Source organism: Phalacrocorax carbo, chromosome 1 (assembly GCF_963921805.1).
Source record: "Phalacrocorax carbo chromosome 1, bPhaCar2.1, whole genome shotgun sequence".
NCBI lineage: Eukaryota > Metazoa > Chordata > Aves > Suliformes > Phalacrocoracidae > Phalacrocorax > Phalacrocorax carbo.
Window position 1 is genome coordinate 27397361 of NC_087513.1, and position 144179 is coordinate 27541539.

At 41.9% G+C, this 144179-nt stretch overlaps 2 protein-coding genes and 2 long non-coding RNA genes across 6 annotated transcripts; 2 read left to right on the forward strand and 2 right to left on the reverse strand.

Annotated features, from left to right (window-relative positions):
• Positions 1-18579: 18579 nt before the first annotated feature.
• On the reverse strand, positions 18580-29491 carry LOC135312540 (uncharacterized). The gene is made up of 5 exons (XR_010372114.1): positions 29160-29491; positions 27660-27812; positions 26502-26562; positions 19736-25849; positions 18580-19640 (listed from the first exon to the last, which is right to left on the reverse strand). It is a non-coding gene; the product is annotated as an uncharacterized LOC135312540 (long non-coding RNA).
• LOC104048328 (ankyrin repeat domain-containing protein 26) lies at positions 29267-88390 on the forward strand. Of its 2 annotated transcripts, none has more exons than XM_064446737.1 (37): positions 29267-29713; positions 33532-33646; positions 33891-34064; positions 34177-34283; positions 34801-34938; positions 35717-35868; positions 42276-42309; positions 42389-42461; positions 43687-43747; positions 44104-45092; positions 45783-45930; positions 47159-47220; positions 48333-48444; positions 50062-50090; positions 50208-50274; positions 50366-50410; positions 55732-55817; positions 59317-59552; positions 60389-60538; positions 61428-61461; positions 61688-61823; positions 63120-63333; positions 65484-65667; positions 66165-66311; positions 67566-68519; positions 70264-70416; positions 71947-72122; positions 72324-72417; positions 73511-73588; positions 74701-74835; positions 75894-76006; positions 76427-76568; positions 78428-78709; positions 79419-79654; positions 80418-80664; positions 85275-85320; positions 86792-88390. In XM_064446737.1, the coding sequence occupies exons 1-37, from the start codon at positions 29511-29513 to the stop codon at positions 86938-86940; spliced, it is 6501 nt and encodes a 2166-aa protein (XP_064302807.1). In that variant the 5' UTR covers positions 29267-29510; the 3' UTR covers positions 86941-88390. The 2 variants fall into 2 exon arrangements, with proteins under 2 accessions (XP_064302807.1, XP_064302817.1); XM_064446747.1 differs by having other exon boundaries at positions 42392-42461.
• A 12173-nt stretch (positions 88391-100563) lies between these two features.
• LSM8 (LSM8 homolog, U6 small nuclear RNA associated) lies at positions 100564-104775 on the reverse strand. Its single transcript, XM_064446771.1, has 4 exons — positions 104632-104775; positions 104189-104229; positions 102647-102774; positions 100564-100819 (listed from the first exon to the last, which is right to left on the reverse strand). Exons 1-4 carry the CDS (start codon positions 104660-104662, stop codon positions 100729-100731), a joined length of 291 nt encoding a protein of 96 aa, XP_064302841.1. The 5' UTR covers positions 104663-104775; the 3' UTR covers positions 100564-100728.
• Positions 104758-121378, forward strand: LOC135312542 (uncharacterized). Of its 2 annotated transcripts, none has more exons than XR_010372115.1 (4): positions 104758-104986; positions 113804-113858; positions 115015-115062; positions 115541-121378. It is a non-coding gene; the product is annotated as an uncharacterized LOC135312542 (long non-coding RNA). The 2 variants fall into 2 exon arrangements; XR_010372117.1 differs by lacking the exon at positions 104758-104986 and adding an exon at positions 113559-113628.
• Positions 121379-144179: the final 22801 nt, after the last annotated feature.

The following is a 144179-nucleotide window of genomic DNA, read 5'->3' on the forward strand; positions in this document are numbered from 1 at the left end:
AGAAATCGCCACTTCTTTGTATCACTTCTACAGGTAGTGACAGTTTCTCAGCTTCTCTCAGATACTTAAAAGACCATTATCACATTCAATGGCAATGAATGAAGGCTGAGACTTAAACCAAAACAAGATTTAATGGTTAAATGAGCCTTTGATTTTCATTCTATGGGTTTATAATTTTAAACTAAGCAGCTTGAAAATTATTTGTAAGGGATGATTATTTTAAGGGATGTGTAAACCAGTTCCCTTGGACAGAAGAAACTGAAGTTGAATTGCAAACCCCCCCAAAAAATCTAGACATTATACATATAGAGGCTTTGACCCAACAGAATAATGCTTTAGTGGGACAGGAAAACTTCCAAACATAAGGTGGAGGTGAAAGAACGTAATTCCTTAATCACATCACACCACTTAAGGAAAGGGCTCTACTCCCAGCTTGGCACACTATGTAACAATGTCCTGCTGTTAATAAAATAGGGCAGATGATCTGGAGCAGGCAATTTGGCTTGCTGGGACAATTTCTGTGGTAAATATGTAATATTTATATTTGTTGGGCTCATTATGTATTAGCACATTAATTCTTTGACTTATTATGAAAAATTTAGCATCCCAATAATAAAATACACATTCAAAATATCTTTGCTATTGATATTCTTTTTTTTTCTTTCTCTGCTAGCCTTTTAAAAATTCAGCTTAAGTTCTTGTCTTGCAGTAATAGATTTTTAGAAATAAAATGCTTGTCCCATGAAAAAGCATAGAAAAGACATGAATTCTTTATATTGTGCAGCATTTGGGCTATGACTACTTACCCCCTCCTGAATTCGATTGGAGTGGTGAAGGATTTTTCCACTTCCAGCTGTTGGCTCTGTCAGAACTGTCCCACAGCTGGGTGTAAGCAGAGAGTAATTTTGTAAACAGCAGCCAATATCCCCATCTAAAGCTACTACCTCGAGCCTGTGGATTGTTTTGCTGAGTACTTCCTCAACCGCTTCAGGCAGAATCCAGTCTATCACTTTAAGGGAAAGCCCATCAGGGAATGCTTATGTGTACCAGAGAGGTGAAAGGCAACCTCTTTCCTCTGAGTGGAAGGCAACAGCAAGCAGCTGGAGGCAAGATCACCCTAAATCACCAGAGATGTTTGCTAAACAAACATCTTTCAACTAGACATCTGGAAACTCTGTATTAATTGGGCAGTAGCCATCTGTGAAGTTTCCATAGGGGAAAGCAAATTAGCAAGTTTCACACATGGGAGAGGTGAGCCACTAGAGCTCAGTGGGGAAACAGCTCTGTAGACACACATCAAATGAGGTGGGATTAAGGATCTGTCCTCACGGCATCCTGGTGAACAGGGTGAAGATACTGCTAAACAAGCCCACTTGCTTATGGGAGCTAATCTAGCTATGGCAACATAATGTGATTATTCTAAGAAAGCCATCCTACCATGGAATGTAGATCTACCTCAGTTCCCCATCTCCAGTGCAATGCTACTTGGAGCTGCAAGTTCAATATTGCCTTTGACTGGACTGTATTCTGCACAGTGTTTCTATATCTTGGGAAATATCAGCTGGCCTGGACCAAAGAAAAATGCACTGTTACAAAAGCATGCGTACCAAAGGTATGCATTGCATAGTACTCTTCAGACATTATAATCTACTGGAGAGTATTTGGCCATTTCAATGTTGTTCTACAAGATTGCTCCTGAGGGTTGCCCCATTAAAGCTGTTTAGATAAAGGACCACTCCAAGGTCACTTTTTGGGACGTCAGGACATACCTGAAACACTCCATGAATAGCTACACTTTATGTCATGTCTACTCCTGTGTGTAACATCATCCCAAAGCACCTGTGACATACCTGCTATGGCCTTTTGGCATGTGCCATGCATGCTGAAGCTTGCTAATGGTTGCTTTAGGACTCATTACCTCAGCAGTAGTATGGATGCATATTATTCCTATCATACTTGCAAACCGGTGGATCGTAACATCCTTCAGATGTGGGGTGACCAACAGCAGACCCCTATTTTCTGGATGTGAAAAAACACTTTTCATAGCCTCACATCAGGAAGTAGAACAAGCCGTCAATAAAGACAAACTCATTTACAAGACATAGCCTGCTTCAAAAGTGGGTGGAAGCTCAGGAAGGTGGCCACATACAATCCCTACAGATCTACAGGACTGTAGTTCAGTGAAGGAAATTCGTCTAAAGCAATTTGGCATCAGTGTCCTGGAGCTGGTTTAACTACCTGCATCCCCAACACAACTGCTGCATTTCAGAGATACAGCATACCTAATTGTGCCGATAGAACAAACATTCCCATCAAAACACAACTCTTCATTTTAGAGGTCCCACAACATTACCTTTCAGGATTCATCCCCAAATCAGCAACAAGGCATCCATAAGATCACATAATATTTGCTTAAATAAACCAAAACTCCATGAAGCTTCAGAAAAGCATCAATTTTGAGCATTCCTGTGGTTTTACTAGACAGTGGATACTTCCCCCAGTCTGACCAGTCCAGGAAAAGCTAGTCTCCTGGCCCTTTGTCACAGCTGTACAGTGAGTAGTGTGGATGGATATTTGCACCTTGCTGCTTGATGGAGCAGTCCTACAGTACAGACGATTTTGTACCATGCCTAGAAAGTGAAGTTATCAGAGGCAAACAGTACACCAATACTTTGCTGCCACTAGATGGCAAAAAGCGCACACAGAAAGCAGCAACACGTTTCTGAGAGGACAACTACTCGTCTCTTCACTCAGGGGAGTTCGTTCCTTCTCTGGGCAGCCCAGGCAGAAGGGCAGCAAGGCAGCACAAAAGCCCTGTCCAAGCATGCACTGTGCCTTTGGAAAAGCTGCATTAGGTCCTAATGCTGCCTAATTATCCACCTTCTTCTGCATTGAATTATGTTGTAAAGCTCACTACCAAAAAAAAAAAACAACGTTGCAGCTGGACCCCCCACTGGGGTCATGGGGCAGCTTTGAGGAGAAGGCTCAATACAGTTCATGACTCTGGCTCCAAGAGACTGTGAAGCTCTGGAGCTCTGGGAAGAGTGCAAAAGAAGGGGGCAGGGAGAAATCCTTAGCCACTTGGAAAATCTACTCTGCAAGACTCCTTGTTGTCTTGTGGAGTGATTATGGGACACACACACAATGTGGATAGAGTTAACTAACACAAAATCACCCCACCCACCCTAGGCCTGGGGACAGACTGCACTGTGGCAGCTACCTGGGAAAACACTGGCACCAAACACTAACTACCACAGTGATGGTATTATAAGATTTCTTTCCCAAACATACTGAGGAACAAATTCCCCAGCCTATCTCCCCCATCCATATGGCACCATCTCCTTTGAACACTAGGCTCGGCAGTGATTCCTACTGCTATTGCATCTCTGTGAACACAAAATGAGCTGTCCTTGGGGGCTGAGTGGCTGCAAGGCTCACAAGTTACATAGCAGCGAGGACATCCCAGCAGGTGTGCTACAAAGGACCATGTTACTGCTTTTCATCTGGCACAGTACTACAGACAGAGCATATTAATCCTCTTTTTGCACCTACTAACCTTCTTCACAACAAAATGCCCTTTCCATACTTCTTGGGTTTAATAGCCTTTACAACACCTTGCAAAGCACAATGACATGAGAAAAAGCATATTGAAGAGGCCCCATGCTAGGGCAATTACAGGCGTGTCAAAGGAAAGGCAGCTTACATGAATCTAGCTGCTGATGAATACATTTTTGTCCTCCACAGCACTCAAGGACTAAATCGCACCTTCCTTGTGCTAACCCCTGTACCAACACAAAAGCTCAGTCCTGAGCTTCCCACTGTGCAGCTGAGGAGGAGGAATTGCTAAGACAGGAGCTGCTGGAGGTGGCAGGCCCTTGTAGCACCCCTTCACAAACACCAACTGTATCATAACCCTTGACTATCAATTAGGGAACTGTTCTAGTCTCTCGCTATTTTCTCCACTCGTAGCTGTACTAATCCACTTACAGTTAGACTTGTTCAGCGTGACATATTTTCACATGCTGCTGCATTTTCATACTTTGGCAACTTCTGTATCCTACTGTGCATTTGAACACCCAGGAGTAGAGAGGGTTGGTCATGTTCCAGGTCCAGCCAAGCATGAGGGCCCAGGTGGTGTTCTCCTCAATCCTGCTGGTGAGGACAAGTCAATAACTGGCTGCAGAACTGGTGTGTTGGTGAGAGTGTTTTGGGTTCTGTGACTGTGGGACCCTGTTTGCAGATCAGCTTGAGAGAGATGAGATACGCCTCACTAAGAAGGGCAAAGCTATGTTCGCCAATAGGATGGCTGGCCTCATAAAGAAGACTTTCAACTTAGAATGATGAGGGAGGGAAAGAGTAAACAGCAGTCCTGTGGGGGAGTGACAGAAAAGATCACTAAGCAAAGGGCATGGGTGATATGACAGGAGGAGACTACAAAACCAACAAAATGAGGCTTAAGCCAGAACACCTCCAGTACGTGCATGTAAGCAAGGAAGTGCCTACAAGGCACCATTATGGAGAAATCTCCTAAAAACCCTCCAGGAAATCAACATGCTGGGGTGTCTCTCTGAAGTGCCTGTATGCTAATGCATGCAGTCTGGAGAATGAACATGGTGAGTTAGAGATCTGGGTGCTGTTGCAGGGCTATGATCTCGTTGGGATCACAGAGAGATGGTGGGATGGCTCCCAGGGCTGGAGTGTTACAATGGAGGGATGCAGGTTCTTTAGGAACCTTTAGGGTGGGTAGGCAAGGAGGAACAGCTTGCCCTTTATGGGAGGAAGCAGCTGGAGTGCATGGAGCTCTGTCTGGGGATGGATGAGGAGCCAACTTAGATCTTACAGGTTAGGATTAAAGAGAGAACTGGTAAAGGTGACATTATAATGGCTGTCTGCTATAGGCTACCTGACAAGGAAGAACAAGCAAATCAGCCCTTCTACAGGCACATAGGAGCAGCTTCACATTCGAAGGCCCTGGTCCTTATGGGGGTCTTCAACGACCCTGATATCTGTTGGACAGACAACACAGCAACCTGTGGAGTGCACTGATGATAACTTTCTCCTCCAAGTAATAGAGGAGCCAACAAGGAAAGGAGCTCTGCTGGACCTCATACTCACTAACAACAAGGGGCTCACTGAGGATGTGAAAATCAAAGGCAGCTTTGGCTGCAGTGACCATGAGATGGTGGACTTCAGGATCCTGAAGGTACAGAGGAGAATGAAAAGCAAGCTCACAACCCTGGATGTCAGGAGCGCAGACTTTGGCCTCTTCAAAGATCTGCTTGGAAAAGTCAGATGAGATAAGGCCCTGGAGTGAAGAGGGACACAATAAAACTGGTTAATATTCAAGGATGACTTCCACCAAGCTCAAGAGAGTTCCATCCCAACCAGCAGGAAGTCAGGTAAAAATGCCAGGAGGCCTGTATGGATGGCTTGAACAAGGAGCTCCTTCTTCAAAGACAAAAAGGAAGCATACAGAGGGTGGAAGCAAGGACAGGTAACCTGGGAGGAATATGGAAACATTGACTGATCATCCAGGAATGAAGTGAGGAAAGCTAAAGCCCAAATGGAATTGCATTAGGCCAGGGATGTCAAAGACAACAAGAAGGACTTCTTTAAGCACATAGATGACAAAAGGAAGACCAGAGAAAATGTGGACCTGTTGCTCAACAAGACGCAGGACCTGGTTACACAGGTCATGGAAAAAGCAGAAGTACTGAATGCCTTCTTTGTCTCCAACTTTACTAGCAAGGCCAGCCTTCAGAACTCTCAGGTCCCAGAGACCAGGGGGAAATCTGGAGCAAGGAAGATATAGTCTTGGTGGAAGAGGAACAGGTCAGGAAATACTTAAGCAATGTGGACATACGTAAGTCCATGGGCCCTGATGGGATGCCCTCATGAGTGCAACAGGAGTTGGCTGATGAAATTTTGAAGCCACTCTTGATAATCTTTGATTGATCATGGCAACTGACAGACATGCCCAAGGACTGGAGGAAAAAAAGATCACTCCTATCTTCAAGAAAGGCAAGAAGGAGGATCCATGGAACTACAGGCTGATTAGCCTCACCTCCATCCCTGGGAAGGTGATGGAGCAGCTAATCCTGGAAACCATTTCTAGGCACATGAAAGACAACAAATTCATCAGGAGTAGTCAGAATGGCTTCAACAAGGGGAAGTCATGTTTGACCAACTTGATAAACTTCTACAATGAAAAGACTGGCCTGGTAGACAAAGGGAGATCAGTGGATATTGTCTACCTGGACTTCAGTAATGTCTTTTACACTGTCACCAATAAGATCCTCATAGACAAGGAGTTTATGAGTACATGGGCCGGATGAGCAGACAGCAGGATGGACTGAAAACTGACTGAACAGCCAGGACTAGAGTGTGGTGATCAGCAGTGCAACATCTAGTTGGAGGCCAGTGACTAGTGGTGTACCCAGGGGTTAATACTGGGTCCAGTCCTGTTCAAAATCTTCATTAATGATCTGAACGGACCTGGATGATCTGGACAGATCTGGATGATGGGGCAGAGGGATTCCAGAGCGATTTCATTTTGGATGACATTTGGAAAAAAAACACCGTCCCCAATTGATTTGTGGCATGGGAATGCTGGCTTTTCTCAGCAATTCCTGCTGCACCAAGCATGCTGAAGATGAAGCGAGCCTTGTCTGCACTGTTTACGTGAGAGTATGTGAAAAAGGCCGGTTGTTCCTTGCTTCATTGTTTCCTTGATTAATTTGCTGTGTAGGTTAAGCAGGCTTCTGAGCAGAGCTACGAAGGAATTAAGCGTGTATGAGAAGAGAGAGATGGAGTCCCAGCTCAGTTTACAGGGAGAAATGAAGAACAGCTGCTCTGAACTAGTCAATGAAACTGGCAGATTGAGAACAAAGGTGAGCCCTAGTTTGTTTGGGCTTCTCTTGGGGATTTTCTTTTGGTTGTCCAGGTTTCTTCTTTCTTCTGAGACCTGTATAACCTTTTTCCTATCTGTTTTTGGTATAGTCAATCACCTGTTCTCTTCCTGATGTTCCTTCTGTTGTTGCAGTAGTAGTAGATGATGATAAACGCTGTTGTAGTTGTCTTCATGGGGAACAATGAATGTGCAGAGTGGTATCTGCAAAGGCACATCTGCAAGGGCGATCCGAGAGCTGTAGCAAGGCTGGCAGGGTCCCTGACCTCACGGGCCAGGGAACAGTCCCACAGGCCCTCAGCAAGAAGAGCAGAACAGGTCCAGTGACAGTAAGCGGGCCCAACCAAGAGTGCAAATCACCAGGCCAGTCCATGGGGACGCGCAGGTCTGCAATCCAACCAGGACATTACGTCCATGGGTGAGGGTCAGGGCTGAGAGCAGGGAGGCCCAGCACAGGCTGGGCTGCAGCTCGAGGCTGTGGCAGCATCTCCTCGGTCTGACAGATGAACTCCTCCTCAGGAAGAGAAGGAAGTAACACGACCGTATCTCAGAACTACTAGGGCCAGTACTCTTTAATTCCCTCATAATGACTTGGATGCAGGATCTGAAGGAATACTAATTAAGTTTTCTCACGACACAAAATTGGGAGGAGCTGTTGGTACTCTTGAGGGCAGAGAGGCCCTGGAGAGGGATCTGGACAGACTAGAGAGCTGGGCAATCACCAACTGTATGAAGTTTAACAAGGGCAGGTGGTGGATTTTGTACCTGGGGCATGGCAATGCTGGGTGTATATACAGACTGGGGAACGGGAGGCTGGAGAACAGGTCCACGGAGAGGGATGTGGGGATTCTGGTCAATGGGAAGCTGAACATGACCCAACAGTGTGCCCTGGCAGCCAAGAGGGCCAACCTTGTCCTGAGGTGCATCGAGCCCTGCATTGCAGCTGGTCGAGGGAGGTGATTGTCCTGCTCTACTCTGCGGTGGTGCAGCCTCACTTCAAGTACTGTGTGCAGTTTTGGGCACCACAGTACATTAAGGATATAAAACTACTACAGTGCATCCAGAGGAGGGCCACAAAGTTGGTGAAGGGTTTAGAGAGGAGACTGTATGAGGAGTGGCTAAAGTCACTTGGTTTGTTCAGCCTGCAGAAGAGGAGGCTCAGAGGAGACCTCATTGTGGTCTACAGCTTCCTCACAAGGGCAGGAGGAGGAGCAGGCGCTGATCTCTTCTCTTTGGTGATCAATGATGGGACCCGAGGGAATGGCAGGAAGATGTGCCAGGGCAGTGTTGCATTAATGGTAGGAGTCTGAGGAGTGGCTAGGGAGAGACTCTACTGTTGAGTCATGAGGTTCAGACAGGACCCCCTTGCTTCCCAAAATCCTTCTCCGAGAGAAGTCTAGGTGCGGCTAAGTCCAGTCTTAGTCTCAGACCTGGTCAATGGTTTATTTTCTAAGGGTTGTAGAAGTAACCACTCCTCAGAGTACTTGTTGTTAGTAACTAATTTGGCAGATGCCCAGGCCGTTTGCATTCAATGAGAATGATCACGGCTAGACTAATAAATAGTACACTTTATTAAAGCAACAGATACACAGGTTATTTGGATTACCGGTGATAAGATTGCTGGTTACAACACACACACAAATACTAAGAAAATGACTAACACTACTAGGCTACAAGTATGCTAAACAAATATGAAGTGACTCTAATATGAAGCAAAGCAACTATAATACGTTAGAGATTTAAAGTGACTCTATAGAGGTTTCCAATCTTACCCAAAGGTGTCCCAATGGGGGGGAAGAGAGGCTCAGCCCATCAACTGGTCCCACAAGTCAAGTGGTACGCAATGGTATCTTCCCTAACACCCTCTTTCTCTTCACGCATTTTATACTATTTTTTATCTTTCAGATGGAGCTTGAATGACTCTAGTCATACATACCTTTATTATGATTGGTGTAAAATTTCCTCGCTTTATTTTTAAAGGCATAGACCAGAAGAAATTCACAGCGCATGCCCAGTGAGGGGTGGTCGCACCTTAGAGGCGGGTAACTTTTGGAATGGAGGGGTGTTTTGGTATTATAATGATATTATAATGAGAAAAGTTCACCAAAGGACAGCATTTTGTCAAAAGTATGATGGACTGTTGGCCCAGGGTGGCAAAGATGCAGCGTACCAGCTCCATGGTACCTCAAGTTCCCATTTACCACAGAGCCTGGCCACGATGCCTCCACACCACTCCACCATCAAGAGTCAAGTTCTCCTGGCATTGATGACATCTATGGTTACTAGGGAACTTCCATGGAAAGGATTCCTCACATAGCAGCTGCACTTCACCCTGACAGCTTCTTCATTGCTGTACCTTTTCTAAAAACATAAGTTTAATTTCTAGAGTCACCTCCAGTGATTATTCCACAGGGAAGTTTAAGTTCTTCACCCAGAGGGTGGTGGAGAACTGGAACAGGCGCCCCAGGGAGGTAGTCATGCCACAAAGCCTGACAATATTCAAGAAGCACTTGGACAACACCCTCAAGAAACGTGGTGTAACTTTTGGGTTGTCCTGTGCAGGGACAGGAGTTGGACTTGATGATCTATGCAGATCCCTTCCAACTCAGGACATTCTATGATTCTATGAATGGTATGAAGTTGGTTTGCCCAAGATCACCCCTTGAGCCCTGTCTTAGGCACCAGATGAGCAAGAGGCAGTTGAGGTTTTGCTTTTCTAAATGGTGTCGTTGATTCCGAGGGCACAATCCGGTCAGGTGATGCAGGAATAGGTTCTGTAATTTATTACTCACTAGTAGCTGACACAGCCCATATTTCTCTTGTCATGGGGAGCCAGGAGTAGAGCTCCTGGAAGTGCTTTTGAGATTGCTCTGGCTGTTCATTACTATGTAACTTTTTATCTACTCTTCTGCTCACCAAGATTAGTTTCCAAGTCAGAGCTCTCTATTGCTCACTTCAGCTCAGTTCACAGCCGCATCTTCAGCCTGTCCTGGAGGCAAGGCAAATGGCCAGCATGCATCTGTGTCCTTTTCTTCTGGCACTGGCTAGGCTTGAAGCACAACTGTGTTAAGGTCTGGTGTGGACTAGAGTTGAGGTATGGCTAAACATCAGTTCCCAGGATCCTCTGTATGTTACAGCAATACTTCTTGTGGTCCAGGCAGAAGGCAGTGGGTGAGCTTCTCGTAGCCATGAAACACTGGCAAATCCCACAGGTTTTGATCCCATGGGGAGCTGACCGATTGGTGGCCCACAAAGGGAAAAGACGTTAAGAAATTTCTCCAGCCCGCACCAGAGCGGTCAAAGGGAAGTTCAGCTTTTGGTACTTTCTAGCATCTCTCCACAGAGAAAGCAGGTGCAGAACATCTTGGCCTTCACTTTGTGTTCTCATTGTGATCGACTGGGACATGACCTCTTTTCAGCTTTGTTCCTAACGTGCTCTGTGCTGCTGCCTTGTCAGTGAGAGGGAAAAGTTCTTGGCTGGTGGAGCAGCAGCAGAACAGCAATTCAGTGTTGGCATGTGGCGCAACAGGAGCTGAGAGCAGTTACAATAGGGTGGGGGGTGAGTAGTCCTGTTCAAATTCTTCATTAATGATCTGGCAGAGGGTACCCTCAGCAAGCTTGCTGATGACACAAAACTGGGAGGAGCGGCTGATATGCAGAGGGTTGTGCTGCCATCCAGAGGGACCTCAACAGACTGGGGAAATGGCTGACGGGACCATCACACACTTCAGCAAGGGACAGTGCAATGTCCCACACCTGAGGAGGATCAACCCCAGGCACCAACACCTGCTGGGGCCACCCCCCTGGAAAGCAGCTTTGCAGGAAAGGACCAAGAGGTCCTTTTCCTGGTGGACACCAAGTTACCCATGAGCCAGCAGTGTCTCCTTGCAGCAAAGAAAGGAGATGGTACCCTGGGCTGCCTTAGACAGGGTATTGCCAGCATGGCAAGTCAAGGGAGGTGACACTTCCACTCTACTCAGCAATGGTGTGGGGAGTATCGTGTCCAGTTCTGGGCTCCTCAGTACAAGACAGACAGGGACATGCTGCAGAAAGTCCAACAAAGGACTAACTAATTTGATTAGGGGACTGAAGCACCTCACAAGAGGAAAGGCTGAGAGAGCTGGAATGTTCAGCCTGGAAAAGAGAAAGCTGAAGGGCAATCTCATCAATGTATATAAATACCTGAAGGGAGGGTCCAGAGCTCTTTTCAGTGGTGCACAGTGACAGGACAAGAGGCAAGGGGCACAAACTGAAACACAGGAGCTTCCCTCGGAACATCAGGAAACACATTTTTACTCTAAGCGTGACAGAGCACTCGCACAGGTTGCCCAGGAAGGTTGCGGACTCTCCATGCTTGGAGACATTCACAAGCCAGCTGCACAGAGTCCTCGACAACGGGCTCGAGGTGACCCTGCTCGAGCAGTGCACTCGGACCAGGGGACCTTAGCCGTTCAGTGATTCTGTGCGTGAGGGTGAGCAGCAGCCACCAGCACAGCGAGATGGGGCCCTTGAGTTTCGTCACACTGCAGGAAGTTCAGGCCGCCTTTTTGTTGGAGGAGAGCACATCGCCCTGGAGTTCCAGCACAGCAGGCTTAGAGCAGTCAGCGGGCATCTCTTGAGCACTCCCGTGGGCCCGGACCACCCAAGCTGGGCTCTGATCCTACCTCAAGCCTCACTTCAGGGATCACCGAATCACAGAATCACAGGTTGGAAGGGACCTCAGGGATCATCTAGTCCAACCTTTCTAGGAAGAGGGACGAGATGGCCCAGCACCCTGCCCTGGGATGCGTTTCCTCAGGCACCCTGGCCAAGCACTGAGGGACAAACCATGTGCAGGTGAGGCAAGAGCTGCCCCAGCACCTGCTGCAGCCTTTCGCCAGGCGGGAGCAGCCCGGGACCCTCCCCGGGGCACCTGTCGCGCAGGCAGAGCCCCTCCCCGCAGCGCCCCTTGCAGCCCTCACAAGCCCCGCGGGGCCGCCCTCACACCCGCACACCAGGCCTCCGCAGCCACGCACCCGCCTCCGCACAGCCCGCGCGCCGGCGCCACCCGCGCTCTGTGACGCCCCCTTGTGACGCCCCCGTGACCGCGCGCCGCCTCCGTTGCGCCGGGAGCCGGCGCTCAGTGCTGTCGCCGCCGTTGTGGGAGCGGCAGCACGTCCCGGCCTCGGAGCGTTGGTGCGTCCCTGCCCCCGCCTCAGGGGCTCCCGCCGCGGCCACTGCTCGGGGCGAGCTCGTCTGCCTGGTGCCTCTCCTCGGCCTCGCCCTCGGCCTCGCCCTCAGCCTCGGCATCTGCCTTGGCCTCGGCCTCATCCTTTCCCTCATCCTTGCCCTTGCCTTGGGCCCAGCAGAGTCCGCCAGGTGCCTCCTGCTGCTGCTTGCTCCCAGCAGAGCAGTGCCCGTGCCACAGCATGTACCGCAGCGTGCGCCGCAGCATGCAGAGGGTCATGGGGCTCTTCAGCAAGAAGCGGCGGCAGCAGTCACCCTCCGGCAGCGCTTCTGGGCAGCCGTGCGCTACCGCCACCGGTGCCTACGAGCTCCGGGACGAGGACGCGGGCAGGCTGCACCGCGCGGCTGCCTGCGGCGACCTGGCCGGGCTGAGGTGGTGGCACAGGTGGCTGAAGAGAGTCGGCATGGACAAGCGAGATGAGGAGAAGCGGTGAGGGGCTATGGGCTGCTGGCGGACACCTTGGCTGCTTCTGGCGGCTGTTGCTGCGGGAGGTCCTGAGCCAAGCTCCGCTAGTCCTCAGCAGCCCTCTCTCAAGCACAAGGAGTGTGTTACGCCACAGAGTCTGCTAATCAGCATGACGTGACCAAGCCCCTGGCAACTTTCGGGTGCCAGGCTGAAGCATCTGCCCTTCAGGCTTTGGGTAGCATCACGTTCAAGCGAATCACTGACAAGTGAGATTTGCCCTGTCACCTGGGACAGTGGGCTCTAGAGCTCTTCATTGCTTGGAGCTGCCAGGTCGGCTCGAGTGCTGATGGAAGTGTGTGCCGTTAACCTGCCGCTTTGCTGCGGTCCCACTGCAAAGTTGTTCTGCAGCTGCTCAGGCATCACCAGTCCTCTTCTGCCCAGTGGGTGATCAGGGCAGGATTGCAGCAGCAGCAAGCGGGAGGAGCAGAGTCTGGGCAGCGTCCCCAGGGCTGGGTGGACACACAGCTTGGGTTCTTTCATTGTCTGTCTATGTTAAGCTCATATGCTTAATTTTTAGGACACCTCCGCACCTCCCTTGTGCGAACAGCCATGTGGATGATGTTAGATTTCTAGTACAAGAGAACTGCCAGCTGAACCCTGCTGACAATTTCAAGAGATCGCCGCCGATGAAGGTATGTGGAATGCGTTATGCTTTTGTAAGTGGGGCTTATCGACTGTGCATAAACTGAGAGGTGTCTGCCAAGGTTCTTTACACAGAGCTGTGTAGAAACGTCTGTTGTAATCGGCACAGAGTAGGCACACGTTAGCTAGTCTTTGAAGACGCTCTTCTTTCCCAGCGTTCAGAAGCTGGATTAATTGTGACAGAATGAAACGTAAGTGTTGGAACTCTTTTCTTTTTTTGTGTGTTGTGGCCAGGCAGTACAGTGCCAGCAAGAAGAATGTGTGGCTCTTCTGCTAGAGCATGGTGCCGACCCAAATCTGGCAGGCGTTGACGGCAACACTGCCCTTCACCTGGCTGTCCTATCGCCTAATACAACTGTAGTGGGGCTGTTACTTGAGCATCACACCAATATCGATGCTCAGAACCAGGAAACCTTGGCATTCGGGTAACGCAGCTCTTTCAGAAGGGTGCAGCACTTGTCTGTGTTTTTCTAAGTGGGATTATTTATCCTTTCAGGAGGGATATACCGCCTTCAATCTTGCTGCCTCCAAACAGCATGAGGAGATGGTAGAGTTTTATCAAAAAAAGGGAGCTGATGGGCATGCTCAAGATCAGTGCAAAAGGTGAGATGTCTGTCAAAAAGGCACATAGGTCTCCTTAGTCGTCTGGAAGTGTGAGTGATGAGAGGCATGAGAATGAGCTTTGAAAAAGAAGAGGAGGCCACATAGAAGGAGCTCCCTGTGTGACTTGTAAAAGCAGCTCCGCACTTGGCTGATCTCATACCTCAACTGCTAACGTACTTTCCACGCTGAGGACTGCAAGAAAACACTCTGTATGTCCCCTTGCCACACAGACACAGACACAGACAGAGAGACAGAGACACAGGCACAGGCACAGACTCAGGCCCGGCAGGAAACTTGCCATTAGCTCAGCAGCACCGCTGCTCTGCAGGAGAGGCTTTTTTAAGTGGAGGCTTAGTTGGTGCGTTAGGTGCTGTCAGAGGAAGCGTTGGGAGAAAGAGAGGCAATGTTGTCTGCAGGACAAGGGGCATAAAGAGAAACACAGTGAGTTCCAACCGCACGCAACGAGAAAACTTCTCGGCATGAGGACGATCGAGCAGTTGAACAGCTTGCCCCGGGAGTTTGCTCAGCCTCCATCTGTGGGGGCTTTGCAGAGCAGAGTGGAAGGAGACCTGAGCAGTGTGGTCTGACCTTGTAGCTGAGTCTGCTCTGGGGAGGTGGTTGGCCTGGAGACTTCCTGAGGACCCTTCCAACCTGAATTCCCCAACGCTTCCATCTATTTTGCTTTGCTTTCACTGTGCTTGTAGGAAAGGGGGAAAGAATTGTTTTGGGAGCAAGCAGGGATTACAGTGACAACAATGCAGTGCCTGCAGAAGCAGATATATTTTGTATCACCTTTTGGGTGCTTTAGCACTGCTCTTCCGCTTGCCACATTGGCAGGGGATATGAATGCAATCCAACTTCTTCTTTGGCATGGTGCTGATCTTCTTAGAAAGACAACTCTGGCTTCATGGCTGTGGATTGTGCTCGCATGTCTACACATGTTGAGTAAATGTTTTTTGTTGTCCTTAAAGGGGCTGAGTTGTCAGAGTCTCTGCACTCATTTATGGACCTTTTTGGTAATTGCACCAAGTGTTAACGACATGTTGAGACCTGTCTTGAACCTGGGCTCAGTGATGTCTTCTGATACACCTCCTTCCCATGACAAGAGTGGATGTGGACACTGAGGAGAACTTCCACCCACAGCACTCTCTTAGAATCCCTGCATCTGTTGCTAAGCTCTATGTAACCCTACTGCCCAGGGACTACCTGCCTTTTGTTTCTGCTTGTGGGGATCTGCTTGCGCATAGCTTTGCACCCATGGGCGTTCCTTCTTGAAGGCCGTTATGTATGCTTAAAAGCTAGGATGAAGACAATAGCCCTTTTTCCTCACGGTGGTAGCCAGATAAAAGCACTGCATTACCCCTAGGGGCATGCTTTGTCTTGCTCATACGCATCTGCCCAAAACCACCTGTCACTAAACACCAGCTTCATGTCTTCTCCCCCTGCCCTAGTCTGTTAGCCTGTATCAATGGGAAGCTGGAGGGAAAGGCACCTGGGTAAACTCTGGCATCTAAACAGCTTTAGGAACAAAGCACGTTTGATGGGTGTTACTCTGGGAAAAAAAGTCCTTCCAAGTCATGACAGCGTTTGAGGAGACCATAGGCTGGCTTGACGTGAATAGTCACAGCATTAATGTAGCATCCTGCAGACGTAGCACCCTTGCAGTTAGATGTGAATGTTCATATTTGTAGTGCTCCCTATGGAGAGTTTCTTTATCAGTTTAGACTGTAGCTGCCGAGCCAAAGTGATTCACAGATACCAATATGCATCTAGAGAACGAACGTGCCTGCAGTGAGTATTTCATCATGTAATGGTAGTGCAAGAGTAAGGTGTGTGGAGGGGGTTGTGTTACGGTTTCTCAGTTGGCAACGAAAAGGCAGAGGCAGGGCCAGGAATGGCTGTTGCTGTCCTAGTCAAGCATGTAGGCAAAGATGTGGTTGTTTTTACCAATCCCGTTTCCTCTCTTTCTGTTTATGACCTTAGAGAGCTACTGACGGAAAGCACGGACGGTGAAGACACGGAAGAATCTTCTGCAGGTGGTGCAGCAGGCAAGGCAGTTCTCAGCAGCTCCTGCCCTGTGAGGACTGCTGACTACACATGGGCTGCGCTTGCTCAGGACAGAGGAGGTACGATCCTTAACTGTGGAAGAGCCGATGAGGAAAATCGCTGTGGCCTGTAGTAGAACCGTTCCTCATCTTTCAGATGCCGGGCTTGGATGATGGGGAAAAAGCAGAGTGAGAGAAACACAGTGTGTCACTTCTTACCTCCTTTTCAGGTGCCCTGTCATGGGGAGGAGCAGAGCAGGAGGAAGATACTGAACCTCCTGGGGATTTTGAGGTACTTTCTGTGAGGGACATAGCGGGGTCCCCCACTGTTCACTTGCTTTTGGGATTATTTCCCTCTGGGCTCACTGACCTCTGCTGCTGCTCCCACCACACACTTGCCACTGGGGGCCCTTGCAATACTTGCGCTCCAGGCCAGCTCTTCATTTAGGACTGGGACAAAGGCAGGACACCCTAATGACCTGGGTCTCATAGCAACTGGCCCTTGAGTTTCATTTCTAGTACAGTATAGAAGCAGTGGTGTTTCCCCCTGCTTCCCCCTGGTAGCTTGGAGGTGCTCGGGCTGAGAAAGACAGAGAGAGGTCATCAGTTCTGCAGGTGCCTGCTGGTAGCGAACATAATTTCTTATCTTTGAATTCCCTCTGAAGACTGACCTAATTATGTAACTTAAGAAGTAAAAATCACACCCCGTGTTCTCATGTTCTTATCACATTCTTCATGCTCACGTAACAACATTTCTTTAGGACCGGGTCACACAGCTGCAGCAGAAGCTTGCCGATGCTCTGAAAAAGCAATCTATGGCAGAAGCTTCACTGGAAGTGACTATGCGCTACAACAGTGACCTGGAGGAAGACAAGCTGTGCTTGCAAAAGGAATTGGACAGGGTTGAAGCTGAGGTACGGAAAGGTTGTCATTGGAGGAATAAACCTGGGCTGTTCCTTCCTGTACATCATGAAAAAGGGCAAAACAGTATTCTGGGAGACAGTAGGAGAGAGATCTGAGGAAGTTAACAACGGTCCCTTGTTATAATTCATTAAACCTTCAGCCAGGTGGCCCCCCCTTCCTCCTCCAGAGCACAAGGTAGTGTTACCTGAATCATCAAAAAGCCAACTGGTTTCTCTTGCAAGTAAGAGACAATCTCGCTCCTCAGCCCCACAGCAGAAGCTCCTGTTCAGGCTCTGGGGTAGCATTGCAGCAACATCCTTTCTCCTTCCTCCCCTCCCTGGTGATAAACGCAGCTGCCCCTCTGGCAAGCTCCTCACAAGCTGGAGGGACAAGGCAGTGTGTTAGGAGCAGCCTTCTGGTGGCTAGGTACGAACAGAGCGGTTTGGCCTCTCTCAGAACTCACCTCTGCTCTGTGGCACTACTTCCCTGTTCAGGATATTGCACTCTTTCTTTATATTCTTCTGTTTGTATACAGCAGGTGTTCCTTCTTTGTAGCTTCCTAAATATGTGTGAAGGTCATTGTCCTTGTTTTGGGTGCACAGTGTGTAAAACAATGTGAACCTTCTTCATGGTCAACGGAACTTTGACAGAGCTGTTAGGGTTTGGGCTTTTTTTAATAGTACAGGTGTCAGAACCACGTGGATTGAACTAAGCAAGAAGCAGAGCTTGCTTGTACGTGGTGTGTTTGCATTGTATATGCAAAGCAGCATCTCTGCATCTTTTCTTTCCTGCTTCTTTGGCCCTGCTGTAATTTGCCAGCCTTAAGCAGCCTTCTGGCAAGTGACCTGGAAGCCGCTTTCTGAGGCAGGGACCACATTTTGCAGCGTTCTTCAAAAACTGGAGCAGAGAGGCCTCAGAGCTCTGAAATAAAAATCATCTTAAATCTCCTTGGGAGGGAGCTGTGAAGAAGCTGTAGGAGAAGGATGAACTATTTAAGTCACATTTTCAATGGAGGAGCAAACAAGGGGATACAAAGAGTGTCACGAGTCACTGGAAGGGTGTGAGGGTCCGTGTCGGTGCTTAGAACTGTGCTATAGGAAACCAATGTAGGGACGGGAGAGGCCAGTATAAAAATGACAAAGTAACACCGTTTGTGTTCATTTGCTAGTAGAAGTGAAGGTTTGCGGGTACTTGAAATGATTACAGTTCTTTGAGGAGAGGCCACGTGCAGATATATGCAGTACTTGAATCCTGCAGCAGCAGTTGACTCCTCTCTGTCAAAGCTCACCTGACTACTGTGGATTCTTCCTGTGATTTTACAGCTGCGGCAGCTGGAAGAACAGCATCTTCAGTCCGAGCGTTGTGTTCATGACTTGCAGACGGCCTTGGATAATAAGGAAAGAGAAGTAATAGCTTCGTCCCAGAAACTGCAGGACCTCCTGTTGGCATCTTCTGGGACTAACACCACTGTAAAACAACTGGAGGAACACGTGCAACGGTAAGAGAATAACACAGTGAAGCAAGGTGCCTGTCGCTTTTTGGGACTGTGCGAAAACAACAGGAGAGCCTTGTAGCATCACAGCAAGTTAATACACGATTTTGCTGGATGCGTCTCGTTTAGATTATGGTATTTCACACTGTTCTTTCAGACTTGGTGCTCTGGGGCATTTCCATAATTAGACCTGTATTTCTCTTTAAGCCTTGAAATTGAAAATGCCAGATTGGAAGCCACAGTCCAGCAACAAAGCAATAGGATTGAAGCCCTTCAGAGAGACCTGCAAGCCTCTGCCTCAGTAAGCTGCTCATAAACTTCCTTTCTTGTGATTTCCTGAGCCTAGTTCACTGTTTCTGCGGGAAAATGTTAAGATGAGGTTTTCCTGGAGAGCCACGGGGACCTCAGTTCCTGCGTTCTTCTGAATAAAGGCTGCTCAGAAAACGGCCTGGTCCATTCCCCACCTTTCTGGTTTTGAGAGTTTTCCCATGCTACTAGAGCAAGTCCTACTTAATGCTGTAAAAGGCAAGGATTTGGTACTAGTTCATTTTCTTCATAGTAGCTTGTCTGGTGCTATGTTCTGACTTTGTGATGAGAACAACACTGGGATGATTTAGTTATTGCTGAACAGCGCTTGCACAGTGTCAAGGCCTTTTCCATTTCTCATACTGCCCCTCCAGCAAGTAGGCTGGGGGTGCACAGGAAGCTGGAGCAGGGGGGCACAGCCAGGACAGCTGACTCCAAAAGACGATCCCATGTGACGTCATGCTCACCAATAAAAGATGGAGCCGTAAGAATCAGGGACGTTTGGAGATAGGGCATTTGTCTTTCCAAGTAACCATTACATGTGATGAAGCCCTGTTTTCCAGGAAGTGGCTGAAAGACTGCCTGCCGATGGGAAGTATTGCACAAATTCCTTATTTTGCTTTGCTCGCGCATGCAGCTTTAGCTTTACCTATGAAACCTATGTCTTTATCTCAACCCACAAGTTGTCACACTCTTACCCTGCCAATGCTCACCCCCATCAGGCCGGCGGGGGGGAGGTGAGCGAGTGTCTGTGTGGTGTTTAGCTGCCTAGCAGGGTTAAACCACGACAGACGGTGTATCGGATGGATGTTGTGGGCAGGAGGGAGACCTGTGTTTGAAAGCTGAGAGAGGAGACGGGACTTGGGACATCCATGTTACCTTAGCAGCTTTGTCACAGCTTGCCCTTGAGACCACGTTAGCCTCCTTTCCCACCTGTGAATGGGTGCTGGTTCCATCCGCCATGCAGGGGGCTGAGGTAAAGAATAATTAGGTGAGGTGACGCTGTACAGTAGCGGGCAGAGCATTTTCTTCCTCTCAGAAGACATACAGCTGTTACAGAAGCAGAGAGGGTAGGGTATTTTCTAGCGGCAGGCACGCGAGAAATTATTGTATTATGAAGTATGTATTACTATGAACTGTATTACCTGTCACTTCTAGAGCATTCATTCTTTCCACCAGCTTCAATTGCTGTTCTTGGTTATGCTTCCTGAGGTGTGTTTTACACTCCGCATTAACCTTAACCATAGGTCTTGGATGGGGAGAGGAGAGCTTATCCCCATGTCCATTTAAGTTACTGCTTTCTATTGCAGTCTTGTCTTCCTGGTCACCTTAGTTTTCCCTCTTGCCACTGTTGCTTTCACAGGTGCAAAAGCAGAACATGCTGGCTCTGACATCAAAGGAATTGCACAGCACATGGGAAGAGCAATTGAAGTCAGGATCCCACCTTGAAGAGCGTGTTGGTCAGAGTGGCAGGGCAAAGGCTGAACTCTTGGAACAGGTGAGCCCAGAAAACTCTCCAGACACCTAGCCAATACCCAGGAGAACCATGTTCACCTTTTTGTCGAGTTTGTAAACGCTCGGCTTGCTCTGTTATTCCTGCCATTCCTGCCATGAGTAACTCATCATTTGGGGGTCATGCAGGAGGCAACAGATAGAGAAGTACTGCAGCTTCTCTGTGGAGAACGCTAGCTGCACGTACTGCACGTCAATATTGTTCCTACGCTCTGTGTGTCATGTACCTTTTCTATCTTGAAAGCATGACGGTAAAGGACAGCAAGTGAGGAAGCTGGTAGAGGGGATATGCATAGACGAATTGCATCTGTGCGAAGAACTGAGAATAAACTTCGAACTGCAGAAAGACTGTGAGAGGTACGACTTTTTAGTACGGTGAAGAGGTATCCCTGAGTAGAAGCCAAGCCTTATTGGACTTCAACATAAAAACAGGCATACGTAGCCGTTTGTGAGCAAATTCAAGCCTCCTGTTAGTTCTTGCAAGGCACTTCTGTGCATGAGCCTATAGTTTTCAATACCTGCCAAACAAACTGCAAGTACAGGTTGCCCTGCAGTTCTAGGGGAAGGAGGTACTTTATTACTCCTTTTAGGCAAAATCTGGACCATACCAAGACACCTGTGGCATGGGAATGCTGGCTTTTCTCAGCAATTCCTGCTGCACCAAGCATGCTGAAGATGAAGCGAGCCATGTCTGCACTGTTTACGTGAGAGTATGTGAAAAAGGCCGGTTGTTCCTTGCTTCATTGTTTCCTTGATTAATTTGCTGTGTAGGTTAAGCAGGCTTCTGAGCAGAGCTACGAAGGAATTAAGCGTGTATGAGAAGAGAGAGATGGAGTCCCAGCTCAGTTTACAGGGAGAAATGAAGAACAGCTGCTCTGAACTAGTCAATGAAACTGGCAGATTGAGAACAAAGGTGAGCCCTAGTTTGTTTGGGCTTCTCTTGGGGATTTTCTTTTGGTTGTCCAGGTTTCTTCTTTCTTCTGAGACCTGTATAACCTTTTTCCTATCTGTTTTTGGTATAGTCAATCACCTGTTCTCTTCCTGATGTTCCTTCTGTTGTTGCAGTAATAGTAGATGATCATAAACGCTGTTGTAGTTGTCTTCATGGGGAACAATGAATGTGCAGAGTGGTATCTGCAAAGGCACATCTGCAAGGGCGATCCGAGAGCTGTAGCAAGGCTGGCAGGGTCCATGACCTCACGGGCCAGGGAACAGTCCCACAGGCCCTCAGCAAGAAGAGCAGAACAGGTCCAGTGACAGTAAGCGGGCCCAACCAAGAGTGCAAATCACCAGGCCAGTCCATGGGGACGCGCAGGTCTGCAATCCAACCAGGACATTACGTCCATGGGTGAGGGTCAGGGCTGAGAGCAGGGAGGCCCAGCACAGGCTGGGCTGCAGCTCGAGGCTGTGGCAGCATCTCCTCGGTCTGACAGATGAACTCCTCCTCAGGAAGAGAAGGAAGTAACACGGCCATATCTCAGAACAACCCTATTAAGTTGGCTTTGCCCAAGATCACCCCTTGAGCCCTGTCTCAGGCACCAGCTGAGCAAGAAGCAGTTCAGGTTTTGCTTTTCTAAACAGTGTCGTTGATTCCCAGGACACGATGCGCTCAGGTGACGCAGGAAAAAGTTCTGTAACTTATTGCTCGCTGGTAGTTGTCTCAGTGTTTCTTTCCCTTGTCATGGGGACCCAGGAGTAGAGTTCCCAGAAGGGTTTTTGAGGTTGCTCTGGCTGTTCAGTAGCGTGTCACCTTTTATCTACTTCTCCAGTCATTACTGAGATCTGTTGCTAAAGCAGCCATGTATCAGAGCTATGTTCGTGTTTAGAAGGTGGTATTGTAGAATGAGTCAACTGCTTTTCCCTATTTTCACAGCAGAGGAGCCGACATCATTACCAATCAGAAAATGCTGGAGCAGAGAAGTCCCAGTTCCAGAAAACACAGAGGAGTTATGCTGAGATGAAGCGTTTCCCTTCCACCCACTAACTCGGGGCCCGGAGTTGCCAGGCAGCGAGGAAGAGGATCCACAGGCACCACTTGGGCAGGAAGACAACAGTTTTGTGCTGCTAGCACCCTGCATTTAATTTCAAGTATTTTGTTCCAACTTGGTATTTAACAAACTTTGTAATCCAGTACGTGTCTTTGTTTCCTTCTGTTCCCCCTGCTGGCTTTGCTTCTCCCCTCCCTGTTCACGTTGCTGTACCCTCTTATTCCTTCCGCATGCCTCTAGCACAGAAGAGAACCTGTCTGGTTGCTGCAAAATCGTGACGACTGCTAGAACTGTCATGATGTTTTAGGAGAACTGCTGTGTTTGTTAAAAAATTTAGGTTCTTTGGACCTAGCTGCTATGGGTGAGGAAAGTCATATTCTTCCAAGACTGATTCGGGCTTTCTCCCTAGGCAGGCAGTTAAGACTCTCTCTGTCCTCAGTCTGTGTGAAAATCAGTTATGCTGACGACTTCGAAGGTGAAAGAGAAGCAAAGCCCTAAGTCTGAGCAAAAGCTCTCCTCTGCTCACTTCAGCTCAGTTCACAGCCGCATCTTCAGCCTGTCCTGGAGGCAAGGCAAATGGCCAGCATGCATCTGTGTCCTTTTCTTCTGGCACTGGCTAGGCTTGAAGCACAACTGTGTTAAGGTCTGGTGTGGACTAGAGTTGAGGTATGGCTAAACATCAGTTCCCAGGATCCTCTGTATGTTACAGCAATACTTCTTGTGGTCCAGGCAGAAGGCAGTGGGTGAGCTTCTCGTAGCCATGAAACACTGGCAAATCCCACAGGTTTTGATCCCATGGGGAGCTGACCGATTGGTAGCCCACAAAGGGAAAAGACGTTAAGAAATTTCTCCAGCCCGCACCAGAGCGGTCAAAGGGAAGTTCAGCTTTTGGTACTTTCTAGCATCTCTCCACAGAGAAAGCAGGTGCAGAACATCTTGGCCTTCACTTTGTGTTCTCACTGTGATCGACTGGGACATGACCTCTTTTCAGCTTTGTTCCTAACGTGCTCTGTGCTGCTGCCTTGTCAGTGAGAGGGAAAAGTTCTTGGCTGGTGGAGCAGCAGCAGAACAGCAATTCAGTGTTGGCATGTGGTGCAACAGGAGCTGAGAGCAGTTACAACGGGGTAGGGGGTGAGGAGGTAAAAAGAAGTCTATTCAATTCCTTCACTTGCAAGTCCATGTCCAGTGTCACTGTGGGCCCACTCCTGATGATCTCAGAGTGGCCATGATAGTCAGGGGAGGCTTCTGATGCCTGGAAGACAGAGAATGCACAGCATGGATGCACGGGTCTTCATAGCTCATTGGGCACATCAGATCTGCCCACACACAGCACCTCTTGGTAACAGCAGAGCTGTGTCTAATGTACTACCCTAAGACTGGCCAGATAAATTTGGATAAAATCCTATTGTCAGCAGCTTTTTCTTACATACAAAATAAATTGGGAAATATCTCCAGTGATCCTAACCTTTCAAGTTGCAGGCCTGATTGTATTCAGTTAGACCTCCTGCCCAATGCAATGAGCCATTTGCCTGAGTCTGGCCTAATCTTAGCTTTAACTGTAGTCTTCATTTGACTACATGCAATGAACAAAAGAACTGCAAAATGTATTCAACATCTGCAAGCACAAAGACAAAGATGAGAACAACTTTCTTAGGCAAAGTCTCATTGTGAGGCATGATGCCACCACTGAAGATTGGCCAGATTTAGACAAGGAAATTTTGATTTCTAAAGACAGATCATGAGGAAAGAACTTTTTGGAACTTCTCCACTTCCCCAACCATTTCTTCTTCATCTCATCTGTGCACCTTCTGAGCTGCTGAGATAGTCCCCCAGAAGCACTGGTCAGTGACTAACCTCTGGGTGGCAGTGCCAAAGTATCTGTCCTCATGCTAATACCCCTCCTGCCATCAGTTTATGACTTCTCTGCTGTGGACCAGTACAGGAGCCTGTGCTGCTACATGCTGAACCAGGATTGTGGAAATGCTCCAGCAGAAAGGAATTAGTATCTCAGCCGAATCAGTTTTCCACCATGCTTTTGTCAGGCCAATGCAGAAGGCAGCACGAGGAAAGCAGCAAGCAGTAGGGAGTGGCAATTTCTCAGCTACTGCCAAAATAATGACATAGCCTCAGACAGAGTGAGTGGACCCCAGTGGACACTGGTTGGTCACCAAGTGACACCAGCTGCATTAAAACACTTGAGTGTCAAGTGGAGTTGTTCTATTCTCAGTGTTTTCTGTTTACAGCTGCAGTGATATGCCTATAATTAGATTCATTCAGCTTGCCACAATCTGACATGCAGCCACATTTTTGTATTTTTTGGACTCCTGTTTCCTACAGCACTGTTCAAGACCTGGAAGTAGAGAAGAACCACCACATTCCAGGTGTACCTAGGAAATAACCAGCTACAGAAGTCCACCTACTCAGTCCTCATCTCCTCAAATGCATGAAGATAGGCATTGCAACTTTGACAAATCACTCTTCACACATACACCAAAGCACACTTGGCAAAAACATACTGAAATAATGTTCCGCCTCCTCTCCAGGTGAACACCCTTTACAGTTATGTATAGTAGTGAATACCTGGGCTGTAAAACCAAAATGGCGTTTCAAAGATACCAAATTTATTCAAACAATAAATTGCACCTGTTCTTCACATAATTGAGAATGAGAGCTCTGCTTAGGAGCAACAGTACTGTAAACTCCCAATAAAGGCAAACGACATAAGAAGCAGCAGTAAACTCTATGACAACACATAAGCTGATGAAATCTGGCTGCTTAGCAGCCTGATCGTAGACTATGCAATACCCAAGCAAATAACTTGAATTTGTGTTTTGATTTGGGATCAGTTTCTTTTTGTCTGATGCTGGTTTGATTTTAAACGTTAAGTGTGCAAAATAATTTTAGAAAGTCTCAGCCCTTCAAGAAATTTAAGCTAGTCTGAACTTTAAAAAGAAAACTAGTAATCAGTATGTGAGGCTCATAGAAAAACCATTTACCAGCTGAAGCTTTCAGGGCACTTTGCTGGGAACTAATACGGTTCTCTCCCTCAATAGCAACTGAAAATTATGTCTAAGCCTGTTCCAAATTCAAGTTTATCATCATGTGAAAAACAGCTGACACAAACTCTAAGCACAAACACCATGCATTTCAGCAGCCAACAAACCAAATAATAAATACATCATTAACTTTCTGCCTACTCTGTAATTTGCTAAGGTGGTCCGTCGCTGGAATGAGTAAGGTCCCCATACCTCTCCAGCAGAATGTTTCCCACAAATTATCTGTGCTCGTTAACACCTCTGGGCAGGGGTATGATACAAGCACTGTAGACTCAGAATATCCGATGTGTTACATCAACTATGAGGATGCACCAAACCCAACCACACCCAGCCACAGCTCTGACCCAACAAAGCACCATAGCTCAAATAATTTTACTAACATCACTGAAATCACTGATACACTTCACATTGAACTGGTATGTAAAATCTTCATGCGGTTGGATTCTGGACATTCAGCATTTTTCAGGACGATCAATAGACTGGAAAGAAAAATGAGTCACAAGCAATGAAACCGTTTGTCTGTTGCTTCTTGGTATGAGAACAGGAGAGGCTTCAAGGTAGTAAAGAGCTTTTTGTAATGAATTTCATTTGGGAAGGCTCCGGGGAGAATCTTATTGATTAGGGAGGAAGGGAGGAGTAAAGAAGAACAGCAGCCTTTTGGCATCCAGTGACAGGCTGAGAAGTAATGGCCACAAACTGAAATCTGAAACACAGGAAATTTCAATTAAATGTAAGAAAAAAAAACCACAAACAAACCATTTTTAGTAGCAGGGTACACTCATAGGTCAGAATTTTAAAAAAATGTTGAGAATCACCACATCAGTAGGAATGCTACCCTCTGTTCCCTTGGGAATTTAAATAAATTCTCAGTGAATTACAGTCCTACTTTTAGCAGACATTTCTCACTTTCTTATGCTTTATAATTTGTAAGTAGTTTAATTAAAAGAAGGCAGACAAAACTTTTATTGTGCTTTGTTCTCAACTAAAATGTAACTAAACCTAATAAATCCAATTATGATCTACCTGGCTCCACAACAACACACTCTGTCCATTTGAATGATAACTGTATAGAGGTACACAATATGCATATGCTTGCCCAAAAAGTGTAAGCCAGTGAATCTATGTGGTTCTGAATATGCTAGAAAGTCTCTTCTGTTACACATAACTCTTTTACTATCTTGAAAAGAACATTTCTTGTTCATCACTTAGAGGAATCCAGAAGAAATCCATTCCACATTCTCAATAGAAAGCTAGCTGTTAATCCTACTGTGTGCACATGTGCATGGGATATGGTGTGAGTGTCAGACTGGACTGGGAACAAGTAAAACTGCCACCATTCGACTCAGCATACCCACCGACTGTACAGGCCTCCAGATGTGGCACACCAGAAGCACCATCACAGCTCCAGCTCTCCACCTAGACACAAAAGCGGTTACAGTCACTGCCTGCAGGATGCGTGTAACCACCCAGTTCTCTTCAAAGCCTCAGAGCAAGCAATGCCACAAAATGCAATCTTCCTAGACAGCTTTTCTGACTGTTCCACCCCTCCTATCAATGCAGCAATTGCAAAGCAGATGTACTAAACCAGATGATTAGAGCCACATGGTTATCAGCCCTACAGGTCTTTACTGCAGTTTTTCCTTCTTGGTAAACAAAATACAATGATTTAATAGGGGGAAAATACAGGTTGGAAAAATGGAATTTTAGACTGCCACTTTGGACGTCAGTGGTACAAGACTGTGAGCTAAATTATCCAGCTACAGTGAATCAAGTGGAAGGAAAGGTGTACCTTTAGCAGACTAACTTGAATACCACAGCTTATGCAACACTTAAGCCACACTTAAGCTGTATTTGGAAATCTTCCCGTGGTACACAGGTCTTATGCAGGGCATCAGAACAGGGATGGAACATTTCATGCAGACAGGAATAGAAACAAGTTACTAGATGGTACTGAGAGAAAGCTATAGATAAACTACATAGAACACACTGAAAGGGCAAAGCAACACATTAGGAAATACGAACATCTTAAAAAACCCCAAACAAACAAACAAAAAAAGCAAACAAAAAAACCCACAAACCCAACCAAATAAAAAAGGAACTACTAAAAATAAAAAATAGGAATGGATTAAAACTGAAACCAAAAATCTGGGCATGTTCCACATCACCCATGAGCCTAAGAAGTTAAAGAAATGGTATGAATGAAGATCAAAAAGTTGGCAAAAATTAATACAAACAACTGATAATCATTTTAGTAATAGATACTAGCTATTCTTTTTGCATCTTTTTTGGCTAATAATGAATGAACAGTTCCTGTTGTGCTCACATGACTATATCCACAGGCCCCATCAGCACCCTCTTATCTTCAAAGCATTACACTATATTTCAACCTGCTACCAAAGTCCCTACCAGCGCAAGCTGACTCACTGATCACAGGGGTTTTTACTGATACCATTCTGAAATATTTGGCACTTGACAAGGACTGTAGGGTCTCCTGGTCTTGGTTGGGGACTGACCTGTAAAAACCAAAAGTTTTTGTGACTGAGCATGTGTCCACTTGAAAAAGGACTTCAGCAGAAATACCTCCTCCTGGAAAGTGCGTAGAGATGGATTGTGATTACTCTATATTGCCATCTTGTAAATTAAATCCTGCCTTTCTTCTAAGATCTCTGGAAGAAAACAAATATACCCAATTAACAAAAGGAATTCGGCTCTCCGTTTCTCCATTAAACAGTCAGACTGATTACAGAGATACTCTCTAACTTGCTACTCATAGCCGTTTCCCAATACTCATAAAATTAGGTTCTGCAAACTGAATTTACTTAGCTGTGGTTTCAGCAAAAGGGTTTTCTGTCTTTTCTTTTTTAATAATTATTATTTTAGCACTTCCTTCTAGCGATCAGGTCTGAAACCATATAACACTTCTAATCCACTGAGAATCAACTAATGAAAGTGACTGCACATCAGCCACTTTGATACAAGAGAACACTGCCAGAAGCAAACAGGCTTGATAAAGCCGTGAAGATTCATTCTGGAGACAAAAATGAAGGTTTTAATAACTGTACTATTATTAGTCATGACGGAGAAGAAGATATTTCAAAGAGCTGAATCTCCTCCCTAAAAAGCGGCACTATATTCCTCTTCTGTAGCAATAACTATTTTCACTGCTAATCATAGTGAAACGTGTTCTTCTGTTTTAATTAGGTTTTGTTTGTCATCTCTCCATTTTTCACAAATTCATATGCAAGAAGCAGTTCCTAAAGACAGGAAGAAGTGTTCTGGCAGTTACCTAGGGTATACTCTACTACAGCATTACCCCAAAATCATATGGTATCTTATGGTAAGGTTTTACCAACCTGAACTGCGTAGTTAGCGGCAGCACCGTAGCAGGACAACGTTGAGAATGATTCCCAATTTATCTATGCCAAAGGCGCAGCCTGCCTTTTGATTTCTGTACCACGTTTTTGTACAGTGTTTGTGCAGTTTTGTGGCGGTGCCAACTCGGCCACATTCACTGCAAAGTAACTTTCTGATTCTGTCGTGGGTAAGGCATGTAACTAGATGATATCCCCCTCCATCCCATTTCCTACTATATTAATCCTTGCTGTCTGTTCCTCTGGCATCCATTCACCCAGCACTCAAGCAGCCCTGCTAAATAAACCAGGACACGAATTTCGTCAGATAATTATTTTGTCCGTAACTCCTTTAAGAGGTTTTCTTGTTCTGCGCTACACGCGCTCTCCCAGTTTGTGCCATTTGCTTTGAAGCAAATTAGGACGAGCAGCGCAGACCCCGCCGGGGGCCGGCGGAGAACTGCTGCTGCCAGGGACACCAACCCGCCCCCCGAGAGCTTCACGGCAGCGACCCCCAGCACCGCGCGGGGTGCACAACCCCCCGGTACCCGCCGGGCCTGTCACCTCCCACCGCCGCAGCCCGCCGCCTGAGGGGCGGAAAGCGACATCGCTACCGCGTGACACACCTGACAAGCGGCTCGCGCCAGCAAAGCGGGAACTCACCCCGAAGGCGCGTACGCCGCCGTCCCGCTTCATATTTAAGCGCCTCCATAACGCACCCGACCCGGCCGGAGTCGCGCATGCGCGGGCTCAGCCGTCGCCACGCAACGGCGCCTGCGCGGGGTTCGCAGTTGTGTGGAGGCGGCGGCCCGAGGGCTGCCGCTGTCATCGGGGAGCGCGACCCTGCCCGCGGGCTGCTGGCCCTCCGCTCCGCTCCGCTCCAGCCGGGCCGGGGCCGCGGCCGCTGCTGGGCGCTCCGCTCCTCTGCCCCCGCCCGGGGCTCGGCACAGCCCACCCGGTGCCTCCTGCCGCCGCTTCTCTAAGGCGGGACCGTGCCCGCGCCCCCGCCGCGGGATGAAGAGGATCTTCGGGTTCGGGAGGAAGAGAAAGGGGCAGCCGCCCTCCGGCAGCGCCTCCCTGCCTTCCCCTGCCGGGGCCTATGAGCTCCGGCAGAAGGATCTGGGCAAGCTGCACCGCGGGGCCGCCAGCGGCGACCTGGCCCAGGTGCGGCAGGGGCTGAAGAAGTACGGCATCGACGGGCGGGACAAGGCGGAGCGGTAAGGGGTGGGGGGCACTGGCGGGCGGGACGAGGCGGGGCGGTAACGGGGGGCACTGGCGGGCGGGACGAGGCGGGGCGGCGAGGGGAGGGGGCACCAACGGGCGGGGGGCGGCTCCCGGCGGCTCCAGGAGCTGGGGGCGACCGGCCGCGTTCGTCGCGGGGGGTGGCAGGACCGGCTCCGCAGCTGAGCTGGGCTCTCGGCTGGGTGTGGGAATCGGGCTTGTACTGCCAGAAACCCCCGACCGCGGCCTGGCACTGCCGCCTTACCCGTTTTGCACCGGCCTTCTCAGCTCCCTCATTCCCGGAGCCGTATTGCCTCGCGTGGGGGCGCGGGAGTGGAGGGGAGCTGGCTGCAGCCTGGCAAAGGCGGGTTGCAGGGGGAGCCTCACGGCCGTCTCCAACAGCCGTGCTTTGAAGTCAGAGTGCAATCACATGCATCTCTGTGCATCTTTGAGGGCTCAGTGTGCAGGTTTAGTAGTTGAGCTGAGAACAGGGGGTAACTTAAGAGAGGTAGGCACTGCAGTTAGGAAAGAGTTATAGTGCAGAGTAAATGTGTTGTATGCTGATACTGCACACACAGTTGCCTGATGTGCCTTTTGTGACAGTGATATGGCAGCCAAAGCAACAGTCTGATTTTAGCTAGTTAGTTGTTTGCTCAGAGGCTTTGGTACAGCTAATCAGTACCTCGGATTGGAAGATCTCAGCAGTGACTTGCAGGAGAAGCTGCTGCTTCTGGCAGGTGTTACTGTGTGGGTTTTTGAGTTAAGTACAGCAAGTACTTGGCAATTGCATCTCAAGAAGAAGCCCTGGGCTGCAGCATAGCTCCTGGTGGTCCATCATAAGCAAAAGGGAATCAGCTGAAGTTTTTGGGTCTTGTATGGGTCAACCCTTCAATGCCTTTTTCTGAAAAGACTCTGAGTCAAAACTTTCATGATACTCTGAAGATATGCTGGTTTATCAGAGTAGCTCAGCTTCCTAGGCTGCCTATCCTGAAGACTGGACTTTCGCAGCCAGCTAGCTAATTGTCCTGAAAACACCTAAAACTGCCTAGATTTGTAGGAGGCACAAGGAGAGCACGGTAAGCATGTACTTTAGTAATGTGGGTTGTGTGCCAGAGTGTTGCCAGTCGGTACTTGTTTATGCTGCTGGAGATGGGGGACACAGTTTAAGGTGGATTGAGTGGGTTTTGTGCATACTCCAGCTGCCTGAGTCAAGGTCCCCGATGACATTTATGGAAAGAGCTGCTGAATGTTTCTCTTTTTTTGTTACTACCTTCTCTTTCACAGTGGCTGATTAAGTCAGTCATCAGGTCTTAGCAGACCCTGGTATGAATTTTGGCTAGTTTTTGCATTTTAAGTTCATCTTGTCTAGAAAGCTTTGTTTCTGGAAGCCTCTGGAAAGGTTTACCTCTGTGTGTCATGCTGTTATCAGTGTTAAAACTGGACAAATAAAGTAACACACTAAAAAACCCAAGAGACAAGGCAGTCTACATACAATAGAACACTTCGATAGTTTTGGCATGACAACGCCCAGTGCTGAAAAGCTTACCTGAGAGGAATTTGGTGGACAGTCTGCCTGCTTACTGTAGCCCCTGCACATTATACTAGTCATGAGGGTTGCAGGCCCACCTATGCCCCCTTAGTGCTTGTGGGTGTGATAAATGTCATAAATGACCACCAGATGCAATTGTGTTTCAGAGCTTCATTGTGTCTTCCAGGGACCAGAAGAGTTGACATAGTTGGAAATAGATGTAAATAATAGGAAATGGGGGTAGTAATGGCTAAAGTGTGTGCATTGTTCATATGAATATCTCAGTTCTGCTCCTTAGGATTTCTAAAAGTAAAGTCCTGCACCAGGGATGTAGCAAGTATCACATCTACAGGCCCTTTCCATAGAGTTGGTCCTGTATCCTACAGGACCTTCCAAAAAAAATGCACTTGGGATGGTATTAGTTTGGAACAGACAGTTTTTCAGAGGTGATCTAAGCAAAGCCTTCAGCCTTGCTGAAAGGCATGGGCAAAACTCAGCAGAGAGTTGGAAGCAGTGTAGGCACTGTGCCAGGTAGTCATGAATCTGGGGTCAGAGCTAATCGCTAAGAGAGATTTACCCTGTCAGATGCCTGTCAGAGTGAACTCTAGAGGTTGCCATTGCTTAGCTTGTAGCTGCTGGGTCATCAGCTCAAGTGCTCTTGGAAGTGCATGCAGCCAGCCTGCTGTTTCCCTGTGGTCTCCCAGTGGGCTTGTTTTGCAGCTACTCAGGCATCAGCAGTTCTCTTCCAGAATAGGGCTGTGGCGGAAGGAGAAGCAGAGGCTTTTCAGTTTGGAAAGCTGATAGTGACCTTCAGATTTGTCATACTTCCTAGTGCTTGGTAGTAGCAGCTTGTAGATGATCAGGAACTCTTTCAAAACCAGTTCTGGTTAGCTTTCAGATATCAGTCATTTCTTCAGAGGTGAAGGATCCTGCATACTTATTGGGAATTTCTCAAAAAGTGGTTGTAGTTGCTCTTGAGGGACCCTTCTGTTGATGCTTCAGTCTGTTCTCTGTCTGTAGCAAGAAATTACAAGTTCTTTGAAGTTTTGTGTTTTTCTTGTCCTCATCCTTGTTGCCATGGAGGAGGCTGCCCTGTAACTAGAAGTATCTGCATTACAAATTGCTGTGTGTCTGCATCTCATGTCACTGCATTTGGGTACCACTCCCTTTCCATCCCCACCCCCACCTAGCCAGTGAGCTGCTGTGCTCCTGTCTGTCAGCAAGGTACCAAAACAATTGCAAGTTTGGTTGAGGAGAAGGACCTACCCATAGTGATGTGGCTCAAAACTAGTGTCGGCATATCCCTCAGTTCTTGAGGAACTGCAGGATTTTTATTGCATCACCTTCAAGGGAGGAAGGTACTGGCTGTTTTCTAGCTTGTCTGTTGGGACAGGTCTCCTGCAGAGCAGCAGGCACTTTGCTGCATAGAGCAAATCTTGTGCTGCTTTGTGCCTGTGATTCAGGGGGAAGCACATGAAAGGACTTTCTGGGTGATTGTGTCTTTGGGTACAAATAGACTGGTTAACTGACATCAGACCTAATATGTCCTGTGGTTTGAAGGAGCCCTTTTCTTCCTGGCAAGGCTTTAACTTGAAGAAAAAAGTTTAATTTTCTTATGCTGGTCATGTGTTGTGGAAACACAGTACTCCCTCCTTGGAAAGGATTTCCTCTGTAGTAGGCTTTTTATGATTATGATAGTTATACATGTCAGGAAGGTCAAACATTACTTTCCTGTAGTCAGGATTATGGTATGCTGCTGTCTGGTTTGTCTGGTTGTTATCAGAGGTACTTTGGTGTGTGTTCTTGTGTTTGCTGCAGTAGTAAACAAGCTAGAGGAAAAAGCAAATTCTCGAAGTGCAGGGAAACAATAACATTCTTGCTATAAAACCCATCTCCTACATCTCTGATACACTTCTGGCACGTGAACGATCATGAAACTTAGAGGTTTACTTGCCATAGACCTTAGATTGCCAAGCTTTGGAGTCTGTTGCTGTGGCATGTGTGTAGCCCTGTTGGAGGCAGTGACCAATGCCTGGGCACAGGAATCTTTGCAGATTCAGTTCTACAGTGAAGGAAATGTCACCTTACTAAGCGGATGCTGTGGAGGGTTTTGCTAGCCAGCCTCAGGCATTTGGTGTGCAACTGCTGTTACTGGTAATGGAATATGAAATCTTTTCTTAAGCTTGCATTTTGCAAAGTGAAACTTGTGGCCATATCCATTTATCTCAGCCTGTAACAATTTTTTTCATTGTCTGTCTCCGTTAATTTAATATATTTTATTTTTAGGACACCTCTGCATCTCGCTTGTGCGAACGGCCATGTGGATGTTGTTACATATCTAGTAGAAAACAAGTGTAAGCTAAATCTTTTTGACAGTGATAACAGATCACCACTGATGAAGGTATGTGGAATATGTTATGTTCTTGCAAGTGGAGCTTATTGATTATGCACTAAATGATCTGCATCTTGCAGGATTCTTTACACAGACCTGTGTAGAAACATGCATATTGTAATTAGTGTGCAATAGGCATATGTTAGCTAATCTCTGAATGTGCTCTTATTTTCCAGCATGCAGAAGCTGGGGCAATTGTAGCAGAGTAAAATGCAAATGCTGGAATTTTTTCCATTTTGTGTGTTGTTCCCAGGCAGTACAGTGCCAGCAAGAAAAATGTGTGGCTATTCTGCTAGAGCATGGTGCTGACCCGAATCTGGCAGATGTAGATGGCAACACTGCCCTTCACCTTGCTGTCCTATCTCCTAATACATCTGTAGCGGGGCTGTTAATTGAGCATAATGCCAATATTGATGCCCAGAATAAGGTAAACTTTTATATATGTTAAGGAAGTTTTTTTTAAAAAGTTGCATTAACGCTTGTCTTTAAGGTATTTTTGACTTTGACTTTTAACTTGATGTATTCATCTGTCCTTTCAGGAGGGATATACCCCACTTATTCTTGCTATCTCTGAACATCAAGAAGAGATGGCGGAGTTTCTTCTTAAGAAAGGAGCTGACGTGCATGCTCGAGATCAGTGTGAAAGGTGGGGGTTTGTAAAAACTCTCCATGGGTGTCTCTAGTATTCCTTGGGTTGGATTGATGAGAGGCATGGGAATGAGCTCTGAAAAAAAAAACAGGGAGGCACACAGAAGGAGCTACTTCTGTGTGACTTGTGAAAGCAGGTCTACACTTGGCTGCTCTCGTGCCTCAGTGGATGCTTTTCGCATTGAGGATTGCAAGAAGGCATTGTCTGTGGTGGCCCTTCTGGCAGGGAAAGTGCCATTAGCTTAGCACATTCAGTGCCTCAATTTGGAAAACACCCTTCTGCATAGCAGCATAGTTTGTATGTAAGCATTGTCTATGTGGAAGCTTTATCTAAACATATAAAGGTTGAACATTTAATTGTTTTGGCTCCCTGTCCCATTTCATTGTTGCTTTTAATACTTAATGAAAACTGCTTTTTCTTCTGTTCATTTTAAAGTAGAGAGCAAACAGGACTAAAAATAACTGCAGTGTCTGTGTAAAATGATCTATTTCATATCGTATTTTGGATTTTTCAGAACCCCACTTATGACTGCTGCTTCTGGTGGGGAGCTTAAGTTAATAAAAGTTCTTCTTCGCTATGGTGCTGATGTTTCCCATAAAGACACTAATGGATGGACAGCTGAGGATTATGCTGTTATTCATGGATATTCTAGGTAAATTTTAAAGTTTATCATTAGAATAAGTTGCCAGTTATCAGTGTGGCTTTTGAACACTTTTGGTAACAGCACCAAGGTTTAGTGGTGTGTTGAGATCTGTCTTGAAGCTGTGCTCAATGAAGTCTTCTGATATGCAGCATTCCTGTGTCTAGAGTTAATTTGGAAGTTGAGGAAAATTTCCACCCAGAATGCTCTTATATCTCAAGTTTTGTTGCTAAGCTCACATCTGACCAGTATAAACTCTAAAAAGTGTCTGTAGCCTGCAGTTATCCAGAGGTGGAACTTAGCAAGCTGAAATGCATGTAAACCCTCTCCCCAGACCAACACCATTGTCCTTACTGACTTTCACTACAACGACCAGGAACTAGCAGCCTTTTGTTTCACAGATCTAACTGATACCCCTTTGGTTAAAATCTTAAGCAGTTTTACTCCTCTTATGCATAGCTTTGTACCTGTGGGTGTTCCTTCTCTAAGGTGGTTATGTGTGCTTAAAAGCTAGGCTGAAAAAAATGTACCAAGCAGGAGTTAATAACCTTGTGGGTATGAATATGCATCTATAGAGTGAACATGACTGTAGTGTATATTGAAATGTGTAACAGTCATGCAATAAGTGCTGTGTGTATTATCCTTAGCAAATACATAGAAGTATATGAATTCATGTGGCTATGAATATGTGTAGGATGGATAATAAGTGGATGTTAACTATTCTATTAAATGGTATATGCAACTATGTGGTTATTTTTACCCAATATATTTCCTCTCTTTCTCTGTATAGTCTTAGTAAACAACTGGCAGACTACGCAGACTGGGAAAACACAGGAGAAGCTTCTGCAGATGGTGCACAAGGCACCATCACGGTATTTAGCACTCCTAACCGGGCAGGAGCTGCTGGCTTTACATTGGGTGCACCAGCTGTGGACAGAGGAGGTAGGATTCTTAACCATGGAGGAGCTCATGAGGAAAATCACTAGCCTTTTTCTTTTAGGTGGTTTGTTTTGGTAAAGCTTATTGTGTTTGCCATTGACTTTAGCTGAGGCATCAGATGGAGTAAGACAAGAAGTTTTGTGAATGTGCTTATTTGTTGCTAGTTGGAGGTGCTCTGTCAGGCTGTGAAGGCAGTTGTGATTTGTGTGCTATGTGTCCACTTACATGGTTGTTGCCTTCTGCCCATCAGATTGCCCATCTGTATAGGTTTCCCTACAGAATGAGAGAGAAGGGGGACAGCGAAGAACTAGACCAGGGTGTTTTTGTTTTTCAGGTGTGTACTTTTACCTATAGACGGCCATTCAGATTGTGAAAATCCAATTGCAAAAGCAGTAGGTTCATCCTGAGTAGTTGTTGTTCATCTTTCTGTAGTTGGGAAGCAACAGATAAGTTAGCAGGAAGATACATGTCTTGTTGATTTCCATTGAGTTTGTGTCTCTTTGTTTTAATAGTTTCACCTGGACTAAGCTCCTTTTGGTGAATCATCTTATTTCTCAGCATCAGTTACAATTGTTTCCATGTAGGTGATATAGAGAAATATTTAGGAAAAATTGTCTTGGAAAAGTAACTTTGTTAGCAACAGCAATGCAGTGTCTTTGTATACTGTATCTTCTTGGACATAGTTTGATTTACAATAGAAATAATGCTTTTCTTCCACTGTCAGTAATTTTATGAAATACACTTTAAAAAAATCCATATTACTTTGTGATCTAGAAAAACAATTAAATTGCCTTGTGATCAAAAAACTGACTCCTTCAGTAAGTTTGTAGAATCCAGTATATGCTTGAGTTCACACAGCCCTAGAGGAATCTTAGAAAATCGATATTTTAATATTAATAAAATTATCTTGTCCTTTTTATCTCAGGCCCTACAGTAGGAGATTTTATTCTTTCTGGTTTTTTTAAGCATGTTGTATCAGAACTGTGTGGCAAACTGTGGGCAGCAGACAGTGTTCAAACATAGTTCATTACTCCTTTTTTAAATGTGTCAAGAAATATGAGCAAAACATGGAGTATTTTTCCTCATTGACACCTCCCAGATATGGGAATTTAATTTAGAAACAAACTTTGTTCCTTTGACTTGGGAGCAGTTGCTTTGAACCAGTTAAGAGATTTTTAAAGTTTCTTTATAGATTGAAGGAAGATTTTTTTTTTTTTTCCTTCTTTTGGAAAGGCCTTGGTACAGGTAGTTTAATCAGCAAAATGTTGCTTTCACCCAAACAGCACTCTGTTACTGCCTCCTGTGCACATAGATAATTTCTGTGCTACCACCTTGTAATGGCTGACAGGCGAGGGTTATTTTAAAGTATGTAGCTTGAAGAATAATACTGTTGTGTGATTCCAAAACTGACATACCCTCAGTGAAATATGGGTTCTTGAAACAAATAATTTGCCCCATTCCTTGAAAATTATAATACTACTAATATAAGTCCCCAGTATTATGGGACATCTTTATTTCTTATCCTCATTTGAAGAGGCATAGTAAATGTAAAGAGAATGTTATGTGGGTTAAGGACTTGGGAGGAGAAAGACTGCTCTGTTCTCAGTCTGCTTCTAGTAGGGCTTGTTTTTCTTCTGAGTAGTGTGAATCCCTTTCTTCTTGTACCCAGTGTCTTAAAAGAGGACCCCAGCATGTTGAGCAAGAGATTAGTAGCATATAGGGAACACTTATGGGCATTAATTCTGCAGTTTCTGGCTTGCACCCACAAAGCACAGGTCCTGAGAGTCCCTTTGATATGCTGCAGTAAAAGCCTTTGAAGCCTCTGTTAGAGGAGAAGCTGGGATGATCTTGAGAGACCAGAGAATCACCCACTTCAGAATTATTTTATTTTCTTTTGCTCTTCTTTACTATTTTTATGGCATCTTCAATGTTGTTCTTATTCCTTTTGCTGCTTTTGCACTTGTTGCACACTTTTCAAAATATTCTCCTCTAATGAGCAAGTTGACTCATGCTTATTTGAATGTTTACTTTTTGTCCAAACATGAACCTTTTTATTAATCACAGATACGTTTGCAAAAACTCTGAAGGAATGGCTTCCAGCCCTAGCATATTGAATGACAGGCTTTTTAGAGTTGAAGTTGGAATTTCTTTGGCAAAAAACAATAATGCAATTTTTCTAAAGGCAAAGATTCAGATTTCTAGTATGTCTGCACTTGCGGTTTTTTTAGCTGCTGCACTGCATATTAGCGTATTGTTCCTTCAGTGTTTCCCTGAGTCCCTAGAGAAACTGTTAGGTTCTCCTCTTCCAAAACCTCTATGATAAATGAGTGCTTTAGTGTGATTTACATTTCCTGAGGTCAGGAAAAGTTGTCCTGTATCACTTCTTAAGAAAAGAGAAATGGGAAGGGATGAGAAACCATCTTGATGTCCTTTCTTAACACTTTAAGTGTATGTTTTTGATAGGATTCCTTTTGCCACATCCATTACATGTATTTTTGGTAAGATCAATATAAGCAGAACTCTCTTCTGCTCTAAGACAAATGTTACGGCCTTATCACAAAGAAATTTGGTGTCAGGTAGCTGCAATAACAGAACCACACCATTTGTTGACTTAAAATATAACATTTTACTATGTAGGATGGGTAAAGCAGGTTGAATAATGGTTTATGTTCTAAAACTTCTGTTCCACAACACACAGATATGCATGCACAAAAACACACATGCATGACACTCGTACCAGTCAATGCCATTTTGGTCCAGTTGTGGCCTGCTCTATAGTGCTGGGGGAACCGGGTATTCATCCTGACTGCTTGTCATGTCTGCGTTCTGGCTAGTGGCATAGCTTCTGTATATGAACTGCTCCACATAGACAAATCAATATAAGCAGGACTCTCTTATCTTCAGACTGAGGTAGGAGGGGCCTATGTTTGCATCAGGCACCAACTGACACAACTTTTAAGGTGAGCTGGTTTGAGACAAGTTTCTGGGTTGCTTTTTTTAGTGAGGGATAACAAACGTGCTTAAACTGTAATTTTAGATGAGTGACTGTAAATAGCATAATGGCTAGAAGTTGTGTGATGGTGGAGCCAAGATTTCCTTCAAAATTTCTACATAGTGTATCTCCAAAGTTTAGTTGTTGACACCTAAGGTTTTTGGGGATACTTAGGGGGAGGGATTTTAAGTACGCTGTCTCTATAAAGCATTGTACAAACATAAAGGAATTGCATTTGCAGTCTGTGTTAGATGAGGACTAATCAAGTTGTCAGTATAAAGTTGGCAGTAGATTTCTGATAATCTGTTGCAGTATTTAAAAATATTGGAATATGTGTATTACATGGAGCAAGTAAATTAAGTTATGCTGTTTGACACTGCCTCTTGAGAGTAGAGTTCTGTCGATTGTGATTGATTTTTGTTTTTAGCACTTATAACTGTAGAGTAGGCTGATAGTCACAGTACATTCTCCCATTGCTGTAGCTTTGATGTGCTGCTTGTGTTTTCCAAATTTCTGGGAAATCAAATTTATTCTGATGTCATTGTTTCGTCTGTCCTTTCCATGCCTTTTCCTAAATGGATATAGGAATGCAACAATCTCCTAACCAGACATCAAGAACAGGAAAATCAAGGAAAGGTATTCTGTACAGTAGCATTTAAAATATGAAATGTTGTATGATATACAAATACTAAAACATCTATGATGGTTTTTTATCCTGGAGGGCCCTATTTTGATGGTTTTGGTTTTATAAATTAGATCTGAGAGCAGGCTTTGGGTACTTTTTATTTGCTTGCATGTTTTGCACGAGTCCTTTATTATTGAGTTGAGTGTTTGCTTTGTGTCATTAGTGATAGCAAATAATTTTTTAAAAAAAAATATGTTCTTCTGTTGCTCCAAAATGGAAATGAACTTCAATTAAAGTGGAAACAAGCAGTCCTCAGAAACTGCTTTTCTAGATCCCATTTCTATGGTAGGGCATCAAGGTCTGTCTGAAAGCTATCTCATGAACTTCCTCTACTGCCTTCTAAAGGTCAATTCAACCTGGTTTGGACGATTGCTTAAAGTTGTTATAAGTTGAAAGCAAAAGTTCAGATAACTTACTTAGCTGTTTTGATTAATTATAACTGTACTAATTGAAAATATAACTGAAGTCACTAGTCATGAGTTTATAACTAACTACTTCACCCTGTCCACCCAGCTCTAAGAGACAGGTTTTCATTCTGCTTGGGAGATTAGCAGGTAGATTAGACTGTGGGTAATGAGTGAGTTAACAAAAAACAGCAGTATGTAAAACTAATCAGTATTTTAAAATATTATGTGTTTGTAATAGGAAACATTAAAAATCAGAGACTGTGTTGGTATTTGAACTGTTTTAGCTTGTCCTTGCACTGGAAGTTTCAGCCTCTAGGTTTTGTCTACATGGCATATCTACACTGAATATGTATACTGTATTTCATTGTCTGAAAGCCCTATTCAGGTCAAGAGATGTACTCAAAGTTCCCACATAAACCCTGTGTTTAGGACAGACAAAATTCCCATGGTCATCTGTGGCTTACTGGTAGTAGAAGAGATGTCTTCAGGCATGGTATGCCTTTGTTTTCTTTTCCGTGTAATGGTTTTGTCCAAGACCTCAGTTTGGTTGTCAACACGTGACTTTATGGAAGGTCACCTATCTCCTGTTTACAAGCAACTTCATTTTGTTATGATAGTTAACAAGAACTAGTTATTGAGAACTTGAGGAATGCTAAAATAGCTACTATGTGGAGGTTATTAGTATGTTTTTTCCCTTCTGTCTTGGGAATTGAAGAACCCTTTTATTTCATCTTTGTTGATAGTTGAGAGGTTTTAGCACTCTTCAGGCTGGGTTCCTGAAGTTAGGATTTTATTAGTACATTGGTCATGTCCTAGAGTGCACTCTCGTTGAGTTTGTAAATGGCCCCAAACTGGGGAGATCAATAGGTATGCTTCAGGGCATTCAGAGGGACCTTGGCAAGCTAGGGAAATGGACTGTCAGACTTGTTTCATGAAATTCAGCAAGAGCAAATGCCAAGTCCTGCATGTGGAAAGGAACTACTCCTCGCAACAAAACATGCTGGGACTGCCTGGCTGGAGAGCTGCTTTGCTGAGAAAGCCCAGAGGGTCTTGGCAGAGCGTGAGCTGAGCAGGAGCCAGGAGGATGCCCTGGCAACTGAGAAGGTCAGCAGTGTCCTGGGCTGTACTAAGACCAGCGTAGTCAAGAGATTGAGGAAAGTCATTGTCCACACCTTCTTGGCACTCACTGGATTGTGTCCAGCTGTCTGGATATAATTCTGAGCCCCCAGTGCAAGACAGATAGGTCTTTCAACTGTGAGCAAGTTCAGTGGAGGGCTGTCAAACTCCACTGAGGAGAATCTGAGGAAACTGGGCGTGTTCTGCTTAGAGAACAGATGACTTTGAAGGGGACCTAGCAAGCAGCTTCTGGTACACTTGAGGAGAAAACAATGCCAGGTGCTTCCCAGTGGTGCATGACAGGAGATGGAGATACAAAAGGCGTGAATGCAAACGAGAGTTTCTAACTTGATGTGAGTAGCTTCACCATGATAAGGACAGTAAAACAGATTGTACAGTGTTCTTCCTTGGAGGTGTTCAAAACCAGACTGGATAAAGCCCTAAGCAACCTTATCTGACCTCATAGCTGAGCCTGCTTTGAGGAGGCAGTTGGCTAAGAGACTTCCTGAGGTCCCTTCTGACCTGATTTATCCTCTGATTCTACATGCGAGTTGCCTTCGTAACACTGATGAAAGCTTGAAGTGTAGTACAGAATGCCCTGGTTATGCCCCTTTTGTCTGTTGAATACTGGTTTTGGTGCAGTGTAAAGAACTGCTGGTGATTCTTCTACCTGAGGATAAGCTTTAGATCTTGATTATGCTTTGTGATTTTCTTTATCTTTTCACTATAATCTGACTGGGTAGAGCAGCAGATAGTGTAGTATATAACATAATGTTAGACAAACCTTTACATAAAATAGTAAAAATGTCTGCATGTGATGTGTACTCCTGTGTGTAATATGAGTATTTTGGAGGTTCATTTACTTACTGTCTTGCTAAACCGCCACCATTTTAACTGTCTACTGACATAGCATATTCATGCTATGCTTTATTTTTTTTTAAGTTTAGAGACATTTCTTAAATGCCTAGGTATTCTAGTCCAAAGGAGATACAACTCTGGTCTTTTTGTTTTCTTTTTTTTAATTCAATTTGGCTTGAAAAAAGCAGTTGTTTTGGAAACATGTTCATTCATGCTGTCTTGTGTTGAATTGACTACCCAAAGTTTCATTCTGTTATGACCTGTAGAGTTGTCCATGTTAAATGTTTATATGTACCAGTTAACTTTTAGCACACCAAATCTAATTTCAACATATCAATTAATGTTTGAACAGCAATAGATGACTTTTCCCAAGGAGACTCAATAAGGTGAGACTTTAAAAATACCTAACGCTTACCTGAGGAGTGATTTGATAGACACAGTACTCATTTTGCTTTGCTTTTTAAGAAGCTCTGAGAAGGAGGGGAGTGATGACAGTTGGCATACTTCAGAGGAAGAAGAACTTGATTTTGCCCCCAAGGTATGGTGCCTTTATGGGAAAAATGTCCTGTAAAAATAAGTTATTTGAAGGCAGGTTTTCTCTGGGATTGAAAGAAACTGCAGTTCCAGCCACTATTGTTTTCTCCTTAGAAGCAGCCTCTGGCCTGCCAGCCTTTCTTCTGCTGTGAGTTTTTGCTAAAAGACCTGTAGCTGTGGCAGAGCATGCAGTAGATTTGTGGTTTGGGGCAAAAGAGCAATAGGTGACGAGATAAACACCACAATGTTTTATTTGGTCTTGCTCATTTGAGTCAGACTTGCAGACCCTAAAAGTTAAGACACTATTAAAACCTATTCTGTCCTTCTCCAAACATTGTTATTGTTACCTGTAAATTTGTGATAGAATCCTAACTGATAAAGAAAAAGGGCTCAAGATCTACTGAAATCCTTCATCACCTAGTTCTCCTTTCCTCGTCAGATTCCTCGAGAACGCTCAATGGATGAGTTACTCAAATGGGTCATCTTTTTTTTTTCTATGGGATGGCATTCCATGCTTGCATGTAATCTCAAACTGCATGTTTTCCCTCTCTTTTTGAATGCTCAAATAGGATTTTTTGTCAGCTGCAAGCTCTCATGCCTACTCTTTTTACTGATGTTCTGAAGGGTTATCAACTTCTGCAGTGATGTCTGGAGTATCTATTCTGTTGTGCTGCAATTCTGCAGTGACAAGGAACCTTATTGTGGTAGTTAAACCCACTCAGTAGTACTGCAGATGCAAGCATGTTTAGTTTTAACAGACTTGTTTTCTTACACTGATTTAAATAGAAATTATGCATTTTTCTGGCATGGTTTTGAAATTTAGGGAGGTTTTGCTAAGTGTCCTTGCAGAGATTAATCTGTGCATTAAGTCTAGGGATCTGTACAGTTACTCGTGTTGTGCCCATTTGCACATAACCATCCTGAAACTACAATCTTAAATATAGTTGAATTTTGCTTAAGTATTACAAATATTAAAAACAGATAAAGATAGCTTTTTAATCAATTTGCAGAAGGCTGCCTGTACAGTGTTTTGGGGTGAAGTACTCACTGAATTGCATATGTGAGGAGTGTTTGTGTAGTTAGAACTACAGGATGGAGCCAGCACCTGAGCACTATCAAAAGGACAGCCTGATTATATTTACTGTTCAAGATTTGATGTGAACAAGGGATTTCTTGTTATTGCTGTTTATTAAAAAAATGGTTTTGCTTAAATAAATCTTTATTTTCAGAAGCTGCAGAAGCCAAACTTGACACTGTTAATGAATGCTTCCCAGCAGTTCAGGAGAAACAGTAAGCTATTTGGCAAAGATTGCATGATATACTGATATATAAAAGTAGACTTGCTAAGTAGGGGTTTTTTATAATTTTCTTTTGCTATAGTAAATAAGAAAAGTAGCATTTTGAAAACACAGCACTTAGTCACTTCAGAAAAAAGTAAGTCATACAGTTAAAATGAAGATATTAATCCCCTCCTAAGCCTTTGTCCCTGGTCAAGTCCTTCCTCCATCCTGCCCATCCCTTACCTGGCTCCTTTTCCAGAAATTCCCAGATTAATCCTCTCCTGTGCATTAGTCTGGTAACATGCCTATTGCTATTTACATAACTCCTTTTGTTCACATGCATTTTTCCTTTTCTTGTGATTTAAGATTGTGGTGATGGTTCTAGAATTGAAAGTCCTAAGTCACCAAAGAAAAGCCTCAAACAAAGAATCCCATCACATGCAAACCTGAACAAAGGGGATTGTGGACAACTGTTGAACCAAGATGTCTCAGATGCAAGCAACCTGGAGGAAGAAGAATTGGAGGAGGAGGAAGATGATGAAAATGACAATGGAGAAGATGATGAAGATTATGAGGAGGAAGAGGAAGAAGAAGAGGAAGTTCTTACTCAAGATGAAAAGGAGGAGGAAGATCTGGAAGATGAAGAAACTCAATCTAATATCATACTGGAGGAGGAGCAGGGGATAAAAACAGAACCTAGAGGGGAAATTAATCAGAAATTGGAGTATTTTAGTAACACTAAGTATGAAGTGGAAGCTCAGTGTGGAACTGGAGATGTCTGTGATGATGATCATAGAATAAGTCAAGAACTCGATGAAAAGGTGGAGGAACCTATTGATACTCCTGTGACTTTTATAGCTGGGTGTTATGAAAAGTTACAAGAAAATATAACAACCATGTCTCCAAAGATAATGAATAATGAAGTATCTTGCAAGTCAGTACCAAAACAAGCTGTCTTTCAAAATCTAAATAATTTGCAAGATACACAAGGAAGCTGGAACAGGAAAAGTATGACTCAGGAGAAGTTTCACAGAAATGCTGACTCCTGTTTTGCAGACTCTGAAATGAAAAAAGAGATGCCTCAGCTTTTCTCAGGTAGTTGTCTTAAGGAGAAGAAGCCAAGCTTTGGTGATGGCTTTGAAAGTGGTAATAATTCTTGGGCAAAAAACCCAAAGCTTGAAAGTCAAAAAATGAACTCTGTCATTCTTGAACATGTAGATGATGAAGATACTGAAGAAGAGCAATATGAAGAAGTAGATGATAAAGTCTGTGAAGCACTGAAACAAGAAAGTGAAAACTTGCACTTAAATAGGCATGAAGAAAATTTAAAAGCAGCATTTCACTCAAGCACCAGAGTAAGTATATAGGGATGATTGAATCACAAGGGTATTTTCTAAGGGTAACATAGGTAAGAAACAAATGGTAAACTGGGTTTCTGTTAATACATTCTGTATATCCATCTTTTGATCATCCATTTTTCATATTAGAAAATGTCTTACTCCTAGCCAAAGCAGTTTTTTAGGTATAAGATCAGCAGTATTTTCAATACTTTTTTTCTGTTGATTACAGTGTTTTTGCAGGAAAAAAAATAGGCAGTAGACGTTTTCTGGAATCAATTAAACTTGTATCAGTTGTATGTACAGATTTTATCTGTGAAGATTTACTGCCATTTAGTAAACTTTATGGTGTGATGGCTGCAAGTAAGAAAGCAAAAAGAAGTTTGAATAAGATTGAGAGCAGGAAGCTAGTGATTTTCCTTGGAGCAAAATAGGGGAAAAGAAGGATGTAACTTAAATGAAGCTAGAGTTAGACTGACATGAGGAAGTGCTTCTCAGGGGCTTTGCAGAACCAGGGGTGAGACTTAAGACATTACACATTGCCGTCTACTCATATAGATTCCCATGGAAAAACTGAAGGCCTTGGAAACTTTCTTGAGCTTTGTTCTACCTTTTGTCTTATACAAGAAAAGTATTTTTCAAGTTGTCGATGGATGGCGTAGATGCTTGTTTCTGTTCTTTCCAGCTGTTTTGGTTGATCTCTTTTAGGAAGAATCACCTGAATGGGAAGAAGAGGAGGAGGAGCAAAAGAAGGAATACACTGGTGAAGATCTACAAACTGCAGTTGTTGAGGGTGTGAAAAACTCTGTTTGTAATGATAGCCAGCAAGTCCACAATTCTTCAAAAGACAATGCTGGTGAGAGAAATCAGTTAGTAAATACTGATCCCAATTCTTCCTCTATAAATAATTGATGCACAGTAAATGAACTAAAATGGTGATTGACTTCTGAGATAGCAAATATTTCCCTTGCCTGTGAATCCTAGCAGGCACTGGCAGAGAAGGAAAGCAGCTTTTGTTCCTTTTCACTTATTCTTGAACTGAAATTGTGGTGTTGGATTCCAAACAATGCTCTATGAAACTAGTGCCACTCTTGCTTCTGCTGTTGTGTAGTCCCTGCAGCAGTCTGAAAAAAATGCACAGATGAAAAAGAAAAGGAGGTCTAGTGTGTCTTGGGTGTTACAGTAGCATTCCCCTTTCTGGCTCATACCGTTGGATTGAAAAGCTGAGATTTCTCTCAGCTTCACTCAAATATTTCTGAGGCTTCAGCCAAGAGCAAGGTGTTCTGTTCCAGTGCCTCACCTTGTCCAGTTTTAAACTGCAGAAGGTCTGTCCAGTGCTACACTTGTCTGTGCTTGAAAGCATTACCAGCTTGGTCAGAGTTGAGCACTTTGGTACTCACCTCAGGTCTCAGAGCAGGAGAAGGCGCCATTTCCATTGTCTGTCTCCAGAGAGTAGCTTGGTGTGGTAGATGTTACCAGAGCATGTGTAGCTGCTGATCAAATGCTACACAGGGGGCCTGACAGAACCTGCTGTATTAAAGTGTTGTGCCCATACATGCTCTTCTTTTCTATGCATTTTACTGTAAGCATGAGTTTGGCATAGCGTAAGTGGTCAGAGCCCAGATTCAAACCAGCAGTTGCCCTCTTCTGGGGTGGGTGCCCTCACTCTCTCCAGCTCCTTCCACCTTCTTTGTGTGCATGTCTCCACACAAGTGAATACTGATTCAGTTTTGCCTAATGGAGTGGCTTAAAACAGAGAAATGAAAATAGTCTGGTCTGGCCAGGAACCCACTGAGACTGAGCCTTATGTTTGTCTGGTAGAGGAGAGACTTGGATGTTAAGCCCCTGAGATGGAAACAGCTTTTGTGTGTTTGGGGTGAGAGTTTGAGCTGTAAGCCTCTACTCTTTAAATGGCAATGCTTAGGTGTTTAGCTTCTGGGAAGGTGCAGACTAACAGTTCTCTGTCTTAGTTTGTCTGCAGCAATGGAACCACTGCACACCTGTTGGATGCAGGGCTTGACTGATGGGGGAAAAGCAGAGTGAAATATAAACACTCAGTGTCTCACCTCTTATCTCATTTGTAGGTGCCCTGCCAGCAGTGGGATCAGAGGAAGAGGAAGATGCTGAATCTCCCTGGGATTCTGAGGTACTTTTCTGTGAAGGACATGGGCCCCCCACCAGAGGGAGGTGGGGGGAGGTAAGAGTAAGACCCAGAAGCACTTGAGAGCTTGCTTTTGACTTGGGACCTACAGTTGATGAGGTTTATTTCCTCTTTTCCTGCTTTTGTCATATGCTTCTAACTGGGGGCCCTTTAAATACTTCTGCTCTAGGCCAGCTGTTCAGTTAGGATTGGGATGAAGTTAGGTCAAGCTAATGACTTGGGTCTTATAGCAACAGGCTTTCTGAGTTTTGATTTCTAGTATAGTGTTGAATCAGCAAAGTTTCTTGCTGCTTAAAGTATGCTGAGCTTTTCACAGTGGCTGGCAGGTTTGTTGCTTTTTCACCATATAGCTCTATTCTGCTGACCTGGTCAGTGGTTGTCCTTAGCATCTACAGCCTAGACTGTTAGCTACTTCTGGGTAGATCCTCTATACCATTTGTAGGTGTACTTCAGCCCTTTTTGAAAGTCATGTTCAACAGAAATACCCCACATGCTGGCTGTGTTTGCCCTTTTAGTTCTTTCTGTCTGTTGTAATGGGATAGAAGAAAACGAGCAGGGTCTGTAGCTAACCCGCTCTGGCTTTGCTTGGAGGAAAAATGAACTCTTCTTCGCCCCCTTCTTAAAAATACAAGACTAAAGTTTTTTTTTCCTAAACCATCCTTGCGATTGGGAATAGTGATGTGTTTGCTCACAATTGCAGGATACGTGCCTAGGGAACATAAGCACAAATCTGAATGTCAGGTACAAGTTCAGTACAAATGTTGGATGACCACAGACCTGCAGTTACTGGTTCACAACCTACGTCTTGAGTCACCATGTTAATTCTCTCTTGCTTCTGTCCAGTTTTTCAAGGTTTATCACCATGGCAGAATAGTTTAGATGAGTGGTGAGGTTTTTGTCTTAGATGTGAATACATACACAACTGCTGTGATTTTTCCAATATACTATGTTTTGATGTGTCCTTTCCAAGGGTGTTATCAAAGGTTTTTGTATCTCTAATACTTGATACCATGCTATCCAAGATGACTTAGCAGGAGCTTTTTGCATAGAAATGAGTTGAAAATGTGTTTGTAACAATTCTCATGCATGTGTTTTAGATTATACAGACGGATTCTGAAAGCATAAGAAAAGTATCATCTGATGTGTTACTCACAGCTGCAGAGAGACATGGAGCATGCTCACAGATTGTTTCAGGGGGACATGGCAATGGTAACTTCATGGTGGACTAAATGTTTGTCTGTAAGCATTTATAGGCTAAAGTGAACTTTATAAGTGTCTTAGGAATGCTGTTGTAATCTGGGTGGGCACTATAACATTGAAGTGCTTAGTATTTATTTGTTAACACCAGTTATCACAGCATTTGCTGGCCAGTTTGTAAAAGAAGCTGTCTTGTTTGCATTATGTGTGTCCTTCGGATGTGTTTGTGGTTTTTTGGCTTCAGGTTCTTGTTGCATAGTGATGAAAGTGTATGTGGTTTAGGACTGACATGTCTGAACATTTAAACATTCTTGGATGACAATGCAGCAGAAGAAAGCTATGATCTGGCTAAGCATTTTTTATTTCCTAGCTTAATTTTTGATAGCTTTCTCTTGTGCTTTGCCTAGGAGCTAAAATGTGACTAAAAGTTTAGATTTTGTTGCTAAGCATTTCTGCCTGTAGCTTGTGACACTGTCTCCTGGGTATCTTGAGCATAAGGTGGCAGGGAAGTTTTGCTATGTACTTTCTTCTGAAGGATTTCTCTTTCAACAAATGGTTTGTCAATCCTGCTTGTAGTATAGGTACAATAGAATAGCTAAAGAAGGTAAATCCAGTTTTAGTTTAGTAAGCTGGAAGCAAAATTTACAATCTCCTAGGAGATTGTAAACCTACTTGTTGAGTAATTGTCATGGAAGTCTGCTTTGTATGATTTTTACTAAGATAAGCTGAAAATCAGTATGAAAAGAGGGTAAAAGATTATTAGGGTAATCTTTCTAGGGTATTTCCATACGGCTGGACCACCAAGTTTACTGAAATCAAATACTGTTTGGTTTTTTATTTTTTATTTTTTAATATAAACATTTTGCTGTGGAGCCATTCTTAGTAACATTTCATATACTTCTGTCGTGAGAGCACTCAAATGGTAAAATGACCTTATGATGAGGATTTGAGAAATATGGACTAGGTGGGCCAGTAGATTATGTGGGTTTGGAAATTATTTAAAGTTGGATAAAAAATTTAAAATAAAAATATTTGGAACTAAGCTATAAATGGAGATTATGAGCAAGCAACATTTATTTCTTCTGGTTTTTTGTAAGCTAAATAAGAACAATCTGTTGAGAGCTAGCTTGATTTTTTTTTTTTTAACCTCATTGAATGGTACGTGTATGAGGTTTCTGTGTCTGGACTCACACTTTCTCTGTCCCATCAAGGGAAAGGAAAATACTCCTCAACATCACACTTGTAGGGTAATCACAGTCACAGAGCTGTTGGGCTGTTTTATGATCATTCATTACAGCGGACCAGCTTTGGCTTTTGAAATAATCCTTTTAGAAAGCAGGGTGCAACTCCTCAAAAGGACTAAATATTTTGACCTTGTTCTGTTAATGAGCATGAATTGTCCTAGTTCTGTGATTATTATTTTTTAAATCCAAGGTGCACAATGGGAAGTATGCATTGTCCATTTCTTGTATGCTGTATGATGAGGTAAATTGAATGTTAGGTGTCATACCTTGATGAAAGAATGCTTGCAACTAATACTTAGTTTTAGAAACTACTTATGTTGAATGAAGTAAAAGATACCTTCAATTAAATAAAGTAACATTTCCCAAAACATTTTTGTACCTCTAGGCTTCTTGGAGAAACCAAACGATTCCCAGGTAAGCATTTGTTCATATCAGGCTGACTACTTGTTCTGCTTATTAAATAGTATGTAGTTACTTCTAATTTGGGTTTTTTTAGTTTGTTTTTTTATGATTGGATTGTGTCTTTCATAGCTGAAGACTCCCAAATCGGTTTTGGAAATGAATGAAACCTCTCCTAAAAGCCAGCAGCAGAAAACAGGTAATGTTCACTTCATGTGGTTCTGAGTCTAGCTTCATAATCTTTCTGGATACGCATATTTAATAAAGCATATGACTTATTTGTTTTGCAGATCTATTGGAGGAGTTTGGTTTAGGAGATGCAGAGGATATTGAAGGTACACATAAGTCTCTTTATAGTATTCTTTTACGAACAGACATGTACTTGGAAATTTTTTCGTAATATTAAATTAATGGTTCTAGCAAGGTGTTCTAGGAGCAGAAGGTCTACTGAAATATGCTTTTATGTATGTGTGTTCCCTCCTGTTCGTTACCTTTCAATACTGTAAATACCCTTCCTTCACCATACCTGCTGTCATCTCCCCTTTTCAGACAGTCCTCAAGTTTTGCTTTTCTTCCAACTTCTCAGAAAAACCCTTCCTGATATTTCTGGTTCTCTGAGCATGTGCTGTGGCTGATTCCAGGCTAGGGGTCTGAAAGCTAAGCTATCCAGGAACAGCAGATGAGACAGGAGGGGTAATTCTTGGGCTCATGCTTTTGCTGCACTTAGCAGGAATTGTTACTTGCCTGGCTTTTCTCTACCTGTCTGGCAGTTGTTTTGAAACGTGTAGCAAATACAGTCCTCTGAGGCCTCCCTGTCTTGTATCATGGCGACTGTTCAGCAGGTTCAGAGGTAGGGAAGGAAAGGGGAAGAGAGACAAGGTGGGAGGAAATGGCAGTGTCAGCATGTTGTCAGGATGTCTCTTTTATTTGGAAATAAGGCTAAAAGTGAAGCAGCTAGCTGGTCCACTTATATATTGGAAAAAGGATATATGGCCTTAAAGGTTTTTTAGTTTATTTGTTCTAACATTTATTGATTTGCATATTTGTTAATCAGATGAGAAGCAATCCCCCATTCAGGTTTTAGAGTTTCTACAATCAGCTATTGAAAATATAAACCAGAGAGAGATGAACAGATATTTAGGCAAGTAACAGAGTAGGTAGTTGGAAACTTTTAAATTATTGTAACTTCTAAGGATTGAATACAAATAGTTCCATGTTCTTTGTCATCCTTGTTTTAGGGGGGAGGAATTGTTCTTTTGACAATAATAGAGATTAAACTTCACTCTAGGAAAAATATCTCTCTCTTCCTCCTCTCAACCTTCTTCTCCTCTCTCCTGTGTTTACAATGGGTAAGCAACAACAGGTCCTCTTTTGCCCTTTATTTATTTTGCAGTGATAGTGTTTTTGTGGTATGCATAGAGGATTGTTAAGTTGCACAGTTTAAACATGAGTTTTGGGTTTGTCTGTATTACACAGTAATGTGAAGCCCCATAGTGGACCACTATGTTATAAAATTATAAACACAGAAAGGAAAGACTGCCTTTTCACAGATCATTTCATGTCAGCTATTTTTCCTACGTGTCTTTATTCATCTATGCCATGTTGGGTTTTACCCATGTGTTATCTTGATGATCAGGTGTTAAGTACATGTGAAAATTTCTTTCAAACTTTTAAGTTTTGATTTGGGTTTAAGCAATTTAGATTGCTTCAGAAAAGCATCGTGATTCCTGTGGCACAAGTATTTCTAACCCTACAAAGGTTGAATGCCACCCCTCACAAGTTTATTTCATAAATCTGGAAAACAAGTACAGTATCTTGCACAATGAAATCTTGAATAAGAGATGAAATTTTTCATTCTATTTACTTTGTTACTGACTCATAGTAATAACTTATGAAAATTTATTTTTGGGTCAAAATTAGGTAGTGGTATTCTCGTATTTTCTGTATAGAAGAGTAGCTGCTTTGCACTGTAACCTGCAGAAAGTCTTTAGGTAAGACAATTTCAGGAAGGAAATCTCAAAAGAGAGGAGAGGTAAAGGCTAATTAGAAAGAACACTAAAGTCAACTTTCAATGGTGGCTAGAGAACAGGCAGTAAAAGGTGGGGGATTTACATCCCTTGTATGCACAGGGATTTCTGTGTCTTTGTTAGGCACGAAGCCAGTTTCACCTAACCCCACTGCAGGTATCCAAGAATAAAAATGCATGCTAGTATTAAATGACTAACAAAAATACTGGAATTTAATTTACTTTCTGAATTTTTTATATACTTCTGGGTTTTTTAAATGACAGGCTCTTCAGAAGCTTCAGACTAGGGTTCTACCAGTGTTTTAACTAAAAAATTCTCCCTCTGCTAAAGGTGGAAAAAGTCTTGACAATGAGGGGTGATCCCTTTTTCACAGTGTTGACAGAAGCCAATAATGCAGAAAATAGACTCGGAAATTACTGCTCCAAGATGAGAAGACATTTTACTTGCAAGAGCTAATGGGAGAAGTCCTTTTAAGTTTGTTTTTGAATTATTTTCCAGTGGCTTAGAGTTACTGATTCCATGAGAACTGGAATTTTGCAGGTGGAAGAACAGTATTGCCTTTCATCTTTCCTGCCTTTTTCCTTGTTTTGTGCCCATCATACAGAATTTTCAAGATTGATTAAACCCTATGGAAAAGAAATCTTACAGGCTTCAAAGGTCCTAAAATCTTATCTGAAGACTGAGACTTCAGACTCGGAGAGCTGCTGCTGAAAACTTTACTATTGACCATGATGGGCAAGTCTGAATAGGAGTTCAGGTTGCTTTTTGATTATAGCAGCATGGTACATAATTAAAGTATCTGGACGCTGAGACAGAATCCAAAACTTTAAGACACCTATGTACTCTGAACAGAGAATGTGAATTGCATGTTTAGAAGGCTAGTACAAAACTCCAGGTGCCAACAGCTCTGCTTTTATCCAGCTTTCGGGCAGATACAGTTGACCACAAAAGCTTGTTCAGTCTGCATTGTGCAGTATTCCTCAGGAAAGGTGTCACAGCTCTCCTGAATCCACAAAATACTTACTCTGTCTTTTAAGCAAAATTGTAGTGTCCATGTTACATGGTGGGAGTGATCACACCTATCAAGTTGTATGGTAGGAAGCTGCATGCACGTTGCAGTTTGACCTGAATGAACATTGATGAAGTGACAGAAGAAATTGGGTAACATTCCTTTATGGAAACAGTGTAGGAGCAGTCCCATCTGTCTGAGAGATTGGCCACCCCTGCTGTGCTTGGGCTGGAGTGGGTTCTAGGAGTAGTAGAAACTCTGAGCATGCTGATGTGTCCAGACACTTCTCTTTGTAGGAGATACTGAAACCATCCAAGAGGCTTATGTACAAATTACTAACATACTGGGTGCCTGTCTGTGCCTACTTCTGCTCTTTTGAGTTATTTTCCTTGTTTTCTGAAAGGATGTTACAAATCAGTGTGACGTCTCTGCAGATGCTTCTCTTTGACTTCATCAGGCTCCAATGCTTCTGGCCACCCTTTCCAGTTGGCACTCCCAGAACTGTATGATCAGTGAGGGAGGGACTTGCTGGTTCAAAATATCCAGCCACATTGCAATTCTAGTAAGAGGACAAGGACCCATGTACAAAAACTATGCATATCTATTGGAGGAAAGGAAGATGTTGATCTCCAAGTTATGGAGGCTATTTACTTATTCCAAGCATCTTGGTATTGATAATTTATGACACGGTCTACAGTAACTTCTATGGTGCTATCTACCATCATCAGCACATCTGTCTTCTATTTCTAATGCTGGATGGAACCATCATCTGCACCAGCAAACAGCTTGGTATTGGGATATCTGCAAGCATCAGTAAAGGCTAAATCTACACTGTCATCTTTGGGGGGGGGGGGGGGGGGGAAGAAAAAGGGAGAAATGCCTGTTTTCCTTACAGAACATTATGCTTAAATAATCATTAATTATTGTTGTTATTATATTTAATACTCATCAGATTGTCTGAAATGTGTCATAGTCATCAATATATCATCACAAAACCCCTGTGAAATATGTGCTGTCAATCCACTAATGGCTAATGTGTGGTGGGAAATGCTTTGTGCTAAGATACCCAAAAAAAATATACAAAAACCTAGGAAATTGCACCCACCACTGATGGAAGTGGGAGGGGAAGGTTGTTATTTCACACTGTGTAACTTGAGATTAGAATTGACCTCTGGAGACCTGTATGACTGACTGAGGAGCTTAGGTTTCCAGTTCAGACATATGAGTTGTAACTCTAAGCTTGTATCTAATGTAATCCCCTTCAAGAAATAAAAGCTTGCAAAAGCAGTCACCTAAAGCAGAAAATGCCAGAAGTGAGGTTGCCATGTAACTTGTTACCACTGGACTCTTGTATATTTATGATGGTACCTATTTTCTCCCTGTCTTGCTCACTTTTCTTCTAGGAAGAATAGAAAATTGTGTCCCTTTGTGTATAGAAAGGCTATTGCATACAAACCATAGAATTATGGAGCAGGAAATGAGGTACAGAGTGATTAAGGTGAAAAGCCTTCTTCTCTGTTTTTAGATGCCACACTTGAGCTGCTGGGATTTGTTTCTTTCTAAATACTTGATCATAGAATCATTAAGGTTGGAAAGTCCTGTAGGATCATCAAGTCCAACTGTCAACCCAACACCACCATGTGTCCTAAACCATGCCCTGAAGTGCCACGTCTACAAGTCTCTTAAATACCTCTGGGGATGGTGACTCTACCACCTCTCTGAGCAGCCTGTTCCAATGCCTGACCACTCTTTCAGTAAAGGAATTTTTCCTAATATCCAATCTAAACCTCCCCTGATGCAGCTTGAAGATACTTCAAAGTGTTCAGTGTGCCTTCCACACAAACAGTGGCAATGAGTTGCTGCTTCTGAGTTGTATCTGGGACCATTTGGAGTCCAATTCTCAGAGGTAAATTCTCAGGTATAACAGATTCAAGGTAGGCACCCCATAATGAGGAGCCCAGACTGAGTGACTGTTTCGGAGGAGTTTGTGACCTGTCCAATATTACTTAGAAATTCTGAGAGGAAAGGGTGGAATCCAGTTTTCAATGGTACAAGTGAAATGTCTGGATAATGGTCTGTTTCTCAACATCTCACAAATGTGTCTCATTCACTGTTCCATCTGTATCTTCTGCAGCAGATTAGGCAGCAGTTTGAAACACTTAGTCCAGATCCATGTCTAGAGACAGATTTGTTTCATGCATGGAGTAAATCTGGGGCCTTAAATATTTCAAGCCTGTGATTTTGTTTGTGATTTTCTGTGCACAACACATAGGGAAATTAAAATTGCTGGAGGAATGTAGCTTGTTACTGTATGGCACACAGTGAGTCCTACCCTTAAGAAACAGGAATGGTTTATTTGTGACCATTAATAGTGATTTTCAGCAAATTTCCTTCATTAATTTTCCTCAAAAGTAAAATGCCCTGGAAGAAAGGAATTCACACAGAGGTATCTTAGATCTGTATTATGATAATTTTCTCTCTAGGAATTCAAACATTTGAGGGGATGTGTTATTTTGTGTTAAGATTATTCTCACAAATATGATCATTCAAGATGCACTCTAGGTGTGAATAAGTAGTATGAAGTTATGCTGGTTATAAAAATATGTATTTTTCACTGTAGGTGAGTTCTCAGGATCTACCTTTCATATGTCATCATCAGCTGAAAAAGAAGATATCAAGGATGCCATTGAAAACTATGGGGTGCAGGTATGTAAAACCAAATATTTTGAATTAGTCTGAATTGGTAAATTGTATTATACACTAAGGTAAAGAAAACTTATCAGCCAGTGAATAATACTGATGGGAGAGTCCTATAGATGAAGGTTGTATTTCTGAAGTAAAGTTGGATACAATCTTCTTATGGTGGGTAAAATCCTTGCTATTATGTTGGATACTTGCTGTTATACTGATTTGTTTCCAGCTGGTTTGCTTAAATTTTGACCAGTGTTTTTTATCTGTGGTGCTGGGAAACAGTGCAGTCAAATACATTTATTTCCCCCCCCCATGCAAAATGCACATTCAGATGAAGGGGGATATTTGTCTCTAATCTGCTGATCTGTTTGATTAAACACGCCCAGCCTTCCCCGTTGTAAGAGAAGGGTCAAACAAAAAAACAAAATTTGGTGACCTTCCTGATGCTTTCCCTGCCTCTGCAAAATGTACCCTTGTTTGACCATGTTAAAAAGTGTTTGAGAAGTGTTTTTTCCAGAGGGGAATAAGGCAGGTGTCCTGCTTGTGTTGGGCATAGAGGTCAGGCTGGATAGAGGGATCTGGAGTCTTCTGTAACACCTCAGGGGACAGTGGAGCAAATTATTTTCACCCCACACCGAGGCACCATAAAAGAAGAACCTGCTTAATTTTAACAGGCAGAGCACAGAACTTAAGCCTATTGGAAGGTGGTAGTATTGGGGCAATGAACTTGGGAATGGAGGGACTGAGACAGATGGTGGCTGGCTGAGGTGCTCCTCCCTGGCCTGAAAGGAGGAATTTTTGCAGAGGGAGAAAAGGGCCTGGCTAACGAGAAAAGAGAGTGAGGAATTGGCTGGTCATAGCCCATTGGGAGACCAAGGCTGCTATTTAGAAGTGACCACGGGCTAAGGAGGCATGTGGGGAGGGAGCATGTTGGGAGGAATGTGACACATGACAGGAGCAGTCAGAACTGTTGAGGAACAGAGCATGGGGTCATGGACATCAGGAGAGTGGGTAGGGTTGAGGCATGGTACAGCTTTCATACAAGCTTTGGTTCCTGATTGTTGGAATAAGGGAAGGAATGGACAGGTTTCCCTAATAAATGCTTTTCTTTGGAGCTTGGAATAAATTTTAGTATTTCTGAGCCTTGGGTGAAGACTTAGTCCTAACTTAGCTTGTTCTCCTTGTGGTGGATAGTAAAAACTTGTCGTGTTCATTCACATTGTATTAGCTCCGCTGGCATGAAACTATGAAATGCCAGACAGCAGAGAATGATGGAGGAAGGCGAGTGAGAAAAATGTAGGCAGTTGTAATGAAAAACGGTACTAAAGCATAAAAAAATAAATTGCTTTGTGACAAATGCCACCAGTTACAGAAAGCAGGCAGGCTAAAAGGTAAAAGCAATCCTAATGTAATCCAAAAAAAAACCCCTGTTGTCTGTCAAATAAGTTCTTCTGGTTTTTAAGAAAATGATGATTCAGTTACCCTTTAATTTAGTCTCCTCTGATTTCTATTATAAATAGTTGCTTTTAAAATGTCTTATTTCTGTTTACATGATAGGATGAGTTTACAACAGAAGTTACCTAGATGAACTGTAACTTCCTTTTTTCTTGATAATTTTTCTGTCTGTACCTGTTTGCTAAAGGATAAATATATTTTAGAAACTGCCAACTTGATAGAAAAAACAGCACGTGAAAGTCAGACTGACAAAGCAGAAATTTCACATCAGGAAGCCCTAACAGAAAATGAGGAATCGCACAGTGCCGGCAAGCAGTTAAGCCCAAAACCTTGGGAAGAAAGATATGAAAAAATGTGGGTTGAAAATGAGAAAAGGGAACTGAAAACAAATTTTAAAAACATTACAGCAGAGCTGAAGCAGTTGTTTGGTGAAATTAATGAAACTCGGAAAACTACTTCCCGTGTGGAAGAAATGTCAGAACATGACTTCAGTGAAGAATTGAAGAGTTCTCATGTTGTTTCACCTCGTGCGACAGAACCAAGTAATAAGTTAGAAAGTAAAGGTAAATTTGGAAATACTAAACTTATGCTAGGTGGAAAAGAACCCAAAATGGAAATTGTAATTCCGAGTTTTGGTGTCCTTCCTGATCAAAATAACTTAAATGCAAATGCAGAAGATACCTGGAGTACAGAGGAAGAAGGTAGCACAAACAATACAGATAATACAAAAGAGCCTCTAGCAAAAGGAGAGGAAAAGAAAATGCCTACTATGGAACTGGGAGAGAATGAAAATGGAAGTAGTAGAAATGTAGAGGGAAGTCCTGAATACTCCCTGAGATATAGCTTAAAAACAAGTATTTTGGATGACAGTTCTAATATTCTTCCTAAAATAAGACCTGTTTCTACAAGTGATGAAAATGCACTTCTTGTAACAGAACGGAAACTTGAAAAAGACTCTGGATTTAATGATGATGTTCCCAGGGACAGCCTCATTGACAATAAAAAAATAGGAGAAACAGAAGTTGACAGTCTTTTTGCAAATGCTCCGCAATCGTGTGGCATGCTGGAAAGGAATCTTGATGAAGAACTAGAACAAGATCTGGAAAGATTTAAGAGTAAGGTAGGAATGCTGCAAATAGTATTCCTGGCTTTGGAGAAAGAGAAGGTACAGCTGCAAAAAGAGGTAGAAGTTCACCGGCTACTCCTTATTCTTTAGTCTTTCTCCATATCAATGGTCCTGTTCACTTTAGCTATTCATCATTAAGGGAAGATGCTTTGTGCAAATTGGTTTTTGTTTTAATGGAAATACATTACTTATGAATAAAGAGAGCAGTGGAGAGCTGTCCTATTCCCCTTTATGTACTTAGAAGTTTTTTGGAAAACACAGAATGCGTTATTGTTCCAGTTTAACAATAGGTGGCACTCAGTTCCAGTGTATGTAGTTGTCACTTTGTAGAGACAAAAAGAAATGCACACAATTACGTCAGTTCTGGTTTTGAATCAAAGAATGAAAATAGCTTTTGAACAGGGTCTTGACTAATCGATTCATTTGCTGTGATTTCTGCATGGTGTGTTTTCATTGCCCTTCACTAAAATATCTGTTTGCTGTGAAAACATCACTGCTTCTGGGTTTGGCGTCTGTTTCTCCCCCCATCCCTTCCCCACCCAACCCCCCATATTGAGGAAGCAGTAGCCCAGCACACTTCCACTTTATTTTTTTTTTTCTGTGTTTTTACAACTAATATTGTGCAGTTGTTCTAACTCTTTGTCCATCAGTAATGCTTTCACTTTTTTGTTGTTCCTGTTTTAAGATAAACTGTTGTTTTCTTTCTAAGGGCTATGTTTTTATATCTTTAATCATGAGTGAATTTGAAGTACTTTCAATGACTCAATACACTTTGTAGTGTAATTTTGTGAAAATGCTCCTCTAAAGGAATTTAACTTTTTTTTTATTTTACATGATTTCAGAGGTAAACCCTGAATTACTCAGTCTTGGGTATGGCGTTTTCCTCTTCTAGAAATACTGAGAAATATATGAAGCTTAATTTTCTTTTTGTAGGTTGAGAAGGAAAAAAACAAAGAAAGATGTTTCAAAATGCAGGCGGTGGCAAAACAGGAAGATCTTGATAAATTAAGTACACCAGCAGGCAACGTTACTAATCAGCAAATGAAACAAAAGCTTACTCTAAGGAAGAATGACTCTTTCAAAATGGAGGATGAAAACACTGTAGAAGAAGACAAAAAGAATTTTTCATCTGAGGAGAGATCAAAATCGATTAAAATGCCAATGAAAGGGTAAACTAAGGAAATAATCTCTAATTCTTATTTGTAGTACTACTAAAGTATCTTTTAGGTTTTCTAATATATAGTCGTTGAAGTAGTTTCTTCAATGCTAAAAGCCATACTGAGTAGTCTACTGCTTCGCATACATTTAAGAAAGTTTTTTTAGGAATAAACGAAAGCTCATAATGGAGGTTCAAATTTATTACCTGCTTTAATAAAAAAGAAAAAAAAGAGAAAGCAAATTCCTGTGGATTTGATTGTCATTACTGAGGCAAAACACATCCTCAAAACCAGAGCTGAAGACTGGAAAACAACCAGTTATTTTTGTGGGAAATGACCATCCAGAAAAGAAAAGTAGGAACTTGCAGCGTACTTTGCTTTCACCCTTTCCTAGGTGATTTTAGTCATCTCCATGCAGTTGGTGTTTTCCTTTCCATTAAGTTCAGATGCTCTTTGTCAGGAAAAGGGAAAAGATGATATTACCAAACCAATCTCAAAAGTTTGAAGAAAGCACAAGTATTTTTATGTAACCGTATGCAGGAGTGTTTTCCTGTCTGTCCTTCAAAGGAATCTCTGCTCTAGGTACTTCTTCTAATGGGGATATTAGATATGTTCCAGCTTACCCGAATCTACCTTAGATTCCACATTTCCCCCTCATAATTAGGGGAAGGTTTTTCAAATATTTGGGTATCTTCTATGATCTTTGGAGTCAAGCCTGTGTTTTATTGTAGATGTTTTTCATCTCAGTTGTTTCTGGACATCATCTTAAGTATGTCTGTCTGTCTTACTGAAATATTTTATGTAAAGCTACTGGGTGATTTTTTTTTTTGTCTTTCTGTTTAATATAGTAAATTTGCCCTGAATGCCAAAGTTGCAAGGAAAAACAAAAGACAGACTTCAAAGCGTAAAGTTAATCAGCAGATGAGCTCTTCCAGTGGGAATAATTTTCAAATGCTGGATGACAGCACTTTCAGTGAAACATCTCAAGATGAAGGAAGGTACTGAATATAAGGAATGTTATAAATAAACTTGCTTAATGATAAAAATTGACCTGAAAGCTAAAGGTAAGTTTTGTAAGCATGATGCATACCATGATTCTTGTTCTTTCATATGGCAACGCTACCTGATGGCCTTTGTGTTCAAAAACACTTCCTTTTTGCTTAGAGTGCTTTGAAGGTACTAGCCAAGTTAATGAGGTCAGATGTGCGCAAATTCTGACTTTGCCGAGTGTGCGTGTGCATAAATATAAAAATTTTAAAAAGCGAGAGGAGAGACTTAGAAAAGAGCAAAATCAATCTTTCGCTGCAGGCATCTCAGGTTTTTCTGCCCTTTGTTTCTTTCCCAGCTGTGTCCCCTCCCAACTTCTTGCCCACCCTGAAGTTACTCGTGTGGGAGGCAAAGTGAGAAGGAGGTGTTGGCACTATACAATCACTACTCAGCAACAGCTAAAACGGGTGTGTTTTGGTCAGAAATCTAACACACAGCACTGTGTGGGCTGAGATGAAAATTAACTCCACCCCAGCTGGACGCAGTACACTAGAGAACTCAAAATTATGGTTCTTTGACCTGTAAGAAAAGGATTCTCAATACCGAAGAGAGCTAAACCTCTAATGTGAAACAGGGAATGCACGTAACTGTGTATCTGTGTATCTGTAGCTGTAAGGTTCTTACAATTTTGAGTGAAGTGCAGAGAACAGTTATTTCAACTATTTGCTTAATAGTACACAAAATTTTTTCAGTCTTCAACTACATCTAACAAAGTTTTTCTATTAAATTTTAGTTTAATTCATTTCTGAAATGAAGTTTCCAGAGCAACTTTAGATATTCTTCATAATGCAATATAAGGTAAAAGCATTCCAGTACTGAAATATATTTCTGTTTTTTCAGACCTGCAGCAAAAACGGGGAGTGAAAAGAACAAGGTACTACAAAATTAGTTTCTTGATAGTTTGTATCGGCTTTTAATCACATAGATGGGAACAGCATCTATGTAGCGATCAACCAGATACACAAATTTCTGCTAGTATGCAACTTTATCATATTTGAGCCAAATCTATGGGCTGTGAATGAGAGAATGTATCATTCATTCATTTGTAATGATCTGTAATGCTATATAGTTGTATACAGAAAATACTGTATTGTTTGTAGGTCACACAAATGGATGTAACTGGTGACCTTGATTTAACCCACTCATCTGACACAACTTCAGAGGATGTTGAATTACCAACTTCAACCTACAAAGAGGCTATGTTGCTCTTAGAACAGCTTAGTGTGGATCATACGGGTATGTTTTTAAGTCACTTTGTCTTCAGCTGTTACAAGTTTCTCTTCTAAAACATGATTTCATTACATGCACTCCTAGATATTTTAGTTTTATATTTTGATGTAATATTTTTTTATGTTTATAGATCCCCTCAAAAGATGTGAAATTCTCACCTAACCTTAGATGTGTGCCTGTATTGTCAGCAGACATGCCTTACTTTATCATTGGTTCTCTGTCTAGCCAAAGCAGGAGAAGAAGGTTCTTGCAAAATACAGTTCAGCTCCTTCTAATGCAGTCATCAAGAGTTAGCAAGATATCTTTTTCCGCTTTATATTGCCCCAATAGTTAATGACAAATTTTGTTAGGCAAGGGCTAAAGGCCAATCCCCTCACACAGCTACTCTCTCACTGCTCCTTCCCAACAAATAGGACAAAATAGGATGAAAAAGCTCAAGGATCAATATAAAGGCAGGACTACCACTTATCAGTTACTCTCACATGCAAAACAGACTCCAGGAAACTTAACTTAGTTTGTTACCAGTTACATTTGGACAAAGACAAAAAAAAGTTAAAAGAACACCCCACCCCACCCCCTCTCAAGCTCAACTTCACTCCCTCACTCACAACTCCCATATCGCTCCCTAGGTAGCGCAGGGAGGCTGGGGGCTGCAGGCAGGACACAGCAGTTTCCCTCTGCTGCTCCTTCCTCACACTTTTCTCCTGCTTCAGTGTGAGTCCTTTTAGGGTCTGCAGTCCTTCAGGGAAAACATGCTCCATCCTGGGCTCTCCAGGGGCTACAGGTCCTTTAGGAAATATGAACTTGCTGTGGCATTGGGTCCTCCACAGTGCTGCACTGTGGATGTCTGCTCCAGCATGGCTCTCTCCAGGGGCCGCAGGGAAATGCATGTTGCATGATGGTGTCTCTGTGGGCAGCAAGGGAATCTCAGTTCCGGCACCTGGAGCACCTCCTCCCCCTCATTCTTCACTTACCTTGGTGTTCACAGGGCTGTTTTTCACGTTCTCTTCCACTTCTCCCCCTGCGTGGCATTTTTACCATTTCCTAAATATGTTTTCCTTGAGGTGCCACCAACATGGCTGAGAGGCTCAGTTGTGCCCTGCAGTGGCTCCATCAGAGCTGGTTTTGTCAGGTACAGGGAAACCCCTGGCCTCTTCTCACAGAGACCTCCCTACTACTTGCAGTTTTCCCATTACCAAAACCTTGCCACCTACACCCAGTGCAGCAAAGCATTAAATAATTTATACATTGGAACATATTTGTGCATATGTCCAGCTTTGTGTCTTTTCTATCTCAAAATAGGTTCTGCTATTTTGTTGAAAATTCAAAATATACTTCTTGAATATGAACAGATAATAGAACGTGAGAAAAATCGGTATACAGCTGTCTGGAGAGAAGTAAGGAAACTGGAAAGTGAGAAGGAAGAGTCACAATTAATAGCGGAAGAGACTCAAGATTTGAAATCCATATTGGCTCACCAAGAAGTAGAATGGAAAAGTGATATCCAAAGCCTTAAGTATGTAACCTTGCATTCTGATAATGAGCTACCCTGTCAGCATTCACGTTCCAGAAGATGCTGATGGTACAGGCAATAGGATGAGAAGTTTCTCGTCATTTGGGTTTTTTTTAATCCCATGGGCAAGTTATGTTATTAAGGACATAATGTCAGGGTGGGAAATGCCTGGATATTAGCCCCATATAAAATCTTCTGGATGTTGGTTTAACTTTTTTTTTTAATAGCAAGAGAGGAGAACAAGAGTGTACATGTAGGAAAATAATATTTATAAGAGATTTATGTGCTATGTATTTTTTTTTTTTAATTTTGTCTTCACAGCTTCTGTTGGAGTATAATACTAGGAATTCTGGTAACTCCAGAGAATGCAACTCAGAACAGAGCTTAGAGCATTTGTTTGCTTGTTTGTTTGAAAGGTCAAATCTGGGATTGCTGTTTTCTCCATACTCCTGAGCTAGACTTGGGTGGCGTGAGGTTTTTAATCACTGTTCACGTCAGACAGGAGTGGCCAGCAGGCACCATACGAAATTCAGCATGGACAGATACAAAGCCCTGCACTTGGGAAGGAAGATCTCCTTGTGATGATGTACCATGGGATGGCCTGGCTGGGGAGCTTGCTGAGAAGGCCCTTGTGGTCTTGGCAGAGAGCAAGCTCAACATGAGCCAGTGTGAGCTGGCAGCTGAGAATGCCAACAGCATTCTGGGCTGTAGTAAGAGCAGCAGAGCCAGGAGATTGAGGGGAGTAATTGTCCACCCCTACTCGGCACTTGCTGAATTGTGGCTAGAGCACCGGGTCCAATTTTTGGCTTCCCTGTACAAGAGAGATCTTAATCAAGATGTGTGAGTTCAGCAGAGAGTTGCCAAGTTGGTCAGGGAGCAGGAGCACCAGCTCTGTGAGGAGAGGCTGAGGGAACTGAGCTTGGAGTCGTGCCTCCCAGTATGTGGAATAGGATTGAGGAAGACAAAGCCAGTCCCAACTTCGCCTGGATTTGACTCCAACCATTTTTCAAAATTTTCAAATATCTAGTCATAACAAAGACTTAATACTTGTATTCTAAATAAATTCTAAAAGCAATATTAACTTATAAAATCTATACTTTTTTGTGAAATTACACTAAAAACTATAAAGCTTTTTCCTTTCAATATTAACCATTCAAATACAAATGTTACTGTCAATCTTCTGCATAATTTATTAGTGGTTGCTGATACTTAGTTTGTGGAATTTCTAAAGCAGATTTTCAGTTGTCAAGCACTTTCCTTATGTTAATACTTGATTTTTCTTTTTTGTTGTTGTTTGCTATTGCAAGGATATCAGATAAAAATATTCCAAATAATTATCAAATTTAAAACTGCTTTCTTGTTTGGGTGCTGTGGACACACCATGAACCATTTTTTAACATGTTGGTGCTTATTGCTGATTGTTTCAGAGAGTGGAGAAGTTGACATTCCCTAAGGCTTTCATTATAAGTTAGCTTCAAAATTAAATTGCTATTGTTTCTCCTGGATGTAGATCCATTGAGGTTTAAAGCTACTTTTAATCGTATTAAGCTTAAACCCTATGCATTTCTAAATCTATTTTTGAACACTGACCTAATTATTGAGTAAATGGAAACTGCTTGCTCCTCCTATGGTCAGCAGTTCTTTTAGATTTACAGAAGGCTTGCTAAAAAGTTGTTGGGTGTGTCATAGATAAGTGGTGTGCTGCTTCAGCAGTATTACTTGCAATCACAAAATCTGTAATACGTAGGCAATGCTCAGCATATTAAGAAAATGTATATTAATCATAGTAAAAGTTTATGATGCTTTGATCTGATAGGACAATGAACTCCTTTTGAATGAAGTGTCTGTAATATGAAGATGATTTTTTAAAGAATTATAGAAATGTGCATACTACTGTATATTTACTGATACAGACCTATTTAAAAATCAACAATAGGTCACTCAGTGATTTAATTCCATAGCTTGTACAACTGATACCATGGATAATGAAATGAAGTTAGAATTCTCTAAAAAGTCAAAGATTACAGTAAAAATATGTAATCTTAAAAGATTTAACATGTTTATGGTTTAAGTTGTCTCTGCAACTTGGGAATGTGGAATATCCACTTTTTATATTAGGGCTTTAGCTTCTCAAATATTCTGTTAAATCCCAGATTTACTTTGAAACAAGAAGAGGAAAAGAGGCTCAGAATAGAAACACTATATGAGAAAACAAGAGAAAAACTCAGAAGCAAAGAAGATCAATATTGTAAAGAGATGGAGGAGAAACAGCAACTTGAGTTACACTCAAGGAATTTAGAAATGGAGTTAATAACACTGAGAAAGCTCTTGAAACAGGTATATTAAATAATGAGTTAAACTCTTGTCTTACTTTTTGCTTCTTTTTAACCGGCATTGTATTCCAGTATGCCTAAAGAAGGAGGTACGTTGTTAATGGAAGAGGCATTGGATAACTATTGCCAAAGTTTGAGGACAGTTGAGAACAGTTGTTTCACAAGCATCGCAAGCAGGCTGTTCTCTTTTTTTTTTTTTCTTTTTTTCCCCTTTTCTTCCCCCCCTTTGCAAGTTCATGATTCCTTTATTCTTTTTTCAAAATTTAGGTTTCATTTTGTATTTCAGGCAAAGCCCGACTTTGAGTTATTCTTCTAAATTACTACAAAACACTCTGTATTGCTTCTTAATTTTTCAGAAGAAAACTAAAATTTATTATTTATAGATGGATTATCGTAACTGTGGGGAAGCAAAAATATTTGAAAGAAAATGAAGGAGAATGGGAAAGTATTGCTAGTTATGATTTTTTTCAAGATGCAAGTAGTTTAATTATATTACTGTAGGTTGAAGAAGAGCGTGATGAAACACAGAGACAGCTTTCTCAGGAAAAGAGTGCCAGAGCCCTGCAAGAAGGAATTTTGAACAACCACCTTTGGAGACAGAAGGAACTAGAAGAAGAGACAAGAAGAACTATAGGAAAAAATTCAGAGGTAAGCAGATTTTTTTTCTAATTAATTAAATTTCACCGTGTTCATTCTAAAGTCGTGAAAAATCTTAAATCTTTTCTTTCTGCTTCTTGATGGATTATTTACAGTTTACCAATATATCTTCACTGTGTAAATACCCTTTATGCTTTCCCATATGTCTTTAAGTTCCGGAAAGCGACATCAATCCCATATGTACCGGAATTGCATGTGCAAGTAGGAAACTAATAGAAGACACTATTTACCCTGTTTCTTAAGCTACCTGGTATTTTTCATTTTGTAGACATTTTATCATCAATTTTTAAGGTTTCTATCAGTGAAACGCTCCCACATCAAGGTTGATCAGGAAGAAAGTTGGTTGACGCTCACTCTTTGTGTTCCCATTACTTGGTTTTGTTTTTTCTTTCTTGTAATTACTTATTCCCTTATCAAACTTACTTCAAGTATGCCTTTCTTTTCCACCTCACATACGAAAATTTTATGGAAGAATATCAGCAATTATTTAAACTATGTAGGAGTTAGAATAATTGGATGAGAAAAAGCAATCATAAACACTGTATTTTAAAAAAAATCTTGAGAAGCATTTACTGAATTTACTAAGAATGCACAGTGCTTTGAAGAATAACTTGCTCTTGGCTGTGCTGCCCGATAAATGTAGGGTGAATATGTTTACGTGGTAAAAAGTTATATCTATAATAAACAGGAAATTACAAGACTATTGCATTCCAGGGACAATTGAGTTGTATAGCTACCTTCCAGTAATATAGATAACTGCTAAGGCATTTGACAACTGATACAAGATGAAAAGTACCATTTATATTTGTTGCAATTTTGCTAAATGTCCCAGAAGGAAAATACCCTTTTTAGCCTTGTTTTTACTGGATTTGGAATACAGCTAAATTAACCTTGAAGGGAATATTTTAAAGGTATGCACATACAAGAAAGCACTGTCACTTTAAAAGCTTTATACTTGAGATATTTTAAATAATTTTATTATTTGGTTGCTGGTTTAAATAAAAAAAAAAGGCATTGTATATTTGGGGTGTTCATTTAAGTTTTACGGGTATGTTATGCTTCCAGGATGTGCGTGCATTGTACATGTGCATGGGTTCATAGAGTAGCTTATGTATTATCTGGAATTTCACTCTCATCTTTGAAGTCGTGCTTCAGTAGTAGAAATGCTAAAATGCAGTTTGATGCTGAAGTGGTTTTGTAGATTCATTTTCAATCTTCTATTTCTTCATGTTCTCTGTGATTCAGGAATCCGACACTGAGAGAGAAAAGGATCTGTTGTTCAGAAATCAGTTACTACAAGATGAGATTGCTATGCTAAGACTAGAACTTGATCAAGTAAGACTTAGGCACCAGGAGGAAGAAGGAAAATATTTAGAGGAAAATGAGACCTTGAAAGAAAAAAATGAAGATCTCAAAAAGGAACTTAAACTGAATGAGGAAGCCTTAACACAAACAGTTTTTCAGTACAATGGGCAGCTGAACTTACTAAAGACAGAATCTGCAGTGCTAACTTCCAAACTTGAGCAGACAAAAGAAAGCAAAGACAGACTAGAGACAGAAATTGAATCATTTCGTTCCCGCCTGAACACTACTGTCCAAGAACTTGAACGTCATCAGTCATCAAAAAATGATGTTGAACGAACATTTCAGAGAGAACGTGATGAATGGCTTCGCTTGCAAGACAAGCTTCATCATGACCTCTCTGATGTGCGAGAAACCAACAAGAGCTTGTCTCAGCAGTTGAGTAAAGCTGAAAGCAAAGCTAATAGTCTAGAAAACGAGCTTCACCAGTTGAAACAAATGCTCAGAGAAAAAACATTGCTTTTAGAAATGACCCAAAAAGAATTAAGTCAAGCCCAGTGTCAGGCAAAGGAATGCGATCATGCTCGACAACTTGAGAAAGATCAAGTAAGCAAATTTATAATAAAGCAGGAATCCATGCAGGAGCGATTGGCCCAGCTCCAGAGTGAAAATCTTTTACTCCGTCAGCAACTGGAAGATATGCAGAACAAGGGAATAATCAAAGAAAAAGTAGTGAATGATGTGCAGGACCGGTTTAATGATATTTTCAACAAACTCAGAGCTGATACTGAAAAGCAAGTTTACCTAGTGGAAGAGAGAAACAAGGAATTAAATGCCAAGTGTGCTGATTTAAGAGAACAAGTCTTTAAACATGAGACTGACAAAGTAGAAAGAGAGGTAAAGTATCCACTTAGAAAGCACAATTGAAAGTTTGTCAGTTCTTGGAATTATCTTATACCTGGTACATTCTAGACACATAAGTTTTGGGATGTGTGGGACCAAATAATGCTGATTTGTTCAGATCTGTGTTTCTCTTGGAACTGTGAAAGGTTTTAGCGAACAACATTTTACTGCTCAGATCTGATCAGAGAACAGAAAAAAGGTATCCAAGTCTAAACTTCGATCAAGAAAGGTAATTTGTCTCTAGAACTTTTTTCATTTCTCTTCCTTTGTCCATTTTATGCCCTGTAGAATGATTTTATGTATTGGATGGGTTTTATATATGTATTGCACTGATGACACAAATAAGAGTGGTATAAAAGGAAAAACCATCCATTATGGAAGGGTTGAGAAATGGAGATGCAGACAAGTGAAGTGATGGGGAATGAATTTATATTAAGCTCCTACAGAGAAAAAAATTACTTCTCCATAAGTTGCCATCAAAATAGAAGAGTATTAGTAGTGTCCAGGTGTTAACTTATGTATGTGTTTAGGGGGTTCTAAGGGGCCTGCCTGTTCCTTGAGAAGGTAATTTCAGACACCGACCTAAGCTTTCTCTTCTCTACTTTATGAAGTGTAGCCATATTCAAATATGTTCTTCCTTTGTGGCTCTGTGAAAGACTAACTGGACAAAAGACTAATTAGGAAATCAGTTAAACTGCCTTTCTGCAAATTGACACGATACATGAGTGTGAAACATGCTTCTGTGCAGAGCACCAGCATAATTCTATGTCGCTCAAACATGCATGAACCAAGTGTTGCTCCCATTTCTGCATGTACATGTTTTTTAAGAAAAAAGGTGGAAGAAAATAAAGGTGGGGGTAGGAGTGAGGAAATAGGTAGACTAAATGTAGGCAAAAGTAGAAAAAGCTATAAAAAATGGGAGAATGTATTATATATGCTCCTAGGGGTAGGTAGGGTCTTCTCTACTGAACAAATCCAGAATCTTTGAGTGAAGTAGATTCTGCATGTGTCAGATAACCACCTTATTATTCATTTGTCATTTACTTTAAGGTGTGGGGGAGAACTCCAGCAGTGCTGTCAGTCATTTCAATCTGTGAATTGCTTTGTATTCTTACTACCAAAATAACAGGTTCCTTTTGAAGATACTACATCTCTATCTGAACTATCCAGATTTTTGTAAACCTAATCTGTCAGTATAAAGGCAGTTGTTACTCTAAAATGAACTCAGTAAGATGACTGCCAGAGGATGTGATTCCATGTACACTTAAAGCGTATCTCAAAAGAGCTTTCAGATATATGTATTCTTTTAATCATAATTGTATAATGGAGGAATAGAACAAAGAACGGTTTAATACAAAATCCTGCCTTTGGTCATCAGAGTAATATCGGCAGTCAAACTATAGCTTTTACATCACAAAAGATTTCTTAGGGTTTTGTTAGAAAGAAATACGTGATTGCAGTGTGTGCTTGTGTGTTGTTCCAAGAAGAATAATCCTTGAAACTTTTTTTTGTATTAGGAAACAGAAATCCTCATTAATAGCTCCTGATAGTTTGAAGGTGCTCAGCTGAGAAAGATGAAGGGAGGTCATAATCTGTAGATGCCTGCTGGTTGGTGGCAGGCAAAATTTCATACCTTTTAGTTCAATCTGAAGACAGGTCTAACTGTATAATCAAATAAGTTAAAGTAAGAACATGAAATAGCCCCATTTCCTTCATGCTCATTTAACTGTTTCATTAGGGCATGATCAGGCAGCTACAGCAGGAGCTTGCTGATGCTCTTAAAAAGCAATCTATGTCAGAAGCTTCACTTGAAGTTACTACACGCTACCGCAGTGACCTGGAGGAAGACAAAATGCGCTTGCAAAAGGAATTGGAGAAGGTTAAAACCAAGGTACATAATGTCTGTAATTATATGAATAAATCTGAGGGTGGCTGTTGAAAGTAGGAACGAATGATGTCCTAAAACCTAGAAGAAACTTCAGCAGAATAGATTCAGTGATGTGTGAATGAATGGTAATGTTTTATTGTGGTTTAGTCCCAGTCAGCAACTGAGCACCACACAGCCACTCGCTCACTGCCCCCCAGAGGGATGGGGGAGAGAACTGGAGGAGCAAAAGTGAGGAAACCCATGGGTTGAGATAAAGACACTTCAATTGGTAAGGTAAAAGCCGCCCACGCAAGCAAAGCAAAATAAGGAATTAATTCACCCCTTCCCATGGGCGGGCAGCTGTTCAGCCATCTCCAGGAAAGCAGGGCTCTATCACGCTTAATGGTTACTTGGGAAGACAAATGCCATCACTCTGAATGTCCCCCCGGTTCCTCCTTCTTCCTCAGCTTTATATACTAAGCATGATTTCATATGGTACGGAATATCCCTTTGGTCAGTTGGGATCAGCTGTCCCAGCTGTGCTCCCTCTCAGCTTCTTGTGCACCTGGCAGAGCATGGGAGCTGGAAAAGTCCCTGACTTGTGTAAGCACTACGTAGCAACAACTAAACCATCTCTACATTATAAACACTATTTTTAGCACAAATCCAAAACATAGCCCCATACTAGCTACTGTGAAGAAAATTAACTCTATCCCAGCTGAAACAGGACATTTATAAACCTGGTGTCTATGATTGGAAGGTCTTTGACGTAAGGACACTATGTCCTTACTTGGACAAAGGATTGGATTTGCTAAGGCATTTTGCAGAATAAACTGATGTGTCTATAGCTTACTGCATTTGGTTGGGCCAAGCAGGTTAATTTCTGAAGAACAGTAGAAATAGTGGACTGCACCTGGGATTTTTTTTTATGCTGTCTGTGCTCCCCTGCCCCACCACCAGGTAACATGTTGTGTATTTTGAAAGCTCTTGTAAATTATTCTGCATATATCTTCCCCCTGCCCCCTTCTTTGGCCCTGCTGTAATTTGCCAGCCTTAAGCAGCCTTCTGGCAAGTGACCTGGAAGCCGCTTTCTGAGGCAGGGACCACATTTTGCAGCGTTCTTCAAAAACTGGAGCAGAGAGGCCTCAGAGCTCTGAAATAAAAATCATCTTAAATCTCCTTGGGAGGGAGCTGTGAAGAAGCTGTAGGAGAAGGATGAACTATTTAAGTCACATTTTCAATGGAGGAGCAAACAAGGGGATACAAAGAGTGTCACGAGTCACTGGAAGGGTGTGAGGGTCCGTGTCGGTGCTTAGAACTGTGCTATAGGAAACCAATGTAGGGACGGGAGAGGCCAGTATAAAAATGACAAAGTAATACCGTTTGTGTTCATTTGCTAGTAGAAGTGAAGGTTTGCGGGTACTTGAAATGATTACAGTTCTTTGAGGAGAGGCCACGTGCAGATATATGCAGTACTTGAATCCTGCAGCAGCAGTTGACTCCTCTCTGTCAAAGCTCACCTGACTACTGTGGATTCTTCCTGTGATTTTACAGCTGCAGCAGCTGGAAGAACAGCATCTTCAGTCCGAGCGTTGTGTTCATGACTTGCAGACGGCCTTGGATAATAAGGAAAGAGAAGTAATAGCTTCGTCCCAGAAACTGCAGGACCTCCTGTTGGCATCTTCTGGGACTAACACCACTGTAAAACAACTGGAGGAACACGTGCAACGGTAAGAGAATAACACAGTGAAGCAAGGTGCCTGTTGCTTTTTGGGACTGTGCGAAAACAACAGGAGAGCCTTGTAGCATCACAGCAAGTTAATACACGATTTTGCTGGATGTGTCTCGTTTAGATTATGGTATTTCGCACTGTTCTTTCAGACTTGGTGCTCTGGGGCATTTCCATAATTAGACCTGTATTTCTCTTTAAGCCTTGAAATTGAAAATGCCAGATTGGAAGCCACAGTCCAGCAACAAAGCAATAGGATTGAAGCCCTTCAGAGAGACCTGCAAGCCTCTGCCTCAGTAAGCTGCTCATAAACTTCCCTTCTTGTGATTTCCTGAGCCTAGTTCACTGTTTCTGCGGGAAAATTTTAAGATGAGGTTTTCCTGGAGAGCCACGGGGACCTCAGTTCCTGCGTTCTTCTGAATAAAGGCTGCTCAGAAAACGGCCTGGTCCATTCCCCACCTTTCTGGTTTTGAGAGTTTTCCCATGCTACTATAGCAAGTCCTACTTAATGCTGTAAAAGGCAAGGATTTGGTACTAAAACACACTATCTGCCTTAGTCCCATCATGAGATCAGATGTTGCCTCAGACACTTGCTGCAATGTGTATTATTAAAGGTATTTATCAAATTAACTCATGGAAATTCTAGAGGATATTGATGTCAGTTGCTTCGTGCCAGAGGCCTGACTGGCATCATGAGACCAGAAGAAAAATTATACTCCCCAGAGCTTTTGCTATGCTAAAGTGCTTTTCCTTTGTCCATTTCATGTGTATTTGCGTTCATGAAACGGTGAAGACAAATGCCTTTAGTGTCATTTGCAGAACTCCATGCAAGCCTTGGAATTTCCTGGTGCCGCTACACAGTGGTAAATTTTAGCTCAGATAAGTTGCTTTCATCTGTGGCCTCTATGAAGCAAATTATTTTTGTGTTGTTGCCAGCGTCCTGGGGTTCTTGTTAAGACTATAGTTGTTAATTAGTGCTGAAGAGATTTTGAAAGTAACTACATGTGAAAGTTGAACTTCGTTATGTACTGATACTGACAAGAGAAGAGGGAAGGCAGTCACAATGCTGGTCCTTCCCCCTTGGTTAATAGGGCATGGGTTTCAAACGTACTGCGGTTGCGAAAAGCTACTCCTGCTTGTTTTCACTGAAGATTCTTTATATCCCACATGGTGTTCTCTCTCCCTGAAGCAAACAGCAGAAACTATGATTGCTAACAGTTTTACAGTGGCATCAAGCTAAGGCTATTTTGATCGTTGGTGCTGGGTGTAAATACTATAGGAATAAAGAGGTGAAGAGGTGTAGGTAATACTTATTTTTGGTAATGGGGTGTATAACTTCAGTCTGGAAAGTCATAGTGTGTGTTCTTGCTGCTTTCAATGCTTCTGTAGGTTCATAACCGGCTGGAAGACTTGATAACTGGCTTACAGACAACACAGGCAGCTGCAGAGGACCAGCACCGGCAGCAGGTACAGAAATGGCTTCTAGTCTTTGAATTTTTTGTGTGCAGGTAATTGATGAAAGATCAGGTGGGCTGTGTAGGCACAGTTCAGCTGACAAATACCCTTCTTGAGGGCAAGCCACCCTCAAAGGAAAAGGCTGTAAACTTCTTCTTTCCCCTGCTGCTGCATTTTGTATCTGTGTGGTGGTGTGCAAGATACTTGGGTTCATCAGTGTGAGTCATCTGATGAATTCTTTCCCCCATCCCACCAGGGGGGAGTGAGCGAGTGGCTGTGTGGTGGATAGGATGGATATTGTGGGCAAGGAGAGGATCTGTGGTTGAAAGCTGAGAGAGGAGACTGGACTTGGGAGATCTTGGACTTGTTACCATTGCAGCTTTGTCACAGCTTGCCCTTGAGATGATGTTAGCCTCTGTTGTAAGACCCAGCATTTCACCTGCTCTGTAAGGACACTTGAAAAAGTTGTACACCCTGAGGATTTGTTATCTAAGTCTTTGTGTTAAGGTTTTCATGACTTTCTGTAGATCAGTAGGAATATTTTTTCTTTTTTTTTCTTTTTTCCTCCTTACAGAATGCCACTAAAAGCATCTAGTCAACTTGCATTCTTTACACTTTAACTGAATCAGCAAGTTCTGTTCCATTCAAATGCATCTGTTACGCAAATCTTTGTCCCTTTGGGTAGAAGCACAAATAGCATTGCTGATTTAAAAACATTTTCTTGCTTGCAGATGTACAGTTCTTACAGAAGCAGTGAGGGTAGGGTATTTTCTGTGGCAGGCACCAGAGGCATTACTATAAAGTATGTATCATTCTGAGCTTTGGCAGGCCTTTAGAAAAAAGTTGTAGAGAGATTTTGTGTGTGCCTCTGTGTGTCGTCTTATCCCTCAAAGTTGCAGCCTCATCGTGTCACTTCTAGAGTGTTCGTTCTTTCTACCAGCTTCAGTTGCTGTTCTTGGTTATGCTTCCTGAGGTGTGTTTTACACTCCGCATTAACCTTAACCGTAGATCTTGGGTGGGGGGAGGAAAGCTTATCCCCGTGTCCATTTAAGTTACTGCTTTCTATTGCAGTGTTGTCTTTCTGGTCACCTTAGTTTTTGCTTTTGCCACTGTTGCTTTCACAGGTGCAAAAGCAGAACATGCTGGCTCTGACATCAAAGGAATTGCACAGCATGTGGGAAGAGCAGTTGAAGTCAAGATCCCATCTTGAAGAGCGAGTTGCTCAGCTTGACAGAGAAAAGGCTGAACTCTTGGAACAGGTGAGCCCAGAAAACTCTCCAGACACCTAGCCAATACCCAGGAGAACAGTGTTTACCTTTTTGTCAAGTTCTTACATATGCAGTGTTTTCTGTTGTCCCTGCCATTCAGACTCTTGAGTACCTCATCCTTCGGGGATCATCCAGGTAGCAAATAAAAGCTAGCTGTGTATCTTTGTGTAAATTCTGGAGTGGCTCTACTGGGAAGAGTTCCCACTGCAGTTGAGCACATGGAGCAAGGCTGCAATTCCCCAGTTCATTCTTTGGATTCCTTCTGGTCACCTACTGACCCTGTGGTTTCTGGGCAGGATTAAAATATTTCATGTATCCAGTGCAATGTATGGAGAGGCTGCCACATGATTTCAGGGTAGTGGGAGCTTAAAAGCCTTGCAGAAAAACGTATTGAAGGAATTCTGGCTAAATGAACTAGTGCTTGGGAAACAAGAAATGGCTGCCAGTGTCCAAGGGGCAGTCTTTCCCTTTTCTCCTTTTCCGTAGAGGAAAAATGGAAGTACAAAGTCAAAAGAGCTGCTAGCTCTCCTCTGGTTTGGCTGAGAAAACACCAAGAAGAAAAGCAATGTGTGAATAAATACCTGTAAAGAAGAGATGGAGGTAATGGCAGAGGGGAATAAAACATTGAAGAATTCCAAAAGGTCAAATTCTTCTGCAAGCCCCTGCCTATTGGTTGTTGAAGATCCCATGAAAGCTTTAGATTGACCTGTGCTCTCCCATGATGTCCTTATCTATGTAATCCCTGCCATGAGCAGAGGAACTGTCGGAAGTGTTCTCCAGCATCTTTTCCATCCTTTTGCCTTGAAGCATTAGAAGAGGGTGGCCTTTCCTTCAGTGTAGGCATCTGTTTCTGTGTTAGGTATTGGCCTGTTTGATGTGAAACCTCAAGCGATTAGACACTCAGGAATTCTGTCCCTTCGCTTTCTGTGGAACTTGGCTAAGAGATAGCGACATAGATCAGCTTCTCAGTGAAGAATGGTAGATGCACATAATGCACGTGGATACTGTTCATATGCTCTGTGTGTCATGTATCTTTTCTATTGTGAAAGTGTGAGGGTGAAAGAAAGAAAGTGAAGAAGCTGGTAGAGTTGAAACGCCCAGTTGAACTGCGTCTGGACCAAGAAATGAAAAGAAACATCGAACTGCAGAAAGACTGTAAGAGGTATGGCTTTTTAGTGCGGTGAAGAGATATCCCCGTGTAGAAGTCAAGCTTTATTGAACTTTAATGTAAAAATAGGTGTACATAACCATCTGTGAGCAAATTCAAGCCCCATGGTAGTTCTTGTAAGGTGCTTCTGTACATGTGCCCATAGCTTCCAGTGGTTGCCAAAAGAACTGCAAATGCAGGTTGCCCTCTGGCTTTCCTGGGAGGGAAGGAAGTGTCTTATTCCTCTTTCCATGTAAAATTTGGACCCTCCAAGTGATTTTGTGATACAGGAATGCTGTTTTTTCTCTGTAATTCGTGGTGTGTCAAGCATGTTAAAGATAAAGCAAGCCATGTCTGTGCTCTTTATAAGAGAGTATGTAAAAAGGGCCAGTTGTTCCTTTGCTTCATTGTTTTTTTGGCTAAATTGTTGTGCAGGTTGAAGAGGCTTCTGAACAGAGCTATGAAGAAACTAAGAGTGTATGAAGAGAGAGAGAGAGAGTCCCAGCTTCATTTGCAGGGAGAAATGAAGAACAGGTATTCTGAAATGGTCAATGAAGTTGGTAGATTAAGAACAAAGGTGAGCACTCGCTTGTTTAGGGTTTTTTGGTGGTGGTGGTTTTTCTTTTGAAACCTGTGTTACTCCTTTCCCTATACTTGTTTTCATGTTGGTGATTTATTTCTTGGTTGTATTTTGGAATTGATAGACTTTTCTTGATGCTCATTCTACTGTTACAGTAGTACATGACTAGAACTAATACTGATGTAGTTATTATGGGTAAAGATGAAAACATGTGTAAAGCAGTATCTACAAGGGCACATCCAGGAGAAGCTGTCGTGTAGAGGAAGGGCAATCTGAGAGTTGCAGCAAGGCTAGCAGGGTCCATGACCTCACGGGCCAGGGAACAGTCCCACAGGCCCTCAGCAAGAAGAGCAGAACAGGTCCAGTGACAGTAAGCGGGCCCAACCAAGAGTGCAAATCACCAGGCCAGTCCATGGGGACGCGCAGGTCTGCAATCCAACCAGGACATTACGTCCATGGGTGAGGGTCAGGGCTGAGAGCAGGGAGGCCCAGCACAGGCTGGGCTGCAGCTCGAGGCTGTGGCAGCATCTCCTCGGTCTGACAGATGAACTCCTCCTCAGGAAGAGAAGGAAGTAACACGGCCATATCTCAGAACAACCCTATTAAGTTGGCTTTGCCCAAGATCACCCCTTGAGCCCTGTCTTAGGCACCAGCTGAGCAGGTGGCAGTTCAGGTTTTGCTTTTCTAAATGGTGTCGTTGATTCCCAGGGCACGATGCGCTCAGGTGACGCAGGAAAAAGTTCTGTAACTTATTGCTCGCTGGTAGTTGTCTCAGTGTTTCTTTCCCTTGTCATGGGGACCCAGGAGTAGAGTTCCCAGAAGGGCTTTTGAGGTTGCTCTGGCTGTTCAGTAGCGTGTCACCTTTTATCTACTTCTCCAGTCATTACTGAGATCTGTTGCTAAAGCAGCCATGTATCAGAGCTACGTTCATTTTTAGAAGGTGGTATTGTAGAATGGGTCAACTGCCTTTGCAGCAGCTCATTTTCAGTCCAAAAGTTTGTAGCATTTTTATGTTTCTGTTGGAAGAGTTATTTTGAATGACCGGGAAGGACATTACATTTAGGCGCTTTTAAATAAGTCTAAAGTTTCTAACAGAAAGTAGACTCTTTCAAGTGTTTACTATGCTAGTTTCCTCCACTTTTTTCGTAAAAGACAGGACATCATATTTTATATTCTATAGGTATAGAAAAGGTATGTTTCTGGAGGGGGGGAAGAGGAGGATGGAGCTGTAGTTGACCATTGGGACCTACTGAAAGTCTGATATTTCTTGCAAATTTTTGAAAATAGACTGCAGCTTTGACCTAGAGAGAATATGTCTTCCTCCACTACTACTGTAAAAGCAGTGTTCTGAACCAATATTTACAAATCTTTCAGTGTAATGGGAAAAAGAGTATCTGTTTCCTGTCTTGTCAGTTCTGTAATGAAGCTTTGACTGTGTTGACAGCATGTCAGAATTCCTCTAAAACATGATACATGTTGTTTCTGATGAAACCAGAAGGTGGCTAGGTAAGGGTATATTTAATTTCCCATAAGCATATGAGCATCTCACCGAAGAACAGCCCTAGTGCTTTTCAGCCTAGCCCTATAGGTGAAATGCTGCTGGTTTGATACCTCTTGGTCTGTGACCTACTGCAGGAGAACTGAGAGAGGATGGGAACCTGAGGGGTCCTATCAGAAATGATGTGAAAGCTGTTCTTGTTTTAAAAGAGCAGCCTGGTTTCACTTTGGTTTTAATACTAAGTCAGCAGATGACAAGTACTCTTGATGGGCAACCCCTTACAGATTTTTCACAGAATTGACTAATTTTAGGTCCCTCTGAATTCCTTTTCGGGGTTTTTGGTTTTTTCTGTCTACAGGTTGGTGAACTTTCCCAGCAGCTGGAGATAGAGTCTAAAAGATGCATGCAGCTAGAAGCACAAAATCAGGATTTGAAAGAAGAGTTGTCTACCATGCGTGGGAACCATGAAAAACTGGAGAAGAGCAAATGCCAGCTGAAAGAAGAGGTGGCTAACCTCAAGCATCATTTGGAGACTAACATGGTGGATCACAGCCAAATAGAACAATACAAAAGAGAGATGGAAGAACGAGCCGGACAAGAAATAAGACAAAAATTACAAGAAGTCAATCTATTTTTGCAGGTAAGGTAATTTCTCACTTGTGTCTGTAGTCTCTATGATATACTTTTGTTGTGGTCATTGTTTTTTTAGTATTTTATTTTTGGAGTGATTTTGTGTGTTAGTGCTGTACTTCTGTCTTTCCTGAAGGGCAGTGGGAGAAGGGAATGTGGTTGGGCAAGAGTACTTTCATGTGTGCGTAATGTGCCTGCAGGTCCCTGAACCAAGGGTTTGCCCAAGGCAGATTTCCATTTTGCAGTTTTTGGGGGTGGGTATCACTGTCTGCTGGTCTTGTTCCTGCTGTTCATCCTTGAATGGGTATTGCAGCTTACAGTTGTCATGGCCAGACATGCAGGTCCTGCTTTGTCATTGTACAGGGGAAAGTGCTCAAACTAAGTCACCAAAGGGGGTGGGGGGCAGGGAAGGAAGGTGCAGGAGGTGAGGGAACCTCATAATTTCTTTGAGGAATCTTTTTCTTTATGCCCTGTCCTACAGAGATAGTGTTCTTTCATTAGGAGCTTTGAATAATAGTGCTAAGAGGGGGGTTCTTTCTGAATGAAAAGAACTATCTGACTGGTAGTTCCAGGGTTACGCCTTGATTGCTGATGGTAGGGAGGAGGTACAGTTACCTCACTCAATAAAGCTGGGTCCTTGAAATTGGGTACGTGCAATTGACGGTGGGGGAGAGTTCTCTTTTTCTTTGTGGTGGTTGAAAGTGTATTATCTGCTTCAGACACAGGCAGCCTCCCAGGACAGATTAGAACAAATCAGAGCCAGTCATCATGCTTCACTGAGAAACCAGCTAAAACACAGAATTAGAGATCTCGAATGTGAATTGGACAGGATAAAAAATACCCATCAAGACAGTATTTTTCAAAAAGAATCCACACAGGCAGAAGTGGAAAGGTACAAAGAACTGTATCTGGAGGAAGTAAAAATTAGAAGATGCCTAGCAAATAAACTGGAAAGGTAAGTCCATGCTTTTTGGAGTGGTGACAAGATACTACTTTTTCCTCTTCTACATCTGGTCAGGATTATGTATATAAGCATAAAATGGCATATTTGTGAGGAAAGTACCTTAAGACCCTTCCCCTTCATTAGAACTGTCTTCATTTCTCTTTAGAACTCCAGCAGTAACACCACTGATCATAGACTTAATAGCGTATTTTTTAATTTGTGTTTTAACAGGCAGCCTTTTTGCCAGTCTCTAATAATCTCCTTCTCTTCCTCTGTGTATGGCAGAAAAGATAAATTTCATGTCCTTTACAGCCTGAAAAAAGATAGGCCCTTCAGAGAACAGAATTTGATTCTGTGAAGCAAAATAATAAATCTTTTCTGGCTTCTGTTTTTAGCAGCGTGTTTGAAGTTTGAGCTTTCCCTGAGAAAGGGAGGGTAGCCCAGAGTTCGTATGCAGGTGGCGTACCTTTCAGAATCACAGAATCAAGGAACTGTGTAAGCACATGGCATTCACAGGTTGCTTTGAAGCCTTAATGCTGATAAGTCCTAAGTGTTGGTAATGCTTGCTGCTCCTTGCAGGTAGTGTGACTTCTTAGAAATAAGTTTGTTTTTTTTTTTAAAAAAAAAAAAACTCCGATCAAATTATGGTCTTGTTTTGGACACTCTTAATTCCTTCCACTTTCAGAAGTCAAATAATAGTCAAGGACCTGGAGGGTAACTTCGCGAAAGTGTCTCTACCAAAGGTGATTCTTTTGTATGCTTCTGAATGTTTCAGAGCTAATGAGAGACTAGCAGAAGCCAACGCTAAGCTCCTTCAGGAGCGCCATAGAAGCAAATCTTTAATTGCAAGCAGCATTGTCAGTGGAGGTCTGGCTGCAAGTCCAGTTCTGTATTCAACTGAACTGGGGCATCTTGGCAACAATTTGGCACTGAACAGAAGTCTGAGTCTAGGAGGAAGCTTCCTAAGCCCAGCTGGGAATGCATTATCATCAAGAAACAAGGTTGAAGCCTATGTGGCTAAGGTAAGCATTCTGAAATACCATTCTCAATTACTGCCAAAGAGTATCCATAAGCAAGGTTAGGCTTTTTAGCCTAAAGTTAGAATCCATTTATAGTTCCAAACCATATGGTCTAATATGCCAAAACAACTGCCAATCATCAAAACAGTACACAACTGTAGGTGGTAGGGGTGAAGATTTTTGGTCATAAAGTGTCCTGACTTCAAGAGCAACCATAAAGTTTCTCTTCAGAGCATGTGTCTCGCATTTTGTGATGGATTGCCATGCTGGGGAATGCTTTTAGGTTTTAGTACTGTATTAAATTCTAAAGTTTTCTTCCTTGAATGAAGGTGAGTAAAACTATTGCTAAATCCTCAGAGATCGCTTACCCATTTCTTACCATTTCTGCCAGGTTCTCTTAAGAAAAAGCTGGAAATCTCAGCATGCCAGTTTTCCCTCAATCAAAGCAGAAAGCTGGTCTCTGGGACTCAGAATTACTGGTGTGAATTTATTCTCACTGTTACTAAATCCAGCTGCACATCCTTTCGTGATACTTCTTCCTGTAATCACCAGTTAGGGAACAACCAAGACTAATAGTAATGGCACTGTCTATAGACTCAAGTCACTCAATGGTCAGCATATTCAGGAAAGTCTTAAGACCTGATCTTCTCTTTCCAGAGTCCTTCAGAAAAAAGTAACAGGGTTGTCAGAGGTGCAGTAGTTGCTAGAGGATGTGCATCTAAGTGGGTATTTTACTTAGAATTGCTGGCTTAAGGTTCTCAGCTGGATGCAGCATTAACAGTGTTTAACGCCATACCATATCTCTGAGGAACTGAGGATTCCTGACATGTGCATCTAAAAAAAGGGGGACTGAATTGGAAAATAAGGCTTTAAGTCAAGAAGTAATAAAAAGGAAAAGTGCCTGTATCTTTCTGCATACAATAATGCCTGGTGAATCTTGATCAGTTTCCAAATGCAGAATTACCAGATGCGCAGTCTGTGCTGTCATTTCTGTGGGAGTCCTGTGTCATTCAGTAGACAAGTTGAAGCATGAAGAGAGAATTCAGAAATGACAGTTTTAGTCATTTTGGGGTACTTTGATGGTTGTGCTGCTTAGTACTCTACCTGTTCACTAGTTTATTTAAAGACAGAAAGGTTTCTCTGACTCTAAGCCCTTTCTTCACTTCACTGTTTGTTTCAATTAAGCCTCAGATTTTTTCCAGTAACCTGATTCCCTTCTAGAGAATTTGTCTTGCCTTTAAATTCAATCTTAGCAGTGCCTTCTTGGCTGGAGATTACAAGTGCTCCTGCCACTAAAGCTCATAATGACAGGGAATTAAGGAGCTTACATTGCAGTGTGCCTCAGGTAGTCGTCTTGAACTTCATGTTAGTCAACGCCCTCTGTGCAGATTTGGTGTCAGTTGCTTCCTCAAGGTGAGGAAGGCTATTTAAAGTAGAGGACATGCTGTTCTTAAGAGGAGGATGTCTATGTAAATTTGGTTTGTGCAAAAGCTTTTAAATAGCTTCAGGAACAAGGAGGTGAAAATAGTTCACACTGCTTTTACACAAAAAGCTGGTATTAATTCTTTGTCCATGCAACTGTTGGAAAAAACATTGGTAAATGGTGCTGATTGCAAACAAGAGTAAGAAGTGCTCCTCTGGCCAGTGGATACATTTACTTATTTTAGACATAACTAAGAAATTTGGAATTTAAGGGCTTGAAAGATTTCAGAGTTTTTCTAAACCACTACTTAACATGAGGTGTATGTCAGCGATTATGCATATAGCCTTACATTTTAAAGATGGTCATGTGGCAAGCTCAGCAAAAATGAGCATTTTATCCTTAAAAAACCAAAGAAATGCATTACATTACATCACATTTCCCCTTCTCAAATATATATGCTACAGAAATCAATAACCTTGAAATGGTAATGCAAAAGTGTCTTGAAAAATATAAAAAAGTTCATATTGACACAAGTAATTCACCAGTAAAATGCCAATCACATGCAAATGTCTTTGGGTTTTTTTAGTAGGTTTTATTTTTATTAGAGCTCCAGTAATGAGGAATAAACTACAAGTACTTGAAAAACTCTGTGCATGTAATTACAAATAGTGACTGTAGCTACTAGGAGTTAATTACATTCTAGAAGGAGGTTGGCTGAAATTTATTTCATAGTAGGACTTGTGTCACAAGAAGGATGTACGTGTGTATCGCCTGTCCTTTACAGCAGTAAGGAGATCTTTGATGGGGTCTTTTTATGACCTGGTCTACTGACTCCCAAACTGTTCATGAACTGGCATGTCACCATCCAGAACTAAATTGAGTCAAGCAGATGAAACACAAATATGAGGTGTGGCTAGTGGTCTGTGTACCACAATTTGGGAACTGCTGCCTTAGTCCATAGGCTAAGGCAAGGAATGCCTGCTGTAGGAGTTTTTTGGGACTGAAGTCCGCTTGTTAGGATTTAAGCTTGACATTTGTTAAACTTAACAGCTGTGTGAAAGGCTGGTGAAAATGAATATGGGTGTCTTGACAGAAAATAGTGAACTCTGCTAGCTGCAGCCAGTGTGAATTAGCAGATTTATGAAACTGGTTTTCCTACATAACATGAGAAAAAGAGTAGGAAGCAGACATTCCATCTCTGAATTTTTGTTTCTTTTCTGATTTCATTTTCCATCCCCACTCTTACATTGTAGTGGTCTTTGTATTGTCAGCTTTTATACTTGCTTCAATTACATGTAGGCCATATTCTTATTTCTCATGGAACACCTTTGAACTTGAGGCCATTTTTCTTTCTTCTTCAGCTCCCTAATCAAAAATCTGTTCTTCTCTCTCCTCTCTGCAGCCAGATACTGGCTACAAACCTTTTCATGTATTGTTTAATGATGGGTGATATTTTATAATGGAAATGTTTTGTCTATTTACGCTGTTAGGTTTTGATTAAAACTTACTGATGCATTCACATTTTCTATCTATTTGCTGTCCCTGTAGTCCTGAAGAAAGGGCCCTTCCCTCCACTTTGCTGCTTTACAGCACCACATCTTTAGCCCTTGGAGTTACTGCCTGTTACTGCCCCTCTTGTGAGGGTTTGCATAGTGCTTCTCTTACTGAGGCTTTTGCTCTCTATGGCCTGTTGAGTACCTTGTATGGTGTTTCAGTTCTCTTTGTTGGTATGTTGCTAGGTGATTCTGCTCATTTCATAAAATAAATACTTATTCCGTCAGGAATTCGGTACTAAAACCAGAGAATCCCAGGATGGGTGAGGGTGGAAGGGATCTCTGAAGATCATCTAGTCCAACCCCACTCCTGCTCAAAGCAGGGTCGGCCATAGCAGGTTTTTGTACGTCTCCCAGGATGGACACTCCACAACCTTTTCTGGGCAACTTGTTCCAGTGTTTGACCACACTTAGAATAAAAAAAAAAAACCAAACAACAACAACTCTTAAGTTAAAATGAAATTTCCTCTATTTCAGTTTGTGCCCATTCTTCTTGTTCTTTTACTTGGCACCACCGAGAAGAGCCTGGCTCAGTCTTCTTTACTGCCCCTACCAGGTGTTTATCCACACAGATAAGGTCCCCCTGAGCTTTCTCTATTCCAGTAAAGAAACAGTCACAGCTTTCTCAGCCTGTCCACATAGCTGATGTGGTCCAAGCCCTTCAGCACCTTTGCAGTCGTGATAGGCCTGGAAGGTGTATGGCATCTATTTTGAAAACCACTTCTGTATGTCACAGACTTGATTAAAAAAAATGTAGAAGTCACAAGTATCATCAAAGGTAAACAACAGCATATAGTGCTTGGACTCTGTCGCTTCAACAGATCTGATTTCTTCTTACAAAGACTCTGAAGTCAGAATCGTAAGTGAGAATAACTTAATTGGTAGCAATAATCACCCTCTAGGAGAGAAAGGGGTAAGTGATCCAAACCGATTTGGTTACATAATAAAACCCACAGCACTTGCTGTGCAGAAGCTGTAGCTGTTGTTATCTTTTCTTAGTACAAAGTTCACAAGAATCATGTGTGATTTTGTATTTTTATATACGTGTGTCATTTTGCACTTCTGCAAATGTGCACGCATTGCATGGTACTGGCAATAATTTAAAAAATCTCGGCATGATCTGTAGGAGCTCTTTCAATCTTAAGGCGGAGAAAAGAATATTTGTGTATGCTTTTTTCTGTGCAATGAAATATGTCAATCTTGCAGCAGCTGCTGTTGCATCCCCTCTCTTATGAAGCTGCAGAAGCCAGCCTCAACTGAATTTGTCCCAATAGATGGCGTTTGTGCGTATCTCAGCATTTAGCTGACACTGCTCATGTATTTGATGATAGACTTCAGCTGTACCTTCATTGTAATAACTCTACTGTGCTTTCTTCCTGCATATTTTTTTAAATAGCCATTTATACTCCAGCTGGTGAGTTACAGATTGTGTTGTGCTACAGTTGATGGTGCTCAGCAATGAGAATGCTACAGCCTGGCTGACCAAGAGTTTCTCTTCATTAAAAATTAATCCCCAAACCAAGATACCTCTATTTGGGTTATATTCTTAGTTATATGGGAGTTTTAAGAATGTTTTAGAAGTTAAATATTACACAAGTGTAACTTAAAGTATTAACTGTGTTTTCTGTATAATCTAGGTACGGCGTGAACTGGATGAAAGAATCACTAAAGAACTTGAACAGGGTAATGTGTCATTATGTTATGAGTATTTTTAAGGAAGATGATGACTGTTCCTAACTCTTGAAAATAACGGCTTGAAAGTTGTCAAGTTCCTGTATTAAGCACAGGTGTTTTTTCTGCTAGCCTTCCAGTTTAGACTTAAAAGTGAAATCTTCCTCCTAACAAAATATTGTATAGAATGTTATGCAGTTGCCTGAAAAAAACAAGTGCAAAGAAAACAAACCCATTTCCCCCCCCACAGATACACAGGGATTAAGTGAAGTCACCTTTCACTACAGTTAGTCCCCAAGCACCGAGAGTAAAAGAAGCCCTGAGATAAGACTTTTACAGACTTCAGCCATCACTCCTCCTTCCATGTACAACAACTGCATTCAACTTCAAACCATACCATACACGTTTTCTGCTCTTAGTTCTTGATTTTTGCTATGTCTCCTATTCATTGCTTGTATCTGTAGCTTGTATGTTGCAGTCTTTTTTTAATAAATAAGAATATAGTCAATGACAAAACATATCCTTTCTTTAGGAAAAGATCATTCAGTAGTGTTTAGGCAAACTTAAGATGAGTTGACTGCTTGTAATACATAGTGCAAAACGTGCTCTATGAGGCCAGGTGTCCAAAAAGTATTTCCCCCTATTCCATGGTAATTGTTCTTCCAGAGTCACTGCTTTGCAGTGACTGGCACTATTTCAAAGCAGGTAGCCCCTGAGAGCATTTCCTTCTGTTCCTATATGCATTTAATCATATAGAGAGTATTCAGCTGTTGCTTCATAGCTCTTCCCTCGTGTCTGAACAGACACAAAGCCATTGCATTGCATCCATGGGCATTTTGAATGTAACTGCGCATCTGCTAGGAGTCATAGGTTTGGGCACCTGGTCTGAAAAAGGTGGCTGGAGAAAGATGGCAAAGGTGGGTTTGCTTTCTTCGAGTATGTGCTTTCATGGAGGAAAGAGGGTTTTGCTAGAGCAGATACCCCTCAGAGAAGATGCCAGGCTGGGAGACTTGTCCTGGCCTAATTGAAGGGCAAAGGTGTTTGCGTTTTCATGGGCAGATTCTCTTAAAGTTTGTGGTGGTGAATGCAGAAGCTGTTTTTTAGGAGTAGCGTTCCCATAAATCACATTCAAAACATTTAAGGAAAACCGGCACTTGAGGTTGAAGAGGTCTGCAGGGGGCTAAATTTAGCAGTGCTGTTAAGCAGAAGTCATTTGTAGATTCCTTGAAGGTGTTCAGTGTGTAGCCTCTGGAATTTCTTTCACTAGCTTTAAAAATACGGTTGACTGATAAGCAAATGTGGAAAAAAATGTGGGGTTTTTTTCCTTTATGCCTAGCCCTTTCATTGTTGTGTTCTCTTAGAAGTTTATAAAGCTCTTTCTGGATTGTAGTCTCTCCAGTTACCCATAATGTTTTCAGAGTGCCTTATTTGGGCCTGCCTACTGGAAAAGTAACACCAGGACTCTTGTTTCTTTTCTCCCTAGCCACTGCTGAACTTGAAACTGGATCTGCTGGGGCTTCTCCCATGGTATCTACTGACGGCTCTTCAAAAAATTTCCATGTTGACCAGGATCCCCTTTGCAGGGCAATACAGGAGTACCGTGATGTCTTAACAAAAAATTACCTGATTTGAACAAAATGCTAGGGAAAGGCTTTGGAAATCATTTTGTTTACATAGTGCATCTATGGTTTCCCATTCCACGGTTCAGATGCGAAAATGTGTTTATTGCACTCGGAATATAAATTCTTTTAAATGGATGTCAAGCACATTGCACTTACCTATCGGTTTTTTGATGCATAATTGTTTTATTTTGCACTCAAAATAAGAACCACGTCTATTTTTCTGACTAGCAGACCGACTAATCTTGATTCTTGAGCTTTTCAGAACTGTCAAAATGTTTCTTACTGAGGTAGATGCATTATTTTGCTCTACTTACGTCCTGTGTTTTAACAAAAGCATTCCCTTTGATCTGTTTAATCCTTTCACTCTGTGTTTTTAATGTTTCCAGTGTTTAATGCTTAGGACGTTATTCGATGTGCTTTGAGCCCGCTGCTTCAGTGCTGATGCAGTGAGTATTTCTGCTGATACAGTGGAAGTTTTACCAGTGTTCGTGCTGGAGAATAGGGCACTTTACATTGCTGTCACTTGATGTGCCTTAGGCTTAAAAATACTGTGAGTGTATAGTAGTGCCAAGACAGTTGTTGTATGTGATCTTTTTGGTATGTTTGTTTTGTATCACAGAACCACAGAATGGGTTGAGGTTGGCAGGGACCTCTGGCGGTCATCTGGTCCAACCCCCCTGCTCAAGGACGACCAGCTAGGGCAGGTTGCCCAGGACCGTGTTGGCTTTTGAGTATCTCCAAGGATAGAGACTCCGTAGCCTCCATGGGCAACCTGTGCTAGTGCTCAGTCGCCCTCACAGTGAAGAAGTGTTTCCTGATGTTCAGATGGAACTTTCAGTGTTTCAGTTTGTGCCCATCACCTCTCACAGTATTCGTGTTGATTTTTGTATTAAAAGTTGCTGCAGCTTTAGACGTTTGCAGTTCCTACGTCAACACCTGCGGTGCATCTGAAACACTTCATATGGGGGAAAAATGTATGTTAATATATCAACCTTCATTCTCCTCAGTACTTTCTAAAACTTGTGTGAAAGGATAGCCTGTCTTTTCGTTGCTGCTAGCAGCTGACGATGTGGTGACTGTAGCCCAGATGTTGGCCAGTGTTGTAAGACCTGTATGTCAATAAAACAAGCAGTTTTAGTTATTTCAGGGAGTTGCCTGATGTTACTGTAGATCTGCAGTTGGCATTTTGTGTCTGCAAAAGCCACTAGCAGTGAGAAGATTATAGAACAAAGTCCCAATTCTGGAAAAGTAAGATTGGTCATACTGCGATGAATTAAAACTGGAAAATTTTGGGGGTTTTACCTGGTAATTCAAGGACTTCAGTTAACAGGCAGCGAGGATAGCAATGCTGCTGTGACACTATTCCTTTTTATATTAATAAATTTTTGTGAAGTTAATCCACTATTTAATTCCCGATATTCTGTTCCAACTTGATACTTAATAAACTTTGTAACCTAGTACATGGCTTTATTTTATTTTTCCCCTTCTGGACTTTACTTTCCACCCCCTTTCTGGCCCACAGAACTCAACAGAGCTCTCCTCTGCTCACTTCAGCTCTGTTCACAGCTGCATCTTCAGCCTGTCCTGGAGGCCAGGCAAATGGCATCTGTGTCCTTCTCCTCTGGCGAGGCTTGAAGCACAACTGTGTTAAGGTCTGATGTGGACTACGGTTGGAGTATCATCGGTTCCCAGCTCTTCCTGTATGTTACAGCAATACTTCTTGTGGTCCAGGCAGAAGGCAGTGGGTGAGCTTCTCGTAGCCATGAAACACTGGCAAATCCCACAGGTTTTGATCCCATGGGGAGCTGACCGATTGGTAGCCCACAAAGGGAAAAGACGTTAAGAAATTTCTCCAGCCCGCACCAGAGCGGTCAAAGGGAAGTTCAGCTTTTGGTACTTTCTAGCATCTCTCCACAGAGAAAGCAGGTGCAGAACATCTTGGCCTTCACTTTGTGTTCTCATTGTGATCGACTGGGACATGACCTCTTTTCAGCTTCGTTCCTAACGTGCTCTGTGCTGCTGCCTTGTCAGTGAGAGGGAAAAGTTCTTGGCTGGTGGAGCAGCAGCAGAACAGCAATTCAGTGTTGGCATGTGGCGCAACAGGAGCTGAGAGCAGTTACAATAGGGTGGGGGGTGAGTAGTCCTGTTCAAATTCTTCATTAATGATCTGGCAGAGGGTACCCTCAGCAAGCTTGCTGATGACACAAAACTGGGAGGAGCGGCTGATAGGCAGAGGGTTGTGCTGCCATCCAGAGGGACCTCAACAGACTGGGGAAATGGCTGACGGGACCATCACACACTTCAGCAAGGGACAGTGCAATGTCCCACACCTGAGGAGGATCAACCCCAGGCACCAACACCTGCTGGGGCCACCCCCCTGGAAAGCAGCTTTGCAGGAAAGGACTGAGAGGTCCTTCCTGGTGGACACCAAGTTACCCATGAGCCAGCAGTGTCTCCTTGCAGCAAAGAAAGGAGATGGGACCCTGGGCTGCCTTAGGGTATTGCCAGCATAGCAATTCACTAACAGGACCATCACCATTAGTCTAGTCATACTCAATGGCTCTTCAAGCTAGAATCACAAACAGTGCCATTTATTGAAGCAACAGAAATACTGGTTTTTATCCGATTGCTGTTATAAATGCACTGTCTGTAAAGCATGTGCAAGAATAAAGTGCTGAAATACAAAGTAACAAGCTCATTCTCTAAACTTCCTGGGGAATTACTGAATATAACCAAGTGTTTAAGTCTTACCCCATAGGTATCCCTATGGGGGGGGAAAGAGATGTCCAGCCCATTGACTGATGCCTGTAGTCTGGGATTATATCTTCCCTAACATCCCTCTTTCTTGAGGTCATGTTATATTACTTTCTATTTAGGTGGAGCTTGAGTGACTAGTCATACATACCTTTATTACTGATTGGTGTAGAAATCCCTTGCACAGGCTAGGGGAAATTCAGAGCACACACTCAGTGAGGGGTGGTCATACCCTGGAGGTGGGCAACTTTGTGATGGAGGTGTGTGTTTCGGTATTACAATAAGGTTATAATGAGCATGGTTCATCCACGGGGCATGATTTTGCACTTGCACGGAGCTGGCCAGGGCATGGTTCCATGCTTCCATCTAGTTCCCGGACCTGCAGTGATTTATGGCTGAGCTTGGCTGTGCAGCCTTCGCTCCACACCTTCCTCCAACTATCTTAGAGCTAGTACACCGAGCTCCCCCTGTGTTGCCAGCATCTAAGATTGCAGGTTGTGTTGCTTAGGGAACAATCACTGAACCTATTTTCAGTGTGCCAAACATATTTCACCCTGAAAGTTAACTTTTATGAAATGTGGATATAACTTTAGCCTCAATAATTTCACCCCCAGTAATTAATTACTCCATGCGAGGTCGAAGCACAAGTGCAGCTCATGAGGCAAGTTCCTGGTAACAAGTCAGGAACCTGGGGAACGCTGTCCCCAGGTCAGTGTCAGCATCAGGATGAGGCCTTGCGGGGGTGACCAGGGTCAGACACAGCCCCAGGGTGGCTGGGCAGGGCCACGGGGATGGGCCAGGCTGGGACGTCAGCTCACAGGTCTTCAGTGTTCATGAGGCACAGGTTGGATACATGCCGAACCGCCAGTGAGTCAGTCGGCTTTTCTCCTCAGTGGCACTGATTCATCCGGTTGCCCAGGACTCCTGTTACAAACCTCATTTCTTACTGCCTTGAACGCTCTGATCTAGGTACACTGACCTACAAGAGGTTCAAGCAGATATTCAGCCCTGTTAAGGGCTCTTCTTTTGTCTGGAAGGTCATTTATTTGTTTACAGTTCACCCTAAAACGGGCAATCCAGCTACTCGGTACTTCCTGTGAGCAAGCTGCCAAATCCAATAGCCTCATGAGGATGGTACAACAATAGGAATAGCTATAGATACAAATACAGATATGTCCGTACACATAGATATCTACATACAGGTACGTACAATGTGTATCCCTCCAGCCGCCAAGCACAGATACCCAGTCTGCCCCATAGCTGAGCTGGTGTCTCATCTTGAGACTGTGGGGCTGAGGCTCTCCTGGGAGCAGCCCAGACAGCAAGTGCCTTCCTCTGAGTACCTAGTTTGGGTTCCTGCCCACCCTTGGGCTTCTGTCCTCCCCAGGGCCGATGTAGATGGGCCTTTGATGGGCTGGTGGCTCCTGTGATGGGCCTGGGCCAGCTGGAGCAGGGTTTTATTCCAGTGTCCCTTCTTCCTCACCATCCTCAAGCAGAGGAGGTTTTATCACATAACCCAACACTTAATTCCCTAGTGTCTCAATGCCCTCCAGCCTACGCAGGGGTCAGGTTTCTCACCGCTGTGTCACTTGTACCCATTATTTTCCCATCAAACCCCAAATAATTGGCAAGACGACCTTTGGCTGGTGTCAATTTAGACTCTTTGAGGCTGTCCCAGTCTTTCCTCATCCCAGTGTCTGTTAATCTAATGATGTTGCCAATTGCTCACTGATTTCTTTTAACTTCTGAAACAAACAGATGAACAATGCAGAAGCCTTAAATAGCAGTGTGAAAGACTGCTTCTTAATCTGCTTATAATTATATCTTTGCATGCCTTTTCCTAGTACAGCTAGTTTGAGAAGACTGTGAAAATCGTCATTACAACAAACCGCTTCTACATGACAGCCAGAAGCACACCAGCACAGTCTGCAGGTGGTGGGAGGTGTCACGTGATGCCCAGAAAAGGCCCCTAGGACAAGGGGTTGACAACCAATTATTCAGCCTTTACTGTACCATCAGTTTGATTTATGCCTCCTCTCGCCCTTTAGTTACATATTGCCAGTGGCAGATGGTGTTCACTGTTTGCACTTGCAAATCGAATTGATAACTAGATTTCTTGACACTGTCAACCTCAAATATGCAAAATGCTTTTCATCGATAGCACCACCTTTCCCTACTTTAGCTTTAGTTACTGTAATAGCTGACCATTCTACTACCTATTAACTACCGTGAATTATTAATCATTAATTATTGATAGTAATCACTGCTATAACCACAACAAGGACAGTAACTGTTCCACAGGCGAGCAACACAGTCCATCTTTTATTCAGGATAATTTGGACCACATACTAGTCAGGCCTTATGAGCACAGCTGTGTATCGCAAACGACAAGGACAATTTTCACTTTTTAATCTTCTCTTGCCATTTCTGTTTTAACTGTAGAAACAAAGTACAAATTCTGCTCCCACCTCATAGAGCCATCCCCAGAGGTCTGTAGCAGTGCCTCTACATAGAATGGAGCTCTAGGCATCTTCGCAAACAAACATGCTCCCTTCACATTTATAAACACTACACGGACACTACTGCCAGTCACCTCCTTGCTGATGAACCGCTGAGAAAAGTCACTTTTTGTCTCCAGTTGTATTACTGTGTTGATCCTGTGCATACAACTATGTGCCCTGTTGCAAGAATAGACAGTGAGTATCCAACTCAAATGCTCCTCTTCAATGGCTCTTTGTGAAACAGGATCGAGCTTATGTATTCCTGGAGCATCAATGGAAAAATAACCCAGTACAAAGCCAGCAGTCCTTTCACAGCAGCTAGGTAGCCCCAGCAGAAGTTATTTAGCAAGGAATCCTGCATTACACAGGCCCATTCCAGCTCCCTTTTCCACACAATTCTTCAGACAGACTTGATCATCAATGTGGCTTTGTATTTACTGCTTATTGTTTTATACTGTCCTCTAATTTTCCAGAGTTGCAGGGCTGTATCTTGGAAATGCACCAATATTTCAGAGAAGCTGGGCTTTAAAACCTGGTTTGTTTCTTGGCATCCACAATGGAACCGAGCCTTCGTCAATCAAGAAGAAGACATATTTGGGATTTTTTTTTTTTTTACCCATCAGTTTTAGGGCAAGGAAGTAGTCACTTTGAACATGGGCTGAATTTAATCTCCTCTCTATAAACAATCGGCTATATTACTTTTCAACTTTTCCTGAAACAAAACCCTGCACCTGCATTTTGCCATCTGTCACAAGGGGCTCAAGTCACTGTAGAGAAAAATCAGCTTTCATTTTGGGCATGGAAGACAATATGCATAGGTGATCTGGGCATGAAGACAGGAGCAAACAGAGAAAAATATGTACCAGAAGTGCAGGAAAAATGATGGATCGCTGGCTGTCACAATTTATCTATACTTCTTTATGTCCAGATTATCTTCACTGATTAAGCTTTTCTTGGTGCTGTAGTAGAACCTTTGTCATTTTAGAAGTCTCTTGCTTCATTAAGGCTGAGGTCGCCCTTGGCAGAGTGCATGGAAACTTCAGTGATTTCATAAATAATGCTTAGCTGCTTAAAGGCCCAAGATGATGAGGGGCCAGCCAAGAAGGGCTGAAGTTCTCGACACACAGTACATCTGCGTGTGCTGGAGCCTGCCGCGAGGAGCAGGGTAGCCTGGCACCTCCCTTTCCGCTAAGGGCAGTTCTGCTGGCGTCTGCCCTTTGCTATTGATACTCAGAAAAAGCATAATTAGAACCAAACCCCAAACTACTGACATACACAATGTGGCTGTAGAGCATCATACATGTCTTGCCACAAATAAAATGGTATAACTCCCAGCTTGAAGTTTGTCTGTCTTATTGCTTTCTGCACTGGCTGGACTTCTGAAAAATGGTGGAATCAGAGGTTGGAGCATAAAACTCAAAATTACTTGATGGATGTTATAAATTATGCAAGATGATAAACTAACCCCTAGATAAAACAGGAAGCTGTCCCCTTCACCCACATAACCATCATGACTTAAATTATGACAATAACTAACTCTACCATATAGTTGAATTCTTTTCCATTTCTCATCAGAGACTTTTTCCACTCAGATCCTGGCAATTTTAATTGAATGTGAGCTGATGACTTTTCAGGGAAGCAGTCTTGAAAATCAGAAGCGCAATTCCAGAGAGCAATCCTACCCCATTACAGTTACACAAAAGGATCTTAAGCCAGCCTTTTCAAAGACCTCCAGCATTTGCACCACCTAGATTTGATCTCCACTTATGCCTGACTCTTACATCCAGGATGAGTCAGGACAAGCAATAGAAGAAACACGGCAAAAAGCAAGAAGGCCTTTCCGTTTGGCCCCGATGAGCACACACTTCTACGCATTTTGCGCTTGCAGTTTAATCATGGAAATCATTCTGCACGCTCCTACTGCTAATGATCTGATTGTTAGGAGAAAGGCGTGCCCCAGTCCTATTGACTGTTTACATCTTAATGTGCCCTGATTTTGGAATCTATTTCCAAACTAACTGAGGTTCTATTGTGTGATATTTCCTCTGCAGCATCATACATTTTTCAGTCAGCATCAGCTCCTTCGCCATAATCACTTCCTGCCTTGGCTTCTGTTCAGCGCTGCAAGTTGCTGCAAAACAGAACTCCCGTAAATCCGGTCCACATCGACGAAACGTTACAGATGCAGCTGTACTTGGGCGGCAAGTTGGCAAGAACTGGTTTTATTCATTGGAAATGCTATAAACTGAGTTTGAAATGGTTGTAAAGAGCTAGGGTTTTTATTGCTCTGTGTTGTTTCCTGGTCTTTTGCATGCATGTCTCCTTGAATACAATTTTAGCAATCTGGCCCCTGTGTCTGAGGATACTACGTCCCCTGCATGTCCCATCAGTCCAAAATACTGCAGACCCTTGCCCTATACCACCAGCAACTTTGGTAAGACAGTTTGCAGAAACAACACAGCATTCGTCTGCATACCGGTGTCCATCTGTGTTGTAAGCAGAGTCGAAGTCTGAAATTATACAAGTGAGAATGACCAAAGATTTAAGCACAAAAAATCCAAAGCAAGACCATAATTAAAAAAATAACATTTTAGGATAGCAAGCTTCCATATGAAATTGTAGTGCCTTAAAATATTTCTGAGAATGTTTTCTCACAATTTCTCATAACACGAATGACATGCACAATAACTGCACCTGTGTTAAAGAGAACCTTGCTATAATGAGCACTGCTGTAAAACCTAACTTTGTCCACATTGAACAGGTTTCTATCCCGCTTACTTATATTTTATATGGATTTCACTGCTTCAAATCCAGCTTCTTTCATTTCTCCACCTGTATAATTTCCACTCCAGTTTCTGTGCAGAGGACTGTAATCATCACTGCTGGAAAAATCGACGCTGAATCAAAGATAAGATAAACTGAGAGTATAAAGCAAGAAGATGGCAGGACAACCATTAAAGATGTTTTAGTGGACAAAACCAGCACACGCACATGCCCTTGTGCTCCCTCTAGTAGCAACCTTTTATCTAAAAGTGCAAGTAGCAGGCAAGAAGTCCAGCGTGGAGTGAAATCTCTTGGCATTCAGTGGCACTGTGACTGATGTAAGGCTGAACGGCAGCGGCACGTTGTTCAACGCAAGTTCCAGAGTTCCCGGAACGTGCTGCAAAGCTCCAGGAAGGAAGATATTACCGCCTAGATAAGGTCAGGCTTTTAGTGCTAGCAAGCTGTTCTTGGCAAAAGTCTGAATGCTATTTTTTCAGCTTTGATTTCTCCCTTCGTCAGCGGAGCTTTTATTTTCTTCAGGGAAAATGCTGCTACTGGAAGAAATGGCAGCATTTCTGCTGTTACTGTAAAAAAAAAAAAAAAGAAAAACCAAAAAGCAAAAGGACTGAGACAGAATATGGCATGCTGGAAGAAGCCATCAGGAACAGGATTGCCAGAACAAATGCCTGGCTCTTTACTATGATTTGTCATATGGTTTTAACCTAAGCCTGGCACCAGTTTTCCCCGCCTCACCTCAAGGCTTGGTCTGCACAGATACCACCTTCTGGCACATCTGGGTTTTGTGATTTTTTGCCTGTGAATACCTGATAAATAATAAGGCATTCTTCATGTAAGCAACAGGGAAGCTGAGACTGATTGATATGACACAGCTTTTCCGGATCTTTAATGTGGCTGAGGAACTTTCTTCCACTTAAAAGAAAAAAAACAATCCACTGACTTATTTTCATGGTTCTGACCACTAAACTGCAGTTTCCCCAACTGCAAAGCAGAAATAAGACTACAATTAGTAAAAATGAGTGAGGTTGCATACACAGGTGCCAAAAATTGAGACAGTATTGTCTGTCTCCTTGCCTTGTGCTTTCGTCAGTTGTCATCATGACTCCTTAAACCTGCAGCTTGAAGATGCAAGAGAGACACTTTCTGAAGTACCACAGACCAAATATAACTAGCAAGCACAAACCATCTTGATGCTTCACTGCCATGAATCACACTCATAGCTTCTGAGTCTCTCCAGCTGGGACTTCTACCTTCTTGAGAAATGCCTTTATGGTCACTGGCATTTAATTCCTAAAGGAACAACAGTTCATGGCTTGCTATTTTTCATGTTAACTGTGGAATAAATTAAAACCTCTCTTACCAATGCGCTAAGAAGACAACGCTGGTATTTAGGATCATTTCTGTAGGAATCTGCAGAATAAAATTCTCAGTGGAATACAGCTTCACGCAGCAGAGCCGAAGAGGTGGAATAATGTTACCACAGATACAAAGCACCTACTCAAGCATACAGATCTGGTACATTTGCTGTGAAATTAGTGTGGCAACAGCCATGAGATAAATCCGTCAAACAAACCACCCATGTTTTATCTTCAGCTCTAACAGTGTGTTTGATATGTCTTTCTGTTGCTTTACTTATAAAATGAGTTGGAGGATAAACACTAACTCCAGGGACTAACGATGACAGGCTGCAGTTGATAGTGAAGGTTGAGTCGTACAGATATTCTCCACTGTCAGAATCAGTCCTCATAACAGAATCCACATTCTTTTAACGCAGTAACCTACCTATAGGCCATGTAATATTTGAAGAACTTTGCTTGCAAATATGTGGACAGGGATGCACTTCACGTGGACTGCAGTTCAGGAAGTTGCCCATGGACCACAGAAGATGGCTTCTGCATTACTTCATGCACACCACATGAATTTAATTAATCTCTTTATAAGCCAGCGCAGTCCGTTCACTGGAGGCATCCTTTTCCAGTTCTAGTCAAGACTCCAAGATCTCTATTAAACAAACAAAAGGAGGAAGTGACCAACCGCGGGCAATGCAGGAAACTTAATGGAATATGACAATTACCTCCAATTCAGTGTTACTTCCTTTTGTCCTTAGCATCACCTTTCTCTGCCCAGCTCATTTTTGTAAAATCAGTTTATTACTCTGCAAGGACACATTGGATTTTACTGAACATCACCTGTTATTTATTGAATCTTTAATCTAAGTTCTTCGCAGGAAAAGAGAGTTTCCAAGAACACTGTGGACCATGACCTCTTTTTCCTGTCTTAGCAGGGGTCTTGGTGTACCCTGAGGAACCAGCTGACAGTCATTATGGCCACAGTGGTCAGAACTCACTGGGAGTGCCTTCAAGTCTGAAAAGGGAGTTATTCTTTTTTGTTGAGAGTACTTTTCCCTCCAACAAGAATATAGCAAAGGCTTTTTCCAGACAATATTATTCCTCATCTCCCAGGAGACATTTGCTTTGCTGCATCTGTATGATTAGTGGGAAACAGCATGAAGAACTCTTGCCGCAGCCAGCCAGCACTCACCGACTGGCATACTGCTGCTCAATGCAGTAATGGTCTGTGGTGCCTTTTCCATTCCAGTCTTCTTTCATACCTCCTCAGCATCCGAGCAGGTAACTTTTCCTCTCAGAAATTCAGCTCCACTTCTTCATTTCCTCTATGGTTTACCACTTTTAACACTTTTGCTACACTAGCTGCAGTGTGGATTCACCTAGAATCAAGACACACAGCCTTCACACTTGTTGAGCTTCCACCCTAGCCTCACCTGCCAGGGACTGATAGTCTCTAGCTTTCTCTTTTAGAAAGGCTAATACAAGGCCACCACTCTATGTCCACTTTTTGGTTTCAGTCTTGTTTATTTTTCCTACTTTGATTCATTTTGTGAAAGTAAAATTAATGATATAAAAAATTATTCACTTTCATCAGTGACCTATTGTTTAGCTGTACTGCACAACAGGTTTGATTCAATAGAAAACAGTTTCAGACTGGTTACAATTCAACTTCATACACCAAATACTGTTTCCCTGAGTGCTTTCTCCACCATATACTTGCAGCGACCTAGTTATCCACTATAGATTAGAGCTCCTATTAGTTCACAAGTCTATAATTTAATCTTATAATTTTTAAGAGCATATTGGGCCCTACATTAGATTTCAAGAAACCCCTTCTGACCAGGTCTCCTGCCTTTGATCCCTCACCAGTACATCCAGAAGAGGCTTTGGTCAAATCCAGACCAAAACCAATGGCATCAAATTGAAGCAAAATTTGGTGCAGAAATTGAAAATAAATTTGAGCATAAACCAAAAACCACAACTCAGAAAAGCTTTACATTTCTGCTGTCTAAGCATGAGGGTAAGCAAACTCCACAGCTGCCAGTTTTAAGGTTTTAAACAGAACTTTACTTCTGAGCAGGGTCCCGTTTGGCAGGGCTGAGTTACTGCCCACCATCCCAGTCAGACCTGTGAACTGGCCAGCTTCTGCCTATCTCATTGCGAAAGAGTCACTTTGACAATGCACTGCATATCAGCCCCTTTGGGCTACGTGCACCCAGTTTTTGTTAAGAATCCTTTTCTGAAAGGCAGTTTAAATGTATCTTCCTCAGTCCCTTGGAGAATGCCCTAAGTTTAGGTCAGCCTGTAAGTGGCAACACTTTTTAACTTTTTTAAGCTGGAACCCTCCCTGCCCTGCACACACAATTTCACAGGTCCCAGCAGAGTGCATGCATGAGGTCACTCACCTGAAGGGAAGAAGACAGGGTTTGCAGTCTCTATTTTAACTCCTAACTGTGTGAAACTTATTTTCCACATCATGTTTTTCCTGCTTCAGCAATTTCTGAACTATTTGGAACTCTCATCTGGTCACTCCCTGGATTTTATTCATCAGCTTCATCACCTTGGTTCCACAGCTTTGCATCTGAAATAATCACTTTAAGGAGACAGAAAATAGCTTCAACGTCAGCAGCTCATCATATTTTAAGTCCTCGGCCAAACACAGGACCAAGGAGTTGCATTGAAATGATGTGCTCGAGGCAGATGGTCTCCATATGCATTAACATTCCATAATTCTGTCTGAAGCTGAACTCCTCAGCTGTAAAGCAACAGATGTCCCTAGCCATTCCAGTGTTTCTGTAAGTATTCAACCTACGTATCTGAACTATAACTCGCCTAATACATTCAAGGTTAATTAATGCATTTAAAATCAGCTCACCTTGATTCTCTTTGCCTCTGCATTTTCTTCTGCTGAGCCCTAAAGCAGCAAACATACATAAACTGCTTCATTTGTCCTTTATCAAGACAATTCGCTTTCTATACCTTTTCTCTTGTGCCAGTATCAGTGTTTCAGTAGCAAAAGGAATTTTCATTATACACAATTTTGTTGACTGTTTAATGAAACTGGTCGATTATTTTGACATAATGAATTATAACCAGACCTACTGGCTTCCAGTAACCACAGAAAAGCCCTGATTTGCCTTATTTGATGTCTGCTCAGCAATTCCCTGCAGAAACGTGGGCAGAAAACTACAAGACATTACTTTACTAGGTCACGGATAAAGGAGAAAAATATTTGCTGGGCTTCACATGCTCCGCCAAGAAAACAAGCTTGAAGCTGCAAGAATTGAAAGCCAGATTTTATGGAGAAAAAGATATTCAGTTCAATGTATTTGGTTTCCAAACAGTGAACTTGCAGTGAAAAGTACCAAAAACCACTTAATATTAAAATCAATATAAAAAACAAATCTGCACATTTATATATGGGGGACAAAAATATTGGACCCGTTGGCACACTAGAGGACAAGAACAACCTTGTCCAATAGTACCAACTTCCCCTCGCCGCCACCACACCAGTATTTCTGCTGGGTACTGAATAGGATGTGGCCTAAAACACAACATACTGCAGAGCTTGTCCCACTTAACTTGGCTGTTGCTTACGTACAAGCAGAGGTCTATTATGGTTACATGTTGTGATCCTTATATTCAAAATACTATGGCAAATTTCATTCAAAAAAAAGTAATTTCCCTGTCTGAAGTACTCCTGTGTCTTCTAAACTACGTTCTAGCACGACAATGGTTACACATTTAGCAAACACACAATTCTCTTTCTATAGATCTTACCCAAATTCTGAGCAACATGACAGCTGCTGAGGAGAAGACAGAGAATGAGCTGGTCTGTGTTCGTGCTCAAAAGCGTTTCTTTCTCCAATCTAATTTGTCTGCACAATGTCTGATAAACAACAAAACAACCCTATAACATGCATAAGTCATTAATTTGACTGTGAAAGCTTTTAACGCCCTTGCTTTCTACATTACAAAAAAAAAAATAATCACAAACCCCAGTTTCCTACTTACAGCCAGAGCTACATTTAGAGATGGTTAAACTGACTGTTACACAACCTACCTCCAAATAATCCTGAATTAACACAAAAAGCCTTGGTTTACCTTTAGGAATGAGATCTTATTTTAAGAATGAGGTATATGTACACAATATCAGGACTGTCACTGATACAGCTTGCATCTCCCAGGATGTATTTTATAGTGAAATTATGCAGCATGAAACCCCAAAGGAAATTCAATTAAAGCATCTTTAGTAAAACATAGAAACTTTAATTTACATGCAAAACTACAATATATTCATAATAAAAAACTGGTGACTAAAACAAATTACACACAATTTGTAAAAATCTTCCACCTTGTTAAATAGGTCTGTACAACCAAAGATTTACAAAGTCCCTGTGCATTTTCATCTTTTCAATGCACAACTGAATTTAAAGGTTCTGCTCGAATGTTCCCCAAGTCAAGAGCTGAATCTGTCTCTTCATCAATTTCACCAATGACAGCACTGCAATAAAAAACAGGTTACCATTTGTTAAAATCCCGGTGCAAATCTGGAAAGCCACAGAATTAACTTGCTAGTGAAGACTGCCCCACCCACCCCCCCTTTTTTTTTTTTTAAACTGTAGAGCTCTATCCTTTGAACCTGAAATTTTGATGGCATAAGTAGAGTCTAAAGGAAGGGAGTTTTTGGTTTGGTTTTTTTTTTTTTAAAAGGTGTAAGAACCAAATACTATTGGTCTGTTTCAGGTTAACCTCTGAAACAAGAGCTGGAAATCTTTTAGAGAGATAATAGCTTTTCAGGAGTAATGTCTAACTGCAGCAATTTGGAAGTGCATATGGCATCAGAGAAGCAAGACAGTTTCCTTCAAGACAGCCCAGTGAAACGTTATTAATTTATCCAAGGGAGAACACATAGTATTTCACCTATGCTACATTAAGACTTACCTGGACTAAAACACTAGTGGAGTCAGTAAAACTGCCTTAAAGAGAAAAGATGGTGAAGGTAATAGAAGTCATACTAGCTCAGGACGAGAACTAACTCAGAAGGAACATAAGAACAAAGAGTCTGACCTTTCTGGCATATCTTCTATTCATCGCTTCAGAGGCTTATGAGCTAGAGGCTGTACCCACAAAATGACTGAACAGCCACCAGAAACTGTGTTATTAATCTGTCCAACACCTTTCTGAACAAATTTTTATTTTTGGTCTTTGCTACATCCTGCAGCAAAGAGTTCTACAGTGTGCAACAAAATATCTTTATACATAACCTTTAGTCGGATTAACTTCTTTTCAAGAACACAAAAAGCTAGATGAAATTAAATGAAGAAATTATCTCCCCTCCTCCTTATACCACTCCTGATTTCACACCAACCAACTACCTCTATAGCTGTGCTTAAAATAGTCTTTTATAGAAAGTATTCTACTTTTTGTAAACTTGACAAAACATATTCATTATGAGTAATTCTGTATTCACACAACTTCTAACATACAGATATTCAGCATCCTTATAGGAAGAAGAACATTAAATCACTTTTTGGCTTTTTATACAAATTTGTACTATTTGAATGAAACTGGTAGAGTAACATGCTTAGCCCTACCTTTTTATGTTTGCCAATTTATTTATTTTTGCTGAAAAGCTTAAGTCAAGGGATGAAAGCCTTCCAAAACAATCCACTTTCTCAATGACATTAGATAACCACACTTCGATATGTCTAAGTATTGACATTTCTTTATCCAGAAATATCCATTAGAAGATTAAAATTCCTATCCAGGCTCACACGTTGGTCAGTGAGACATACTCTTTTTCTGGTTGTGACCAAAAACTAATCTCATTTTTTGCCATCAGTTCCAGAACGCTGCTGCAAAAATCTTCTTAGCAGGCCCACTGACCAGGCCTTCTTTCCACTTCTCTAGTAACCCTCCCGTGTTGTTCGGCACATCAGCTACTTTTCTCTGCATTTAGTGAGCTTTTACCATCATTTTGTCATCGCATTTTACATCAAATATTAATTCCCACCTTTGACCTGTCACTACATTGGCTTTGGCTGTCCAGTAGTTACACTGTCCAGCCAGAACCTTCATGGATTTTCCAGATTATGAAGTGTTCTCTGTGAAAATCTCACCTAAAAAAATCCTTTTAAAAGCTAACTTTGTATACCAGATTTCTGACTTGTTGCACACAAGTTCTATCTCATCTTTCATTCATTCTTCTATCTTTCCTCCGTCGATGAATCCTGCCATTCAACAGACTGGAATAAAGAACATCTACACAATGCCATCAAAATGTATAAACGTATGAGATGTACATATACCACGAATATGCTATACTTACACATTATCACCTCTTACAATGTATAATCCAAGCACTACTTGCTCAACTCCTTGTGAAGAACTGAACACTCGTTCATGGCTTTCATCCAAAATCAAGTTAATCGTCTGATCAAAGCCTTTGAGGGTTCCCTGAAAAAATGCACAAAAATAAAAGCACTCCAACTACCTTTTAAATTTATCATCTTTACTCTCAAGGATATACTAAACAAGGTGGCAATACTAAGGTCCTAGAGAACAGATGCTCTGTTTTATTGTTAGGCTTAAACACAAACAGCTGGAGAATGAAACTTTTAAATTAATTAATTGATTTTAGAAAAGTATCTCTATTTACTAATGAGTGTTCATGCCAACAGTTACAGTAGTCTTTAGCATTAAAAGAAGTTTCCCTTGTACCAATGATGGCCCTCTAGACAACTAATTTTACTATTTCTACATTATTTTAGTCTTCCTTGTACAGAAGTTTCTGGTAATCAATAATTAAATCAGAGAACAGAAAAATTAGATTCTTTTGGTCAACAGCCTTGAAGCCATTCTTAACACGTGATTTTAAGTTGTGTCTCTTTGAAGGAGATTAACATTGTTCCACAAAATTACTCAAAACCACCTCCAAAACACACAAATGGAATAATTGCTGTGACACTTCAATATGCATTTGGAACAATTATAATTCATTTGTGTAATATACCATCAGCAACTAATTTAAGACATTTAAACTCATGTAAGATACCATCATTCAAACAGTAATAATACCAATTTATACCATCTAACCATGTAATGATGAATCACATATACCAATTTCATTCAAATCTTTTTGGTAGAAAGTATCTTGTATCACAACACAGTTTACCAGACTGACGCCAACCAGACAGAAGATTTGGTGAAGCTAGTATTTTTCTGCCACAAGTATCATTTTTTCTTTCCAGAGGCTGCACAAAGTTGAGTACAGACAGAAAGATGTAATCCTCATGCAAAGATTATACTATTAAGTTAAACTCAAAACATAAGAGAATAAAGGGGGGGGGGCAGAGAAAAAGGGATTAAAAAAGTAACACAGAAGCAATAAACCCAAAACCTTGTACAGTCCAATATATAATAGTTTGCCAGTCCTCAGCTTTTCAGACTTAAACAGAAGCCCATAAAATTTCTTCAACGATTAACAGCTGCTGTTTTTCTACAATTGTACGGAAGAAATGGGTTTAGCATGAAAGCTGAAGAGCTTACTGAAGGAAGAGGACATTCTAGATGGAAACCAAATTCCCAAACAGGAAGAGAAATCCATTTTCTTGCATGTTCCTACAGAAAAGACCATCTGACAAGAAGTCAAAGCATTTGCAAACACAAGTTTAACAAAGGACACAGCTGACAGGGAAAAACCAGTAACTGTTCAAATCATACAGGGTAAAATAACGGCCAAAAAGCTTAAAAAAAAACAACCGTAAACGCATGAACACATAAGCAATAATATCCCAGCATGGTTTCTTTATTGCCACGATGAGAATGCCTTATGGGGGCAAAGAAAGATGTGAAAAAATACGATTCTCACCACAATCATTCTTCCATCAGAAGTAATTACTGCAACAGTACCTAATGGTTCATTAAGGAAATGTTTTATAAATATGTGTTATAAACACTTCAAGCTAAGCGCTTAAAAACAGCTCAGCAGTGGGGACCCCAAGTGTGGCACTGCACGCCCGCTCACTCCGAAGGCCTGACCATATCAATTTGGTGATCACATACGCTTCATCCCGAATGAATCTGGGTTAGTACCTTACTGCTCGTGAATAAAACAGCACGCTTTTTATGAATTTTTACGATTACGAATATTTTGCAAACGAAACGGAACGCTTGCCACGACCCCTCAGCGGCCGCCTCCGCTGGGGCCTCCGCGCAGCTCGGGCCCGGCGGTGCCCAGTGCCGCAGCAGCCCCAGCGCCCAGCCCCGCTCCCGCCGCCCTCCCGAGCTACCTCCCGCCCGCCGGGAGGATACGGTTGATGTAATTCTCCAAGGCAGACGTCATGGCGGCGGCTCCCGCGCTTCGCCTCACGCCGACGCCGGCAACCACCTCCCGCGAGACGACGGCGCCGGCGCAACCCCTGACGCCACCTCCGTCGCGCGCCGCTGACGCGCTCCAGCGCGCAGGCGCACAAACCCGCCAAGAAGCGCCGGGTTGCTAAAGAGTGCGAGACAGGCAACGCGAAAAAGAGTCCTAGCGGATGCGCATGCGTAGAGAAGCGGGAGGTGGTGAGGCACTGCGAGGGGGCTGTACCAAGTAGCGACGGCGAAGGGGCGCCGAGGGCTTTCGGTGCCCCCCCCCGCGGCAGATGGCACCATCCGCCGGGAGGTGTGTTGGCTGGGCGGGGCGCGCAAGCGCAGTAGGACCCCATGGCTTCTCTCAGGCAGCCCCGTCGGCTGCCATGTTGGGGGGGTCGGGGCTCGCCGTTTAGGGGGGCGTGGGAGGGTTGTTTCCTGGTTCGGCGTCAGGGCCGGCCTTCAGGGCTCGCTGCCGGGCTGTAGCGTTTGTCTTGCTAACACGGGAGCCGCACGTCCTTCCCTTGGCTTCCTGCGGGCCGCTGGTGTGAGGTGGGCAGGAAGGAAGCCTGGCGGCTCCCCCTGGCACTGAGGAGCCTCGTAGCAGGGTGTAGGGTGGGTGCCCAGCCCCGCCTGCACGGCTTTTTATTGAAGTCCGAGGCGCTTTCGGTAGGAAACGGTGAATGGCTGGTTGTGGGGAAGACAGCTTTGTTGTGCCCAGATCCTGTGCTGTAATGGGCTTGGCGCCAAGCACCTGCCTGGGCCCAAGTGGAGGGTGGTGCCGCTGCTTTAAACAGAAATGCAGTGGTCAAGCTCTGCAATCCAAGCAAAGCTCTACATCTTTTTATAAAGATGCAGTGTGGCAGAGGTTTGGATTTTATGCTTACAGAAACCTCCTTTTGCCGTAATCTGTAAACGTGGGAATGGCAAATAAGGATGTCCTGAAGGGTTTATGCGTTTCTGTATTTTGTATAACTTTACCTGACACTAGCGCTCTTCCCTTTCCCTTCTAGCGACCCATCATTTCTTCTGATGCGTCTGATTATCACTGCCTTCCATGCTTTCTGGTCAGCTTACACGATGCATACAGTGTTTCCCCAGTCTCCTTAGAGTCTGTGAGATATAGGGGTGTATGAAATCTGCTGGATTCAATGGTGGCACTGACACACGCTTTCAGTAATGTATGAAGCCAGGCTGGTACTTGACATCAGAAAAAAATATCTCGGGGAAATAAAGTTCAGACATTCAGTAACAGAACCAAGTTAAGCTACAAAATTAATTCTGGTGCTTTAGCCATCTTTGCCTGCGGGAGATAATGTAATCATTCTTAGTATGCAACAGGCTTTCAGAAACACCGCAATATGTTGTACATATGGATGTCCTCTGCATTGCAATGTATTCAGAGTCATGAATGCATCTCTAACAGTATTTAATAATACAGCAGTCTGTTGGTGATACTCGAAGCCATACACAGGTGTAGGGGAATAGACAGGGATCGGCGACCGGAAGATCACAGGCTGTGACGGAAAGATAGACTCCTCCCCATAGGAGTGGCAGGAACAGGAAGCGCAAGAGCTATATAAGCGTGTGACGCAGCTAAATAAACGGACATTTTGTATCCATCATATTGATGTCTGTGCATCGCTGTCCCCAGGGTGGGTAGAGCCCTGTGTCCCGGAGATATGCGGCCCAAGATAAGTTCTCCCATAGAAGCGTACAGCAACACACGGGTAGGTAGACAACAGTCTACCTACCAAGCTTCTCAAAGCATGAGGTCAGTACTATTGTTTCAGCGCTATTGCTCAAAGAGTCTTCATGGAGTGACATTAAAATAAATTTTCTTCCAGTTGCTTTTTTGACACTATCGGCGATTGCACTGGATGCCAACCTTTTCAAATGTAACACTGCATGGGGAATACTCTTTCAAAGTATAAAAACAGTGGGCCATTTCCAGTCCAGTTTATTGTAGAATGAAATATTACATCAATTCTGGATTAAAACAATATTTATTGTAAATTCATGACCTTCAATAGAAAATTAGCCTGGGACTTAGAATATGGAATTCCCCTTTTTTTCAGTTTTTGGATGACACTGAGAAAATCTAATCTCTGTAAAGTTTTCCAGTCAGTGAAGATAGTGATTGTGGTGGGCATCATAAAATGGTCTAAAATAACATTAGATCTATGTATAACCAGGAGATTAGATTTGCTGAAGCAATGAGTGGACATTCATAGGAGAAAGCTCTCGCAAATAATACTCTGAAAAAAATGGGAGGAAATTAACTTTCAGGATTTTTTTAAAATTATCTTGATTTCCAGGGCTTTCACCTGTAAATTTCATAACTCTTCATACACTAAAATACTGAGAATGCATTTTTTAATAACTGGACAGTAGAATCAGGTGTTCAGGACAAACTGAAAATTCAAAGTTGTCCACTCCCAGTTTTGTAGAAGGACCATTGAATAACTCAACACAGATGAGGTAACAGCCTTTGTTCTCTTTAACTGATGGAATCCTATAAAGAGAAGTCTCAGATCACATAGCAAAAGATGCAGACACAAATGAGCCAAACTGATGTTGCTTGAAATGTCAGAGTTCTGCATTTCCTGACTTCCATGTGTCTGCCTTTCAACTGTAAAAATATTTTGTGGCCTTTTTTTGTTTTCCATTTTACTATATAGATGCTACTTAGACTTTAGATTGTCCCTGTCAGTACTAGTCCAGCTTCCTTTTATTTCAGTCAAGACTCCAGGGACAAATTGGCAAGAGGTGCAAACCGGAACTCAGTGTCCAGCCCGTGGCTTAATTCCTGTGGGGAGTACCATTTCTGGGCAGTAAAATGCTGTTGTTTCATCCCCTTCTAGCATGCCAATTTTTTCCTTTCACATTGTAGCCATCGCAACTACAGAGAAAACAAAGTGACATTTTTAAAGACAAATTAGCCAGAAAAAAAGGTAGGCATTTCCTGACACCTCTGAAGGTAACTACACCAAAGTAGTCTCTCAAGAATTTTTTTAATGGCTCAGCCTTTATCAAAAACATGACAGGAGATGTCAGAGAACACAAAACACTTCTGGAATTGGGCATTGCATAATGCCCATCCTCTAAAGCTCTTATTATTAAAAGCTTAACAACTGCCACTAACCCTTACACCAGGATTGGAAGTAATTATTGTATATTCCGTATAAAAGGCTGGAGATTTTTTTGCGTGTGTGTGGTTAGACATTTTCCTTTTCGTACTCTTCCTTCTCCCTATAGAGACATTTTCAAAGGCCAAGAATATGACATAATTAGGAAACAAGGATGTAGGGTAAAATCTTGAAGTACTTGCACCGTGACATTACCTCAATATCTGATCCCCAGAGAATCTCACATCTATCTGTTTATTTTAACAGTGTCCCTGAAAAGCAGAGGACTTCTTCCTTATTTAATAAAGGAGGACTAAAATCCAAAGAGTAAGGCTTAGGCCTGGGCTCCTGAAGTCAGGTACCCAGGCTTTGCCAAACTAGATGCTTAACAGCAGTCAGCACTCTCAATATAAAGGAACTCTGAAAAGAGAATTCCTGTCTTCATCTACTTAGGCTCTCTCTGCCTTTTCCTGAAGGCAAGCAGCTGTGCCCATGTCCTCACAGTCCTCATTGAGGTTTGGTCTTCTGTTTGAAGCCACCACTAACATTAGCCTCTTCTTACGAAATAAACCTCCACTTAGGAAGTGGAAAACTCGAATTTAATCCCCACATCTTTTCGAAAAAAAAAAATATATATACTGCCTGCCTCTCCCTGTCAGTAGCAAGGTTTGGCAGACCAAGTTACATCATTTGCCCTTTTGTTGAAGCTGTACCACAAGCAGAGAAAACATGGATTTATTAGGCTGGACCCTAAAACTGTAGCTAAACTACTTGTCCAGTAGAGGGAAATCTTAGCTTCTGGTTGCTATTGCAAGGTCCCTTCCAGACAGAAACCAAGTGTCATTTTGGATGAAATGAATAAGCAGCCTTGAGCCTCGGTTCTCTGTAGCTGGTCAAGATCACTTGAGTCCTAACTTTAGATGTAGAAATTCAGTATCTTAAGTCTGAGCATGTCACCCTGGTCTTCTTTAGTGAGAAAAAGAATTAGTTTTCTACCACAGGATGAGATGCGTTTCCCACTAAAGATGTCTGTGTTTTTCCAATACTTATAAAGTGAGCCTGGGGTGACTAACTCAGACACAGACATTTCACAAGTTCATGCTTATATTTTAAATTTTATTCCTGGTGACCATAGTTGCCAATATAACATCGGTTTAGGATCAGGAACCTGCAGCTGACGACCCTTCACCCATTTCTTCCCTTCAGTTGCTGCAGAGCTGCCCATGAGGACACACTAAATAACTGAATATGAGTATATGCTAAATAACTGAATATGAGCATTATGCCCATTAATAAAAAGGCTTTCCCTTTCTCTTACATTGTCTAGATGTAGCTTACTTGCTAATTACATTTACCTCTGTAATTAAAATGAGCTTATTTCTGCAATTGACTCTCCATACCTGAAGGTTGCTGTATGTTATACTTTCCGCAGAATACAAAACCAGTTAATCATGCCCTGCAGTCTCTCTGCACGCTTTCCTGCTTCCATATAGTCTGCCAGGGCAGGAAGGAAGCCCTGCAATGGTAGTTGTAGGGTGTATGTGCAAGCAGTTATTGTGTGTAAACTTGTTATCTAGCCTAGGGCTGGTGGAATGGATGAGTGAATGTTTTGTTGCTGCTGTCACCATATGTTGCTTATCAGTTTCACATCTCCCAAAACACTCTAGCTTCTGGTGGCTTTGCATTCCTTGGTTATTAAGAAGTAGCCAGGTTTTGTAGACCCAGCCACGCTGAAGGGTGAAATGGCTTTGTGGAGTTCTCACGAGAGACGAAGCCTGGCTAGTACCACTGTGCCATGGTGTGTCAAGCCATGTCCCTGTCAGATCAGATGGAGAAAGGTGCAAGGCCTACTCCTCAGGCTTCCTTGAAAGCTGAAACTAATATAATCACCTGACTGTTGGAACAAGAGCTTTAAGAAATTTCTTGTAACAAAACTCCCAAAATTGATAATGTCCATCCGCCTGCTCAACAAGAATTGTATCCCCTGGTTGCTGCTCAAGACAAAATAGCACCTGATGTAGAGAATAATGGAGTGGTATGTACTGAAGAAGAAGAATCAGATGGTGCATACCCCAGAAGAGAACGAAGCACTCCCAAATCCCACACATTTCATTTGCTTAATCCTTCTAACAGCCTTTCTCATACTTTCTGGGACTCAAACATTTAAATCTCTCTGATTTTCACCTGCATTCCTGGAATGTTGCTCCTTAAAAAGAGCCTAGCCCTTTAGCTCGTCCTCAGTTTATACACACCCACGCTGGCAAAACATGACTGGTTTCTCTTTATGTGTTCAGGAGAAACAGAAACATCCCGTCACCTCTGCTTTGATCCTCTGAGTCTGTAGATGCTCTAAGGTCTGTTGACAGCAATGCAAGGACACAGATTTTATCTGATAGCTGGAGAAAAGTAGAAAGATCTTGCTCACCTCATGCATGACTAGCTGCAATTTAAGTTGAGATGTGTTTCATGTATATTGTTATATCAAATGATGGGTTTGTGATGGAACAACTGGAAAATAATTATAAGAGGTTAACAGTCTGAAAAGTGCTGGTAGACTCTGAATCTAAGTTACAATGCATTAGAAATAAACCTGTAGCATCAGTAGTCCCAAACTGCTTTTTATTTATCTTTAGAAACTCGGTGTTAACAAACACCTGATCTAAATTTTGTTTGTTATCATAGCAACTGCTGCTATCATGGGAAACATTACAAAAAATCTCATTTTACTCAAAGAGCTCCTTTATATGAGCAATTTTTTTTTTCCAGCAATTTTTGCTAAAATATGCAAAGTACTTTAGCAATCTTAATGACTACAGCCCTACTTAATGTGTTAGCATAAAAAATAACTTTGCATGTTTCTGTTTGCAGGAAAACAAACTTTTCCATTTTCCTCTTTTTTTTTTTAGCAGAAGAAACTGAAAACAGCTGTAGAAGTTCAGCACCGTTATCCTTTTAGAGAATAATTTTAGGGGATATTACGAACTATTGGTAGGAGAAATGCCATTGCTAATGGGTCATGTACCTGTAACTATAGAATTACAAAGCAAATGGATTCTTGTTTTCAGCTGCTCTAAGCAGAGTATTAAGACAATTCTGTTCTACAAAAAATGAATAATAAGCTTCAAGTAACTGACATTTACTACACGTCAGCTTCATAATTTTTTACATTCATAGCTGAAATTGTGTTTGCTAAATTGCTCTCATGAAGCTGGCTTTTCATTCTGATAGATTCCCTACTTCTCAAAGTATAATTCATCTTCCTGTAAAAGCACTGATCCAAATTTTTAGCCCATGTTAAGATGCCTAGATCTTCCAGCTTTAAACACAAGGTCCATTATCTTAGTATTCTGCAGGGATACCCATTTGACCACATTCTACTTCTTGTTTCATTTGCTCTGCAGCACATGATCACCATGTAAAAGGAGCAGCACATGGTCAAAGGGCTCTGTTCGGAGGTGACTTACACGCTGCCAGCTGCCAGATATAATGAAGCTTGCACTAAAAAAAAATCAATATAATTCTGCTTTCTAACTTATATGGCATCATTATTTCGTGAAGTAGGTTATTCATTGTACCACAGAGCAGTCTTTTGGCACCAAGACCTTTAAACCAGTCATGGAAGCAGAGAAAGAATATACTGTGGATTTGGCCCTACCCAGAAGAGGTGTCAGAATCCTTCGTGTTAGAAACATGTAATTGAAAAATGATCAACAGGAGAGGACGCTAAATTGGAGAACCTGCCTTTCCCTTAACAGGCACTGAACTGTGTTTTGCCTAATAAATGACTAAGACCAAAGGGCAGGGAGAAGGCCATTTTTTTTTCATCAGTAGGCTATGCTGTGACCAGCAGAACTCGAAGCGCAAGCAAACAGAATTGCACCAACAGCAATGAAGAGAAGTGGCACATGGGGATGGCAGATGCTATGCTTTCTTCACAGCCTTGAAGAGGGTTGTCTGTTTTGTCATTATTTCTAGCCTAAGATTTTGCAAGCTACTGCTCCAACTGGATATTTTCTCTTACAACGCCCAGAATCTCCTTGGTAATCGCAACTAGCATCCTTGTTCACTGCCATAATAGGTGCTAGCTCTTTCACTTGGTGCTTTCAGGTACTCTCTTCACATTCTCTGGTTAGTGTTTCTGCTGGCACTTGAAATTCCTTCCAGTGATGAGTCTTTTTAGCTGTTAGTGTTCAGATAGTGAGGTCAGTCAACTCATAGGGAGAAGAAGTAGCTTCAGGGAGTTTGCTTGTCCCAGCTGTGGTAGCTTGTGATTCACTCAGGCAGGCAGCTGGCACCAGTGCAGGGCTCAGTGCTGAGGCCTTTGGTGTGAAGAAGGTAACTATATGCTACACCCTGGTATCTGGGCTGCAGCCAGCACAAGGGTGTCTGGAGGGGAAGGAGGGATTGCAGTTACAGAGATTAATAGGGGTAAGAACAATTGGCAGCAGCAGAAAGTCTTTCTGTTGATTTACTATTTGCACTGTTGGTTGAGATTGGGGAACACCTTTGTAAACAAAAAACCCGAGGGCTTTGGGTCATGACAAGATGTATTCCTTGTTTAAAGAGGTATTCCCATGGGTAAAGCTTTTTGTTTGAGGCAGATATGCTTCACAGCAAGAAGTTGCACTGTGCTCAGGTTTTTTTTCCTTTTAATCTTGGGCAAGATTTGTTCTCCTCAGATTAACATGATCGCGTGCCCAAGGCTTAATTATCACTCTGGAGTGATGAATGGCACAGATAAACTCATGCCCTGAATTTTCTGCGCTGTTTGGATGGGTACATCCAATGCCTGAAAGTGCAAGTTAGTTTTCCAACTCTGTAGTGCTCTAGTATTTGGGATGGAAATGATAAAAGGCCTTGAGAAAAGTCCTTCTATCGGAGTGCATGCTTGTAGAAGGGTTCCCATCAATCCACAATGTGTCACATGAGAGGAGAGCAGTGTCTCAGAGAGCAGAGTGCTAACCATTAGTAACTGCTGCCTTTTCATTATCAACCACTGTGCTATTACATTATTGATTAATGCTGTTGAAAGCCATTCCTGCTGGTCCCTTATGTTCTTACTGAAAACCACTTAACATATCAGCCACATCTAATTGAATAGCAAGAGGAATGAGTGAAATGTCATTCATAAGCACTCCCTCCCTTTACAGTCATTGGCAAAAGTATGTATGCCACTGAATATTGAAACCACCCTGAAGGCATCAAATTTCCAAATATAATGCTATTTTTTTTTAATATTTTACTCACCTTGTGCTAGATATGCTGCTGCTACTAATGTTCTGGAGACTCGCATGCTTTACTTATTGCAGGGACTAAGTGTTCTGTACATCTCAGTTAAGCATTACCATATCTCACAATGATTGGTAAATATTGTTCTTACTATTTGCTAAATCTGTAAGTTGAATCACATAGACATTCACTGAAAGAACAGAATCTCTTTTGAAGTCAGTGGTGGAACAGTCAATGACAATGACAATGACACCAGAAGGCATCAGTTAATATTAGGGTCTCATTATCCTAAACTCTCTACATAAGCATGCAAAGAGAGACAAAAAGTCTTGGCTACAAGGAATTTGCATGGTGAATAGCCAAGAGACAGTGCAGGAGGAAGAAGGTATTAATGTCTCCATTTTAATGCCCTTAATAACATGCCTTAACTTTTGGTCAGCCCTGAAGTGGTCGGGCAGTTGGACTAGGGGATCATTGTAGGCCCCTTCCAACTGAAAATAGTCTATTCTATTTTACAGACAGAAAGCAAAGTGATTTGTCTAAGGCTGCTGTGTGCCACCAGTAGAAACTGAATTCAGATTTCTGATCTATAGTCTAGGTAATTTCTTATAGTCTATTTTGCAACACCCTTTTGCTCCTTGAGGAAGGTTCCCCTGCTTCCCCCTCAGCATGTGATTTGATACAGAGGGTGTATGAGCATTCCCCATCTTGCCCCTTCTCTTCCCCTTTCTGGAGACTCCAGTACTTTGCTAATCAGCTTCATTCTCTTTTAGCCTCAGGAGGAGAAGTTCCAGAGTGGGATATGGACCATAGTACACCGCACATGAGGTAAAGCACTATTATCATCTGCCTCACCTGCTTGTCTGTCTTTTAATTATTGAAAAAAAAGAGAAAAGAGAAAAACAGAGAATTAAATGCATCTGAAAGAAGATCATCAGAGTGACAATAATATTCATTGCCATTCCTGATGACACCGATGTGACATATAAGGGTGTTTAGGTATCTTTCAAAAAAATTGTCTTTTATGTCAGATAAGTGATGAGGCAGGTGCCTCTCCTAGGCAAAACAGGCCACTGCCAGTTGAAGTACAGTATCAAGATAAGACTGTCATTGTGCAGGTCTCTGCTGCCCTGAAGCTAATGTGCACAATCTGTTTTCGCAAGTGCTTTCATATTTTTGTTCTTTATTACAAGCGTATACAGCACATAAGTGTTTTTAGTATTGGCTGACTCTGGCATTTTGTAGTCACGATTGTGGTATTTAAACAGGAGGTGATCTGTTCTGCACATGGAAAAGGGGCTGTGTTATAGAGGAAATAATTTTAAAAAGTGTTGCTATTTTTTGGCAAGAGGGTGTTATGATTACTTTTCAAAGAATATACCCAGTGTTCATTATGTTCATGTACAAACCCATGGTGATTTGAATCTGATTTCTAGTCTGTACCTAGGGAGCATTATCACTGTGTTAGAAACGCAAGTATGATATTAAATTGGAAAGCTCTTACAAATATATAGTCTCATCTATTTCTTTTTTAGCTGCTGTATAATATTGCTCCCCAATTTCAGCCTAAGAGCTGTGATTACTTAGATGAAATGAGCAATGTCACTTGAACAGCAACTGTTGTAAATAATGGAGATCTTTTTATAAAACTTCATCATATTGTTAATATCCAAAATGCATTTCATATCATAAAGCAGCACATTGCCCTTGGTTAAGAAAATTCCTTTCAAAGAGTTTGCCTGGCAGTGATTTTTAAAACGCATTTCAAGACTTTCTGAAAATCTTGAAATATAAGCGTGACATGATTGTATTATGAAAATGTGTTTGGTGAGGGACACATAATTATCTTCAGTTTCCAGATGAAGCAGAGCTGGTAACTTATTTCCAGTCACTGCTGGCAAATTTGTTTAGATGCTTATTGAATGCAGGTGGGTTTTTTTTTTCTGCTGCACCACTCTTGTAAAAATAACTTCTCTCTGTACAGGAGGCATTGTGTCCAGGATATCCATATCTAGCTGGAAGGTGTCTCGAGGTAGGAAAAACTCCTGAAACACGCATCCCTCACATCTCAGGGATACAGTCTCCCCAGAAAAATGCTCAGCTTTAGAAATTGTATGTCACGGCACCATGTGTCATATTGGGACACACAATGCCAAGTATAATACCAGGTTTTCTGAAGCAGGTCTATTTTTTAGTTTAAAGCATTGTTGTGCTGAATTGGTGATTAATCAGTAATGTTCCAGCTGAACAAAGCCTCAGTTTAGAAGGGTACAATTGCTGCTCCGGGTTTAGACAGTGTCCAGCGAGGGGCCTCTATGCAGTGCGAGAATTCCAAAGGCAAATGTTTAAACATAGAAATAAAAAGAGCGTGGAGGAAGCTGGCAACAAGATTATGCCAGCTAATGCTCTTATAAACAGATCATGAACAATGCTAGAACATTGGATTTAGGGGATGGGTGGGTTACAACCCTGGTGTATTGTTTCATATTGGGTATTTTTTTCTCATGCAGGTCTTTACCTTTTTTCCCTCCACATGGTTACCAAGGAATACAAAGCAAGCTATCACTTTGTGTCAGATGCAGGCAAGATTTAAGAGCTCCAGAGCAGCTGAGAACATGGATACAGCATCTTGGGTGTGAGGATGACGCTACACTGGCAGAGGAATCTTTAAGGGGTAGAGGCTTCAATTTCCTGCTGAGTTTTGTCAAGATCCAGGTCTGCTGAGAGAAAGTGTTGTCTGCAAGATGGGAGTGTGGCTCTGTAGCACCTCCTGGACTGAAGGGGGTCACTGTCTGGGAGTACAGGACACGTGGGTTGCAGGGGAAGAGTTTTGGGATTGCACAAAACTTACAGGATCTTTAGGGGGGGAACCACAAGCAGAGAAAGGGAGGAATAGAGGTGATCTGGGGAGGAAAATTTTGGAGAAAACAGAGGGATAAGGGGCTGAAAGGGGGAGGCTGCATGTAAACAGGTGGCTGGTCAGTAGGCTAGTCTGGCCACACCCTGCACTTGATCAGCACAGTCTGTCCTGTCTTCTCATTAAACTCCGTTTTAATTTTCCTGGGTGCAGGGCTGTCTTCCGCAGAGTGGGACCGCGGAATCGCAGGGGCCCCTGTCTGTGGTGGTAGCAACCGGAGTGGATGAGGTTATCTAAGTCAGTGTGTGATCACCCCTGAATATCAGCCTGGGCTTGCAAAGTAGTTGAAGTGACCTGGGAGCCGGGTGAGCGCATGTGTCTCTGAGAGTGAGACAACTGGAGGAGCTGGCTGCGGGAGGAAGTGGGGGTCCCAGCCATGTGGCAGAGAGACTGTAGGGTCTAGGGTTGACTGAGAGATCAGACGTGTGTGTCTCTCTCTCTATGCATGAGGCAACTGAGGACCAGCTACTGGAGGGACTGTCTAAGACCAGGTTACTGGAGGCAGCTAAAGCCAATTCTTCACATTTTTTGGGGCAATTTACATCTATGCAGGGTAGGCCTCATTCTGATCCTATAAAATCAGAGTGTTTCAATTTACCCCTCCTTTCTTCTCAGCCTCCATAGAGGCATGTTTCAGTGCTCTATATTTGTAGTGATGGTGTAGAAAGCAAGATGCAGAGATTGCACATGCTGTGCAAGTACATAGAGACTTTTGATCTTCCTGCTTTTTACAGCCATTTGTTCTCACTCAATGCAGGTACCAAGTAGTAGAAAACCAGACCCTTTGTGTCTGGAATGCTTAGCACCCCTTTTCTATACCTTTTCTATGAAAAAGACCTCCATTCTGCATCCAGTTCCCTTGCTCTAGTTGTTTACCCAGGAAATCTCTGGACTGAGAGTGTCTGTAATGCACTGGATTAGGCAGACAGGGGTGTGAATAGTAACTAAGCATTCCGGATGAGGAGAGGAAATACTGACAGGTTTCTTCCCCATTCTCCTGAGGAAAACCCCCTTCACAAAGAGTTGTACGAAATGTGCGCTACCCATTGACATGTCTCACCAATACTAAGTCTGTTACAGTGTCCCTCAAAGATTGCTTCAGGGTTCTGTCACACCAAACCTCACCACTTCCACATGATTAATTACTGCCAAGTCCAGTCTCAAACAAGAGCCAGTAATGATGGATATATTTGTGTAAGGTGTGGCAAAGCACTTAGGCAGATGTATATGCTTGTATATAATACAAGTTTCAATATACACTAGGGCTTCATGATGAGATTTGGACAGTCCCTTACCAAGTGGGAGAGAACAGTTTGGCTTAGTGTGGGCTAATGGTTCTTTTTTTAACATTAGTGAAGTCTGGGGAGTGGCCCTTGGTAACAGGCGCTGCCTGCAGGAAGGAGAGGGATGCCTACACCTGGCCTCAACAGGCATACTGGATGTTTGAGGAGGTGAAAGAAGTAAAGGTTTTGGGGGAGTGAGAATTGTCATTGTCTCCTGAATAAATTAAGAATCAGTAAGTCTTTTGATGGGGAGCAGGAGTTAGGGTGGAGGTGAGAAGGACAAAACAAAAGAGGCTAGAAAGGTGAGAATCCAAACAGATGCTAATAGAGGGAGGAAGTACATGTTCCCTGCCTGAGGTCTTTTTTAGGTTTGCTTTCACAGGATATGATGGACTTGCAAAAGGACCACATTCTGAGCACCATGGTCCTGGTGCTGGTTTGACATAATAGAGTATAGGAAGCTTTCTGCATGTGATCTCAAGATGGGTAAATACAAACATAGTAATCTTTTACTTCTGTTCAGCCATTTTGCTAACTTCTGTTTCTATTCAGGAACTTTAAGTGAGAAATATAGTGCCCTAGGCACCATTTCCTGCCAGCAGATGGGTCCTGCCAGGGGGTGGTATGGATCTTAGGAGCTGTGAAAAATTAAGTGGGATGGTTGGGCCCTGAAGGAATCTTAACACTCCCTCTCACTCCCCGCTCCCCACCAAGTTCAATAAATCAGTGCACAGAAGCTGTTTGGAAAACAACCAATTCAAAACAAAACTTCATTTGTGGTATTGTAATTACATGGATGCTAAGCAACACCTACAAAGAAGCAAACTGTGTGGTGATGGAGCCGTGGTGTCCTTTCAGAAACATTTAAGAGAGTTCTGTTTTAAAAAGAAAAAAAAGTCCTTGATAACAAGTCTAGTCTAGAAACTTTCCACAGCAGCTTTCCATGATAGTTTCAGAGTCATTTATGATGAAAAATTCTTCATTATCACCAGAAACTGCTCCTGCCATAGGTATAAATTTACTCAGTGTTATATCATGGTGGAAAACCACACAGGAACCTCTGTTACGATTGTGTGAATATCACCGTCTTTCAGTTTATTTAAGTGGGAGATGGGTATCAAGGCCCAAGCCTGTCCTGGAGAAGACAGTGAAATGTGTGCACGTGGGCTAGCGCGTCACCCCAGCAGGCGCAGCTCCAGTGCTAGCCTGCAATCCTTATCACGCATACATCAGTAGTTCCTTTCTCTCCAGTGGAGTTTCACTGCTGCTGTGAGGAACATCGCCTACAATTCCTAAGTGTTGGAAAGCAACCAGAAATTTGGTTTCTCTAGATAAAACAATACTTTAAAACTAGTAGTTTTTACTAGTTTTAGTTTATCTAGATAAAAAAATACTTAAAAACTAGTAGTTTTGAGGTGGTGGTCTATCTCAGATTCACTAAGTTTTTTAATATCAACAGCTTGATATATAAACCTAAGTCTTATTGCTTTAATCTTTATAATTTTAATATAGCCTTATTTATAAAATGGATTTCATTCATGTAACCAATGTGCAGGAATGTTTTACAGGCATTGTTAATTCCTTATCCAGGATTACAAATATGCCTAAGAATAAAATGAAAATAGATGTTATGGTATTAATTTATGCATTTTTGGAAAACATCAAAGTCGCATAACCTTATGTCTAATGATTTCATTTAATTATAGAGTTCTGTGTTTTCATCTTCAAAGAAATCTACAATGACTAATTAATCTTGCAGCAGCCCTTTGAAATACATAGATAGACATAATTAATCCCATCTAACCGATTCCTTGCCCAAGGCAATACATTGGATCAATATTTAAGCCAAGATTAGAGCTCAGTCTTACTCTGTGGTCATTTCACTAAACTAGCAGTTCCCAAGTTCCCTCAGGTTGGGCTCGCTCCTACCTTGCTGTGATAGTTTAGACAGACATACGCCTTAGCCTGCACTGAGTCTTCATCCTCTATCTTCCACCTCTCTGCCAAAATGCTGCTTCTCCCTCTCGCCCTCAAAAATTACTTCCACTCCAGTCAATACAGGTGTGGAAAGTCTAATTTTTCCCCTCCAGAATTCTGTACCCAGCTTTCACTTGCTTATGCTTGTCACTGCCTGCCTGACTCTTTGAACCCGCATCCTCGCACAAGTTCCCTGTCCTCCAGGTGCCACTGCCCGCCCTGTGGAGCTCTGCTTCCATGCTTGGTGTGGGCAGTGGCGTCCCCCAGGGTAATCACCTCTCTCTTCCCCTGCCTCTGGATCCCCCCAGCAGCTGGGAGGAAGCGCTGCTGGTGGGGTTGGTGTAAACTGCTTTGTATCTTCTAGTTGGCTTACTCTTGTACGGTGAGCAAGGAGAAAACTGAAGGTAAGATTTGCACCATTAAATAGGAGATACTGTTCTCATAGACCGTGGCCCGTACCAAGGTGCAGCCTAAGTCCTTGTGTCTGTTATTGTAGGTGGAGATTCATGAAAGGTTTTGTAGCACATTGTGAGTTACAAAAGCACGTTATAGGATCAAGGTAATATTGAAGGCTAATGAAGTTCATGGGTGTGGAACCACAGAGAAGCTCATGTTGTATAAAACAGTATTACTTGCCTTGAAAATGGTCGTATGATAATATAGACTGGAGTGAGGCCGTTCTGAACACCGTGGTGAGCAGCAGGGATTGCACAGCGACAAGTTTGTCTGTGGCAGACTGTGATAAAGTCCTGATTTCATAGAAGAAACTAATTCTGCATAGCATGTAGTGATGGATGAGGTACAAGAAAAGGGAGAAAAAATTAATGGAAAAGGAGATTCCCACCTCACGTCATCAAAGAATGGCACCAGAACCTGAGAAATAGTGCCAGAACCTGGACTTCCCACCATGGCAGTGTTTAAGATCTGGTCAAATCTTACTTGGCTATAGCTTTCCTTACCTGGTAGGAAATAGTGTTAATATGATGTATCCTGTTGTTGATAACCAAGTCACATTTGGATTTGTGCTTTGATGTAATATGTCAAACCAGAAAAGGTATTCTCCATGACTCTAGGGGTTCTGCTCCCTAAAAAATTAGTGGATGGACCAGAAATATTCCTGCAGGCAGCTGATCTCACTACCCTTGGTTGACATGCCACACTTCCCTCATAATTTCCTTTACTTTATAGAAAATGTTATGTCTTCATGCTGACTGCAGAAGAGAGAAAAAAAGAGGATACACAGAGGACCTGAAATTCTCCAGCAACATTGTACAATATCTAAGGATATCCTCCAAACCTGGTGTACCGCTGCAAAAACTCTGATTTATCTCAGCATTCCCAAAAGTGTAATTTTCTATGGGTGAGATTGCATAGCTATGTCTGCTGCTTCATTCCATTTTCTTTAGAAAAATGTTTGATGCTCTGCCCCATACTTTCAGGCTCTCTGCAGCTGACTAAAACGGTGGATGTCTTCCTAAAATAGATAGTCTGCTTCAACCACAAATTGATTGGGCTTTGACTAGATAGAATTATATGTGGGGCAGAAGGTCAGACGGATGATCGTAGTTTTCCTGCTTGGCTTTAGATCATTGGATTTACTGGGGTACTAAGCCTCTCCATTCAGCATGATTCAAGAGAGTAAAATCCAGAGCTCTATAAAGTGGGAATTGTACATTCAACCAAATGGAGAATGACTGAGTATAGACATATGGCAGATTCATTTTTTCAGGCTGTTGATAATCTCAAAGAACATGTAGTAACAGAACAAATCAGCATGTTGGTGGAGGTTCCCCCGCCACCCACAGCAAATGATATTTTGGGGCATATAAATAGGAGACAATTACAATAACACATCCCTTTCAATCTGAGTAATTTCTACTGAAATCCAAGATGACTGCTGTCAAAAGGAGATGTACAAAAGCATAGCGTTCTTTCTGCTTTAAAATAATTACATACTGCAAATACGTGCGAGAGAAGGCAAATCACTTAAGGACACTCTTGGAAGAAGTAACTTAGGGGAAATATGAATGTCAGTCGGTTTCCTGACATAGTTTAAATGTTAAATGACACATAACCTAGGATCACCCAAACTAGATGGCAAAGCCTTGTTGTACGATACTGTCTGACAATGAAATCCTGCATCTCGACAACTGAATTAAAACATTTCTTTCACAGCCACGTTGAAGGTCTCTGTTCTGATATTTTCTCTTGCACTTACATGACTCTACAAATGTTTAACTTATCTGGAGCCAACGTAGCAGTGAAGATTTGCTGCATAAAATCTTGAAGGAAATTTTCTTCTAGTCTAGGAATATATTTTTTTTTATCTCAGGAATTAAGAGCCCGAGGGCAGCTGATGAGCACAAGGCAAAAGCCTGGCCCCACTGAAGTGTTCTCAGGTACTTCTCCTGTAGGGAACAGAATCCTCTTAAGATGATGACTGCTGAGATATATTCAGAGGTCTTTGTCTCTCTCAAACAGAGAGGGAAAAATTAAATGCCCTCTTCCTACTATGCAAATTTTGCAGGCAGTTTACTGCGTTTAATGAACTGTTATAGCATATGCAGATGAACACTTCCCACTCGCTTTCCACAGATCTGGCACACAGTAATCACTTGTCCTATATTTCTGTGCTATATAGTGGCTTCCTCTGCTCATAGAAACACGGACCATAAAATTGAAACAAAGATCTCTAAAGGCTTCAGTTTGCCAAAGGTTAAATCTGTCTCTTCCTCCTGGGCCAGGACATGAGAGACTGACTGGTGGTGTTTTCTCGGCTTTAAACAAAGCCAAAGCCTAGGTGGCAAGCAAGAAAGTCTGCTGCCCTTTCTGTCCTACAGCTCAGACCAAGGAAGACCATAACTTCCTTTTTGTGTAGGCTTCACCTTTAGAGGCACAGAACTCACCATGGAGCTTTGAGCTTTGCCAGGGTCATACTGGAATTGAGGTAGTCCTACAGAACCAGTGCAGGTAAAAGGAAATATGTTAAACACTTTCAGTGAAATTCAGCTTATTGCGGAGCCTTTAGAAGGCACACGCATCAGTAAGGCGCCTCCTGAGGTCAATTATGCATAACCACAGCCTTCTGCAGATCTCCTTTTTGCCTCTTCCGTGTTAGGCGTAGCACTCCCATTACTTTCTTTTCTCTCTTTGTTAATATAAAATTATGTCCACCCTTGTTTGTTCAAGAATATTTGTTATCTGGAACTTGTGGCAAATTGCATGATAGCTTCCTGACTCTTGGCATAATTAGTACTAGTGCTGCATAGGTTATATCAGAGTATGAGCAAGAAACTTTGTGATCAAGTCAATGGCTAGAGTGGTAGGGGTCAAATGCTTATGCTGGAGACTATTTTTCTCCATTCATACTACTAGTCCCAGCTTCGCTGCAGGAGTGATATTCAGACGGGTCTTTGAAAATATTCTGACTATCCTACCATTACTTGGAAACGAAAGGTGGACTTGAACCTTCTCACAATTAATTTGTCTTGCACCTGGCATTGTTAATTTATGTATAGAAGAGATCAGATATAACATGTACATATAGACCATATATATAAAAATACAAAATAAATATATATACACATAGACATATATAAACTGCATACGCCAGCATTGCCTCCAACAGAAGTGTACTTCAATTGCAGTTCAGACCAAATCTTAAAAAGGTATTAAGGAGTGGTTCATTATTTAAGTTGCCAGCCTTGAGACATGTTATGAATGCATGCTTAGTACACAGTAAAGATCAGAGTGTTTAACTATCTTGAGTTCAGTCTGTAAAAATGGAGATATCCTAGATCAGTAGACACTTAGCAAGTTTTGGTCTCATAGATTTTAATTCTGAAAGCACAAGCTACTTAAACTTGTATTCTGAATTGTACATCTGTTAAATTAGGTAGGACATAGAAAGTTCGCTGGAAATTTTTAAGAATATTATTTGTTTGATCAAAAATTATACCAAAGCTTTTATTTCCTGAGTCAGGGACAGAAATACAGCAGTTAAGTTTCACATTCAATAAATCATCTACCAGTTTAGTAGCCTGACTGATTCCTATCTTCTGGAGTAAACTGCTTTTGTTAATGTTTGAACAACTTAACTAACCAAATAACTTATTTTTCACTTAAAGGAAAGATTTTCTCTCCAGCCTGCACTACATATAAATGTCCAGCATCGGTGGGAATTTTTTTAGTAGGGTCAGGGCAGAATAGGTGTTCCAATACCAGAATTGTCTGAATGCATCTCCCCAGATTCCTACACTATCCTTACAGTAATAAGCACAGTAAAGATTCTGGCTGAAAATGTAGTCACTGATTTATTTCACCTGGCTTTTACAGACAATTAGGGAAGTTCAAGTACTGACCAAAGCACTGTAGGTTTTTGTATTCAGTGTCCCTACCTTTAGAGCTACTGCTTGGTAAAAAGATCATCTGATTAAGGTGCTTTATGAGAAGGCTTATGGCTCTGAGCTCCACCTATAGCCTATAAAGCAATAGACTTTCCCAAAGGATGAGTCCAGGTGAGAGTCACAGGTATTTGATCCAAGAAACCTTCAGAATAAATAACCAATGTCTGTAGACTACAAAGGGAAATAAAGGTTAGCTGTTTAATCTAGCTGCTTAAAGTCAGAACATTTTGAACATTTCTCTCAAAGCTTGCATTTGGAATTATTTTTATTTTATATAAAAAAAAAACCCCAGTCTGCTTTCAGAAAAAGGATATATAAATTTTAGCGTGCAGTAGACTGCTGACATCAGCGATGGAGTCACTAAGAAGGAAGTAAACAGTCAACTCGGGTAGATTATGATCTCACAGTGAAGAACAGGAGGGGAGCCTGAACCCAAACCTCTGTGTAGAGATCAGTATACTTTAAAGCTGCTTTGTGCTTCTTCAGGTTATGAACTCTTAGCCAGACCATCTCCACAGCAGAATGAGCCAAAATATATATTTAAAACCAATTTTACTTACAGATCAAGATTTTGTGGCTCATGATCACCTCTAGTGAAGTCTTTGCTTTGTTTTGAATGATCAAAGAAAGCGTGGCACAGCAAAATTCCTAGTGAAGTGATAAATGTTCTTACTGGTACGAAACGTTGCACTTGTACCCTCAAAGCAAAAGGGTTCTTGCCAGAGTGATTAAGAGCCAATTAAGGACTTCAGGATTAGGCCCAGAGGAAAATTTAGAAAGATATTCATCATTATCTGGTAACTTTTCCAGTGAAACAGAAACTCTTGTGCAACAATACAAGGGAAAGCCTTCTTGGAAAGGTTCTTCTTTTTATTGTTTTTAGGAATATTTGCAAACAGGCTTTTCCAGTGGCCGTGATGCTTCAGATGAGAGCCAATATAACTTCTTCCCAGGGCATAATAGTGATAGCATGAATTGTCTTTGTGAATTTTCCTAAGTATGAATACTGCGGTCCTGATCGTGCTATTTAGAAGTGAAAGGCCTTGGGACAAATGCAGCCCCAAGTCGGGTATCTTTTACTTTGCCAGGGAAGCAGTGTCTGTTCTCCATCATACAGTTTCAGTGGGGTACCTCTGACAGAGTCTTATTCCATGGGCTACTTAAAAAATGCTGAAACATAAAAGCCAGAGCCTCAGATTTCCTCTCCTGTGGAAATACAAATGGGTGAAAAACTAGTGGAGGTTACATCTTGAATTGTCCAAAAGTGATTCCATGGAGAAAGCTGGTTTTGACTCTGAGAGATCAGGCAATTCTTTATGAATCCCTAGGATACATAGAAGGCTTGGATGACCCACACAGAGGTCTAGCCTGATGGTGCTAGTCCAGTGTAAAATCAGGTAGAAACATGTGACAAGGCTTAAGAAGGAGATTTAAGTCCTAGTTTGCTGTAGGATTTTACCCTTAGTTTTTAGTGTCTTCTGTGCCTAAGAAGAGCAACTTGTCTTTCTCGCAACTTGCCCCCAACCTTTTTTGTTGCTATCCACAGAACAGTGCAAATAGATACCAAAATATTTTGCAAGATAAGAAGCAGTTAACATACTGTGGAAGTGTCATTTGAACTAGATGAGATCAATGCAGCATCCCTTTACTCTGCTATGAATCAGCTTCAGCACATCCTGCTTTGACAGGGTCTGGCCTTCTTTCCCCTATGAGCGCAAGAAGACCTCTCTCTTCTTCACTCTACTGAAAGTTTTGAATCTGAGCATTGTCTCTCTGCAACCTATAAACAAGCCAGAGAGACACCTGCAGAAAATCACAGGCACCAATTCGTGCAGTCATGATGTTTGTTATAACCTCTGCTCCCAGTCCTTGCAAAACTTCAGTGATGCAACAAGTCTGACATCATAGCCCCTGTACAGGAAATAAAATGTCAAAACATTAGTATATTCTTATCAGGGATGAAGGACTTTGAAACACTGGAGAAAAAGTTGAAAAACAAGGGGGGTGTTGTTTACCAACAAAATAAATCAAGCTACCTGAGTTGCCTGACCTTCAGTTGCAAACCTTCCTGTGAAGTTTTCAGAGCTCTTTTAATAGCCTTATCTTGCCTGTGGTGTGCGGGGAAATTAGAATAGTTAGGCATTTTTAATACCTATTTGCTTCTCCAGCTGCAACGTGAGTCAATTTATATTTTTCATAAATTTAAAATACTCTAGTCCGTCTGTTTTCTATTTAGCGGTGGCTTTAAAGAAATACCACTAGAGGGCAAGATGACAGCTGTAAGCCATTTGAATTTTGGGACTTCAGTCCTGCAGATGTTAAGGTTGATGAAAATTTATCGACTCCAGTGGTGCTGAAACAAACCTTAAAAATCCATTCTCTTCCATAAATACTTAAAAATTCCCCCCAAAATCCTTAAATATGAAAAAGAAGTGATTTAAGCTAGCATGCTATGAATAACTGTTAAATGTTATTAACAAAAATTATATATATTATCAGTTTTATAAAACAAAAAGATAAAAGTATCACATCACATGTCCTTCTGAAATTTTCTGGAGTTCTCTAATATAAACAGCAGATCTTACCAATTCTGTGACAGTTAAATATTTCAACATATATATATATACACACACATGTCCATTCCTACAAATATACACAAATTTACCGCTACATTAACAATATAGATGGAGTGCTGAGCAAATGTGGAAGAGCTGAATTTGATTGCTGTTTTATTGTTCCCTAGAGCTTCAAAAAATGCTTTAAAAAATACCTAATGCAGTCCTATAGCCAGAGGCTTTGAGCTTGTCAGATGTCATAAACAAAGCCACAGTGGTCCTGGTCAGTACTCGAGTGAGAGGCCTCAGAGGCAAGAAAGGAGCCTGTGGGACACATGTATTTTCTGCTTTTAATCCTGCTGCTATTTCAGTCTCCCACAGAAGTTCTTGTATTTCAGTTTGTTCTCATCGTGAAACCTTTGTTTCCTTTTCTCCTTATATTTTAAAAAGAAAATTGTATACAAACAGTGGGAACAATCCTAAATTACCACCTCATTTTTTTTCTAAACATTACTTACATAAGGCTTCAAAGGAAATAATAAGCAGTGTTTGAAATAAGGTCTTTAGCATTTGGCTCATTGTTTAAAGGATGCTGTGGATAACATTTCCGTTACCAAGTTACTGTGGCCTCAACCTGGAACTGTTCCCCTTTAATTTTGTCCCACAAGTGCTCATAGCTGTGATAGCATTTTTTGTTACATTTATACAGTATTCTTTGCTTTACAAGTCCCTAAACACACTTCATCAGGCGTACAGCATGTTTATAAATTAAAGGGGTTTCCTCCTGCAAGAAGCAGGCATTAAGCCTTGGAAAAATAAGGCTGTTAAAAGTGTGAAGGGGAAAGATCCCAGTATGTTGGCTGTTGAAATCAATCTGAACTTTTCCAGCCTCTCAGGAGTCCAAATTTGCCACGTCTTCACATGATTTTGCCTCAGGGTTGACCTGGGAAGCTGGGTGACAAGGGTGAGCCAACTCTTGGTCTTGGAGGAAAATCTCAGCTCAGCTTGAACCTTGGAGCAAGTTCAAGCATGTACTTTCTAAGAGTGACTAGGTCCTGGTGTACTCTCCTGGATCAGGTTAATTTTACACATATTAATAAAGATGTACATGGAGAGGAAATCTGGTTTTCAACAGAAGTTTTGGAGGCTTCGTCCTGGTAGAACATCCTAAAGCTTTGAGCTCTTCTTGCGGGGAAGGGCAGGCCTATAAGTCATGCCTGTCCCTACGCTAACACCCTTTAAATCCCCAGCCTGGCATGTCAGGCCCAAAAGCTGCAGACTTTTGTCTCTGATAGGTCTCTGAGGGCAGATCCTGTTGGCCGCAAACCCAGCTGAGAGGGCTGCCCCTCCTCTGCATGACTCAGATCTCAGAAGAGCTCCAGGACCGAGCCCTCAGGGCCGGCCAGAGCCAGCTCCCGCACAGCACAGCTGTAGCAACACCACCTCCCAGGGAGGTTGTTTGAGGCTCCATTTGCATCAAAGTGGCATCACTGGGGCTTGGGAAAACATAATGGTGGGCTATTTATTGGGGGTGAAAAGTCAAGCAGTTTTAGGACAGGGAGCACTGTGGAGATGATGTTTGTCCTGTTTGTCTTTTCTTTTGCTGTCAGTCCCTGAGCTAATCCGGCTGCTGGTAACAGTGGAGCCATCAGAGGCACAGGCAAGGGATACAGAGGGGAGCATCATGCTTGTGATCCATGAGGGGGAAGGGGGATCCCACTCAAGAGACTCCTGTTTGTGAAATCCTGAGAGACCCTCAGTTACTGATGAAATCCTGCATGTGGCGATGGCAGTGCCCCATGGCGTAATACTGGCATTCGAGACCAGACTCTTATAAACTCTTATAAACTAGCACAAACCACGGATGAGCCTGTTGTTTCTGGTAGGCTTCTGCAGGACTGAGTCATTTAGTTGATGGATAGTTGCACAGCTAATATTTTTCAAAGGAGCTAGATCTGTAACGGGCAGGGTACAGCACAGTTACATGGCTTGACTCTGTAGCGGATGAAATTTCCCAAGTGATTTGGGGAAAAGTGTTTCTTTAGTTTCTGTCATTTTGAAGTACTTTATATAAAAGTTTCCATCACCACTGTTAATCATGCGTATTTTAATAGCTAAGGGCTCAGTACATTAGGTGGCTACGTAGGATAGTAGTAACTAATGATGATCATTATAGCTAGTTGCATTTTTCAAAAAAAGTTAGAGACTGATAGCTATACACAGACACATTCACACACATATTCCGTGAAAGTTTTTCAGTGACTGTTTTTATTATTCTATTTTGCAAGTAATAGTTAATTCTCTTTTTGGTTCAGTTTCTCCATTTATCCTGTATCTGATGGTCTGCCGGTTACTGAATAGGAGCATCACTGGAGATCCTGACAACAGTGCACCAGGGGAGACGTGCTCCAGAGAGCAACCCAAGAAGATGATGGAGATGAAACTCACAGGACACCTGCTTGCATTTCCAAATATAAAATTCTGAGATTCCAAGAAAATGTTCTGTCTTTCAGGTTTTCATATTTCATAGAAAGATCAAATGGAGTATGAAAAGCAGACCCTGGAAAATTAACCGAAGCCCTAATTTTCTGCAAAAAGACTGCTTCAGCAGGAATATTTTTATCAAGTTGTTAAAAGCACAAAATCCCCTGCTGACGGAATATAGTCCTCTGCTCTGAATTGTAAAAGTGGGTGTGGATCTTAGATATTTGCATATATGCTAAAGATACAAGTCAGGTTCCAGCAGAAGTTTGTCCTTATGCAAGATGTCAGTCCCTTGAACTCCACTGAAAGCTCTTCCTCTCAAGTAATGCCTGGGAGATCTGCTTCCAGCTCTTAATTTTCCTGCTGGCTAATTTCTCTGTTAATTAATAAGAAGCTATTTACACTTCATTACCAAGATACTACTGTCAATTTTAAAACATAATTGATCCTCAGATTCACCATTTACTTCTGCTACAAAGAAAAGTGTACATTATCTTTTTGTAACGCTTCAATTGAGAAGTATTTTGCATTATGTTCTTTACATTTTCTTATGCTAACAATATTCTTGCAGTTCCCTTCATAATATAAAATAGTTAATTATCAATCATGATGATCCTGCTGTGGGTTTGGATAGAGTATGTCATGCCTCCATTTATTAACCCTGTTGTCAAAGAGCAAACAAAAACCATGACTGGTTTCTCTTAGTTACTGTTGCTTTGGAAACTAGTTACATGTCTTGATTTATAAATGACTATTCTTTCAAAAAAGAGAGTTAAAAGAATCTGGGGTTTTTTTCTTTCTTTCTTTCTTTCTTGGTTGATATGCTATGTCTAAGAGCTCTATTTCAAATTGGTGGGCTACAGCTTCTGAGCCTTCTGAGTCAGCCCTCTGAAAGCTAATTAACTCATAATTCAAATGAGAGCAGGCATTTATCAGCAGAAACTTATAATCAGAGAGGAAGGATGGTGTAACGACTAATGAAGTCTTGTTCCAAGGTCTTTACCAGCCTTCCTCAGTGACCTTAGCAAATCTCTGTGTAAATACTGTTATTCCCTTTTCCTCTCTCTGGTTTATCTACAGAAGAAGTATTTTGAGCAAGGACTATCACTGTACATGAGAGTGACTTCAAAGTGCTGCTGTCCTGACAGCACTCTTCAAAGATGATTCTTGCTGCCTTTGAGTCAGTAATGGGTCTCTGGAGTTTTCCCCAACATAACCAGGGTGGAAGGGTCCGCTGTTACTTAAGCTCTTGCAAGTAAGAGGATAGAAAGCATGGAAAAATCTTTCAGATTCCATGATAATCCAGTCCCCACTATAAAATCTTAATGAAATATATTTGTGATTATTTAATTGTAGATTTTAAATGGCATTTTTGTTTGTTTGTTTGCAGATGTATCTGTCTAATTCATGAGAGTGAGAAGGAACGTACGTGGTTATCAATTAAGTCTTTGTAATTTTTGAAAACAGTTGTTGTGAAACAGAAAATATAGAACAGGTACACATCCATCCTGTGACTTATCATTTAAATACTTGGTTAAAAACACATCTTTATCTAGCATCCACTAATTGCCTCATTAACTCTAAAACACTGTTAGGGTGCTTTGTCTTCTGTAGCGTACTCAGAAGTACTGAGATATTTTTACATTGGAAGGCAGGAGGGAGTCTGATCTTAGTACTGCCTGTTCACCGTGGTGCAAGATTTCTGGCATTAACCTGAAGAATGCTGTTTTATTGGAATTTTTTGGGGGGGATTGAAATGCTTCTGAAAGTTACCAAGCTGACAACTCTAGAGAGTGTCATCCTGTATTTATCTGTTGGATGGGTACAACATTGGCAGCAACTGCTCAAGCTGCCTTGTATTGTTCCTTTGCCATCTATTCCAGGCAGATGAGGAAGGTCCACCCTTAAAAAGAAGAGAGGCAGCCTTCATGACTTCATACTGAAAAGCAGTAACAAATCTGCAGTACTTTTAAATGCTAAAATCCTCTATCGGAATGACACTCAAATCACCATGTTTATTTTCATCTAAGTCTTGGCTGGTACCAGTTGAGCTGGTAACTAAGTGCACTAAAATAAGGGATTTTCTCCCAACTCTTTGTATAGTCAATAGACAGAGTTCAGTTCTGCCAGGGAAAAATTCACATCAAGAGCCTTAACTTAGCTGCTGCAAATCTCTAATGTCACCCCCCGCTCCCCATCAAATTGCCAAAGGTTGGGTATCCCTACTACAGACTTGCAGCTCACCCCACCAATCTTTCTACAAGCCCTGGAAGTGCATTACTTTTTGGCATTCTCTTAAACCACCTGAAAAAAGGTTGTAGCAAGGTGGGTGTCAGTCTCTTCTCCCAAGCAGCAAGTGATAGGACAAAAGGAAATGGCCTCAAGTTGCACCAGGGGAGGTTTAGATTGGATATTAGAGAAAATTTCTTCACTGGAAGGGTTATCCAGCATTGGAACAGGCTGCCCAGGGAGATGGTTGAGTCCCCATCCTCGGAGGTATTTAAAAGATGTGTAGATGTGGTGCTTAGGGCCATGGTTTAGTTGTGGACTTGGCAGTGCCAGGTTAACGGTTGGACTTGATGATCCTAAAGGTCTCTTCCAACCTAAATGATTCTATGATTCTAAACCTGCAAGGCCCCAGTCTTCTCCCCAGGAAACATCTGTACAAGAGAAAAGTTGTATGGATAATGCTGGTCTTGAGAATACATTTTTCCATTTCCAGCTCCCAAAACACCTCAGCAGAGGAACGCCTTGGTACTTTTTTAATATTCTGGAGCAAAGTATTTGCATTTCTCTGAGTATTGCCCAGGACCTTGATACTAATGATACTAATACTGATGATACTGATACTAATCCTTACTGGATTAGGTTATTTTAATTTTACCAGCTATTCTGAATTTGTAATACAAGAGGGATTAAATTTAAAGAAAATAAAAGTAATCATTAAAAACATTTCCCAATAAGCACTATTGTAAATATTTAATAACAGCCTGCCAACAAAAGTTAGAGAAAACCATCAATGGATCCTAAGCTTATATCTGAAAGTCATTTAGCTAACAAGCCATAGACACTAATGGTCACCTAGCCCATATGATCAGGGATGCAGAATTTGCAGACAATATCTACAAACACATTGCATTCATGGGAGACGGGATATTAATAATGGGCTGTGGAAGAGCGAAAGAATTTCTGGTGCAGGAAGGGACAGGGACTAGGGTTTCCACCAAGACTTCTACCTCCTTTGTGACTACTGAACCCAAATTTATTCAAGAGAGAGGTTGATCCTCATAGACTGCTTTCCCTTGTATGGAAATGTTAATGTCCCTTTTACAGTCATCACCTCTCTCAGTGGTAAACATGGCTTGTTTTTCATGGCTTGTCTAAACTGCTAGCAATATTTACTGTAGTGAGAAGTAAAATGTTCTTTCTACCCTGGCAATTTGCAGAATTCATCCTGAAGCCCCCTATAAGGGCACCTTATATTTACTGAAAATGTGTGTACAAACATGGGATTAGAGCTACATCTCATTGCTAGATCTTTCTTGGGACTAGAAGATTTGATAATCAGTTTGGATGGCTAATTCCCGAACCTTGTTCTTAAACGGTACAGCAATGCTACTACATTTGCATACACACGTGCTCATTCCCTCTCCAGCTAATAGCGCATTCACTTCTTGCCACACTTCTTTGATAATTAGCCTCAACTTTCTTCAGAACCCCTTTCAATTTACTACTACAAGATACATGCAACCAGGGTTATGAATCAAGCTTTCAGAAGTCTGGCTATTAGATTGCAGCATGTGACATATAAACATCAGACATTGAAGACAACAGCTTAAAGTTGTAACAATCATAATTACTGTTCCTTTCTCAAATAATAATTCTTAATTTCTGTTTAGGAACTATATGCCCACATATTTCACAGAAAATATTTTGTTAGTCTATGAACTACAAACTCCTGAGGTCTCTAGAGGAGCATATACTAAAGGATGAAACTAGATGTTCTTGTGAAAGCTGAAATCTGCAGTATTTAAAAGGTTTCCTTTCCTAAAGACATGCCTTTTGATCTATTGTGAATCAGGTATCTCAGCCTATCCACTCCCCACTTACTGTGCTAATAAAAAATAAAAATAAAATAAAAATAACAAATACATTCCAAATGTATTAGAGACTTCTTCAACAGCACAACACAGTAGACAGTATTAAGTTATTCTTTCATAAGCGTTAGCTACAGAAACTTTGAAATTATGGAAAAAAGTGACCTTCAGCTTAACATTCCCAGCCAATGTAATGAGTAGCATCCTGGGAATAAGCATATATTGACCCCATCCACATTTAAGGCCCCTTTTCACCTCAGTCAGCTTGGCAGAACAGTCTAGGTTTTTTGTATAAATTATCTCTTTTTGTTCTTCTTCCAAGGACTAGCACTTACTGTTCAGGGCCTAAATTCTGACTTCCTCAGAAGAAAGGTGATTATAAAGTGTTTGGAAAGAATTTATAACATTATGGTTGTTGCCACAAATGAAAAACATGCCTGGGTACACCTATTTGGGTGAAACACGCAGTTATGCACAGAACGGTTTTTCATGCTGATGTTGAGGGAGCTGTAACACGGTGAATGTCAGACAAAAGAGAAAAAAAAGGCGTTGCTCCAGAGTAATTTTCATCAAATTACAGGCAATGAAGTATGTGTCTCAGATTTCCTCTTTTGGCCTGTATTTGACAAGAAGTCACTGGGTGGCAAAAGATGCTGAGTGACACAGAATCTTAAGGGAAAAGCCCAAATGCTGAGGAGGGGAAGCAGAGAAGCCTTCACTTCCAGCATGTTCTGGAGCTCGTGAAAAATGCAATCAGAGCCTTTTTATTTTTGTTGTGGATAAAAAGTTCTTTGAGAAATGTCTACTCTGGTTATATTTTGCCTCTAATGATGCACCAGGACTACTTAATTGCGCCAGCTGCCTAAAAGCATTCTGCCTCCCTAGCACAACATAAGTATCACAGGGCTCTCCCTAAAACAAAAGGCCTAACAGTTTTAGAAAATAATAACTTTTCACATATCTTTTGATTTTTTCAAGCTAGATGTGAAAAAAACCCAAAGCCACATGTGTGGAAAGAGCTGTGATCTCTGTTAAGATCCCTATCAAGAAGTTGTGTACCTATTTAATGCCTAAAGCCAATGGCTACCTCACAGGACCATTATTAGAGCCGTAGCTCTGATATTGCTGAATCATATATTGCTTTCTTACAAAGCTTTCTGAAACAGCTTCATACTTTTCAAATTGTAAATAAAGATATAGACAAACAATGTGCAAATAAATAAAGATTATTCATTTACATATCTGATGGAACGTATTTTTTTGTTTCCAAGTAGCAGGTAGTGAGGTTCACCTCCCACGGAGTGGGGAGCAAGACAACACAAAGGACTGAGACGAGAACTTTATCCAGAGTTTCTCATGCTAGCGTTTTTTAATGACAACAATATACTGTCCTGACATTTAATGGCTAGCTTTTGTAACTGTAAATCCTACTTCCAACTTTACCTCCTGGAACATGTTTTGTGTCTACTAAGTTGCAATAATATTGCTTCAAATTAAAAGGTCCTGCTTTAACCTAAAATCTGTCTTAACAGAGTTTTGTTTGTGGTGATGTATTTTTCTCAGGTTTAATTGTACCACATTTAGTTTAGTGTTTTGAAATATGATTCACATCGCTGTTGTACAGTTAATCTGAGGCAGTTTGACAGGTCATCATCAATTAGAAAACAGAAGGCCATAGGACTATATTAAACAAGTGAGTGATGTAAGTATGAAGCAATGTCACCATAGCAACTCGGCTTGCACACAGGATGCTGTATATAACCTTGGGGAGCTCTTAAAACTCTTCATTCCTGAAATAGCTAAACACTATGTGGTAATGGGGATGTGCCTTCAGTCTCAGAAATGTGTAAATGCTTTGGCCCAATATAACTTCTAAGAAACCAGTAGTGTATGTGCATTCAAACTGACGTGCCTCACGAAAATCATGACTCGCTGTTACAAATGTACAAGATTGCTTGCTCTTTTTGGAAGTGGGAGGGAGCTATCTGTAGAGCTTATTGCAGTAAGACAGAAGAAAACTAGCAGGGAAATATTTCCAGGAATTACTTTTAAGAGTTTTATTCCATTTTCCTCTTGCTAGTCCACACAAACCCTTCTATCTGCACAGTTACTGTGAGCTTTGACAGGAAAAGGAGAAAAAACACATATGCTTTTGTGTTTGTCTTGCAGGTTTGAATTTTCCAACTCCTAGTAAAAAAAAAAAGTGGATGATATTAATTAGAAATGTGAATCTATATGCCCTCAAGTCAGATAGAAGTCATGCGAATTAGCCTCACTAGAGAGTCATGCTCCTAGTAAAAAAAGTTTTAGGCAACCAATATTTGCTAAAACCAACATTTCAATAACCTTTGGTAAGGAAACATAGGAGTTTTAGAGGTGTAACATCATAAAACCAGAATGAATTCTTAGAAGAAACAAACTGCAGTAGGTTTGAATAGTGTGCAGTGACTGCCTCCCCTCAGTGGTCAGCCTAATGCTTCACGGTTTCCCCATTTAGCCTTTGACTAGTATGATAAAATGCCTAGGACAAGAGGCCAGATTCATGGGAGGACTTGTCACCTAACTGCCCTTCAGGGTGCCTAAATCACATATCATTAAGGGTTTCACAAAACCCTCCTGAGCTATTTTAGGTGTCTACAGCCCCGTGGCACCTCAGTTTCTGGTGGTAATGTGCCCCAGGTTCTTATTTCTGCAGAAACAGTTGATACTCAACTGTACAGTGTCGGCCTCATACCTGCGCTCTGGCAAGACCTGCAAACAAGACCTTCCCATCTGTATCTCGCCTGTAGGATGGATGTGCTGATGTCTTTATATAAAATGATCTTCTGGGGAAAATCACTCATTTGGGACAAGGAAATGTGAAGGTCTGTCAAGAGAAGAGAGATATTTACAGGTACCTAAATTCCAAGGGAAGATTTAACAGAAAAGCCCCATTTAGCCTTTTAGGGAGATTATTAGGCAGGTTTATCAATAAGTGTGAAAACAATGGTTTTCATAACATTTGAGAGAAAAAGAAGAGGCACTATTACAGAATTATATCATAGCTGACATAGGGTGGTTTTCAACTCTATAACTAAGAGAAATGTATAGAAGGAGTTGTGTTAAATGCTGTTTTTTCCACACCCTGCTATTGCACTGCTATTCAGGAACATGTGTTTGTATTACACTTCAGTAACCTGTCTGAACAGATAATTTAAAACTCTCTATTAGAGTTAAGTGGGTTTTACAGAATTTCACAACCAGCAACTCTGGCGTGAAAGTGGAAAAATACTGAAAAATAATCTGGTAAATAAGAGAGAAAAAAAAAACAAACAAAAAAACCATGAATAGTTAAAAAATTTCTGCCAAGTATCAAAATCAGGTTACAAGACTAGCTAAAAGTATTTTGGCTAGTCCATCAGTTTCCAAGTCAGTAATCTGTAAAAGCTGTGAGTTCATTTAAGAGTCAGGTCCTGTGCCTAGTGAAGTCAGAAGCCAGAGGTTCCCCACTGACTTCAGCAGGGAAGAAGGGTAAACCTCTTTTATGAGGGACAAATGTTGAAAATTTCCAGCTTCAGGGCAAATATATTGTGCCCAACTCTTCCCTAACGTGCAAGCCTGTTATTTGCTGCGCTGCTCCAGTGACAAACTTCTCAGTGGACAGCTGCGATTAGAGGCTGTCTTGTAATGGGGCCAGAGATGCCCATCTGCCAGTCTGACTGCCCTGCTGGGACATGGGCTTCTTGACTAATCCAAAAACCTTAGGCACAGTGGAAAGACTATTGAGGCATATCCAGTCCCTGACTGTGACTCATGCTATTCATGTTACTCATCCATGTGGGCACTAATGAAGTGACTGTGAGGTTCTGGGAACACAGGGGACAGAGTCCAGGTCACAAGTGATGCTTGCCAAGACTCCCATTTGAGTGCAGAGGCCTACCCTGGGTCATATGAGTCATGAATTTGAATGTAGATCTTTACTAATAGTGTTGGCATTGGGCTTCAGCTTCCTGAAAAATAACATGTTGCTTTTTAAAGGTGGAAGAGGGAAGCTGTAACAGGGAAACTGTCTGATACCAGTGCTCAAACTTTGGGAGAAAGACTTTGATCTAGGGTTAAAAAGATGTGTGCTCAGTCTCCAGAGGAGTCAATTACAGAGTTTCAAATGCTATTTGAAATGTTATGTGTCATTCACGGTATTGCAGAGACTGGCAAAATGTCTAACCTAATCCGCAGACTGACCTCCAGGTTTTTTCAATAGAATGACTGCAGATCAGACCATGACCTCAGGCTATTTAAAATTATTATTCTAAAAAGTTTAAACTGCTTGCAAAACACTGTCTGAATTCAAGCAAGAATGTATAAAATAAGTAACATTGTCTCATAAATCCATAGAATCACTGAATGGTTGAGGCTGGAAAATACTTCAGGAGGTCTCTAGTCCAAGACCCCTGCTCAAGCAGGGTCAGTGACAGCAGGTTTTGAGTGTCACCAAGCCAGAGACTCCAGAACCTTTCTGGGAAAGTTGTTACAGTGCTTGGCCACCCTCACAGGGGAAAAAAAGGTTTGCTCTTGTGTTTAAATGTAATTTCCTGTATTTCGGCTCGTGACTACTGCCTCTCAGCCTGTGACTGGATACCACTAAGAGTCCGGGTCCATCATCTTTACTCCCTTCCATTGCATAACTTTTCTGGAAAGGTGGATGTTGGGAAAAGGGGTCATAGACTATAATGCTAAGAAAAATCTCATTTCCCTGGAAAAGAGCTGAGTACTACTACAACCACTGGAGTGGTTTACCCACACCGAAGTAAAGTAAGTGCTGAACCCCCTCCTCCTCTGTGTGTCATTGTTATTGAGTGACTGCCAAGAATAATTTTCAGTGATTCACATTAAGCTGGAGGGACACCTCACACGGAGTCTCATTTCTTCTAAGTATTTTTCTTAATGACTGAACAATGAAATTCAATTAATAAGTTTAGAAAATCTACAGACAATATGGAGAAGTTGCTCCTACTTTGGTGACAGGATCAGAACTGGAAATGAAATGAGTCTGAAAAATCAGACATCATCTGAAATGAAAAGCAGATGAAACTCAACAAAGACAAATGCAAATAGACATATCTAACAGGAGTGACTTTACACAGGAAAGGATCTGGGGGTTGTAGTGAATCACAAACTGGCTATGAGTAACAACACAATATTTTTAAAAAGTGTCTTGGTCAAAGATACATTCATAGGTGTATTGTATACAACCCTTGGGAAGTAATTAGTCTGCTCTACCTGGGAGCCAACTGGATGTCATAGCACTGTGTCCACTTTTAGACACCACATTTTAAAAAAGATGATGACTCCGAGAAAATCCAGAGGAGGGTGCAAAGAATGCTTAAGGGTATAGAAAACACAATCCATAAAGAAAGGTAACTCCATTCCTTTAGGCTACAAAAGGGAAGATTAAAAGGGGACAGGATAAGTCTTCTAATAGGTAAAAAAGATGATTATCAAAAGAATAATGATCAGTTGTTTTTTAAGACCAGTGAGGAAGGACAAGAAGAAATTATTGCAACTAATTATTGTCTGCTCTGAATCGCACTATCAGTGCAATCCTTTAAGAAGGAATATTTTAGCGGTTGAAGTACTGGAGTAGCTCTCAAGCATATATCTGGATGTCTTTTATTGGATGTGTTTAAGGAGAATTTATACCAACACGTGTTGAGGACAGTGCAGGGGAGGGACAGGGCAGCCTCCTGTTGTGCTTCCCAGATCTGTCTCTGTGGTTGTAGGACAATGAGTCTCAAGGCAAATTAAGTGCATCCTTTTTCATAGAAGAGACAAATGTAAATTCTGGTTCCTATACAGAACACATGGTTGTCCTTGCAGAGGGAAAGGTTCACATTTACCAGTCTCTAAATGGGATAAGCATCTATAAGCACTAACAAAAGAAATATTTCCTAGTGTATAATTGTGGTTTGTAAAATCTACTAATGCTGTGCTGAAGCCAGTCCTAGAGGTATCTTGAGTTAGACTAGTCCAAAAAGCTTGGGATGATCTCCCTCCTCTGATGTAATTCACTATCTCTGCCTCTTCTTAAATAATTCTTGCTAGAGATGTTTTCTCCATGGGCACTCAAAAATTTTTCTTTTGGAATATGAGAGCATGCCAAGCCCCAGATAGTTTTTCTCAAGTGTCCTGAAAATATATAACCTAAATTCTTCCTATACAGTCCCCAGATCATCAGCTAGCATAAATCAGCATGTTGCCATTGGCTAGAAGGCGCACTTCACAGAAGATGAATGGCAAAGAAGTTCTGTAGTTAAATTAAAGGTATCAAAGCAGTGGTCTGAATCTAGCAACATCTCTTAGAGAGACAGAAACTCTAATTTACCGGTCTGCAATGTAAAGAAGAGGTTATTAGTCTGGTGCATCCAGTCTTTATTAGTAAAACTTAATTATACAGCAAAGCTCATGTGAAGGCAGTGCTGCTGCTGCTCTTCCACTTAAAATGAAGTTGCAGTGCCAAACCAGCTACATACACGCAAACAGAAGCAAACCTGCTGGATTTTGGCAGCCAGAAGATCTGAAATGGGCTTTGACTAAACTGAAAAGGCACAGGCACCCCTGGTATCATTAGTTAAAACCTCACTCTCCCTCCAATCAAATGGGCCACACTCAGAGCAGGCAGATCTTTCTCCTTTGTGGAGCTGTCACTGATCTCAGTCAGTGTGACCTGGCCACTCATTCCTGTGGATGCTGTGTGGTTCCCCACTAGAACTAAAATCATCTAAGAATATAATGTTTTCTTTATTTTTTGAAATATAATTCCACATGGTTTAACAGATAAATCATACAGATCCCATAAAACGTTTTTGTTGCTAAATCTTAAAACAGTGTTGTTCCCCCTTGTTAAATGCTATAGATTTTGTCCATAAAAGAAGCCATGCCCAATACCTCTCTCCATAACAAGGTAATTTCAGGGCAATATACATAAATTTATTTCTTTACCTGTACAGTCTAACTTTGTCAACATCTCTCTAAATAATTTCATAATAAACTTTGTGGGACAGATTCATTCCTGAGGAAAGCCAGCAGAAGTCAGTATAAACAGACTAAAATGTACACCTTTTCAGTATCAATGAATTTATCACCAACCTCACAATTGAAAAGTTTGATCTGATAGTAAGGCATCAGGCAGTGAAATTAAAAAGTTATGATAAGACAAAAGATACTGTCACAACCTGATAAAACCTATGTTAAAAATGCTAGTGTTCCTTCAAACCCAATTCATTCCAATAATTACACAGTCATTAAAGCAACAATCTGAAGGGAAAAATACCTTCATGGAAGATTTCATGTAAACAGTTATTTAATCTGCTTTTTAGTATATCTAGATGGAGGGCTTTTTGCTGAATTCAGGACAATCTGTTATCAGACCATTTCAGTCATTCTACTTAATTACTTTTCTGCCAGGATCATTTTTACCCCTGGATCTATATATAAGGGTACTTTAGAGAGAGAAATTTTATTCTTGCAGCTGTAGGAGACTCATTCTCATCATCCTGTGAGCGGTTTCACACTCTATTTTCTCACAGTATCCAGCACTAAATAGACAACTATGAATTTCCAGGTAGCCTCTTCAGTACTGTGTCTGAGGGCTGTTGCCACAGGAGGTTTAAGCATTCAAATTCTGTCTTATTGCCGGCGTGAGCACCTCAGTCCCAAACACAGATCATCAACACCCTTGCTCTGCTGCTGTTTAACCAGGTATGCTCTCATATTCCAAAAGAATATGTTCCTCTCACCCACATTCCCTGCTGAGCACCGTAACAACCTGGTTATAGACACATTTTTGCACCTACGTTCTCTCAGGAGCCCAATGAATATTCATTCCATGCAAAGTGGAACAGTTTGAACAGAAATAATGGGACACCTCACCCTTGTGCCTTAAAATAGCCAACCTCTTGTGATCAACAGGTTCACCTCGAGGTGGGAGATGTCAAGTCAGATTCCCTCAGGCAGCAAAAGGAATTTAACCCAAGCCTCCCACGGTCTTGCTGGGATAGGTAGGTTTTCTGATATGACCTTCTTCCTTGCTGTATCTTTCTGGTTAGCTTAGTCTGTATCTACATGTAACTGTTGATCCATTAAATAATATTGGTCATTTATGAAAAATTAGTATGATTGCCTCTGTGATGCTCAGCTGGGCTTCCTTTCAGTGGAAACCAGGGTGCACAGAGCTGAGCCCCCAGCCTTGCCTAAGTAGGATACAGGTATGTACTCAGACCCAGAAGCGTGAAGGCAGTCACCCTTTGCATGGTCTGGATGCCGGCATTAGGTAACCCGACATGCTGGATACTCTGGGAGGTGCCTCACTTTCCTCATGTTGTGTGGAAGGCAGAGCTTCACAAGCTTTTTACACTGGAGAAACACCTAACTTTTTGGAAAGAGGTCTGTCTTGTAGTGTTGCCGCAACCGTTTTAATTTACAAATACCTACAAGTAGTTTAGCCTGGAATGTTTGTTTATTCTTGCTTTCCTCAAGTCTCCTTGTTTGCTTGCTTGTGCATATAACACTATATATAAATGTGATGGGAGAAGGGGTTCAGTTTTTGCACTGGTTTTAGGCAAAATGTTTTGATGTCTTCAGACTACTAATTCATAGTTGTGGATCCTATACTATGATAGGGCACCTGAAGTCTATCTGTTCCACTACCAAAATCCCTGCATATTTGCTGATTCACAAATGTTAGTGACCTTGTCTTCACTGAATTCCTGTAGAAACATTTTGTGATAATATCCCATTGTCAGAAATGTCCTGTGCTTTTAGATAGCCAGCTCAGAATCCATATTTCAGAGCACTTAACCTTTTTTATAGTTTTATGCAGTGGGAATCAGCTCCAGCTGGACTTGTGAGTACTCACTATGCCTGCAAATTCATCCCCAGCTGTTTCATATTAGATACCCAGAAAATGAGGAATGCATAACTTGTGGCTACTTTTTTTGAAAACTGTGGTTTGGGTGACCTTCTCAGCGTCATGCAGGACTGGAGGAGAGATGCAGGGAGACAATCCCAGCTATCCACAGCAGCACTCAGATTTGAAATGAAAGAGGCAGGTGTTCGGGGGGCAATATTTTCGTCTGGTGCACAACCTTCATTTGACATAGGATAACACTGCCCACATGCACTGAATGTGTCAGAATTCCTGTGGAATAAATAGTATTTGATCATCAAAATAAAGACTCAATTGGAACACCTTTTCATAAAATCAAAATACTCTTTAAAAGCAGTGGTATTTCAGGAGCAGCCCATCTTGTTCCTTCTGAGTGCTGGGATTTCTGGTCAGAGTGGGTGAAAGGAGCTGTGGTCACACAACCAAATGTCAGTTTATCAACTGATCTGGTAATATAGTTGGGTTTATAGCAGGTCAGGGAATGTGAGAGGTGAGCCTGGCCTGAGGCTAGTTTATGTAGCCTAAGTCTTCGGAAGTAAAGCAATTATATAATGAATGAATTTGAACTTTTTTTTTTTCTTTACTGGGAGGTGTTAGAGGTTAACTTACAGGAGATTTTAATAGAAAAATAATGCCAAGACTCACTCTAAAGCTTACTTCAGGCTCAACAAAAAGAGCAAGTAGATGTTAGACAGCAGGGAACTGTGACTGTTACCACCTGCAGTGGTGGTCCCACGCTAACCTGGGGCTAAACTAATGGTACCAGGGAGACTCGTCCAGGAGCAGGCTCGGTGTATGCATACACATGCATACATGTGCACGTGACTTGAAGACAATGTCTGGGAAGTACCCATAAATATGACCCAAAGAAGCAAAGTGTGAGACCGTCTGAGGCACAGACAGGAAGGTTTCTACATTTGTTTATTCTGTGTCTAGCAAAACAGAATTCCCTTTTTCTTTTGTTAAATAAAATTGCAAAGCAAATTTCCCTTTTTTTTCCCCTTCTTTTTTTCTTTTGTTAAAAAAGATTGATTTATATTTGAATGCTGTATAGTTACTCTGACCAAAGAAGCAGCAATGGTAAAATAGACTTCAGGCCTGGGACAGTATTGTGAAGAATAACTCCTTGGAAAGATGTCACACTGAAGCAATAGGGGAAGCAGAGGTCACATCAGATAAGCCTCTGCATTAAGGCCATATATTTTTTTCTGTCATTCTGATGGTTTCTCTTCATTTTTGTTTCTATTTATGCTCTTATTTCTCCCCTCTTTTAGGAAGTACACAGCAATATTAATCTAAATTTGTTATCAAAATATACAAGTTTGATTTGATTTGATTTTATATTCTTCTTCACCTTCATGACTTTTAAGAGATGGTATAAAGTATGTAAATTTAAATAAAGTAGTGCAGTTGATGATAGAAGATAATCAATTTATTGGAGCTGTTGAGATTATTAGATATGTCTAGACTTAATAAAACCTGACTTTAGGTCTTTGTGAGACAATGTAGTTTAACTGGCAATGTGGCTAAGTCAAACCTTGACCAAGGAAAATTAATGTTGGAAAAAAAACCCAGCCTTACAGATACCTCTCAATAAATAGGGGAATCCAGTGGTAATTTTATATATCACAGACTGGTCCTCAGTCTACCAGAAGTGGCAGAAAATAGTTTCAGTGGAGGTCCTAAAAACAACTTTTGAGACTTGGTTCTGCTCGTTGTTCTATTTCAATGGTATCCCTTGAAAACAATGATCTCTGCAACACATGCTGAAGTCCAGAGAAGCATCATGTCCTTGTTTCTAGTGCAAGTAACCCAGCAATACAGAGTAAGAAGATGGTGCTGGTTCAGCAGCTAAATGAAAATGCACAGATATTGTTCCAAAACTGATTACTTCTGATGGCTATGCTAGATTATGCAGAGAGAAGTCATGATACAATGCCATATGCCTAAAACCAGTAACTCATTTGCTACTTCCATGTCTTTTTATAGAAATGCACAGCAAACATGATCAGGAATAGTGTTTCTTATCATTCGTGTCCCACAAAAACGCTGTAGTAATTTATTGTGGGTGTTTGTATAGCATTCATAAATAATTCTGTGTTGCTTCTCTTGACGTATGGATGAATGGAATACCCGGTGTTTGAGGTCTATCTAGTTGGTACCTTTCACAATAGAACTTCAAAGAAGGGAGATTAGGCTTCTGCTGCAGCCATATCAGCTACCAATGAGGTCCAGCAAAGAATGGGGGTCAGATTTCTTTGGAAGAGGCGGTTTGTTTTTCATACGTGATTCAACTCACCTCAGCCAAATAAGACAATAAATGTAGTTAAAACTATAATAATAAAACAATAGCAAAAATCAGACATGCAATACTTGATATTATTATAGACTGGCTAAAACACAGCCAGTACACTACACTACAGCCAGAACATTCCTTGAGAATTTCTATTCAAAGCTTGATCTTCAACGCTGTTAAGATGAAGGCTTGAGAAATCGGGAAGTAAGAA

Coding starts and splice junctions, on each gene's coding strand:
- LOC104048328 (XM_064446737.1), top strand. CDS start 29,511: ATGAAGAGGATCTTCGGGTTCGGGAGGAAGAGAAAGGGGCAGCCGCCC. Junction 60,539..61,427: donor ACATCTCAAGATGAAGGAAG/GTACTGAATATA, acceptor CTGTTTTTTCAG/ACCTGCAGCAAAAACGGGGA. Junction 73,589..74,700: donor AGGACCAGCACCGGCAGCAG/GTACAGAAATGG, acceptor TTGCTTTCACAG/GTGCAAAAGCAGAACATGCT.
- LSM8 (XM_064446771.1), bottom strand. CDS start 104,662: ATGACGTCTGCCTTGGAGAATTACATCAACC. Junction 104,230..104,631: donor CTTGGAGAATTACATCAACC/GTATCCTCCCGG, acceptor ATGAACCATTAG/GTACTGTTGCAGTAATTACT. Junction 102,775..104,188: donor CTGATGGAAGAATGATTGTG/GTGAGAATCGTA, acceptor GCATTTTTTCAG/GGAACCCTCAAAGGCTTTGA.